This window comes from Eumetopias jubatus, unplaced genomic scaffold, assembly GCF_037043125.1.
Source record: "Eumetopias jubatus isolate StellerSeaLion01/CBP00866 unplaced genomic scaffold, mEumJub1_p1.0 scaffold_5, whole genome shotgun sequence".
Classification (NCBI taxonomy): Eukaryota; Metazoa; Chordata; class Mammalia; order Carnivora; family Otariidae; genus Eumetopias; species Eumetopias jubatus.
The window spans coordinates 31,322,721-31,448,829 of NW_028274811.1; the positions used below are offsets into that span (position 1 = coordinate 31,322,721).

At 39.9% G+C, this 126,109-nt stretch overlaps 1 protein-coding gene across 11 annotated transcripts; it reads right to left on the reverse strand.

Annotated features, from left to right (window-relative positions):
- Window positions 1–1,050: 1,050 nt before the first annotated feature.
- On the reverse strand, window positions 1,051–89,416 carry FAM13B (family with sequence similarity 13 member B). 11 transcript variants are annotated; one of them, XM_028103729.2, is made up of 26 exons: window positions 89,114–89,416; window positions 69,879–70,045; window positions 68,438–68,629; window positions 67,803–68,015; window positions 67,229–67,345; window positions 66,632–66,809; window positions 66,188–66,329; window positions 62,482–62,577; window positions 59,933–60,093; window positions 33,040–33,081; window positions 32,188–32,343; window positions 30,272–30,404; window positions 21,062–21,126; window positions 18,831–18,879; window positions 18,267–18,417; window positions 15,442–15,507; window positions 13,824–14,034; window positions 12,987–13,116; window positions 12,290–12,371; window positions 10,333–10,562; window positions 8,300–8,383; window positions 7,972–8,067; window positions 5,363–5,446; window positions 5,117–5,280; window positions 3,743–3,844; window positions 1,051–2,204 (listed from the first exon to the last, which is right to left on the reverse strand). In XM_028103729.2, the coding sequence occupies exons 3-26, from the start codon at window positions 68,592–68,594 to the stop codon at window positions 2,081–2,083; spliced, it is 3,033 nt and encodes a 1,010-aa protein (XP_027959530.1). In that variant the 5' UTR covers window positions 68,595–68,629; window positions 69,879–70,045; window positions 89,114–89,416; the 3' UTR covers window positions 1,051–2,080. The 11 variants fall into 11 exon arrangements, with proteins under 11 accessions (XP_027959530.1, XP_027959528.1, XP_027959534.1 ...); XM_028103727.2 differs by having other exon boundaries at window positions 62,482–62,580; XM_028103733.2 differs by lacking the exon at window positions 67,229–67,345.
- Between the last annotated feature and the right edge of the window lie 36,693 nt (window positions 89,417–126,109).

The following is a 126,109-nucleotide window of genomic DNA, read 5'->3' on the forward strand; positions in this document are numbered from 1 at the left end:
CTACCACCTACTGCTCAACTCTGACACACAATACTGTCACATAGCGTGTTCAGTGCTGCCATGCCACTTGTATCTACTCTACCTGCAGCCAAACATGAACAGTGAGTAACCAACACCATGAAGCAGCTGTTAATTCTAAAATGAAACCAGTCAGGCCACTGACTTATAAAAATATGGTACTCATATAGATTTAGCATTATAAAGAAGGAATATATTATTTAAAACATTTAAATAGTGCATATGGACATTTTTGCATGTGGTATATAAAACATTCATATAAAACAATATACAGTGCACATTAAATTAGATGTTTGGATATACTCCCTCCCATCTGGAGACTGAAAGAAATTAAATGCACACTGCATGCTGCATTCAAATCAAAGTGATACTTCTTTTGGCATTTTCAATTTCATTTTTCTAGGTATACATTATGAATAACCTAGCTGTATCAAAAGGAAACCACACGAAAAGGGCTGGATTTAGTGCTTTATTCCCCAACTACATGTTCACCATCAGTGAACATTCCCTCCCCCCCCCAAAAAAGGCATTGCACACACAGGTGAAATGTGAAATCCTAGAAACACTACTTATTATCAAGCTACTTCATGTGCTTACCATGTAATAGTGCCAGAAGTCTGAGGTTCATGCTTCCCTCACATGATTAAAGAATGTTGCAGAAGTCCCGTTTTTATATGGAACTGTTAATATCAGCTAGTTAAGAAAACCATGCATGAATCAATGCATGCAAAACAAGGGCACAAAGTGAGACACTCATCAATCCAAAAAAGCACCAGGAAAAAAATTAACACTTACATTAAGTCTGACCAGAATATGCTGTTATTGACTATATTCTTAGCTCAAATAAAGTCACCAATCTGTGAAAATGATTAGCAGAATGATACCAGAAGAGTACTTGAAGAAAAGCCATGCAAAGCCAAAGAATAAAAGATAAGCTTAGATTATATGACAAGGGGCATACCACTACACAACTGCTTTAAACAGCATGTGACTAGGAAAAGGGCTCCTGTTAGAGGATGTTTTCTTTATGGATTTTGATTTAAAAAAAAAAAAAAAAAAAAAGGATGCAACCCCCAGAAGGTACACGTAAACGTGCAGTGGTATAGCCCTTGTGAAGAAAAGATTTAATGCAAGCGTAATGATTCTTTTGCCAACTTAGGCCCATCTGACTAAACACACAAATCTGAGCACCATCAGTGTTCCTACATAGACATGGCTATTTTCTCACATTATCTGGAGGTGGGTAGGGGGAAAAAAATACAGGATTTGATCCAGACAAATCACATCATCACCAGCTAATAAACAGTAACTGAGGAAACAAACAGTAACTTATGTCCCGTAGGCAGCATGTGATATGATTCAGTTCTGTGTATGATGTGTGGTGTGTGTTTTCACTATACTAATAAACAAGGTCACTTTTAGGTCTACCCTCTGTTATCTTCATCCAGGAGCTGTGTGACCACTGAATTGCAAAATTTTTCTAACATACTACCTGTGAGAAAGTGTCACTTTGGAAATTAAACAGAAATGTGTTCCACAGTAGGACTTGAAATTTCAGTTGATTTTGGTTTTCTAAGAAAACATAGGACATAGTTGCATATGTGCACATTTATAGGCTTTTCTTTCAAATTTTCAGTCATTCTGTAAGAAAAAGGCAACCGAAGAATTCAATGTGAAGATGTTCCTCTCAATTTTCTTCAGTAATTAAAAAAAAATAATAAAAATAAAGTTGGTGATAACAAAAAGCTTGTATCTCCAAAGTTCTTGAAGTTGAAAGAATAAAGTACTAGTCTTTTGCTAACAGGATGTATCTGTAGTACAAAACAATGAAGAAAACTGAATGTTTGCTAAAGGTGGAGAGGACAGTCTGTGGTTAATATGGAACACCACGCTCCCTAGAGAGGGTCTACTTACCCTCCCATCTTTCTCTAGTGGCACCACAACCAAGTACAAAATGATACTCTCGGAGTGCCTGACAAAATGAACTCAAGTACCAGCCAAGTACACACGATGACAGCTTCAGGGAATACAACTGATTTTTATGTTTTCAAGGAGCATATTTTTATATGGATTTTGAAGAATCTTGTTTGCTGATAAGAACTTCAAGAAGCCTGAGTTTGGCTTTGATTTTCTTGTACTCCTTGTACTCCTCAAGCACTGGAACACGATCCTCTTTCTGGGCATTCCTAGGGTAGAAAATAAAATCTGTAATATTCTAGAGATCATCTGAAAAATAAAATCCCAGAAGATGTCCTAATGTGAGACACAATGTTACCAAATATAAATTCAAATAAAAAATTCCTCTGCAAGAAAAAAGATTACTGGACTAGTTCCCCCCATCCCCAAGGAACATTCCTAAAATACTTCTATTTTTGATGAATTTCTCTATTGACAGATTAAATAATGCTATACTTAACAATGATCATTGCAGAAAACTAGGAAGTAACCAAACATTTTAGTAAGATATGCACTGCTAGACTCTGTCAAGTCTGTAAGTGTATATTAAGTGCCAGAGGGTTACAACCAGTCATTTCATACATTTAGAAGGTATTTGAAAAATGCATTCTTACACTTCAATTTTTTTTAAACTTTTTTTTTTTAATTTTATTTATTTATTTGAGAGAGAGAGAATGAGAGATAGAGAGCACGAGAGGGAAGAGGGTCAGAGGGAGAAGCAGACTCCCCGCTGAGCAGGGAGCCCGATGTGGGACTCGATCCCGGGACTCCAGGATCATGACCTGAGCCAAAGGCAGTCGCTTAACCAACTGAGCCACCCAGGCACCCTTTTTTTTTAACCGTTTTGCCAACTATATAGAAGACTCTTAAAGTAAACACATTTTGGAATTTGTAATATAGCTACTGGCTTGTAACGGTGCCAATCAACAGTTGGCTTCTAGAATACAGTATGGCATGTGCTTTTATCTGAGACACAGCTGACCCAGTAGAACTCTTTTAAAAGTAACACTTTTTTTTTTGTTAAAGGAAAATACATTCTAATTCAGATGGTGGCCAGAAATGAGCATTATCTCAGGCCTCAGAAAAGTTTTTCCATATATGTAACTGGGTAGTCTTACCATGTTAAAAATGGGAATGGCCCAACATGTAGCCTAAGCACCAACAGTCTCAGTCTTAAGAATCCACACTAGCTGAGAATACCAGTCATGTTATAGGACCCTTTCTAAGAGGAAAAACAGGGGCGCCTGGGTGGCTCAGTCAGTTAAGCATCCAACTCTTGATTTCAGCTCAGGTCGTGATCTCAGGGTCGTGAGATAGAGCCCCACATTGGGCTCCATGCTCAGCGGGGAGTCTGCTTGAGATTCTCTCTCCCTCCTTCTGCCCCTCTCCCTTCTCTCTCTCTAAAATAAATACATCTTTAAAAAGAATAAAAAATAAAAATAAAAGGAAAACATCTTATTTCACAAAACACTTCCAAAAAGATGAGAATGTAGAATTCAAAAACACAATGTAACTGCCACTCAACCAAGCCTCCTAGGACAACTCTGAAATATTCTATCAGATGTTGCTTATTCTACCTCTGACTTTTTCTTGCCGTTAACAGATTACAGGCCTTCAAACTAAAAGGTATGTTTTCTACTTTTATTTTCAATGGTAATATCCTTACGTGCACAATTTATTTCTACTCCTATACATTCCTTTAATTTAGCATATGGGCACCTGTAAGTTCAAGGAGAAAGAAGACTTAATTTTGTGATGTTCAACAAACCTTCCATTCTGTTGATAAAATGCTTCTTCAAATTCCCGTAACGTTTTGCGTAGTTTCTTTTTTTCAGCTCTGGCTTTCCAAAGTTGTTCCAGTAATTCAGGCCTAAAATTTAAATGGGAAGAAAACATTACTGAAAGAGCACTGTGGTTCTTAGCAGGGGCTCAAACCCTGGCTGCAAACTAAAGTCAGCTGGGGAGCATTTAGAATCTACCAATGCCTAATCTGCAGCCCAGACCAACTAAATGTACCAACAGCTACAGGTAGGGCTCTACATCAGTATTTGGGGGGGAGGGGATTTTTTTCCCCAGGTGACCTTAAAGTGAAGCCAAGGCTACTGTGGAAAACAATATGGAGGTGGCTCAAAAAATTAAAAACCATATGATCCAGTATTTCCACTACTGGATATCTACCCAAAGAAAACAAAAACATTAATTCGAAAAGATATATGTACCCCTATGTTTACTGCATCATTATTTACAAAAGCCAAGATATGGAAGCAGCCCAAGTGTCCATCAATAGATGATTGGGTAAAGAAGATGTGGTGTCACATACACATACACACACACACACACATACACACACACACACATAATTATGGAATATTACTTGGCCATAAAAAAAAAAATGAAATCTTGCCATTTCCAACAACATGGATGAACCTAGAGGGTATAGTGCTAAATGATTTAAGCCAGAGAGGAAAAAAACAAAATCTGTATGACTTCACTTACATGTGGAATTCAGAAAACAAAACAAACAGTCTCATTAAAACAGGGAACACACTGGGTAGCTGTGAGGGAGGGGGCTGGGTGGGGGGCTGGGTAAAATAAGTGAAAGGGATAAGGAGGCACAAACTTCCAGTTGTAACGTAAAGAAGTCACAGAGATGAAAAGAACAGCACAGGGAATATAGTCAATAATACTGTAGTAACAGTGTATGTGACTCCATGTATTGTGGTGAGCAATGAGTAATATATAGAATTGTTGAATCAACAATGCTGTATACCTGAAACTAATATAACACTATATGTTAATTATACTTTAATTAAAAAAAAAAAAAGTGAAGCCAGGGCTGAAGACCACCATCATACACCGTTATCAGGGAAAGAAGCTGATAAACATAACTCTCAGCTGGTTCCAGCATTGTTATGAAACAAATGTTGGATTTTAGTTTCTTTAATTTTTAAAACACACTAATGTTTAATAAAGAAAATGTGAATGACAACATTTGTAAATCACACCCTTTAAGAAAGGCTTATCTCTTGAGCACATATTAATTCCCTCCAAGTGCTTGATTATTTAACACTGAATTTCTCAGCATGTAAATTTCATTATAAAAATAGATTTAAAAAAAAAAATCACAAACCAGCATACATACATAGAAGCTGCTCGAGTACTTGACAATCGAAGATCCAGAGCCAGTTTTTCTTGATTTTCTTCAACATCAGATTCAGGGTTTTCCAATGAAGACTGTGCCTGTACAGCAGTTTTCAAGATATCAGTTAGCTCAGAGGACAGGGTAACACCATCTTCTTCTTCTTCCTAAAAAGATATCGAACAGATAATCAAATAGGCCATGACTCTCAACTTTTTCTTTCAGAGAATGATATCTCTTAAGGATTACCTTGATTTCTTCAAAAAAATGGGCAGTTTCTCCCTCTATGATTGGTTGTAACATCTGACCCCTTCGCTTGGAAGATGGAGATCCCTGTAACAATCAACATGGTTTCCACTTTAAATATTTAAAGCATTCAAAGAAAGCTTCATTCACTATGGAACCGATACTAAACTTCATTTTCAAAATCTTAACCATACCATTTAAAATTTTTTAGGAATTCCTTAGTAAATTCATTTTTGCTTATGTTTTTCTTGTTATGTATGCACACGAATGCTAAATGATCACTTATGTCTGGATAGTCTAAAAGAGCTCATTCAATGAATAAAAAATAAAGTATTACATGTAATTTTATTCAGAACATTTTTAACAAGAGCTGTCAACTTTTTTAGTCTCAGGACACCTTTAAACTCCTTTTTAAAAAGTAACAGCTTCACTGAGATATAATCCACATACCATAAAGTTCACTCCTTTAAAGTGTACAATTTAGTGGTTTTCAGTATATTCACAAAGTTGTGCAACCATCACCTCTAATTCCAAAATAGCTCATCACCCCAAAAGAAACTCTGTACTTATTAGCTATTAACTCATTTGCCCTCTTCCCCTACCCCTTGGCCAACTAATCTACTCTACCTTAATGGGCTGGCCTATTCTAGGTATTTCATAAATGGAATCATACAATATGTGGCCTTTTGTATTCTGCTTCTCTCGCTTAGCATGTTTTTAAGGTTTACCCATGTTGTAGCATATATCGGTACTTTCATTCCCTTTTTAAGGCTAATATTCCATTATATGAATATACCACATTTTGTTTATCCATCAGTTGCTGCACATTTGGGTTTTCTTTACTTTTTAGCCATTATGAATGATGCTGCTATGAATATTTGTGCATAAGTTTTCATGTAAACATGTTTTCAGTTCTCTCAGGCATATACCTAGGAGGAGAAGTGCTAGGTCAGATGAGAACCCTGTTTAATCCTTTGAGGAGGTGTCAAACTATTTATCAAAGTGGCTGCACCATTTTACATTCATCAGCAGTGTGTAATGTAAGCATTCCAACTTCTCCACATCCTGTCAACACTGTTATCTTTTCTCATTAAAGCTATCCTACTGGATATAAAGTGGTATCTGAATGTGGTTTTTACCTGCATTTCCTAATAACTCATGATGTTGATCATCTTTTCATATATTTAATGGCCATTTATGTATCTTCTCTGGAGAAATGTGTATCAAATCCTTTGCCCAATTTTTTTAAATATATATACACATATATATATATATTTTTAAAGATTTCATTTACTGGGGTGCCTGGGTGGCTCAGTTGGTTAAGCAACTGCCTTCGGCTCAGGTCATGATCCTGGAGTTCCAGGATCAAGTCCTACAATCGGGCTCCCTGCTTAAGCAGGGAGTCTGCTTCTCCTTCTGACCCTCCCCCCTCTTGTGCTCTTTCTCTTTCTCTCATTCTCTCTCTCAAATATTTTTTTTTTAAGATTTCATTTATTTATTTGACAGAGAGAGACACAGCGAGAGAGGGAACACAAGCAGGGGAAGTGGGAGAGGGAGAAGCAGACTCCCCGCTGAGCAGGGAGCCCGATGTGGGGCTCGATCTCAGGACCCCAGGATCATGACCTGAGCCGAAGGCAGACGCCCAACTACTGAGCCACCCAGGTGCCCCTGCCCAATTTTTTTTTTTAAAGATTTATTTATTTTAGAGAGAGAGCACAAGCGAGCAAGTGGGGGGTGGGGGAGGCAGAGGAAAAGAGAATCCTGAAGCTAAGTGCAGAGCCTGAAGTGGGGCTTGATTCCAGGACCCTGAGATCATGACTTGAGCTGAAATCGAGTCAGCTGCTTAACCAACTGAGCCACCCAATCATCCCAGTGGCTGTCAATTTAAAAATGACCTTGCATGCCTAAGCGAACCATAGTTCCAGTGAATTAATACCTACAAATGACTCAGAATGGGCTACATGCTGTTTTCGATTTGAATCTGAGAGAAATCTAGAGTCCTACCATCTACCGGTTAATTTGGAGACAGCACTTAATTCGCACCTAAGAATTAGTTTTCATTTTTCTCTAAAAATGTACACAAATGTAAATAAGCATTATTTTGATACTTCTTCATTAAAAAAGATGAACTTAAAAAAAATCAGTTTATTCCATTGTGCAATTAAATTATCATGACAGCCATCACAAAACTGTTATGTTTTCAAACACAAGAATTTAAATCGAAAGAAACTATGCCAGGGTCTGAAATATGTTTTTTTTGTTTTTGTTTTTAAATTCCAAAAGGTAGATGAGCCTGGGCATATCACTCCTTAGCCCCAGTGTCATCATCTGTGAAATGAGGCTACCATCTGCTACCTGTTGTGACTTGTCAAGATTTAATGACATCTTCTTCATTTAATGACATACATAAAATGCTTTTACAAGTGCCTGGGAGATGGTAGGCAGGCACTGATTATTAACTGCCTATTCTTTTAAAAGCAGTAACCTCACCTTACAAATACAATTCTTGCTACCTTAGCTGTGTATTTCTCCAATATACCACAACAATACTATTTTTTAAAGGGTAGGTCTTGGTAAAATGAACTAGAGAAATCTTCCTGTGTTTTACTCACAAGGACAGGAGTGATGCTAGCTCTTGTCAGCATCTGTTTTACAAGTCTGTATCTCTCATAAAGAGGTTTCACAATGTGCCTCTCTTCTCTGGTCACCTAAAGTAAGACAAATGGAAATTACCTAGTCATCAGAAATTTTAAATGTCCAAAACATTAAGCAATGTGACTTTCTCCCAATTTTTAAGAAGTTATTTTAAATAAGTAGACAATCTCCTAAATGCAGGAAACAATGCTCTATAAACCAGCTCTGAAGATGTGGGCCACAAAAGAAATTTGTGCTCTTTTTTAAGGTAGAAAATTAAATCTCTTTAGCAAGAGAGACATTTACCGGCCTTCCATGTTGACTTTCATAGTAAAGAAGACTTTTTTGGAGAGAAGTTTTCTCTTCTATCAAATGATCTTTTGTCATTTTCTAGAATTTAAAAAAAACAAAACAAAACAAAACACTCTCATTGGCACCATCATTATCTTCCTCAATCCCACAATGTAGATAATTAGGACAAAAGGGCAGCCCATCACCACTCCAGCCTAGGCTAACAAGAATACAGCCTTTTCTTACAAATTTGCAGACAACAGTTTTCAGTCTCCTATAAAATCTGGTCTCCCAGTAAACAGATATCCATTCTCTTTGGTGGCTTACTTATATTTTATCTGAACAAATTATGAATACCAGCTTAGTAACCTTGGATAAGTTAAATTCTTTTTGTCCTATAAACCAGTATTTCTACTAAACAACTAAGAAAATCTGGCAGTATTATAGTGGAAAGATCCTGAAAAAGTACAACACTGCCAATGTGTGACCTAGACTTCTAATCTATGAGCTCAGTTTCCCTTCCTATGACACTTTCTTTACACTGCAATACTCACCTCCTACCTTTTAGTACTCTAAATTACAGAGAAGAAAGGACATCCCAAATTACTTCCCACTTTGTTCCACTGGACCACCTTTTAACATCCCAATGAACCAATGTTCCACAGAATACCCTTTTGAATCTAGACCAAATAAACTCTCTACTTATTCCCAAGATTAGATAATACTGCCTTGTTTCTCACCATAGTGGAATAGAGGTTAAAAAAAAAAAAATCACTGGATGATATCTTCCTGTAACAAATATAACTTTAGATTATGTACATCCAGTAAAGGATAGATAGGGGTAAATTGTAAAACACTGTGATTTCAACCTCAAGCCTGTACCTTAAACCTAGGACAATGAATCTGAATAAAGCTAATCCAAATCAAAATCATTTCTAGAAAAAGGTATGGAGAGAGAGAGGGGAAAGGAGGTTGGTTGATCCAACACAAAACTGAAAAACAAGAAAAGCTGAGGGAAGGGAGTGATTAAAATTTCGAATCCAGCCCTGTTCAAGGGAGACAAACACTCCCAATATTTAAATCATTCCTGTTGTCAAGACAGGAATGAGCATCAGGGTTCATCAATGCCTACACAAAAGTTCACATGAGACCATCTCTGTATCCTCCCAGCAAACCTCATCTGATAAATATTTTGGGTTGCCAAGTGCTTTGACCAGGACTGCACTAGGCACGGGCTTTGAGTAATGGTTCTTCAAAAACATTCATTTATTCAATCCTCACAACAACCACATTGTCTTAGTATTTTAATGGACATAATCATATCCATATAAGTCAGAGGACGGTTGAAGGGACTCAGGGGCAGAATGCAAATAATATGAGTCAGGGCCTGGCAAAAGCTAAGAGCTCAATACATGTAACTATTAAGATACAAGGCCCAGTCAAGTTCAGTTATGTTTAGGCTCTTTACACATTCATCTTGCCAACTGTCTCCAATATAAATGAACAGATCAGGATTCTAGTTTTTCTTTTTTTTTTTTAAGATTTTTTTTTTTTTTAAAGATTTTGTTTATTTATTTGACAGAGAGAGACACAGCGAGAGAGGGAACACAAGCAGGGGGAGAGGGAGAGGGAGAAGCAGGCTTCCCGCGGAGCAGGGAGCCCGATGCGGGGCTCGATCCCAGGACCCTGGGACCGTGACCTGAGCCGAAGGCAGACGCCTAACAACTGAGCCACCCAGGCGCCCCTAAGATTTTATTTCTAAGTAATCTCCACAGCCAACGTGGGCTCAGAACTCACAACCCTGAGATCAAGAGTCGCAAGCTCTCCAGCTGAGCTAGCCAGGTGCTCCTTAGTTTTACTATTATGACTCACTCCCAGAAAGACTGGCCATTTCTGGGGTGCAGATAAAAACATGTTGTTTACCTACAAACTTGGGAGAGCAGACTCAGGCCAGTAAGACTACCCACACATCTCTATGCCACTGGGATAATTATTGTGTTTCAGGGACTCTAAAGGCTAGTCTGGCAAAAAGCATAGCTCAAAGTTACTTTGATATCTTCTGGAAGACATCGTTCAACACGTTTTTCTTTCAGTCTTTTCAGAATAAGTTCAAGGGTTGCTTCCTTAGATGGCTTCTTCTCCTTCTGAATGACCCTGGATTCATCTTCATTCTCTTCATCTTCATGGTCTAGAGAAGAGCCAAAGCTTTTTGGAAGAGTGTTACTACGAGGGCGTGTCTGAGGTACAAATTCTCCATCAGAGCTTTTGTGTTTTGCATCTACATTTCAGAACCAAGAGGACAGACAGATCAGTAATAATGATTTTGCTAAAGATGCAAAAGAGTAATAAGCAAGATATATAACAGAAAAGTAAACATTAACAGCACCCAGGCTCAGATATTTCAAAGTTATATGAAATACTGAAATTCTGTATAAGGCAAGCTGTACCATTCATTCTTTCAATGATAATTCATAGAAAGCCTTACCATAAAGATTCTCTGGTAAGCACTGGTGATACAGTAGGAAGCAAAGAGACATGGTCCCTGTTCTCATGGAGCATATATTCAAGGAAGTAAAAACAAAAACCAAGTAACCAGATTCATAAAATAATTTCAAAAAATGCTAATGCTATAAAGAAGAGAACACAGGATGGTGTCACAGTGCTAAAAAGAATGTACTTTAGGGAAGAGCAACAATATTTAATGGACTGAAAAAGGACTTTTTGAGAAGGGGACATCCTAGGTAAACATGGAAGAAACAGCAGCTAACGGAGCTTAGAAGATTTAGGGGACGAGCACTGCTCCCCAGTTGAAGCAATAGCCACTGTACAGGCCCTGAAGCATGGCATGTTTAAGGAACAGAGAATGAGAGTGGAATGTGATAAAATGGGCTAAGGGCACAGTAGGCAAGGAAATGAGGCAGCTAAGGATCTATATAATCTCAGATCTACACGATCACTACTTCTCTCCATTGTAAGGCATTTATTCTAAGTTAAAAGGGAAGCTCACTGAGGGCTTTAAAGATAGTTAAGAGTTTTTTAAAAGATAATTCTGGCTGCTATGCAGAGAAAGAACTTTGAGACAATAACAGTGCAAGAAAATTGGAAAATCAGTTAAGAGACTAATGCTTGTTAATTTAATACACCCATCAGTAACACATTCAACGTAATGATTTTCACAGATGGTTGGAAACTGGCATTAAACAAGGAAATGCTTAATAGAATTGTAGGGGAAAATTCTGAAGAGTAAGGAAACTTATTTTAACCACAGGGATGTAAACTCCATGAAAACAGGGACAGTCTTATCTACCGATATAGGCTCAGATGTCTACAAGTACTCAGTACTTGATAGTAAAAATTTTGTTGAATAAATTCAAATGAATATACCAAAATGTGATTCTCCAGATTATAAGCCCATAGTTGGTACAGATAATTTTTTAAGTATTAACAATTACTAAAAAGCATGCTGGTTAAACACCCATAAAGTAATATAACTTAGTAGCTGCTATACACTGGGCCAATACCCAGTAACACGGACCTAGTTTTTATTTAAAGAAGACTTATAATTTTTAGTCTCTGTAGTATAAGCAGTTTATTATGATAGTCTTAGATTAAATAACCATCAAAAATTCTTAATGAAATACCTACCAAAAACCAAAACTGCTTAATATTTGAACTGTTTTTCAGATAAACTTTTTAATATCACCTATGAATATATAATCTAGGGCACTTTTGAAAAGAATATTACTAATAGAAACACCAGAGAGACACATGGAAGAATATAGTGCTACAACTTTGACCATAACTAATAAAAGAAAAGGAAATCTTTATTTTTGCCAAACAGCGTCTCAGATTTAAAATTATCAAAAATTATAACCATAATTCTCATAGAATATAATTCTATTAATTGTCATAGAATTATTAATTCATACAATTCTCATGAGAATACTATGAGAATTAAAAGTACTGTTTAAAGCAAACATATTATAAAAATGATATATTTTCTACCTTTAATTTGCTTCCGCAGTTTGGTAAGCTCTGTCATCCATTTTAATACCTTTGGATTGGCTGCAATATCACTGTAGGAGGGCTGAAAAATTAAGGAACACTGACACCTCTGTGGTAAGCGATAATTGTTAACTGATGCTCAAATAATATTTTACAGTTCCCACAGCAGAAATTTCACTCAATCCTTCTTTCATCTTATCTTATTTGAAGTAGATAGAAGGGGATGTCAAGTAAAGCTCTCTCAGAGCAAAATCTAGCAAATGATGAAAGCCAGATTTGAATACAGGTCTTCTGACTGAAAGTATAGGATTCTTTCCACTTCACATGTTCTAATCATTAAATATCTTTCACCCTCCCTACCACCTCCTCCCTCCTGTCCCCACTCGCTATTTGTGGTTTTTGAGGAAGCAGAAATAGCACTAATGTGATTTGTCAATGTAAAGTATTTCCTTTAAAAATTATAGAAGCTTTTTTGCCAATTGAAATATAAAGATGCACTGGTAAGAATACTGGCCTGGAAATGAGGCAGCTATGGATCTATATAATCTCAGATCTACATGATCACGATTTCTCTGTACACCTCAACTTCATTATCTAAGAAAAGAGATGGACAAATGCTCTCCAAAGAACCTCCTCCCAATTCCAATAGATCTGTCAAACCCTCGACAATGCTCCCTCGACAATGCTACAAACTTACCTTGCTATTTCTTTCCCTTTCAAACTGTTCCTCAAATTGTCTGATTTTTTTCTGAAGTTTCTTGACCAACTGATATGGTGTTCTGTCTTCTCTTTTCTCATCTTTTGAACTGAAGGATGATCTTCGAATCCTGAATTAAAACAAGAGTGTTAGTTAAAATTTCAAGTTATTACAGATGGTAGCTAGACCTATCATGGGGTTCATTCCAATGTACAAAACTATCAAATTACTATGATGTACACCTGAAACCAAAAGAGTTTTTATAAATTTTATTTTTAAGTTATCTCTATACCCATAGTGGGGCTTGAACACTAAAGGTCAGGTAGTGTCAAACAAACAAACAACACCCAAAACCCTTACACTCAAGTTTAGAGACCACACCAGTAGCTAACACAAGTACTGTTGAAAACAATGTATAACCACTCAAAAGTTGTTTGGACAAAGGCAGAAAAGAAACAAAGATGCCTAGCAGCTCAGAGTTCATTTTGTGTTCAAACGGCAAAGGAAAGGTTTTGACATTCAGAATCAATTTAAAGTCCTGACAATAAGAACATTAGGGATTGGTGAGTTCCACTTTCTGCTTCCCTTCCAGAGTTCCGTATTTCAGTCATAGGTGAAAAAATGAGTATGTACACTATGAGGAAATGTCTATTAGATAGCAAACCTCTACACCTCAATGAACTCAGAAGTTACAAGCCCCCTCCAAAAAATTACAAAAAACGTTTTTCATGATACAGGGGGAAACCTTTGAACTGTAAGTCTGGAGAATTAAATCTTTCAAAGGATCTGGTGACATAATAACAATCGGCCTCTCATAAGGATATAAAAATAATGTACCTAGTAAAAGAAAGTGCCTTAGATGAGGAATCCAGTGTTTCTGGATCATGTAGGAAACGCTGGCTTTGCCCAAAATCTAAACTACGATGTGATAATACCGGAGGACAGTCCTCTTCCAGGGGGTGATGATTCATTCTTCCAGCTTGTGGAGAGAGCTGAGCTTCTCCAGACTCAGAGTCTTCCTGCCAAGACTTAAAAGCAGGAAACGGCTCTGTAAAACAAACACAAAGAATAGTACCATGGGTCTCTTGGTTCCACATGGAAAAAAAAGTCACACAATTATCAGCTGTATTTTCTTTAAATCATATCATTATGTATGATTATGGGTTCATATAATATTTGTTATATACTTTAAAAAAAAACAAGGGATATATAGGATCTTCATAAAGCCTACTACAGTTTCTAATTTTCTATGCTTTTTTTTTTTTTAGCTCAGTTTTATTTTCCCATAAAGAGTTATACCTTAAATTTCTGAACCCAGTCACAAAGCAAGGAAGGACACTGTCAAGCTCTTTAAAGTTATATTAGATATTATGTTTCAAGTGTTGTTTTATAAACAGTAAACAGACACAGTCCTCAATAGCTGCCAGGTGAATAAGCTATCACTCACTGTCAAGTGACTATCTTAAAAGTGGAAGGAAGCTATTCCCCATGCTATTCACAACACTCACCAACTGGAGCTCTCTGACTCCAAAAGAATTCTTAACATTTCCAAATGAGCAGCTAATTCACCTGACAGCACCTGGCCTCTAACATTAAGTTGTGGTTGTTATTTTCTATTACAAGATTTCTATGTTCAATACATATCTTAGTAATTAAACACTCAACAGTATTATCAAGACAAAATTTAACAGCACTAGACCTTAAGCACATTTATCTTACTGGAGTTATCCTGTATGTTCTCAAATGAACCCACGTCGATATATTTGATGTCTGTGCCCATGTAAGGTTTGATTACATACAGAACACATACAGATAAACATACAATCCACAAATATACTCCAAATACAAAAATACAAGTATCACTGGAATCCAGAAGAGGGGAAAAACTTATACACTAACTTAAATATATAAAACTACAATTTAAAACTTTGATGTATGACTATTAACAATAGCAAAAGTGAGTTTTTAAGTATTTTTGGATGCAAAGATGGCTTGACAGTGTCAAAAATTAGACTGATGTTTTCTTTTTCTTCACACAATAGCTAAGGATTACTACTTTAGTAATTTAGTTTAACTTTACATATTAGCAATTTAAAGCATTACATAATTTTTCCAGGGTAATCAGAACATAATTCAGTTAGTTTTTAAAGCCCAGATCAATCTGATAACTAAAAATTGAGTACAAAGCGTGCAATCCCACAATAAACCCAGCAATAAAGTGATTTTCAAAGCAACCCTTGTACCTGCTTCCCAGCAAATAACTGGTAATAAACATTTTGTGAGAAATCACCTGTTTTAAGAGGGAAGTAACAAAAAACAATTATTTCTGGGTATCATTTTTAACCCAGAACAGTTTTCCTAATATATGGGGACAGCAGGAGAAGGGCTTATAAAAAGGCAAACAAAGTGAACCATCAAAAGGCAAAAAAACTAAACTATGGTGAACCATACTTACCCTCCCCATCTCTCTGCAGATGCATTGTTTTGAAATCAATGAGGGGAAAAGTGATAGGGCATGACGCTAATAAAATGGAAAAAATGGCAAAAAATACTAAAGTGAACACACAGCACAGTCAGAACAAACCATACACATAACTAACACAAAGCCAAAGATACCAAAAACATTTCCCTAAAACCAGTTAGGCATTCTGCTCAAAAACTTTATTCAAAGAAATTACTGCTAACCAATCTTTAAAAACAAACACAACATACATTTCCATTTCAGCAAGCAAGGCAAAAAAATCAAAGTAGTGCTGTTTTATTAAAACTCAAACATAAAACTGAAGAAATGGAAACTCTTAACCAAGTACTGTTTGAAGCTTTTCAATTTAATTGATTTGACAGAAAAATATCTCCCTTAGTTTGCTCTTTGGAAAGACCCTACTTGTATTTCATTCAAGAGTTTTAGCAGGAGAAAGTCTGAAGGAAAGATACTGCCCACTTGTATTAAAAGCCAAAACCTTTTGACCGGCTGCTACAAATTCATCCTGGTGGTGGCCATGTGCTACCTGCTTGCCAACTGCATTCTGCTGACTATCCTTTGAGCAATACAAAACACAAAACCCACATACTATGCAAGAGGGATGTGGGCTTCTATTTGGAGTGACCCCACTTCTCTTTTAAGAGGCACATCAAACAAGGTAGGTCTCTGATTCCAAGGTATCTAGGGTCTAAAGTAATTTGGCCTCTTAAGGAAGACTTTCATTAGAACATCCTAATTCCTAGATAAAGAAAATCAATCTTTGTATTGGTGGCAAAGTTGGAAGGAACAACATAGTCTGCTAACAGCCACTCTTCCAAGCACATGCAGGGTTCATGGCTGAGAAGTTCACTCAAATGTCTACCACCACTGGCTCTCTGAAAGTCACTAACCCCTATTCCTGTAAAAGCCAGCAGGTAGGTGGTCTATGTGGATTTGTCACAGCTGCTGAGCCAGGTTTATAACAGGTGAGCTGAGGCACTGAAAATCAGAGGTCTACAATTACTTTCTTTCTGTACCACAGCCATAAGGGGAGGATTCTGACAGGGAAACAGTGAGCTCGGCATTAAATTCGCTTTAGGGAGGCATCCAGAAAGCGAAGCTGAACACAGAAAGTTCTATCTCCTCAGACAATGGAAAACAAGTGCTCTTCTATGCTTAAAACTTAAGATCAGAGTGCCCAGGCCAAAGATTATGAAGAGCTATTTATCTGCGTCCTCCAAAACAGAGACGCATCCGCCCTCTGTCAGAATCCCAGCCTCTCCTACTTCAGCTGGCTCCATGGTTGCTCTGTTGACGACCACTTCTTTTCAGTGACTATGTCAAGATAAATAAATGAAAGGGACAGTTGATCTTTACTGCCACCAGGATGCTAACATATCCCCTAATTCTGGGGAGCAGCTTCATAAATTCCAAACATCCCAAATAACCCAGAACAAAGCAAAAGAAAGACAACTTCCTGATTTAGTCTAAGACACATAATATGCCACTAGGCATGCCAAACATCTAGAACAAAAAAAAAAAAAAGGAAGGGGGGTGGAGAGACAGCAATAAAGATTGGCACAGACAATGACTTGGTTGGGGCTTAAAAAAAAAATTGGCTAACCTTAAAAAATAAATAAAAACTCCAACTGTGATCAAATGAGTAGACCTGAGGTAGCAAAAGGAGCCGTGGTATTAGCACTGCAGTTCTTGGTATTACCACTGTATGTTGTCAGCTAACTAGCCAAAGGTGAGATAACCAAGGGAACTTCATCCAAATGAATAAATAAGTAACTTGGAAAAATCCTGAGTTGTCTCAATGTCTCTTTACCTAGGAAGGTGTGTGATACAGGACCCCTAAATTCAAATTTGTTGCTGGCTTCCACTCCCCCACCCCCAACATTTGGAAGTTTATAAATATACAATAAACTTGAAAAAATTTTACAGTAAACATCGCTACACCAATCATCTAGATTCAACCATTAATATTTTACTATTCTTGCTTTTTAATATTTATCCATTCCATTAACCATCTTATTTTTTCATGGATTTCAAAGTAAACTGCAGGTAATCATATACTTCCCTATAAACACTTCAGCATGCAAGTCATTCACTGGAGTTCAGTATTTATTTAGGTTTTGCATCTTTTGATTAAAAAAAAACTTATACAATGAAATACAAGTCTTAAGTACACATTCGCTGAGTTCTGACATACACACACACACACACACACACACACACACACACACACACAGAGGTGGCTTGCTTTTTAAATTTAAACTTTTCTCCTTTGTAAACCTGTTAGGACTCTGTTCCCATGCTTATATAATCTAATACACAGATGTGGGGATATGGTACAGTATTTGCTTAGAAATGCCTTCAAAGATCATTTTGGGGGGAAAAAAAAAAGGCTTCCTGATGATCATTAAGGAAACATAGTTACATATAAGCCCTCTGTTTAAAGTGGTGAGATCTCCAAGCCCTAACGTGAGATTTTCAAAGACTGCGAAATTGTTAAGCACCTAGCTTAACAATTAACAAAAGTCTATCCTGGGGGATTTTATTTTTTTAATCAGTTCTAACTTCATCTTCAAAGCTAATGGATCAAATAAGAACTTCAAGTTCACATGCGATAGTTGCCCTACAATCTCATCAGTGCATCTGAGTAACAACACTCACTCACTCCTCTTACATGAAAGAGAGAAGAGAAACTCAAAATGAGTAAGATTGTCCAGAAAAGAGCAGTAGTCTCATTATTGCTTTAGGTAATTTCAGTTACAAATAACAGTATCAGGAAAATAACGTGTGGCTAAAATTACCTTCCCATTTATCACCATCAGAAACGTTCCTCAGATCTAAATGTGGAATTTGGGTTCCACATGCTGCTTCCCCTTGAACACCAACACTTTGACCTCCTGGCACTTCTGATTCAGTGTTGGCATTCAAATCACATATCTTGCTACTAGAATCCTGTATTTTAAAATAAAGAATACATTTCACAACCACAAAGCTTTTCTCACTCAGCTTAAAGACAAGCAGCGTATATCCCTGTCTGGTCTCCATTAGTGTCCTATCGGGCCTCTATACTCAGCTGTCCCACTCCCACCACCCAAACTATTTTCAAACACACATCTGCATTTTTATAGTATGGACTATTAGAAGACAAAGTTTGGATCCCAAATTCAGGAAAATGTTTCTATAACCAAGTTACTTGTAACCAAAAGTGACAAATTAAGTCGCTGCTTAACTGTAAAATATCTGGTAAGAGAATCTGTATTTACATCTCCTTTAAACCTATTCAACCCAAGCGTTAAAGGCCAGGTACAATAATTGGTAGGTTAAACCTAGTCAAATTTGTAAGAACCGATAGAAAAAAGTCTTACCAGAATCAAGTGTGACAATGTAGCACTATCAAATGGCACATACTCTTTCCTAAAAATACAAGTACAGTTATTAGTCTTTTAGGAATAAGTAGGTTACTATCATTGTACAATTCTTACCTAGATTTCTCTCTTCCCCAATTAGTTAGCATTTATAATATGAGAGAAGAAAATGACAACTGGACATATGCCCATTCTTTGGAGCCCTATATCTGAAAATCACACACTACTGAAAAGATCCACAGAATTACTTCAGATTTAGAAAAATTAAGTAACATTCTCCACCCTCCCACACAACCACCCCCCAAAAGAAAAACATTTTAAAAGTAAAATTAAAATCCACAATAAAAAGAAACCAAAAGGGTTGAATGTATAATGGAAAAGATTTTGTAAAGTAAATATTAGTTTTAACCAAATAGCTTTATTATCCCCCACTCTGGGACTTTTTTTTCTTTTAAAGAAGATTTTTTTAAAGGTACAGTGATGGTCCTATATATATGTATTTTTTTATGGTCCTGTATTTTAAATCTGATTGTGTTCTATCACAATCAGAACAAGATTACTACTTCTAAACCTCTCCTTGCTCAAAACATAATGGTAACATGTAAAAAAAGAAATTTTTAAAAATTTCAAGTCACCTCTTATACCCCCCATAAAAATGAACCCCTATTTAGAACAGATATTAGAGCAAGCTGTCACAAATGATCTCTCCCTATTTGACCAGTCAACAGAGCATCTGGTATTACAGTAGGTTAGCAATATACCTACTGTGGGAAATTTCTTCTCCCCAAAGATATGGTGGCAATTTACAACGGTACATACAGATGCTGCTTGTATCCTGCCTTAACAGTGTGTACCCAGACGACAGGTCTTGATCTAACTATGGCAAGTCATCTCCTCATATGCATAATTACCTTATTCTTGCTGAGCATAAGAAATTAACTAAATTCCCTGGCAAGCTCAAAGGCCTTCCCTTGCTTAGAGTGGGAGCAAATGGTGGAATGAGCTACATTCTACCTTGAGACTACAAAAGACCCAATCATCTAAATTTGAGAAACATGAGTGTTAAGCATGCAAAATGTAATCCATCTAACCAAGAAACTCTTTGGATCTAAAAACAAATTTGCTAACCTATACACAAGTTGAAGAGGAAAGAGCTTTTCCAAAAAGATTGAGTCCTCACTAAATGGATCCTTATTGTTCTACCAAATCCAGATGTCATCATTCTGGGGATGCCTGTTTATCTTATATCTTCAGCCCATAGCTCCAATACTCCCTGGGCTGGAAGAGGATCATTCCTGCCTCCTGAAAGGAAGCACAAGGAACTGCTGTAAGCAGGAAATCTGTGGACCTTCAGAGTATGGAGACACTCCAGAGACATGGCTCCAAAGAATTTACTTACCCTTACAGAACAGGTTTCCTACTCACAATTAAGAGACAATGGCATTAACACAAGTTTACCCTTGCCAACAAGCTATCACCAAATCAGTAATGTTTGAGAATCCTCAGTATTTACAATCTAGTCTGTGTTCATTACAAATCTGTTTTCTGAATATCAAATCATCTTTCCTAGGAAAGTTATAATATACACTGCTTGGCAATGTCTCAAAGAATCAGAAAAAGGGTAACAGGACCCAAAACCTATTCAGTGACTTAAAACATTCTAGAAAGCTTCTGCTCAAAGGGATTGTATCTATCGAGTATCTATGGTGACTATATATGGCTGAAATACTCATTGCCTCAGTATCTCCCTCCCATTTTTGCTGGCCAAGGAGGTAAACAAGCACAACCTATGTAAGACTATACTGGGATACACCAAGGAGAAGCTGGAAAGGAACAATAATATCCTGTACAAATGTGGTAAAGCAAATATGCTATAATCTTTCAGTTGGTTATCCACAGTTCTAAGACTATGAATTAACTCAATGAAAGGTGTATTCAGAATATCAATAAATTCCCAATTGTTCTACAAATCAACTGAAAGTTTAGAGTGTCTCCAAGAAGGCTCTGTTCTTTCTTCAGAATGTTTTCCAAGTTATAACTAATGTGTCTGAACCTGTAGCCCCTATGAATATTTATAAGTATGTTTTATGCTTACCATTAAAACAAGAAGTTGGTTTTTTAGATTATCAAAAATGTATAATAGATAAATTCATCTAAAAATTCTCACCCCCAAATCTGTAAAGGGCTCCAATTCTCAAAACGATTAATGAGTAATGAGAGAAAATGCTTACCCCTCAAGACAGCCATCTTCACCATCACCGTGGTCACTGCACGGCTCTAACAGTATACCTACAGACTGACAAAAAAGAACACCACTGCTGTATTAACGGAACTCCCAACATTCATGTATCAGAGGAAGTTTCCAACCTAAACTACGATATTAGATTACAAGTTAGTCAAATGCCCCCTTTTAATTCTTCATAACAGTCTATAGGTGTTGGAATCTCTTTTTAAAGACAGTAATTTATCTTCCTCAAAACCCGAGGCATGTGCGTGTGTATAAAATGGAGACCCTGCGTTCTCACTATGCTATTAGGTAAGAGGTACTGCTCTTACTATCACATTCCTTTTCCGTCCTTAGAATTCTTTCCTCCAAACGGGACAGCCATATGGTCCCACCTGACAAATGCTCCTTCTCTTTCTTCTCAGCCACAAACAGGTTAACTTGGTAGCTTCCTAGCAGGTAACAGAGGAATCATTTGGTTCACCAGATCCCTTTATTACATACATTCAAAATAACAACTGTAAACCTCAGAAACATGTATGAACACTCCCTCTACTGTCTGAGTTTAGTGACACCATCCTATCCCTATTCCTTCCCCAAACAGATACTCACTGAGTCTAATACAAACATCCTGTCCATTACTACAAATTAGGTAAACTTCTCAATGTTTCCAATGATCACCTCTGAAATCAACAGATAGTTGGATTCTTAAGAAACTACCACTTGTCCAGTTTTAATATGAAAGACAGTTCATAATTATCTGGAAAAAGCTATTCAATTACTTCTTCCTTTTCCAACTATATATCTCTGTGATGCTGAATTGTCTTCATGCACTTCAAACAAAAGAACCTACAGCAATAGGGTGTCTGGGTGGCTCAGTCGTTAAGCATCTGCATTGGCTCAGGTCATGATCGCAGGGTCCTGGGATTAAGCCCCGCATCAGGCTCCCTGCTTCTCCCTCTCCCACTCCCCCTGCTTGTGTTCCTGCTCTTGCTATCTCTCTGTCAAATAAATAAATAAAATCTTAAAAAAAAAAAAAGAACCGATAGTAATAGATTGAATGCAGAAGCAGGTAGGAGAATCCAACTTGACTTTTATTAAGACAAACATTAACGGTATTTGTAAATATATAAAACAATACCATTCCTCGAGTACAAAATGTTTTATATAGTTTTTATTAACTTTAAAAAAAACGTATTTACAGTTCCTTGAGTGAATTTAATAAACATTTTCTAATTTTTCAATTTTAATTTCTAATGTGGTAAATACTGATAGATATACCCATGTAAACAAAACCCTTCTGGGATACCCAGTATCTTTTAAGAGTATCAAGAGGTCCTGAGACTCAAACTTGAGAACTATTGACATCAGACTTCAGCAACCTTTCTGTCTAGAATATAAGTTTGCATTCTTAAATATGGGCCCATGAAATAATCATTACTGGACCCAATATTTAAAATAAGCCTTGGTGTCTTATTCAAAGAACCAGGTTCAAGTCCCAGCTCTACCTTTGCTATCACAAATATGAGAGTAACAATCATTTACTGGCCTATCTTACAGTCACTATGAGAGAATCAAAAGAAATAGCTTAGAAGAAAAACTTATAAAGTTCTATTATAAAAGCATACTATTACATCACCAACTCCAACATACTTTTTTAAATTTTATTTATTTATTGGAGAGAGAGAGAGAGAGAGAGAGAGAGAGAGAGCATGCGAGCCCGAGTGGGGGAGGGAAGGCCAGGTGGAGAGGGAGAAGCAGACACCCCACTGAGCAGGTAGCCCAACGCAGGGCTCCATCCCAAGACCCTGAGATCACGACCTGAGCTGAAGGCAGACGCTTAACCAGCTGACCCACCCAGGCGCCCCTAGGCAACATAATTCTTAAAATGAATACTGAAAAATAGTTAAAAAAAAAAAAAGCAATTGGAGGCAACATAAAAGATGCAGTAACAGAAAACAAAAGCTGATACACTGATACACCAGCAGTGAAGAAGGAGATGAAATTCAGAGTAAGGTGCAGAGTTATCTTCTACATTAGGCCCCAAGACAAAAAAAAAACAGGTATTAGGGTCAGGTTAAAGTATATCTAGACTTCAATTTAACAGACACAGAAATATACAATACTTTTTTGAGAAACTAAAATATTTTACTTCCTCAGAATTCACTCTATACAAAACATTTATTCCTTTGTACATGAGGAGAAAGAGCTTGTTTTTTCTAAATTATCAGGTGGCAAAACAGCCCATACTCTTCCCCCCGCTCTTCCCCAAAACCATCAGGGTCCTCAAAACAAAGTCTAAGGTGCTCTGGCCTCCATTAAGGTAAGCTAGAGAGCTTTGCTGGTGGTGGTGGTGGTGGTGGTGGTGGTGGTGGTGGTGGTGGTGGCGGTGGTGGCGGCGGCGGCGGCGGTGGCGGCGGTGGCGGCGGCGGCAGTGGTGGCAACACTCGTGGGAGCAGCGGCTGCAGCATAATCATACTGCCAATGTTTAGGGGCTGTCAGGGCTAAATACCAGGAGCTAATTAAAGCCTAATGGGCATCTCCAGTAATTTCTGTGGCCTCCCCCCATTCCTTATTCATTCATTATTGATGCTTCCACACTGTTTAGTTCTGTATCTCCCCATCTCCACCCACCTAGTATTCCTCAAGCATGCTAGTTACTTCTTTTAAATAAGCTAAATATCCCCACTCCATTCCACACATTTCATTTGCTTAGTAAACTCTTACTAAACAGTTTATTAAGTATACTTCAATGTAAGACAATTTCTTCCATTGATGAATGTGTAACTAAGTCTCTACAGCAAAGGAAACCATCAACAAAATGAAAAGGCATCCTACCAAATGGGAAAATATTGGCAAACAATGTATCTGACAAGGGTGCTTGAGTGGCTCAGTCGGTTAAGCATCCAACTCTTGAATTCAGCTCAGGTCACGATCTCAGGATCATGAGATTGAGCCCCATGTCAGGTTCTGCATGGGCATGGAGCCTGCTTGCAATTCTCTCTCCCCATCTCCCTCTGCCCCGCCCCCAGATCGAGTACATGCACTCATGCTCTCTCAAAAAACAAAATAAAAAACCCACAATATATCTGACAATGAGTTAATATCCAAAATGTATAAAAGAAAAAGACCTCATACAACTCAATAGGAAAAAACAAACAGATTTAAAAATGGGCAGAGAGGGGAAAAAATGGGCAGAAGACCTGAGTAGACATTTGCCCAACATATACAGATCATCAAAGGTACATGAAAAGGTGGTCAACATCACTAATCATCACAAAAATGCAAATCAAAACCACAATGAGATAGCACCTCACACCTGTCAGAAAGGCTATTATCAAAAAGACTAGAAATAACAAGTGCTGGCGAACATGTAGCGAAAGGGAACCAAAGTACACTGTTGGTAGAAATGTAAACTGATCCGGCCACTATGGAAAGCAGTATGGAGGTTCCTCAAAAAATTAAAACTAGAACATATGATTATGAGCAATTCCGCTTCTGGATATTTATACAAAGGAAACAAAAACACTACTTCAAAAAGATAACTGCACAGCCAGGTTCACTGCAGCATTATTTTCAATAACCAAAACATGATAACAACCTAAGTGTCCACCAATGGATGAATGGATAAAGAAAATGTAGTGCATATATTTATACAATGGAGTATTATTTTGCCATAAAAAAGGAAATTCTGCCATTGGTCACAAAATGGATGGACCACGAGTGCATTATGCTAAGTGAATTAAGTCAGACAGAAAGACAAATGTCACATGATCTCATCACATGTGACATCTAAATAAACAAAAACAACCTCATAGATACAGAGAACAGATTGGTTGTTGCCAGAGGTAGGGACCTGGGAGTGGGAAAAGGGGTCAAAGTAGTCAAAAGGTACAAACTTCCAATTACAAAACAAATAAGACATAGGAATATAACGTCTAGCTTAGTGACTACGTTTAACACTGCATTGTTGGGGCGCCTGGGTGGCTCAGTCGTTAAGCATCTGCCTTCAGCTCAGGTCATGATCCCAGGGTCCCTGGGATCAAGCCCCGCATCAGGCTCCCTGCTCCATGGGAAGCCTGCCTCTCCCTCTCCCACTCCTGCTGCTTGTGTTCCTACTCTCGCTATCTCTCTCTGTCAAATAAATAATAAAATAAAATAAAATAATAATAATAATACTGTTGTATTGCATATATGAACGTTACTGAGAGTAGATCTTACAAATCTCAACACAAGAAGAGGAGCTCTTTAACTGTGTGGTGATGGATGTTAACTACCTATTGTGATCATTTCACAATATATACACACATAAAATCATTATGTTGTACACTTGAAACTAATATAATGTTGGGGTGTGTGGGTGGCTCAATTGATTGAGCATCTGTCTTCAGCTTGGGTCGTGATCCCAGGGTCCTGGGATCAAGCCCCGCATCTGGCTCCCTGCTCCACTGAGAGCCTGCTTCTCCCTCTCCCTCTGCCTGCCACTCCCCCTGCTTGTGCATGTGCACTCTCTTGCTCTCTCTGTCAAATAAATAACTAGAAACTAATACAATGTTATATGACAATTATTTCTCAATTTTTAAAAATAAAAAAAGAAAGAAAGAAGAGAGAGATTGGGATTTAAAAACAACAAAACAAACATGTTATTGAGTGGTTGTTTCCTGGGAGAGGTTTTATATATTTTTTTAACTGTTAAGAAAAAATAAAAAACCTGGGGCACGTGGGTGACTCAGTCAGTTAAGTGTCAGACTTGGTTCTGGCTCAGATCTTCATCTCAGGTTGTGATATAGAGCCCCACACCAGGCTTCGAGGCCAGCATAGTGTGCTTAAGACTCACTCTCCCTCTCCCTCAGCCCGCCCACACCAGGAACGCTAATGCACGCCCACCCACTCTCTTTCACAAATAAATAAATAAATCTTTAAAAAACAACAACAAAAAACCTAATGAGATCTCATAATAGCACAAGTCAAATTGACAATCATCTATCGCTTCTTCTTGGCTGTCTGCTAGAGCTCCCAAATACTTCTGGCTTCCACTTCTGAAAAAAAGATTACATTCCACTAATTGCTCAGCGTTTGGAAGATATAAATAACTGTAAGTCTGTTAGGTACCAACAATAAAAGCTTGTGAATCTTGAAATGAATTGATTTTATGATAAGTTTACTGATAATAAGTATTTTGATGTGAGCTCTGATCAGGCTACTGATTTTCAGTTTTAACCCCTCAAAGATAGTCCAAATTACCCTACCAACTATTGTACCTATTTAAAAATTTATAGATCTAGGGCGCCTGGATGGCGCAGTCAGTTAAGCAAGTCGGTTAAGCAACCAAGATGTCCTTCATTAGATGAATGGATAAATAAATTGTGGTACACTGAAACAATGGAATATGGTTCAGTACTAAAAACAATGGAATATGGTTCAGTACTAAAAAGAAATGAGCTATCAAACCATGAAGAAAACATGAAGGAACCTTAAATGCATTATTAAAGTAAAAGAAGCCAATATGAAAAGACTATATACTACACAATTCAAACTATACGATATTCTTTTTTTTTTTTTTTAAAGATTTTCATTTATTTATTTGACAGAGAGAGACAGCAAGAGAGGGAACACAAGCAGGGGGAGTGGGAGAGGGAGAAGCAGGCTCCCTGCTGAGCAGGGAGCCCGATGCGGGGCTCGATCCCAGGACCCCTGGGATCATGACCTGAGCCGAAGGCAGACGCTTAACAACTGAGCGACCCAGGCGCCCCCAACTATATGATATTCTGGAAAAGGCAAAACTATGCAGACAATAAAAAGATCAGTGGTTGCAAGGGTGGTGGAAGAAATGAACAGAGCACAGAGGATTTTTAGGACAGTTTAAAAACCAGAGTATGATATTATAATGAATACATGTCATTATACATTTGTTTAAACCCATGAAATATACAACATGAAGAATAAACTTTAAGATAAACTAGACTTGGAGTGATTATGATGTGTCAGTGCAGGTTCATTCCTGGTAAAATATGTACCGTTCAGGTGAGTGATGGTGCTAACGGGGGAGGCTGTGCATGTGTTAGGGCAGGGAACATATGGGAAATCACTGTACCACCCTGTCAATTTTGTTGTAAACCTAAAGCTGCTCTAAAAAATAAAGTTTTTGGAAAAAAAATAACTCTTGCATTCTTTTTTTTTTTTTAAAGATTTTATTTATTTATTTGAGAGAGAGAATGAGATAGAGAGAGCATGAGAGGGAAGAGGGGTAGAGGGAGAAGCAGACTCCCCGCTGAGCAGGGAGCCCGATGCGGGACTCGATCCCGGGACTCCAGGATCATGACCCGAGCCGAAGGCAGTTGCTTAACCAACTGAGCCACCCAAGCGCCCCAATAACTCTTGCATTCTTAACAAAGTAATTCATACCTCAATTTCATTCAACACATTTACTTATGGGGCACCTAGCTGGCTCAGTCAGTACAGCACAACTCTCACATTGGATATGGAGCCTACTGATAGGGGAGGGGAGGGGAGGAGAGGAGAAGAGAGAGGAAGAGAAGAGAGAGGAAGAGACAAGACGAGACAGGAAGAACAGGAACAAATTTACTTAGATGCCCACACTGAGTGTCAGATGTTATTCATTTGTTTGGTCACGTAATCCACAAATACTTAACGAGTACCTATGTGTTCGAGATAACGGGGATGCAATAATGAACAAAACATAAAAATTTCAACCCTCATGAAAGTTGAGGATTTACAGTCTAAAGGTGGGAGAAAGACGATAACTATAACAATAACAATAAACTAATAATTTAAAAGATATGTGCAACAGTGATAATACTATCAAGGACAAGGGGGAGGAGGGCAGGAACTTCAGGGACTGGATAGGAGTGGGTCAATGGGAAGACCTGCTAATACTAAAATGGAGTGATGAGGAGATTTGGCCATACTGAAAAGGTCAAAGTGAGGAAACATCTGCAGGATCAGAGGAAGAAGCAAACCATAGGACACCTGGGAAAACAGCAATCCCAACAGAACCTTAACACTGAGATGTCTGTTAGTGTTTTTGTAATGCCTACTCCTACATTTTTATACCCAGATGGCACTGGAAGGTTCTAAGAAGAGAACTGACATTATATAACTTTCCTTTTAAAAGAATCACTCTGGCTGCTGTGCTGAGAATAGACCCACAGGGAGGCAAAGATGGTACCAGGTAGGAGCCTATATTAATCTATTAATCTAGGTGAAATAATGTTGGGTTTGGACCTACATGGTGGTAAAAGAAAAGGTAAAAAGTGGTCAGATTCCAGATAAACTTTGAAGGTATAGCAAACAGGACTCTGTAAAAGACTGGATGTGCAGTGAAAGAAACCAAGGATGACCCAAGGCTTTTGGCTTATGCATATGGAAGGAGAAATTGTCCTTTATTGAGATTTTAAAGACAAAAAGATCAGATATGTGGGCAAGATTCTAAGTTGAGTTTGGTGCCTATAAAATTCAAAATGCTTATAAGATTTTCAAGTGTAAATGTTAAGTAAAACAACTCAATATAGTAAGTTCAAGAAAAGATCTCACCTAGAGAGACAACTGTGGAATCTTTAGCATGTAGATGGTATTTTAAAATCATTAGTCTAAATGAGATTACCAAGGGAGTGAATGAAAATAAGCAATCTGAGAACTGGTTACTGAGCCATTCCAAATTTCAAAGGTTTAGAACATGAAAAGCAATCAACAAAGAAACGGAGCAGCCAGTCAAGTAGAAAAAAACACAGAGGAGTGAGAGATCCTGACAGCCAAGAAAAAAACCATATCAAGGTAGTGGGAGTAATTAATTGAATCAAATTGTACTCATAGATCAAGTAAAATGTGCAACAGACATCACTGGTAACTTGCAAAAGCAATTTCAGAGGAATGATGGGGCAAAAGGTTACCTGAAGAAGGTTCAAGATAGAGTGGGAAGAGAAGAATTAAAGAAAAGAGACAACACATTCAAGTTATTTTATTATGGGGGAAGCAAAAAATAGGGGTTTAACTACAGTGGGGTGAAGAGTCAAGAGAGAGTTATTTCCTAAACGTGGGAAAATAACATTTTACACTGATGGAAATGATCCAGTAGACAGGCAGAAAAGGGCAAGGAGACAACTATAGAAGCAATTAACGATGAATAGATGAAAAGGGATTAATCTAATATACCAGAAGTAAAAGCATTAATATACAAGTAATAAACAAATGCAGTGAAAATAGCGGAGCAGCTTAACTTCTGTGAAATGTTTCCTAGCTTATAAAAATAACTGTATACTTCCACTTCTTTGGATATTATAATAATCCTCTAAAATAAGTATTACTCCCCACCTAAGGAAAAGCAAAGAGCAGATAAGAAAAGTTAGGTAAGGTGGCCAAAGTCACAGTTCTATTAAGAGGCAAAGCCAGAATACAAATCTCAGTCAAAAGATCCTGAATTCTTTATATCTTTATCTTAGAGTTTATGGTTTAGTATGAAAACATGTTGAAGAAAACTTCCTTATCCATTAAGAATCTTATTTTAAAAAGTGTTATCAAAACTGTACTTTGAAACATGTCTTAGAAGTACTGCTTTGTATATTTATTAACATTGTTTTAAAAACAATGTTACCATTGATAATTAAGACATTGAAAACAATTTAGTGACTTCTAAAGTGATGTTCATGGGGGTGCCTGGGTGGCTCAGTCGTTAAGCATCTGCCTTCGGCTCAGATCACGATCCCAGTGTCCCAGGATCCAGCCCCGCATCAGGCTCCCCACTCGGCAGAGGCTGCTTCTCCCTCTCCCACTCCCCCTGCTTGTGTTCCCTCTCTCACTGTCTCTCTTTCTGTCAAATAAATAAATAAAATCTTTAAAAATAATAATAATAAAGTGATGTTCATGGATTTTTTCTGTGAAAAGATCCCACGTTCTTCAGGAAAAAAATGGGAAATAGGAAAAAAGCTTTTAAAAAGAACAAAATTCAACCATAATACCACCAACCACCTCAGCTAACATCGTCATTTGTTTCCTTCCAGGCAAATATTCTTAAATATTTTATATCTAATTCCCTACCCAATGATGGTTCTTGATCTTTACTGATAGGGTGTATGTTCTTGGAATTTATAATCAAGACAAGTATGTGTCAGCTTCTGGTATCAAAGGAACACATAAAGCAATCAGCGCTGAACGTCTAGCATACCTAACACAAAGTTTTTTTAGTCTTTGCATTTCTTACCTGGTTATTTTCTTCATCCTCAAATACAAAATCTTGCTGCATAACTTCATTGTCTAAATCAGTGCTAGCCACAGGTTCTGAACAGTCTCTGTTACTTTCACTGGCATTAATAATATCATCAGCAATATCAACCCTAGTAATGAAGATTAAAAAATCAGATCAGGCCAAATGTTGAGTATGTAATGCCTTTAAAATAAATAAATATCAATAATGATGGGAAACTTTCACTTGTTAAGCAAAATGTGTCCTTTTCATAAAACTTCACACATTCTTTATTTTGCCAAATTAGATTATTAAACACACTAAGTTTATTTTTGTCTCTCCAGGGAATGTTATAAGAAAACCACCTTGTTTGTTACTCCCTTTGAAAATTTTCAAAAGCAAATGAATGGCTGAAAAAATAATTTATGTGTCAAAATAACTTCCCTTACAAATGCATACTCTCAATTATAATGATCTGTTCCAATTAAAATACAAGTCTAGCACTAGATATGATAATGTCCAACACCTTATCAAGCATGATAGGAATAGCTTCCTACTGCAGATTTTTCATGTTACATAATTTAGAATATGCAAAATACTGCAGCAGGCTTTTGTTTACAAATACAATACCACCATCAATGACAGAACATGAGTTACTTCCCCAGAGATAAAAATAAGATTGTCTGAGCATGGGCATGGGTTTCAGGATCTCTAGCTAAGCTAAAGACAAACACCAAGGAATCTACTTATATTAATTATAGCCTTTGAAACAGTTCTCCACAATTACCAACTTCTAGTTACTGTTTTGTTTCAGATATTGCTTTTTTCCTTCATATTCAGCCCAAATAGTCCCTAGGTCAAACCAGTTTTATCAGTTCTAATCATGCCTTCAAAGCACCACAAATCAGGGCCACAGAGCTGCACTGGTTGGTCATGCCATCTATTCAGACACATAGCACACCTGCAGTTGTACAATATGGTATTCCAAAAATAAACATATCGCAACCACTGGTTTTCAGATCCATTAATTTTTTCAGTTTCAGTTCATACTCAATAGCTATTCTAGTGTACTACACATACTTGGCCTTTTAAAAATAATTCTTCAAAAAAAAAAAGAAAAGAAAAAACACTTTACCCAATTATCTCCTTTTTTTTTTAACCTCCTATGAATCCTCCAAATTTGGGTACATCTTTCTCATCTGCCCTCCAAATAAAATCTGATAAATGAAAACTATGAAATCAATGTATTATGGTCTCAAAGAAAGGCACCTATATATCCCTCAAGTGCAGGGCTGAGGAAATAGGAAAGGAGATGAGGCATTTCATCCATTTAAAGGTAATCAGATGAAGAGTGGAATAAAATCACAAATCACAGAGCACACAGAGGTACTTTTAACTGATACAAAATTCAACTAGTAACAGCTAAACTATTTTTTTAAAAGTATGTAGGGAGGGCAGCAGGGTAGTAGCTGATGACAGGGGATAAAATTTAAATAGTAAAGGATGATTCTGCTCACCGTTGCACTCAATGACTATATACAACATGAGTGATGCCAATCTGCTACCCCTGCATCTAGCGGTCTAGATCATTTCATGTCTCTCATGGTGTGACCATTTGTTGCACATAGTATGGGTCTAATTTTTTTTAACATTATTTTTTTCATACAACATAGTGAGGTAAGCTCACTACTTCATCTGATGTTCAGGGAAGAAAATCTGGCAGTACTGGACTTAATGTCTACTACCATAATGGAAGATATCAATTTTCAATCTTAAGTGAGTATATGCAACTTACATACAAAGTCACTTTCCACACATACTTTCAGAAATCCCCAAGATCCCATTATTTAAGTAAAGTACGATTTTTAAAAGATATATTAAAACAATTTTATAATTGTAAGAAATAATAGTGAAATGTTATAAAAGTTTCTTACTGGTTATTAGATCCTTCCCCATCACAATTAAAACTTTCTGCTTCATTATTACACACCAGACTTTGCTGTTGTAAATTCTTAAGATCATGATCTATGCTGCTCTGCAGATCAAAAAGGTGCTGTTCCACAGCTGCTCTAATTGTTCTTTCTAAAATGCTACAAAACAGAACACATTTTAGTGAGAAGCAGTCACCCTAACTGGGCATTTGGCCACATAAATACAAACATTAAAACGTGACTAGTAAGACAAATTATCAGGGTATTTAAATGGGTAAACTAGAGTATAAGAAGAAACACATAAAAGGAATACATGATAATGGGTTAAATTTTTAAAAGAAATTATTATACAAATCAATCATAACATCACTATTACTACTGAGGTGGGAAAGATAAGTTCTCCCAGTAATTCATTCCCTGCTCATATATGGAAAAAATATTTACATAGATTCTTTAAAGCTATATTTATAAGGTGAAATAATTTATCAACACTCAGCTAAATCAAAGAAACTGTAAGGGTCCTGTCCACATTTTTTACATGAAGTCTACTTCTTAAAGAAAACTTAATAAAAAGAGATCTACTGACATTTCTCAATCATTTCAGAAGATCAAAAAAATCATCTGATGAAAGTTCAATCTTTATTTTATGTATTAGGCAATGCATTCTTTATTTGTTCCTATTACAGTATATAAAATATTTAGTTTCACTGCCTTATGTACAATCCTTCCTCTAAAGTAAGCACAATAAATACATGATTTTCTTTTTATAAACGTTTTTTATTTAATAAATACATGATTTTCATTTCTACAGTTAAGTAATATTTTTAAATTGTCTTCTACAAATATATTACTTACTCCGCAGAGGCTGGTAAGATGCTGATGGGAGATATATGGGCACTGTAATCAAAGAAAGACATTAGCTATAAAACTTTTCAATACTAAGTAACTACAAAAAGAGTTGCACTACCTTGACACAATCAGGAAAGCAAGCACCAAGTTTTAGGTTCATTTCTGGAAGAGTAGGATTCTAATTTTTAAAGAATTTATTTTTCAGGGGCACCTGGGTGGCTCAGTCAGTTAAGCATCTGCCTTCTACTCAGGTCATGGTCCCTGGGTCCTGGGATCGAGCTCTGCGTCGGGCTCCCTGCTCAGCGGGAAAGCCTGCTTCTCCCTCTGCCTCTGCCTCTCCCTCTGTGCTCGTGCTCGCTCTCTCTCAAATAAGTAAATAAAATCTTTAAAAAAAATGATTAAAAAAAATTTATTTTTCACACAAAAAACTAAATATACATACGTGTGTGTGTGTGTGTGTGTGTGTGTGTGTGTAGCCGACTATTTCATCTGGTGCTCACTTGGAGAAACACTGACCTATATTCCAAGGCTGAAGCGAAAAAAAAGTGGACTACTATCCCAACAAAACCACCTCATCTAGGATAGTACAAGGCCTCAATGCTTACTCTGTACTCCTTGCCAGAATTAACAGCATACGCTACTACTCAGAGGATATTCTCAAGTTACGAAAAAGGCAAAATCGATACTAAAATCATACTACCTCATTCACTGTACTATTAACAGGCATTCCTTAGCAAATTCTGCACCACAGTATCTACTGATACTTATAAAAATATAGATAACATCTTCATTTTTACCATAGTTAAAAGTTCTACAGAAACCCACAAGGAGATGTGGATACCACTAAAATGTTTAAAATTAAATCAAAGTGCTGGTAAGGATGTGAAGCAACTAGAACCTTCCTATATTGCTGCTGGAAATTTAAAACATCCCAACCACTTTGGAAACCAGTTTGGCACTTCCTTATACAACTTACCAAATGAGCCAGTAATTGTACTCCTGGGTATTTACTCAAGAGAAGTGAAAGCATAATTCCTTTAGAAGACTAGCACAAGGGGCGCCTGGGTGGCTCAATTGGTTAAGTGACTGCCTTCGGCTCAGGTCATGATCCTGGAGTCCCTGGATCGAGTCCCGCATCGGGCTCCCTGCTCGGCGGGGAGTCTGCTTCTCCCTCTGACCCTCCCCCATCTCATGCTCTCTCTCATTCTCTCTCTCTCAAATAAATAAATAAAATCTTTAAAAAAAAAAAAAGAAGACAACAACTAGCACAAGCATAGAGGCTTTATTCACAACAGCCAAACAAAGGTATCAAACCAAACAGGTGAAAGCAGATACAAGGTGTGGGACAACCCTACAATGGAATATGCTCAGTGTTTTTTTTAAATAAAAAGTACAAACAGGGGCGCCTGGGTGGCTCAGTCGGTTAAGCGCTGCCTTCGGCTCAGGTCTTGGTCCTGGGATCATGCCCCACATCGGGCTCCCTGCTAGACTGAGAGCCTGCTTCTCCCTCTCCCTCTGCTGCTCTCCCTGCTTATGCTCTCTCTCCCTCTCTCTGTCAAATAAAATCTTAAAAAAAAAATTAATTTTTTAAAATGAATAAATGAATGGTACAAACATCTGAAATACGCAACATGAATCTCAACATTATGTCAAGCAATGATGCCAGACACAAAAGAGTACCTACTGTAGGAGATTCCATTTACATGAAATTCTAAAACAGGCTGAACTTATCTATACAATGACAGAAAGCAGATGAATGGCAGTCTGGGGCCAGACTGTTGGGTGATGGAAAGTCTGTCTTGACTGTCGTGGTTCTTAACAGGTATATTATGTGTATGTGTGCATTTATAAAATAAGTGCATGTTATTGCATAAAAGTTGTAACCTCAAAGTTGGATTTTTAAAGGAAAAAAATCACTAACAGGAAAAAAAATCTACAAAAGCCATATAGCAGCTACTTTTGGCAAACAGGGACATGGAGCATTTGAGAAGGAGCAAGTAACTCAAGTGGTGCTTATACAAGTTTAGTGTTTGATAATTCAATGACTTTATGATTTCTGAACTTTTCTGTATGTATCTGACTCTTCAATAAAAAGTTACTTTAAAAAGTAAATGTAGGGGCACCTGGGTGGCTCAGTTGTTAAGCGTCTGCCTTCGGCTCAGGTCATGATCCCAGAGTCCTAGGATCGAGCCCCACATTGGGCTCCCTGCTCCGCGGGAAGCCTGTTTCTCCCTCTCCCACTCCCCCTGCTTGTATTCCCTCTCTTGCTGTGTCTCTCTCTGTCAAATAAATAAATAAAATCTTTAAAATAAAAAAAAGGAAATGTAATTAGTTTCATGAAGATCCCCTATAAATGTGCCAACACAAACACTAACCAACATTAGGAACAGAGTCTATCAGATTAATATTCTCAGGATTCACTCTGGAAAACAGTATGGAGGTTCCTCAAAAAGTTGAAAATAGAACTATCCTACAACCCAGCAAATGTACTACTAGGGATTTACTCCAAAGATACAAATGTAGTGATCCAAAGGGGCACGTGTACCCCAATGTTTATAACAGCAATGTCCACAATAGCCAAACTATGAAAAGAGCCCAGACGTCCATCGACGGGATGAATGGATAAAGAAGATGTGATAAATTACCAGAACTCATACAGCAATTCAATAATGCGTCAGGATACAAAATCAATGCACAGAAATCAGTTTTTTCTTATACACTAACAATGCAACTGTAGAAAAAGAAATTAGAGAAACTATTCCATTTTACAATAGCACCAAAAACCGTTAAGATACCTCGGAAGAAACCTAACCAAAGAGGTAAAGGATCTATACTCTAGGAACTACAGAACACTCATGAAAGAAATTGAAGACACAAAAAGATGGAAAAGCATCCCATGCTCATGGACCGGAAGACTAAACATTGTTAAAATGTCTATGCTAGGGGGGCGGAGCAAGATGGCGGAGGAGTAGGAGACCTAGATTTCGTCTGGTCTCAGGAATTCAGCTGAATAGGGATCAAACCATTCTGAACACCTACGAACTCAACAGGAGATCGAAGAGGAGAGTAGCAACAACTCTCTGAACAGAGAAGCGACCACTTACTGGAAGGTACGACGTGCGGAGAAGTGAATCTGAGGCGATATTCGGGAGGATAGACGGCGGGGGAGGGGCCTCCACCGGCCGCTTCTGGCAAGTGCTAGAGCCCCGGGGCACAAAATCGGAACTGTTAGAAGTTGGCTCCACTGAGGGACGTAGCTGCAGTGGCTAGGCGGGGGGTGGAATCCTCCCGGGGCAGTGTGGTCTCGGGACCCTTGGGGTCTCAGAAGGACCAGGGGTGCCTGAGTGCGCCAGAGCTCCCAGGTATCGGAGCGGGGAAGCCGGCTGCAGAGACGGAGCTGAGGCGCGGGCTCTCAGCTCGGGGTGGCCATAAACTGTGATCCGCGGCCCAGTCGGGCCACTGCTCCTCCAGCAGGGACCCAACAAGCGGCAGAGCCAGGGAGACTCCCGTTCCTTCCCAAGGAGGAGCGGCGCAGGAGCGCAGCGCAGGGATCTGCTGGGTTTGGAGACTCCACACGGGGTCGGGTGCCAGAAATATAAACGCTCGGTCACAGGCCAGGTGAGCGCGGAGTGCGGCCGGAGACCGGGGACACGGGAGTGACTGCTTTTCTCCGGGGGCGCACTGAGGAGCAGGGCCCGGAGTTCTCAGCTCCTCCGGGCGGAGACTGGGAGGCCACCATTTTTGCCCTGGTCCTCCAAGGCTGTACCGAGAGCTTGCAGGGAACAAAAGCTCCTGAGATCAAACCCAAGCAGCTTGCTTAGCCCGGACCGACAAGGGCGGGGCAATTCAGCCTCAGGCAAAGACATTTGGAAACCACAGCAACAGGCAGGGCCCTCCCCCAGAAGATCAGCACGAACAGCCAGCAAGCCAAGACCAAGTTTACCGATCAAGGAGAACGGGAGAACTCCAGCGCTAGGGGAATACTGCACATAGAATTCATGGCTTTTTTTACCATGATTCATTAGTTCATCAAAGTTAATTTTTGTTAACTGTTTTTTTTTTTTATTTTTATTTTTCCCTTTTTCAACCAACATCTTATCAATCTTTTTAAAAAAAAAACATTTTTTATTTTTCATCTTTAGAGTCATATTTTATCCCTTCATAGTAGTTACCCTTATTTTTGGCATATATATTTAAGTTGTTCTCTCTTTAAAATTTTGAGATAGTTTCTTCTAACAGATCAAAATATACCCTAAATCACTAGTGTATGGCTCTGTTCTAGTCTCCTGCCTGATCACATTCTCTCCTTTTCTTTTTTTTTTTTCTTAAATCTTCTTTCTTTTTTCAAACAACTTCTTATCAAGTCCTTTTATAAAATCTTTTATAATTTTCATCTTTACAGTCATCTTCCATCCCTTCATTGTATCAACCCTTATTTTGTACATATGTGTCTTTCTTCCTTTAAAATTTTAGGAGGCACTTTTTTCTAACAGACCAAAATACACCCAAAATCTAGTGTGTGGCACTGATCTATGCACTAGCCTGATCATATTTGATCATATTCTGCTTTTTTTGTATTGTTCTCTTTTTGTTATCTTTTTTTTCTTTTTTTTTTCTCTTTCTTTTTTCTTTCTTTCCCTTTCTTTTCCCCTGGTTTCAGGTCTTTTCTGATTTGTATACAGTATATTTGCTGGGGACGTTGTAAACCTGTTAGCATTTTGTTCTCTCATTCATCTATTCTCCTCTGGACAAAATGACAAGACGAAAAAAATCACCTCAACAAAAAGAACAAGAGGTAGTACCGTCAGTCAGGAACCTATTCAATACGGACATTAGTACGATGTCGGACCTAGAGTTCAGAATCATGACTTTAAAGATACTAGCTGGGCTTGAAAAAAGTGTGGAAGTTATTAGAGAAACCCTTTCTGGAGAAATAAAAGAACTAAAATCTAACCAAGTCGAAATCAAAAAGGCTATTGATGAGGTGCAATCAAAAATGGGGGCACTAACTGCTAGGATAAATGAGGCAGAAGAGAGAATCAGCGATATAGAAGATCAAATGATGGAAAATAAAGAGGCTGAGAAAAAGAGAGAGAAACAACTACAGGATCACGAGGGCAGAATTCGAGAGATAAGTTATACGATAAGACGAAACAACATTAGAATAATTGGGATCCCAGAAGAAGAAGAAAGAGAGAGAGGGGCAGAAGGTATATTGGAGCAAATAACAGCACAGAACTTCCCTAATGTGAGGAAGGAAACAGGCATCAAAATCCAGGAGGCACAGAGAACCCCTCTCAAAATCAATAATAAGAGGTCAACACCCCAACATCTAATAGTAAAACTTACGAGTCTCAGAGACAAAGAGAAAATCCTGAAAGCAGCTCGGGAGAAGAGATATGTAACCTACAATGGTAAAAATATTAGATTGGCAACAGACCTATCCACAGAGACCTGGCAGGCCAAAAAGGACTGGCAAGATATCTTCAGAGCACTAAACGAGAAAAATATGCAGACAAGAATACTATATCCAGCTAGGTTGTCATTGAAAATTGAAGGAGAGATAAAAAGCTTCCAGAACAAACAAAAACTAAAAGACTTTGCAAACACGAAACCAGCCCTCCAAGAAATATTGAAAGGGGTCCTCTAAGCAAAGAGAGAGCCTAAAAGCAGCAAAGATCAGAAAGGAACACAGACAACATACAGTAACAGTCACCTTACAGGCAATACAATGGCACTAAATTCATACCTTTCAATAGTTCCCCTGAATGTAAATGGGCTCAATGCCCCAATCAAAAGACACAGGCTATCAGATTGGATTAAAAAACAAGACCCATCAATATGCTGTCTGCAAGAGACTCATTTTAGACCCAAAGACACCCCCAGATTGAAAGTGAGGGGGTGGAAAACCATTTACCATGCTAATGGACACCAAAAGAAAGCTGGGGTGGCAATCCTTATATCAGACAAACTAGATTTTAAAACAAAGACTGTAATAAGAGATGAGGAAGGACACTCTATCCTACTTAAAGGGCCTATCCAACAAGAAGATCTAACAATTGTAAATATCTATGCCCCGAACATGGGAGCAGCCAATTATATAAGGCAATTAATAACAAAAGCAAAGAAACACATTGACTACAATACAATAATAGTGGGGGACTTTAACACCCCCCTGACTGAAATGGACAGATCATCTAAGCAAAAGATCAACAAGGAAATAAAGACTTTAAATGACACACTGGACCAAATGGACTTCACAGACATATTCAGAACATTCCATCCCAAAGCAACGGAATACACATTCTTCTCTAGTGCCCATGGAACATTCTCCAGAATTGATCCCATCCTAGGTCACAAATCAGGTCTCAACCGGTACCAAAAGATTGGGATCATTCCCTGCATATTTTCAGACCACAATGCTTTGAAACTAGAACTCAATCACAAGAGGAAAATCGGAAAGAACTCAAATACATGGAGGCTAAAGAGCATCCTACTAAAGAATGAATGGGACAACCAGGAAATTAAAGAAGAATTAAAAAAATTCATGGAAACCAATGAAAATGAAAACACAACTGTCCAAAATCTTTGGGATTCAGCAAAGGCACTCCTGAGAGGAAAGTATATAGCAATACAAGCCTTTCTCAAGAAACAAGAAAGGTCTCAAATACACAACCTAACCCTACACCTAAAGGAGCTGGAGAAAGAACAGCAAATAAAGCCTAAACCCAGCAGGAGAAGAGAAATAATAAAGATCAGAGCAGAAATCAATGAACTAGAAACCAAAAGAACAGTAGAACAGATCAACAAAACTAGGAGCTGGTTCTTTGAAAGAATTAACAAGATTGATAAACCCCTGGCCAGACCTATCAAAAAGAAAAGAGAAAGGACCCAAATCAACAAAATCATGAATGAAAGAGGAGAGATCACAACCAACACCAAAGACATACAAACAATTATAAGAACATATTATGAGCAACTCTATGCCAGCAAATTAGATAACCTGGAAGAAATGGGTGCATTCCTAGAGATGTATCAACTACCAAAATTGAACCAGGAAGAAATAGAAAACCTGAACAGACCTCTAACCACTAAGGAAATTGAAGCAGTCATCAAAAATCTCCCAAGAAAAAAAGCCCAGGGCCAGATGGCTTCCCAGGGGAATTCTATCAGACATTTCAAGAAGAATTAATACCTATTCTCCTGAAACTGTTCCAAAAAATAGAAATGGAAGGAAAACTTCCAAATTCATTTTATGAGGCCACCATTACCTTGATCCCAAAACCAGACAAAGACCCCATCAAAAAGGAGAATTACAGACCAACATCCTTGATGAACATGGGTGCAAAAATTCTCACCAAAATACTAGCCAACAGGATCCAACAGTACATTAAAAGGATTATTCACCATGACCAAGTGGGATTTATCCCTGGGCTGCAAGGCTGGTTCAACATCCACAAATCAATCAACGTGATACAATACATTAACAAAAGAAAGAACAAGAATCATATGATCCTCTCAATAGATGCACAAAAAGCATTTGACAAAGGACAGCATCCTTTCTTGATCAAAACTCTTCAGAGTATAGGGATAGAGGGTACATACCTCAATATCATAAAAGCCATCTATGAAAAACCTACAGCGAATATCATTCTCAATGGGGAAAAGCTGAGAGCTTTTCCGCTAAGGTCAGGAACGCGGCAGGGATGTCCACTCTCACCACTGCTATTCAACATAGCATTAGAAGTCCTAGCCACAGCAATCAGACAACAAAAAGAAATCAAAGGCATCCAAATCGGCAAAGAGGAAGTCAAACTCTCACTCTTTGCAGATGATATGATACTGTATGTGGAAAACCCAAAAGACTCCACCCCAAAACTGCTAGAACTCATACAGGAATTCAGTCAAGGAGCAGGCTATAAAATCAATGCACAGAAATCACTGGCATTCCTATACACCAACAACAAGATAGAAGAGAGACAAATCAAGGAGTCGATCCCATTCACAATTGCACCCAAAACCATAAGATACCTAGGAATAAATTTAACCAAAGAGGCAAAGGATCTGTACTCAGAAAACTATAAAATACTCAGAAAAGAAATTGAAGAAGACACAAAGAAATGGAAAAACGTTCCATGCTCATGGATTGGGAGAACCAACATTGTGAAGATGTCAATGCTACCTAGAGCAATCTACACATTCAATGCAATCCCCATCAAAATACCATCCACTTTTTTCGAAGAAATGGAACAAATAATCCTAAAATTTGTATGGAACCAGGAGAGACCCCGAATAGCCAGAGGAATATTGAAAAAGAAAAGCAAAGCTGGCGGCATCACAATTCCGGACTTCCAGCTCTATTACAAAGCTGTCATCATCAAGACAGTATGGTACTGGCACAAAAACAGACACATAGATCAATGGAACAGAATCGAGAGCCCAGAGATGGACCCTCAACTCTATGGTCAACTCATCTTTGACAAAGCAGGAAAGAATGTCCAATGGAAAAAAGACAGTCTCTTCAACAAATGGTGTTGGGAAAATTGGACAGCCACATGCAGAAGAGTGAAACTGGACCATTTCCTTACACCACACACAAAAATAGACTCCAAATGGCTGAAAGACCTAAACATGAGACAGGAGTCCATCAAAATCCTAAAGGAGAACACAGGTAGCAACCTCTTCGACCTCAGCCGCAGCAACTTCTTCCTAGAAACATCGCCAAAGGCAAGGGAAGCAAGGGCAAAAATGAACTATTGGGATTTCATCAAGATAAAAAGCTTCTGCACAGCAAAAGAAACAGTCCACAAAACCAAAAGACAACCGACAGAATGGGAGAAAATAGTTGCAAATGACATATCAGATAAAGGGCTAGTATCCAAAATCTATAAAGAACTTATCAAACTCAACACCCAAAGAACAAATAATCCAATCAAGAAATGGGCAGAAGACATGAACAGACATTTTTCCAAAGAAGACATCCAAATGGCCAACAGGCACATGAAAAAGTGCTCAACATCGCTCGGCATCAGGGAAATCCAAATCAAAACCTCAATGAGATACCACCTCACACCAGTCAGAATGGCTAAAATTAACAAGTCAGGGAACGACAGATGTTGGCGGGGATGTGGAGAAAGGGGAACCCTCCTACACTGTTGGTGGGAATGCAAGCTGGTGCAACCACTCTGGAAAACAGTATGGAGGTTCCTCAAACAGTTGAAATTAGAGCTACCATTCGATCCAGCAATTGCACTACTGGGTATTTACCCCAAAGATACAAATGTAGGGAGCCGAAGGGGTACGTGCACCCCAATGTTTATAGCAGCAATGTCCACAATAGCCAAACTGTGGAAAGAGCCAAGATGTCCATCGACAGATGAATGGATAAAGAAGATGTGGTATATATACACAATGGAATATTATGCAGCCATCAAAAGGAATGAGATCTTGCCATTTGCAACGACATGGATAGAACTGGAGGGTGTTATGCTGAGTGAAATAAGTCAATCAGAGAAAGACATGTATCATATGACCTCACTGATAATGAGGAATTCTTAATCTCAGGAAACAAACTGAGTGTTACTGGAGTGGTTGGGGGTGGGAGGGATGGAGTGGCTGGGTGACAGACATTGGGGAGGGTATGTGTTATGGTGAGCGCTGTGAATTGTGCAAGACTATTGAATCACAGATCTGTACTTCTGAAACAAATAACGCAACATATTTTAAGAAAAAAGAAAAAGAAGAAGATAGCAGGAGAGGAAGAATGAAGGGGAGTAAGTCAGAGGGGGAGACGAACCATGAGAGATGATGGACTCTGAAAAAGAAACTGAGGGTTCTAGAGGGGATGGGTTAGCCTGGTGATGGGTATTAAAGAGGGCACATTCTGCATGGAGCACTGGGTGTTATGAACACACAATGAATCATGGAACACTACATCAAAAAACAAATGATGTAATATATGGTGATTAACATAAGAATAAAAATTTTTAAAAAAATGTCTATGCTACCCAGAGCAATCTAAAACCTCAATGCCATCCCGATCAAAATTCCAATTACACTTTTCAAAGTACTGGAACAAACAATCCTAAAATTTGTATGGAATCAGAAAAGACCCCAAACCGCCAAGGAAATTCTGAAAAAGAAAAACAACACTGGGGGCATCACGTTGCCCGATTTCAAGTTATATTACAAAACAGTGATCACCAAGACAGCATGGTACCGGCATAAAAATAGAAATGGAACAGAATAGAGAGCCCAGATATGGACCCTCAACTCTATGGTCAAATAATCCTGACAAAGCAGGAAAAAATATGCAATGGAAAAAAAGACAGTCTCTTCAATAAATGGTTCTGGGAAAATTGGACAGGCACATGCAGAAAAATGAAACTTGACCATTCTCTAACACCATTCACAAAGATAAACTCAAAATGGATGAAAGACCTCAATGTGAGACAGGAATCCATCAAAATCCAGAACATAGGCAATAACCTCTTTGACATCGGTCACAGCAACTTCCTTCAAGATACATCTCCAAAAGCTAATGAAACAAAAACAAAAATGAACTTTTGGGACTTCATCAAGATAAAAAGCTTCTGCACAGCAAAGGAAATAGTCAACAAAACAAAGAGGCAACCCACAGAACGGGAGAAGATATTTGCAAATGACACTACAGATAAAGGACTGGTATCTAAGATCTATAAAGAACTTCTCAAATTCAACACCCAAAAAACAAATAATCAAGTCAAAAAATGGGCAGAAGACATGAAAAGACACTTCTCTGAAGAAGACAATGGCTAACAGACACATGAAAAAATGTTCATCATCATTAGCCATCAGAGAAATTCAAATTAAAACCACACTGAGATACCACCTTACACCAGTCAGGATGGCAAAAATAGGGCAAGAAACAAATGTTGGAGAGGTTGTGGAGAGAGGGGAACCCTCCTACACTGTTGGTGGGAATGCAAGTTGGTACAGCCACTTTGGAAAACAGCATGGAGGTGCCTCAAAAAATTAAAAACAGAGCTACCCTATGAACCAGCAACTGCACTCCTGGGCATCTACCCCAAAGACACAGATGTAGTGAAAAGAAGGGCCATATGCTCCCCAATGTTCATAGCAGCGATGTCCACAATAGCCAAACTGTAGAAAGAGCAGAGATGACCTTCAGCAGATGAACGGATAAAGAAGATGTGGTCCATATATACAATGGAATATTACTCAGCCATCAGAAAGGATGAATACCCAACTTTTACATCAGCATGGATGGGACTGGAGGAGATTATGCTAAGTGAAATAAGTCAAGCAGAGAAAATCAATTATGATATGGTTTCACTTATTTGTGGAGGACATTAGGAGAAGGAAGGGAAAAATGAAGGGGGGGAAATCGGAGGAAGAGATGAACCATGAGAGACTATGGACTCTGGGAAACAAACTGAGGTTTTAGAGGGGAAGGGGGTGAGGGGATGGGTTAGCCCTGTGATGGGTATTAAGGAGGGCACGTACTGCATGGAGCACTGGCTGTTATACGAAAACAATGAATCGTGGATCACCACATCAAAACCTAATGATGTATTGTATGGTGACTAACATAACATAATAAAATTAAATTAAAAAAAAGAAGAAGATGTTGGGGGGCGGAGCAAGATGGCGGAGGAGTAGGAGACCTGGATTTCGTATGGTCTCAGGAATTCAGCTGAATAGGGATCAAACCATTCTGAACACCTACGAACTGAAGAGGAGATCGAAGATAAGAATAGTAACAACACTCTGAACAGAAAAGTGACCACTTTCTGGAAGATGGAGAAACTGAGTGCTGGAGTAGATTTACACTGTCCAAGATTCATAAAGCTGGTGTCATACACCATGATTTCTGCAAAATCCTACTGGTTACAAAGTCAATCTTATTTGATGGAGGAGGAGACTACACAAGTGCAAGAATATCAAGGGGAAAGGATCACTGGAGGTCAGAAAGCTTAGAAAAGTACCCAGCATATGGGTTGTCATTAGAGGGAAGGGCATGGAAGACACGTCAAAGAAGAAATGGAAGAAAAACATAGCTACATTTTTCCATAAGAAGAGAAAATACAAGAGCAGCAAACAAACATAGTCAAATGTTTTAGGACTTCATTTGAGAAAAAGACGACTTGGCTGGAAGATGCTTAAATCTGTGTTATGTGTTGGGTAATGTGTTATAGTCTTTCATTGAATTATCACTTTCCATCCTCAAAATATCTGTTGACAAAGATGTTATTTTTCCCTGTTTTGTAGATGAAGATAGAAAATTCAGAGATAGAAGTAAACAACTAGTGTGTGAAACTGTGGGTCAGTTTTTCCCTTTATATGCCAGAAGACAACTAAGGTCCTTTACAATAATAAACAGATTTTTATCTTTCTTTAAAAAAAAAAAAAGAAGAAGAAGATGTGGTATATATACACACATGGAATATTACTCAGCCATCAAAAAAATGAAATCTTGCCATTTGAAACGACATGGCTGGAACTAGAGGGTATTATGCTAACCAAACTAAGTCAATCAGAGAAAGACAATTATACAATCTCACTCATATGTGGAATTTAAGAAACAGACCTGAGCCGAAGGCAGACGCCTAACGACTGAGCCACCAGGCATCCCACCATAAGAGATTCTTAATCAGAGGAAACAAACTGAGGGTTGCTGGAGGGAAGCTGGGTGGGGAGATGAGGCAACTGGGTGATGGGCATTAAGGAGAACATGTGATGTAATGAGCGCTGGGTGTCATATAATACTAATGAATCACTGAACTCTACACCTCCGAAACTAATAATACACTATATGTTAACTGAATTTAAATTAGAAAAAGAAAAAAAGAAAAATATTCTCAAGGTTCTCTATAGGAAACCAAATAAACATCATTTACCAGTCATGCAGTAACCTTCAGGTCTCCCTCACAGCAAACACGTGAACGGCAAATTGCACAAGTGCTTTATCAGACAACAGTAAGTCATCCTTGTTTGGCACACTTAACATTAACATCTCTCAGCTTTATTAAAAAAAATTAACTGCCAATATTATGCTAGTTTTCATGAATGGATTACTCTTAGTTCAAAATGCTTTCATGCTGATACCCTCAAGGTAAGTACTTAAAAACATTTTCAAACTTAAGTAACATTTTTGAACTTCATTTCTGAAGGAAACAGTGGGGAGAAAAATCACATATATGTGCACAAAGAAGAGTTTAGCCAGGGCCCATTTCTAGTAGTTTCAGGTGAAAGTTAGTATTTAGTGACTTCTGCAGAAAAAAACAAAAAAAGATAAACGAAGCTCTTTCTACAGAGTGCTTAAATGTCAATTTTAAGGTTAGATCTTTTTCTGTTATTTTGCTACAATGATTTGTTGTTTACATATAGGGCTGCCTATTTAATTGTAAAAGTTAAATCTTTACATGGTCTGATCAGTTATATTTTACTCAGTAATATTTGCAATTTCTAAGCTTAGATATAATGCATATTTATATGATTAAAAATATTTTTAATAACTGTAATCCACTGCCAGTGTAGTATGTTGAATGGTGTGAAGAAAATTTATAAATCCAACATCCTTCCCTTCAACATTTAATTTGTGATTTCTGGTGCGCTTTGATTTTACCTTACACCAAAATCTCAAGAAGTTCTAAAAAATAAAAAAATAAAAAAATTCATGGAAACAAATGAAAATGAAAACACACCTGTTCAAAACCTCTGGGATGCAGCAAAGGAGGACTTAAGAGGGAAGTATATAGCAATACAAACCTTTCTGAAGAAATAGGGAAGTTCTGAAATATACAACCTAACCTTAGACCTAAAGGAGCTGGAGAAAGAACAGCAAATAAAGCCTAACCCTAGCAGAAGGTAATTAATAAAAATTAGAGCAGAAATCAATGAAACAGAAACCAAAAGAACAGTAGAACAGATCAATGAAATGAGGAGCTGGTTCTTTGAAAGAATTAATAAGATTGATAAGCCCCAGGCCAGACCTATCAAAAAGAAAAGAGGAAGGACCCAAATTAATAAAACCATGAATGAAAGAGGAGAGATCATAACCAACACCAAGGAAATATAAACAATATTAAGAACATATCTTGAGCAACTATATGCCAAAAAATTAGGCAATCTGGAAGAAATGAATGCATTTCTGGAAACTTGTAAAATACCAAAACTGAAACAGGAAGAAATAAAAACCCTGAAGAGACCCAAAGCCAGCAAAGAAACCGAAGCAGTAATCAAAAATCTCTCAACAAACAAAAGTCCAGGGCTGGATGGCTTCCCAGGGGAATTCTACCACACGTTTATTTTATTTTTTTTTTAAGATTTTATTTATTTGACAGAGACAGAGAGAGGGAGCAAGGGAGCACAAGCAGGAGGAGCAGAAGAGAGAGAATGAGAAGTAGGCTCCCTGCTGAGCAGGGAGCCCGATGCAGGGCTCAATTCCAGGACCCTGAGATCACGATGACCTGAGCCGAAGGCAGACGCTTAACCAACTGAGCCACCCAGATGCCCCTCTACCACACATTTAAAGAAGAATTAATACCTATTCTTCTTAAGCTGTGTCAAAAAAAAGACATGGAAGGAAAACTTCCAAACTCTTTCTATGAGGCCAGCATTACCTTGATCCTAAAATGAGACAAAGACCCCATGAAAAAGGAGAATTACAGACCAATATCCCTGATGAGCATGGATGCAAAAATTCAAGATACTAGCCAATAGGTCCAACAGTACATTAAATGGATTATTCACCACCACCAAGTGGGGTTTATTCCTGGGCTGCAAGGTTGGTTCAACAACTGTAAATCAATCAATGTGATACACTACATTAATAAAAGAAAGGATAAAAACCATAGAATTCTCCCAATAGATGCAGAAAAAGCATTTGACAAAGTATAGCATCCTTTCTTGATTAAAACTCTCCAGAGTATAGGGATAGAAGGAACATACCTCAGTATCATAAAAACCATATACAAAAAGCCCACAACGAATATCATTCTCAACAGGGAAAAACTGAGAGTTTTTCCCCTAAGGTCAGGAACATGGTAGGGATGTCCACTATCACCACTGTTGTTCAACACAGTACTAGGAGTCCAAGCCTCAGCAATCAGACAACAAAAAGAAAAAGCATCCAAACTGGCAAAGAAGAAGTCAAACTCTCACTATTTGCAGATGACATGATACTCTATGTGGAAAACCCAAAAGACTCCACCCCAAAATTGCTAGAACTCATATAGGAATTCAGCAAAGTGGCAGGATACAAAATCGATGCACAGAAATCAGTTGCATTTCTATACACCAACAACGAGACAGAAGAAAGAGAAACTAAGGAGTTGATCCTATTTACAACTGAACCAAAAACCGTAAGACACCTAGGAACAGGGGCGCCTGAGTGACTCAGTCGTTAAGCACCTGCCTTCGGCTCAGATCATGATCCCAGAGTCCTGAGATCGAGCCCCACATTGGGCTCCCTGCTCCACCAGGAGTCTGCTTCTCCCTCTCCCACTCCCCCTGCTTGTGTTCCCTCTCTCACTGTGTCTCTCTCTGTCAAATAAATCAATAAGATCTTTTTTTAAAACAAAAAAAGATACCTAAGAATAAACCTAACCAAAGAGGCAAAGGATCTCAGAAAACTATAGAACACTCATTAAAAAAATTGGGGAAGACACAAAGAAATGAAAAAACGTTCCATGCTCATGGACTGGAAGAACAAATATTGTTAAATGTCTATACTACCTAGAGCAATCTATACATTCAATGCAATCCCTATCAAAATGCCATCAACTTTTTCACAGAGCTGGAACAAATAATCCTAAAATTTGTATGGAACCAGAAAAGACCCCAAATACCCAGAAGAATGTTGAAAAAGAAAAGCAAAGCTGGTGGCATCACAATTCCAGACTTCAAGCTCTATTACAAAGCTGTCATCTTCAAGACAGTATGGTACTGGCACAAAAACAGACACGTAGATCAACGGAACAGAATAGAGAATCCAGAAATGGACCCTCAACTCTGTGGTCAACTAATCTTCGACAAAGCAGGAAAGAATATCCCATGGAAAAAGGACAGTCTCTTCAACAAATGGTGTTGGGAAAATTGGACAGCCACGTGCAGAAGAATGAAACTGGACCATTTTCCTGCACCATAGACAAAAATAGACTCAAAATGGATGAAAGACCTAAATGTGAGACAGGAACCCACTAAAATCCTAGAGGAGAACATAGGCAGCAACTTCTGTGACCTTGGCCGCAGGAACTTCTCACTAGACATGTCTCCAAAGGCAAGGGAGACAAAGGCAAAAATGAACTACTGAACAAGATAAAAACTTTTTGCACAGAAAAGGAAACAGTCAACAAAACCAAAAGACACCCTATAGAATGGGAGAAGGTATTTACAAATGTCTTACCAGATAAAGGGCTAGTATCCAAGATCTATAAAGAACTTATCAAACTCAACACCCAAAGAACAAATAATCCAATCAAGAAATGGGCAGAAGACATGAACAGACATTTCTACAAAGAAGACATCCAAATGGCCAACATACATAAAAAAATGCTCACCATCATTCAGCATCAGGGAAATACAAATCAAAACCACATTGAGATACCATCTCACACCAGTCAGAATGGCTAAAATTAACGAGTCAGGAAACAAATATTGGCAAGGATGCGGAGAAGGGGAACCCTCTTACACTCTTGATGGGAATGCAAGCTGGTACAGCCTTACTCTGGAAAACAGTATGGCAGTTCCTCAAGAAGTTAAAAATAGAGCTACCCTAGGACCCAACAATTGCAATACTAGGAATTTACCCCAAAGATCAAAATGTAGTGATCGAAAGGGGCACCTGCACCCCAATGTTTATAGCAGCAATGTCCACAATAGCCAAGTATGGAAAGAGCCCAGAAGTCCATCGACAGATGAATGGATGAAGAAGATGTGGTGTGTATATGTATACATACACATACACAATGGAATAGTACTCAGCCATCAAAAAAGGAAATCTTGGGGCACCTGGGTGGCTCAGTGGGTTAAGCGTCTGCCTTCAACTTGGGTCATGATCCCAGTATCCTGGGATCGAGCCCCGCATCAGGCTCCCTGCTCAGTGGAGAGCCTGCTTCTCCCTCTCCCACTGCCCCTCCCCCCAGCTCATGCTCTCTCGCTCTACCTCAAATAAATAAAAATCTTAAAAAAAAATAAAATTTTATTTAATTTAAAAAAAGGAAATCTTACTACTTGCAATGACGCAAATGGAACTATAGGGTATTATGCTAAGCAAAAGAAGCCAATCAGAGAAAGAAAATTATATGATTTCACTCATATGTGGAATTTAAGAAACAAAACAGAGGAGCATAGGGGAAGAGGGGGAAAAAATAAAACAAGATGAAATCAGAGGGAGACAAACCATAAGAGACTCTTAATCACTGGAAACAAACTGGGGGTTGCTCAAGGGGAGGGGGGTTGGGGGATGGGATAACTGAGTGATGGACATTAAGTGCTCATTACACATGATGTAATGAGCAATGGGTGTTATATACAACTGATGAATCACTGAACTCTACCTCTGAAACTAATAATATACTATATGTCAACTGAATTTAAATAATAAGAAAAAAAATTTTTTAAGGCTATGTACTGACCAAAAGAAAGTCAACATAGTGGTTTCCTTTAGTGGGTGAGAGGTGGGTGGCGATCAGGATTGTGAGAACTACTGGGGTGCTATCAGTGTTTATTTCTACATCTGGCTGGTGGTTACACAGGTAGACAGATGCTTTGACTAACTTGGTTTTGTTATACATTTGTTTTATGCCTATTTCTGTATATATGATTTATTTTCCAATTTTTTTTAAAAAGCTTTTAAAAAATAGATTTCTGGGGCCCTCCCCAAATCTCTGAGGTAGGGCCCAAAAGTCTACATTTTTTATAAGCACCAGTGATGACTCTTATCCATACTAATAAGTTAAAGAAGTTAAAGTTGCTAGATCAATTTCCACCCTTTATTTTTTTTTAAAGATTTTATTTATTTATTTGAGAGAGAGAATGAGATAGAGAGAGTACGAGAGGGGGGAGTCAGAGGGAGGGGCAGACTCCCCGCTGAGCAAGGAGCCCGATGCGGAACTCGATCCCGGGACTCCAGGATCATGACCTAAGCCGAAGGCAGTCGCTTAACCAACTGAGCCACCCAGGTTCCCAATTTCCACCCTTTAAAATGACTAAACTTTAATAAAATGTTCCAGTTATCCAAAAGAGCCAAAAAGAGGAAAAGTTCTAATGGTCATATATTGGATGGATAGGCAGAGGAATTAATCATTTTGTTTTCTATCCCCTTTTCAAGATTTTATTTATTTGTCAGAGAGAGAGAGAGAGAGGGAAAGAGTGAGAGCACAAAAGCAGGGGGAGCAGCAAGCAGAGGGAGAAGCAAGCTTCCCGCTGAGCAGGGAGCCGGATGTGGGACTTGATCCCAGGACTGGGATCACGACCTGAGCCAAAGGCAGACGCTTAACCAACTGAGCCACCCAGGCGTCCCTGTTTTCTACCCTTTTAATGATACTGTAACAATAAAGGTTCTTTAGTCCCAAAGAATATGCAGGGACAATCAAATAAACAGCTTTCAATAAACCCTCTTCCCACCCCGAAAAACCGTAGTAAATAAATCCAATAAATAGATTTTGCACTTTTAAGTCAGATTGTCACTTAAAGGCTACAAACTTGACTGTACAACTTCACTCTCCGAGCTTGTAAAGGACAAAGGAATGATTTGGTTGTCAGATTTCAAAGAATTTAATTATTCTATATTTTCAGACTGTAGCCAATTTCTTTGGGTAGAAAGCATTTATGCACAAACCATGGCTAACACTTATCTATGGCTGTAAAAACTATCAGTACAGTTATGCCATCTGTATCAGCAACAAAATAGCAGTGGTATCATAAGGATGTGAGTTCTGATTAATAAAGACACAAGAAAAATAATCGCAGACAAATTTAAGGTCAAATTACTTACGTACTATATAGACAAATACCATAAAGACCACATTTATGCTAATTGTTTTCACTAAACCCCCCAAAAAAGACCAGACTAAAAGAACCAACAATAAATTACAAGGGTCATGCATATTTTAGAGTCCTCAGTCAAGTATAATGCTAAAAGATTATAGTCATTCTCTGACCTTTTTCTCCCTTCTGTTAACTTTATATTTAAATCTACCTACAATCACATAATCTTCTTGAGAACATTACATAAAATCAATCTTGCAGCCATTTATTCCAATTATGAGATTCTGTAATTCAAATACAGTGACCACAGGGAAATATTATTATTTCAATTTCCCAATTACAAATATTTAATGTTACAAATAACACTTCAATAGAAGTACTGTAACTCTGCTTCAATTAAATCTGATACAGATCATTTTACCTGTGCAACAGAGCTCTGCAAGCCATTCTGAATCCATGGCATCTCCCAACAAAAACATCAGATAAAGAGACTTCAAACACCATGAAGGATGGTGATGGGCTTATAAAAACTGCCGAGCAATTATCAGAGCTGCAGTCTAAATGGAAGCAGCCTGCAACATGAGGTCACTACTGACAAGGCGAGACCTAATCAAGAGTCCACAAATTTCTTCCCAAGTCTGTGCAATTTTGCAGGACATAGGAAAAAGGGGACAAAATTTTGAATATGGGTAGAAGTTCTATAGGAATATTTAAGCCTAATCCAATGTAAAGCAGAAAAACCAATCTGTTTGTTTTCATAAGCCATACTACACTATTCAAGGATATGTTATGACAAATATGAAATTGATAAAACAGATGTACAACAGGTACAGTACTACTACTGTTCACTTATTATCCATATTTGGAAAAGCATTAGTGGTTAATTTTTCTAATCTAAAATTAGGATGATTTCCATATAATTTATGCTAAAACCACACCAAAATTATCATTTTAAAAAATGGTGATTTCAAAAAGTAAATATGTTTAAAAAAACAAAAATCATATATCCCTTTCAAGCCAAAAGCAAAAACCCTTTCTTCACTTTCCCCATCAACTTGGGAATATCCTATACCTATGACAAGAATAAAATGAAAGAAAGATTCCTTACTATTATAAAGTCAGTTAAGTTATAATAACCGCAAGTCTTTAAAATATTAAATGCAGGCAACCCTCTCGGGTCCCCTCCCTCTTTGGAAGCTTTATATTTATCACTCAATAAACTTTACTATTGCTCAATAAACTTTGCTTTACTGACCACCAAAAAATAATAATAATAAAATAAAAATAAAATAAAATATTAAATGCATCATTTATAGGGCAAGGGCACAGAGAAGAGAAACTATCAATATCTATTATGCTCTGGTACTTTAAAGGAACTTTCACTTTAATAAACCTTTCTTATGGGGGCAACCTGGGTGGCTCAGTCGTTAAGCCTCTGCCTTCCGCTCAGATCATGATCCCAGGGTCCTGGGATCGAGCCCCGAATCGGGCTCCCTACTCAGCTGGAAGCCTGCCTCTCCCTCTCCCACTACCCTTGCTTGTGTTCCCTCTCTTGTTGTCTCTCTCTAATAAATAAATAAAATCTTTAAAAAAAATAAAACTTTCTTATGAACTAGAGCATAAATTCTACTTTTTTCCACCCAATATTTCTGATACTTCCACCAAAGTACATTCTCCTCCTAAGTGGAACCCAGCTAGTGAAAACATGGTGAATTGGGGTGCCTGGGGGACTCAGTTGTTAAGCGTTTGCCTTCGGCCAGGTCATGATCCCAGGGTCCTAGGATCAAGCCCCCGCATCAGGCTCCCTGCTCTGTGGGAAGCCTGCTTCTTCCTCTCCCACTCCCCCTGCTTGTGTTCCCTCTCTCACTGTGTCTGTCAAATAAGTAAATAAATCTTTAAAAAAGAAAACACGGTGAATTGATAAAAATCTGCTAAATGAATATTTTGCAAACTATCTGATTCAATGGATGAAAGAAAAGGGAAAAAGTTATGACTACTTTTTTCACCCATCTGTAGTCAGGTGAAGGTCCATTTCCTCAGCAATAAGGCATCCACAGAATGAAGTTGGAGAGACTAATCTCAAAACCCTAAACTCAAAGCTCTTCCTCAATCACTACACCTTCTTTTCTGCATTGTATCAAAAAGAACAAACCATCAGAAACCAATGAACTCACAAAAATGAAGCCTTAGTGGGGCACTTCGGTGGTTCAGTTGGTTAAGCATTTGCCTTCAGCTCAGGTTATGATCTCTGGGTCCTGGGATCGAGTTCCGCATCAGGATTCCTGCTCATCGGGGCGTCTGCTTCTCTCTCCCTCCCCCCTCTCTGCCCCACCCAACCGCTCATTCTCTCTCTCTCTCTCTCAAATAAAGTCTTAAAAAAGAAAAAAAGAAGAAGCCCCAGCACCAATAGCCCATAAAAACAATACTGAAATTTCCATTTCTAAATTCCAAGTTTTAGCAAAGCGTTAAAAGCACAACTGTGGGGATGGCTGGATGATTCAGTCAGTTAAGCATCCCACTTTTGATTTCAGCTCAGGTCATGATCTCGGGGTCATGGGATCCAGCCCCGTGTCAGGTTCCTCTGGGTGTGAAGCCTGCTTGGGATTCTCTCTCCCCCTCTGCTCCCCAACCCACACGCACTCTTTCTCTCTCAAAGAAAAAAAAGGGGGGCGGCACAACTATAAACGAATGCCAATTAACTTTTTGATGTGTAGTTCTGTAAACATGAGTATAAATTAAAATTGCCTAAACCTCAAGCCTACCTAAAAGATTATGAGGCACAAATTAAAAAACGTTGAGAACTTTTTCAAAACTCTCCCACCTCTTTTTAAATTTTTTAAAGGTCGGGGCGCCTGGGTGGCTCAGTCAGTGAAGTGTCTGCCTTCAGCTCAGGTCATGATCCCAGGGTCCTGGGATCGAGTCCCCACACTGGGCTCCCTGCTCAGCAGGGAGTCTGCTTGTCCCTCTCCCTCTTCCCCTCCCCGCACCTCATGCTTTCTAATAAATAAAATCTTTTTTTTAATATTTTATTTATTTATTTGACAGAGAGAGAGAAAGCACAAGCAGGGGGAGCAGCAGGCAGAGGGAGAGGGAGAAGCAGGCTCCCCACTGATCAAGGAGCCGGACGCAGGGCCTGATCCCAGGACCCTGAGATCATGACCCGAGCCGAAGGCAGACACCCAACCGAGCCACCCAGGTACCCCAAATAAATAAAATCTTTAAAAAAAATTTTTTAAAGGTAAAAATTCTCCTAAAATCTGTACATTTAAATAGCAAAGCTAAGTAACAGATAAATAGGTAGATAAAAAACAATTCTTTATCTATGGATAAAAGGTACTTTGAAACTGATCTTGAGATTTCCATGGAACTCATGGACAAGACCGATGCTTTTTGTGTACTCTAAGCTACTTAAACCTAAACCCCACCATTTTTTTCTCTCTGCAGTCAGGTCAAACTGTCACAAAATACGACTAATAGCAAACAATATAAACAAATAACAGATGTTGGGGTGTGGCTCAGTTAAGTATCTATCTGCCTTTGGCTCAGGTCATGATCCCAGGATCCTGGGATCTGAGCCCTGTTTGCTCAGCAGGGAGCCTGCTTCTCCCTCTTCCTCTGCCCCTTCCCCCCCCTTGGGCACATGTACGCATGCTCAAATAAATAAAATCTTAAAAAAGAAAAAGAAAGAGGAGCGACTGGGTGGCTCAGTCGTTAAGCATCTGCTGGGCTCGGGTCATGATCCCAGGGTCCTGGGATCAAGCCCCGCATCAGGCTCCCTGCTCAGCGGGAAGCTTACTTCTCCCTCCCCCTTTCCCCCTGCTTGTGTTCCCTCTCTCGCTGTCTCTCTCTGTCAAATAAATAAAAAATCTTTAAAAATAAAAAAAATTTTTTTTGAAAAAGAGAGAAAAGAGAGAAGGAACGAACAGATGCATAAACAGACCAATCAATACCACCGCTACATAAATATTTAAACCACTGGCTGTCAAAGGATGGTCTGTGAACCAAAAGACCAAAACTATTTTCATAATATTTGCCTTTTTCACTGTGCTGACATTTGCATGATGATACAAAATCAATGGTAGAAAAAAATGCTTGAGGTCTTATAAATCCAGGCAAGGGGTACCAGAATGTACCATCGCCACTGCATTCTTTACCAGAAAACCACCTGTAATTTTTTTTTAAGATTTTATTTATTTATTTGACAGAGAGACAGTGAGAACAGGAACACAAGGAGGGGGAGTGGGAGAGGGAGAAGCAGGCTTCAAGCCATGCACAGAGCCCAATATGGGGCTCGGTCCCAGGATGCTGGGATCATGACCTGAGCTGAAGGCAGGCACCTAACAACTAAGCCACCCAGGTGCCCCGCCACCTGTAATTTTTTTAAAAGGGGACAAGTCTTTGGGGCGCCTGGGTGGCTCAGTTGGTTAAGCGACTGCCTTTGGCTCAGGTCATGATCCTGGAGTCCCTGGATCGAGTCCCGCATCGGGCTCCCTGCTCAGCAGGGAGTCTGCTTCTCCCTCTAACCTTCCCCCCTCTCATGTACTCTCTCATTCTCGCTCTCTCAAATAAATAAATCTTTTTAAAAAATAAATAAATAAAAATAAAAGGGGACAAGTCCTTGATGAAGAAGCAGTGAAAATTATTAATTTTACTCAGCCCTGAATACACTTAATTTTAGTATTTGGTATGACAAAATGGGAAGCACACATAAAACACTTCTGCTGCATAGCATAGTACAATGCTTGTCTTGTTTGAACTGCGAGCTGAAGTTTTATCATGGAACACCATTTTCAACTGAAAGATAGGCTGACAAAAACTATGGTTATTCCAACCTAAATATCTGGCAGAATGAGCAAGACTGAGACTTCAAGAAAAGCAAGAGATAGTATTGATAAAATTTGAGTTTTCAAGCAAAAGTTTGAATTCTGGAAAATCTTATTTTTACCATAAACTCATTAATGTCCCAATACTTAAAAGATGTTTTTGATATAATCAGTGGTAATATTAAAGAATGTGAACTGTTGATATTATGTAACAAAATGTATCATCATTTGGAAGAGCTGAATAACTCCCTGAAGCCGCATTTTCTAAATGCCCAATATACTATGTTACAAAATCAAGCATGAATAAAATAATCAGCACCAGACAGACCAAAAGATCAGAGCTGAAAAATTCACAGAAAATGGTTTCAGGTTCGTAATACAAATAACTTTGAAGAAGCTGCTACTTACTGTGTGTTGGCCTATTATCAAAGAAGAATGGACACAATTATCTGGAAAGGCTATAAATGTTCTATTTCCCACTACCTACTGGTGTGATGGCAAATTTTCTTCACATACTTTAACCAAAATAACATACAGCAAGGAACACAATACAGAGGAAAATGCAAGAATTCAGCTGTCTTCTACTAAGCCAGACATTAAAGACATATCTACCGTAAAAATATAAAACAAGCCACTAAAAAATTTTTCACTAAAAAGTTTTTTGGAGATTTTGGAAAACATAGTTACATTTAAAAATTTTACATTAACAGGGCCCCTGGGTGCCTCAGATGGTTAAGCGTCTGCCTTCGGCTCAGGTCATGATCTCGAGGTCCTAGGATAGAGCCCCATGTCCCGCTCCCAGCTCAGTGGGGCGTTGGCTACTCCCTCTCCCTCTGCTTCTACCCCTACTTGTGCTCTCTCTCTCAAATGAATAAATAAAATCTTTAAAAAAAATTAAAAAATAAAAATTTTACATTAACATGTAATGGGTTTATTGCTACTTTAAAAATATAAATTTCTCAGTTTTAATTCCTTATAGAGTAAATGCCAACAGATATAATCCACAGAAACAAAAGTTCTTTGGGTCCTAAATAATTTTTAAGTGTAAGGGAGTTATAAGATCAGAAAGTTTGAGAACTGCTGACCTAAAACTAATGAAGGAGGAGGAATTTTTCAATCAAAAAACTGTTAGGTTAAAAAAAAAAACAAGGGGCGCCTGGATGGCTCACAGTCGGTTAAGCGTCTGCCTTTGGCTCAGGTCATGATCCCAGGGTTCTGGAATCAAGCCCCACATCCAGCTCCCTGCTTGGTGGGTAGCCTGCTTCTCCCTCTCCCCCTGCTCATGTGCTCTCTCTCTTTCTCTCTCTCTCACTCACTCTTTCTCTCAAATAAATAAAAAAATTAAAAAACAAAAAAAACCTCTTAGGTCATAAACAGCTGTATATAAGCATCTTCCCAACTACAACTCTATAAAGAAACACTTCCAGTGACTTAAATATGCTGTTTTAACTTATAATATGGTAAATGCTCATAGGTATAATCAACATTAACAAAGGTCTTTGGAGTTGTCAATAATTTTTAAGAATGTAACATTTGAAAACAAAAAGTTTCAGAACTGCTATTTTAAACCATCACTAAATGTTTATTTCCCTTAGGTTTCTAACATATTTTCCCACAGCTACTCGTGAATCAAAATAGAGTAGCTACCTAACACTATGAACTACCTCTCAGAAAAACTCAAAAAGATGGAACATCAAAAGTTACCAAAAGTTCAATCACCAGTATCCACTAATTCCCTAAAACAAATTTATACACAGCTCCCTATATGCTAAGGGCTTGTGCATTCTAGGGGTATTTCTCCCCTATTTTTCTTTCATCCATGGTGGACAATCAAAGAATGTATTTTTTTTACCTTCATGAAATCAATCAGCCAAAACCTCTCTGCCTGCTGCTCCCCCTGCTTATGCGCTCGCTCACTCTTGGACAAATAAATAAATCTTAAAAAATAAATAAATAAATAATAAAGCTTCCTAAACAGTGTATCCAATGACTCCACCTATGCCCTAAGATAGTGCCTCTACCCTACCACATTTACGAAGTTTACACAGTATGCCATGTAAATAGTATCCCTTCATACATGAAAAGATTGGAAAGAATTATCTTAATGCATCACACAGTTCTCTCCTTATAGCCTAACAACCTAGTAGTAGCCTAGAAGTTGGAAATACAAGTCAATTCAATCACTGTATCTTTCCATTTCCAAAGGTTCTTACATTTTACCCAACTCAACTAAAACATACTAAAAATACAAACTTTAAGAAATGTAAAAGGTTATATCTTGAAAAAAAAGTATGTATGTATGTGTGTATACATATATATATATATATACACACACACACACACACACACACACACACATATATATAAATGCTAGGGGCTCCTGGGTGGCTCAGTTGGTTGAGCGTCTGCCTTCAGCTCAGGTCATGATCCCAGGGTCCTGGGATCGAGCCCCACCTCAGGCTCCCTGCTCAGTGGGAAATCTGCTTCTCCCTCTCCCTCTGCTGCTCCCCCTGCTTGTGCTCTCTCACCCTCTCTCTCTCTCAAATAAATAAAATCTTTAAAAAAAAAGAGAGAGAGAAGTATAAAGGCTAATATCTGAAATTTTCTTAGCAAGTTTGCTTAAAATTTTGTTGTTCTTTTTCATTCACAAATCAATCTTTTTTTTTTTTTTAAAGAGAGTGAGCAAAAGAGAGACCTGAGCCGAAGGCAGACACTTAACTGACTGAGCTACCCAGGAGCCCCCATACACAAATCAATCTTTCACACATTGTTACAATTTGCATGATTTAGTGCTTCAGCGTATCTACATCTAGAATAAAACGTTCAAAGGCTAAGGTTCTTGGGCGCCTGGGTGGCTCAGTTGGTTAAGCAACTGCCTTCGGCTCGGGTCATGATCCTGGAGTCCCGGGATCGAGTCCCACATCGGGCTCCCTGCTCAGCAGGGAGTCTGCTTCTCCCTCTGACCCTCTTCCCTCTCATGCTCTCTATCTTTCATTCTCTCTCTCTCTCTCTCTCTCTCTCAAATAAATAAATAAATAAATCTTTAAAAAAAAAAAAAGCTAAGGTTCTTTCTGAAATACTACCTTGTTGATGCTGTAACACTATTTGGTTCCATGATGTTTTCAGTCATCCTTAATTGTACCACCTCTGCCATGTCACTTGCTTTTTCTGCACCCTCTTCTGGAAGTTCTTCTATATGTTCCAGCTTTTCATCTTCCTCTTCTTCCTCAGAAAGTTCATTAACCTATATAAATAAGAGGAAATTGAAAATCAAAATTTAATACAACTGTTAATTGACATTATCTAAGATATACTATTCTAAGCAAATTTTAACACAAACAACTCATTTTTTACTTCATTTCCTAGGACTAATTTTCCTAACGGAATAATTGCCAACTCTCCCATATTAGAAGAAAACCACAAACCAAACTTAACATTTTAAAGCACAAAGCGATGATTACCTTAGTATATCACTAAGAATATGAGTAAGAAAGTACACAATGAAAAGCCTGCACACTGCAGTTAGTTAACATTAAAAAATCTTCATTTCCAATCAGTTTTATAGACTGATAGTTATAAAGACTTATAAGTGACCTCTCCAATTTCCAGGTGCATTTAACAAGTGATTTTAATATAGGACAAGCGCTGGAAAAGGGCAGAGAAATTTTGCCTTAAGGTGTTAACTATGTTTTAGAAAATGTCAGCTAACTTCTAAATGATTCAGATGGAGTTTTTCATGAAGAGACTGGACCTTACAAGAGGGAACTCATTGCTTTGGTCAGTAGCACAACTCAAGGCTGTAATTCTCTTTCTGGCAGGGGCTATAAAATGTCTTCCATTATCAAGCTGGCTACATAAGTAAACAATCACTCTAATAAAAAGACAATGAATAATATCAGAGAAGGAAAACCAACAAAGTATTTCCAAATGAGAAAAACTTTTCAAGCTATCCCAAAGAAGAAACTAGCCATAAATTGTCTTAACATCTTTTATAATTTAATAGTAAGTCATTAAAAACACTGAGCAGTAAAAGTATACCTTTATCCATTCTAGCCAAATGCACTGGAACTACCTAAAATAAATTTACCACTATGTGTAAGAGTGGTGCTCTTTCCAGACAGTCAAACATAGTTGCTACAATACCCTCAGAAAGTAAACTTTAACCAGAAGATAGGTAATTTCTCTGTGGCATTCTACCACACTCGTAATCAGCAAGTACAGACTGCCTGCTTTCAAGTGTAATACAGTAAGTACTTAAAAGCCAGACTATGAAGGCAGAAAGATATATGTTCACATTCCTACTGTGCCCTTAACTGCCCCTCAACTTACTTAACTTCTCCAGGCCTATGAATAAAATGGAAATGCTGTACATACTACCTACCTCATAAGGCTAGTTGAAAGGATTAAATAATATATGCAAACTCTTCTATAGTGTCTCTCCATACTAAGCAATAAATAGCTATCATTATAACTGGAATTGTTATTTCTATATAGCACAGAGCCTAGTTTCTACATGTAACATCACTTTTTTTTTTTTAGAAAACCAGACAGTATTTGCCACCCAAACTAAAGCAGGAGCCCTCAACCACTGGTATATCAAGGTCACTAGTTATCTGGGTTACTAAACATTCATTATTAGCAATAATACTTAAAGACCTCAATTTGTGAACCACTTACTTTATATATATAAAGCATATGCAGCAGATTCAGCTGAATTTGTTGTGCTTCTAACTGCTAACCCTTATCTATCCCCTATCATGTTGAACAATGATGAAAATACTAAAAATCATTAAATGATTATTAACTAAAAGGTAAGATTTATACACAAAGGTAAAAATTTCATATGGTAAATCAGTTTTTTAAACTGAATCAAATGGAAAATAACCCTCATTCTCCTTGTATGTATTTAATAAATTAATGAAATTCAAGAATATACTTAACATCCACCTGGTAACTCAAGCAAGAAAAAATAATGGCAAGAAAATATTGTTTTCAGAGGTATTAAATGGGAATTACTGTGGCTGATCAATAAAGGTTTGGGCACCACAGTAGAATATTTAAAAAAAAAAATTTTTTAAGATGGTTATTTAAACTGAGAATAAATATTTATTCACTCCACAAATTTTTAGTACAGAGTACTGCTATTTTTAACATGCTACAGCATGTTTTAAAAACTAGTTTGTGCCTACAGTCAATAGCTCTTAGGAACTACAAATACCTTATACTCAGTTACACTGAGTATATCATAGTCAATTCAATAAGCTTTATGTAAACTAATTGACATTGTCCAGTATTTTCACCAATAATCATCCAGTAAGATATGACATGAAAAGTAGCCTAATGGGATTTTCTTTTCCCCCATCCTATCTCCCAGGCCTCCCAATATAACTCCCTGCAGTAAGAAATGACTAAATTAGTTTGGGTAAGAATAAGTATTAAAAACTTAAAAATGCCATCTCTCACCCCACACTTCAAAAGTCCTTAATCCTCTCCTTGTCAACCTGACCTTCTGCTTATCAATGCTGTATCTGTTCCTAAGTTATTCTGAATCTGCCCTATATATGCAACTGCCTCAACTCCATTCATGGAAAACCACTCACTCCACTTACGGAAAACCCTCATCCATACTTACATCTCTTCTTTCTTTGACTGCTGTAATTCCCTTCTCTAGGGCCTCGTGAAATGCCTGCTCTCCAGACTCCAGCTTGTGGAGAACGCTGCTACCTGCCTTCTCAAATGTATAAAGAAACATAATTATCACCTACATCTTCAAACCACTCTACTGAATTTGCATTCATGTAGGGATCCCATACAAAGAACCTGTCCACCAACTCTGGGTCATTTCTCAAACACTCCCTATTCATCATCGCCAGTCATCTCTCTCATACTATTAATAGAAATATCTACCACCTTGAAAAGGTCTAGCAGCCAAATACTTGCATTAATGGGAGGAAACTCCAAGAGAAGAGAGCATGAGATTAACTTTGCTTCCTTCAAATATCACAATCAGAAGAAAAATAATCAAAGCATTGCAAGGATGGGCCAGGTCTACCCATATCTTTAAGTATGGGGATAAGAAATTAGCAGTATTTAAATTAGGTCAATTTGAAAATACAACCAAAATGTGCGAAGTTTGAGGAAATTTTACTTTCACTCAATACATTATCACTTCAGCCTCACAAGTCAAATTGAAGTTATTACATCTGCTTTAAAGAAAGCTTTCAGATATCTGTTCTACTATTGTAACCTATAGTTCAGAAATGCGATTAAAAGAGATAAGAAACCAGATTCAGGTAATTAGCAATAGGCCAAAATAATGAAATATACATCCCGGTCTCCTACAACTCACAGCACTACTCCATTTATTGAGTATATTCTACTCAATATGCTAACATCCTCTTTTCTTTTTTAAAGATTTTATTTATTTATTTGGGGGGGTGAGAGCAGGGGGAGGAGGAGAGAGAAAGGGACAGGAAGACTCTGCAATGAGCATGGAGCCCAACATGGGGTTCAATCTCATGACCCTGAGATCAAGACCTGAGCCGAAATCAAGAATTGGACACTCAACTGACTGAGCCACCCAGGAACCCCTAACATCCTCTTTTCTATCCACAGGCAAATCTGCAGAATTCAACATTATGTCCTGATGTTTATTAACCACTATTCTATTTAATGTAAAGCACAACATATGTTAAGTTTTCTTAACGTTTTCTAGTGCTTAAAGAAATATAAAAATACAAATGCATTACATGTGAGTTATTCCACTGTATGTAAGGAAGCTGAAGGTAGCAGAAATAGCAGAGAATTACACACAACATAAAACATAGTCAAGGCATACCCTGAAGACTTCAGTCATCAAGATATAAATATTAGGGCAAACTGGCATCATCATTTTCTTACAAGTCAAATCTTCTTAGAAACGTACAAAATGAGTAACACACACGTATGCATATTATTTCATTTTGAGCAGCCATTAATTTTAACTAAATAAATCACTAACCTAAAACATAATTTAAGATTTTATTTTCTTTAAATAACCTCTACACCCAACTTAGGGCTTGAGCTTACAACCCTAAGATCAAGAGTCGCACCTCTACCAAATAAGCCAGCCAGGCACCCCTCAACCAAAACTTAAAGAAAAGAAGTGGCACACAAGTCCCCAAAGATGGGACTTCTTACGGGCATCAAAAGACATTAATGATTTAAGGAATATCTACCTCCTTGCCCTCTTCTTATTTTCTTTATTTTTTTTAAGTTTGTTTTTTTTTAAGATTTTATTTATTTATTTGAGAGAGAGAATGAGATAGAGAGCATGAGAGGGGGGAGGGTCAGAGAGAGAAGCAGACTACCTGCTGAGCAGGGAGCCCGATGCGAGACTCGATCCTGGGACTCCAGGATCATGACCTGAGCCAAAGGCAGTCGCTTAACCGAGCCACCCAGGCGCCCTTGTCATTTTCTTTAAAGCAAGAATAATTTTGAAGAGATGTGTCAATTCTTTATTCTAACCAAGTTTTTAAGTCAGGAACTGTATATGATAGTTAGAAGTTCAAAAAATATGCCAAAAGTTCCATGGATCACTGATTCTGGCTACACATTCTACCCACCCACTTGGTTTACTTCACAAATGTATACATATGCACACTGTTTTCATCCTCAGTTTACACATTACAAACTGCAATTTGTCTTGTTACAGTTTCCTTAAAGTTCCTGATACTTGAAAAGAAGGGGAGGGATGGAAGGAAAAAGGGAAGAAGGGAAAGAGGGAGGGAAAATCAGACAACAATATGAATGCTTACATAAAGAAAACATGGAAAACTAAGGAAGGTCTCAACTCCAAATATTAAAAAGACTTACCCATAAAAGTTCACAACAGTACAGAAACTCTTTTTAAAAAAAAAGATGGGCTACCCAGAAAATAAAACTCCTAAATTCACATTATCAGAACCAAGACCTGTAAGAACTAATGAAAATCTGTATGATAAACTACCTTTCAAGAGTTGCTGCTTCCTAATTTAAAAACAAATGAAGAGAAGCCACCCAATATGCATCAATAATTACCATATAATTAATCATCAAAACCTGGATACATACGAGAGTGAAAAGAAGAGCTACTAATAATTACATGAGAAAGAGACATAAACCAGGACTCTTCTGAGAAAATGGGGTATACTAACACCTTTCCAAGTGGAGATCAGTACAATAAATCAAATCATAATGTTGCATCCATACGATAGAGATCTTTGCAGTGAAAACAAAAGAATATGCTCTCTATATTCCAGTAAGAAAAGACTTCCCAATACACTATTAACAGACTTAAAAAAAAAAACACATGGTGCAAAACAGTGTGTGCAGTATGCTACTTTCCTGTTAAAAAACTAAGCAAATATTTACTTACATTTGCATAATGAAACTCTGGAACAAACACAGAGAAAACCAACATGGGGGCAAAGGAGTGGATATGGGTAAAAGCAAGAAACTTTAGTGAATATTTTTTTTTAACCAGGTGAATGATTTACTCATTAAAAAAGTAGCAACCACACCCCATGCCCAAAATATAAGTAACTTCATAGGTTTTAAACTAAAAAAGTTTGTTGGACAAATTATTTCACTTCAGTGCAAAAGAAAAACCTCCACATAGACCTAAATTATAAATTCTAAACATGAAAAGTCTGAATTAATGTGGCTTTACAATAAATTACTGTGCATCAATATTTTCATTTCATGAAGGAGAAAGTAACCAGGTTCTTGTACTATCTCAACCATCAAGGCACAGAACAACAAAATATAATGTAGCCAGAAATTGGATGTTAATTTTCCAAAGTCACAAAAGTTAAAAAACAACCGTGATGCTTCCCAATACAATGACTGCACCGGTCTACTGACTTGTGACTTTCATCAAGAAAAACTTCCTATTTTTTAAAGTTTGTGTGAACTTTGTATTGAATCTATCCCTCCACCTTCTATTTCTCACCCTTTGCCTACATTCCTATATGCTAAGTTTCTTTGCAAAAAAAAAAAAACAAAAACAAAAAACACCACTCTATTCTTACAAAATAAACAATGCTTAAGTTAGAAGGAAAACATGCAAACCCCACAAAATATCTAACATATACTCTGCCTTCAATACCCTTTCCTTATTACTCAAATTGAGAACAACTTATTCAGAAAAAAATACCACATTCATACATTACATGGATGTGTCACCCATGATTACATGTAATAACCAAAAGAACTGCTTTGTTTAGTACTTAAAAGGTCCACCTGAGTTTGTGCCAAGCCCTAAAAAGCATATTCTTTAAAAATTCTCCCTCCAAGTAGGGTATTTAAAATATTCTTACCTGTTCAGTAATTGAACTCAAATCATTAGATGAGAAATCTTCCTCTTCATTCTCAAAAAACTCATAGTAATTTTCCAGAAGTCCAGCCATTATCCTGCTCACTATTTCTTGCTCTTTCAGATCTTCCACATCTGTGTAAATGCTAAGAATAAAAGTCTAAATTGAATTGAGAGTCCTTAAATCAAATACAGGTAAAATTAGAAGACAACCAATGAGTCACTTAATAAACCTGAGCAATTTATGTCATCATTCTGTGCCTCAGTTTTCCCATCTGTAAAGCCTACCTAATTTGTACCCTCTTCACAGAAATGCTGGATTAATCAGATCTACTATAAAAAATAATGGTTCACCAACCAACCTATGATCATTGGCAGATAGTATAATGACTCTATTTCACAAATTCAATTTTTTTTTGATTACATAAAAATTTGTGGAAAAACTTACTGGAAGACATCTGGACCAAAGACAGCAGCCAAAGAGTTTGCAGACCAAATTTCTTCATGATGTGATGCTACATTGGCTAAAAATCTACACAGAAACTTTAACAAACTGTAATTAACAGGTGGAAGCTGCTGTAAAAGGAACCTCAACTTTCTTCCAAATTCATCTTCATTATTATAATCTATAAAAACATAATGACAGGTTTTTTTAATGAAGTAAAAGCAAAGCTCAGATATTTTGCCAGGTTCACATTACTCCACCCACATCACCTTTTTACTATTAACAATTCAAAACCTCTTCACTTCCTCTACCAGAGGCCAAATGCCTTAGAGCTTCACATTTCACTTATTAAGTGGAAGAGAGGAGTTGGAGAAGGAGCTCAACCCCCCAATTGCTGAAGGATGTTTTCCTCATCTATTACTCATCGGCCCAAATTCTCTAATTTATTTTTTTTTAATTCTCATCATACTGTCTCTTGCATGACTGTACCTGTATTTCCAAAGCACTGCCAACTATAAGAAGTCAGAATGCACTGACCAATGCTAGTCAACAACTATGAGTGAACAAAGAAGATTTAACCCACACCACTGAAAATCTCACCCAACAAATACAAATCAGCCTTTCTTTTCTTTATTTGGCTTAAAGTCTGATGTCCAGATTGGTATTTTATTTCCTTCAGGCAGGAGTCCAAGAACAAGGTCCAAGTATATTCTGAACCTGGAATCAGAGATGTACTTCTGGTTTTTCCTAGGACGTTCTATCAAACCAGAGATAAATAATATCTTACAGCAACATTACCACTAAGGAACAGCACTATCTTTGGGTATTATGCCACACATACCACTTTATATGTATTTCTCTTCTTTCCCAACCCTCCTATTCCTTGTTCTTGTCTCCTGCCTTGCCTTCTTCTCCTCCTCCTCCGCACCCTGTAGCTTAGGTTTCCTAAGACCAATCATAAAGGTAAATAGGACTACAGGGATCAAAGTAGTCCTATTTGACTTGACCTTGACTAGACCATACAGACCCAAAAAGCATATGTCCCCAAATGCGAACATGAGAAATGAATCTCAGAACTACAATAATTACTGTATACATGTCAAAATTTCTACAAGATAAAAAGACTTTGAAATCAATGGTAAATGACCGATTGGTAAGAACCAAAGTATACTACCTTGAGAAAGCTGCATCAAGTGAATATGCAAACTGCCAGGGATGACAGGTTCAGGAAGTTCTTGGAGGAAAAACCTAAGGAGACTAATAGCCGAGGGAACATCTGCTTCCTTGACCAGGTCCACCTCCTCCCCGCTGTCGTATCTCTGCCGAAGCCACTCCACTGTCTCAGCATTTCCATTGACTTGAAAAAGTCCTTGTTGCTCCAGACCTCCTACATTAGTTCAAAGTAAAAATTAAAGAAGCTTCAACTTCAACTACTTGGCCGTATATATTCATTTTCCAATCAACTTAAAATACTCACTTTTGAAAAGCCCTTCTTGGCTCTCCTTACTGGGCTAAACACCTTCAGATCACACATTTAGACACATACTATCTCTGTCCCGAGGGATAATCTATTTTATCCACCCCACCTCCATTAAAAATATTCCTCTTACCACCCCACTAAAAAATGCTATATGCTGGGCATTTCTAAGTATATGACTTTACATAAGAAATTTCTATCACTTTTCCTTACTATATTTTGGACTTTCCACACTGGGGGAAAAAAAAAAAAAAGAAAAAAATCCAAGGTCAAAAGGGATAAGTTGTGTTTATTAAAACAAAGGCTAGCCCTCAAGGTAAGGAAATGTATACCATGTTCCTCAATATAGTCCACAACGTGGCGGACTATGAACGGAACCTCATTGTCTGGATGTCCTCCCTGCTGCAGCTCATCAAGTGGAATTCCAAATATTTTGTTAGCAAGAACGGAGTTGCAGTTACTCAAGGAAGGGGAGGAGCTCTTCCTCATATCTTTTTTGCAGCCAGAAATCAAAGCTGTCTTTTCTGCCAAATGAAAGACAAAAACAAAAACAAAAACAAAAACAAAAAAAAGACTAATAATCAACAGGTGACAATATGATTAAATACATTACAAAAAATGCTTTACACCTGAATGTGTTTTTTTATCATTACATATGTTCCAGTTTTCAGGCCCACAATGTATTCTACAAATAAAGCTCAATACAATCATCCATTTTCTCTACTAGTTTGTGCATTTATCAAACAATGGCAAATTCATCATTAAACTTAACAAAGGACATTAATGTCCCAAAGACAAATTAAGGGGCAAATGTGGCTCCAAGAGGACCTTTACTGACCAAGCTTAATGACACAGGTAAAAAGCCAAACCCAATCATTTCTGGACTGTGCTATATGAAGCACATCTAACTTCTTAATTTATAAGCACCCAAAACAGGAAAGAATCACTTTTTATAAAGTACTGGGCTGAAAATCACTTTTTATCAATGATGGGCTAGTAAGAACAAGATCAACCAGCTCTTATTTCTACATGACAGAGCAGCCAAAATATGTTTTTATAAATGAAGGAATTTTTCAGTTCTAGACATCAACTTTCAAATGGGAATGTTCATCAATCCTGCTGTTTCATTAATTACTGCAAAGAAAAATTTCCACAGCCAGTCTCGCTCAGGAGAAATGTTATTTGTCTTAACTTTGTAGGAATGGTGATCAGTAAAGCAGTGAAAGAAAACAATGTTTCAAATATCTGAAGCATCAGAGAACAAGTAATCCCAAGAAAAATTTGTTTCCTAAAATACTTATTACTTCATGTGGGAAATTAGTATTTTCAAAAGAAAAACTTTTTTTTGAAAAAAAGTTGTTAATGAACAAAATGACACCAACTGGGCTTTTTTTTCATCACACCAGAGAAACAATTCCTTTCTCACTACAAGAGAGAACAGAGTAAAACAATAAATCTACTCAATATTCTAAAGTTTACAAAAATAACTTCTATATAAGTTACATAATAGCTGTACCCCAGTCAATCAAGAGTGTCGCAGTGTGACTGGGAAACAATCCATTCAACTTACAGAAACAACAGAAATTAACTCAGGGGAAGTAAAATGCCATAAATTTATATAATTTAGACAAGCAAAATCCATTCTTCAACATATCTGGTGCCAGCTAATAACTACAAAACCTCAAGTTAATAATCAAATAGCAGCAACAGGAGATAAACTCCAAAATTCCTGTGGATTTATACAGCATGGGAGTCACCATTTTGAAAACTTACCTTTGAGTACTTAAACACCTAAGTTTAAAAAATGGCTTCTGCACCAGCTACCCTCACTGAGCAAGCATTCTTTTGTCATTTATGGCTGTTTGAGATTATGGCAGAAGATCAGCCTGTAGTTCCTCATTGAAGAAACACAGAACTCGATCAGTACTTCAGCAGTTAATCTAGAAGAAAAAAAACAATTTTCATTTCCTAAACCATCTCATATTATGAGAAGCAACTAGAATAAGCAGTGAAATCCATTTAGGAGGGTAACTATACTGAAAACCATTCTTCTGCCTGAAAATTTGCCCGTGACTTAGTTAGAGGCAAAATCTTGCACAAGGTTTCAAATTATGATGGCCAACCTGGATAAGAATCTTTCTGGTAAAAACAAATAAAAGCATTACAAAGGAGAATCTTTAACAGTACAGATCTTCAGAGATTACACCACTCAATCCATTTTCTTCAATGGATCCTTCATTTGAACACACACACACCCCGCCCACCTCCACTGGGTCCTCATATACTCAGAACAAACACAGAAACATTTTCAGATCAAAGAAATGAAGACATGATTTTAAGCTTGGAAAAGCACTTACGTACTTTCTTCTTTTCTTTGTATACAGCAAATATTTTTTTAGCAAGAATGCAGTTGTCTGAACTTTCTGGTTTGGAGAGACAATACCACATGTTGGAAAAAAGCACTTAACAGAACCAGAAAAGCTAACATTCAAATATTAACTCCACCATCCTATACGTGTGACTCCCATGTCTTCATGTCTCTAATCTCAGGTTTCCTTTATATAAGAGTAATAACTATACAGCTGTTTAACTGAGGTAATACATGAAGGTAGTAGACAGAGAACCAGTTTTCTTTCTTCTTTGTATTAAACGTTAAAAGACCAGCAAACAGGCTGGGGAGAGAGGAGACCTATTTGACAATGCGTTTAATATTTGGTCTCATTTGTGAACTATTATTTCATCACCCCCTGTGAATTCCAGTAATCTACTTTAAAAACCTTTTAATAAGCTCAGGACACTATGCTACAGCACTCTGCTCAAGAGAGTCCAGGTAAGCAGAAGAGTAGTATCATTCAGTGTGATTTTCAAAAATGGCACCTGGGTGGCTCAGTCGTTAAGCATCTGCCTTCAGCTCAGGTCATGATCCCAGGGTCCTGGGATCGAGCCCCGCATCGGGCTCCCTGCTCAGCAGGAGGCCTGCTTCTCCCTCTCCCACTCCCCCTGCTTGTATTCCCTCTCTCACAGTGTCTCTTTCTGTCAAATAAATAAATAAAATCTTTAAAAAAAAAAGAATTTAACTTAAAAAAAAATGTCTTATTAGTAACATATACGTCCAGGAGGAACATGAAAAATGGAGGGGAAGGAAAACCACATTCCCACAACAAATCTTCGGTAAATGATTACTTCCCAAATATCCTGAAATGCCTGCTAAAACATGTAGCCTATTCACCTGAAACACAGCTTCAAAGTTAAGTTACAGATCTTTTAGAGAGGTTAACTTCAGGGATAAAATGTTTAATGAACTTATAGTAAAAGTCAGGTTGATATCTTCATGACATAAAGAAAAAGGGAATTTGCTTGATGTACAGTAAATGAACACTCATTAGAAGAGTTTTGTCAGAGGCAAGTTCTATGTTCACTAAAATGGGTACTCAAGTGTTTCTGTGCCTTGTCAATGAAACCAGGAATCAGCACAGTGCAAAAGCATTTAGACTGGAGAGTGGCCCAAAATAACATTCCTGCAAAATGCAAAGTAGTTTTGACATTATTTAATCCTGTTCCCCACTCCCTGTCAGAGCTTAAATCATGTAAATATTCCCTTTCTATCTGTAGTGGGTTCAACAGTGTTCCCCAAAAAACTCATGTTCACCCAGGAGTTCAAAATGTGAACTTACTTGGAAATAGGATCTTTGCATATGCAATTAGTTAAGGATCTCAAGAGGAAATCATCCTGAGGGTGCCTGGGTGGCTTGGTCAGTTAAGCCTCTGCCCAGGGTCCTGGGATAGAGTCCCATGTTGCACTCCCTACTCAGCGGGGAGCCTGCTTCTCCCTCTCACTCTGATGCTCCCCCCTGCTTGTGCTCTCTCTCTGGCTCTCTCTCTCAAATAAAATCTTAAAAAAAAAAAAAATCATCCTGGTTTTAGGGTGAGTCCTAAATCCAATGACTGGTGTTCTTATAAGAAGACAGAACACATAGAGACACAAAGAGGGGAAGAAGGCCATGTGAAGATGGAGGGAGAAACTGCGAGTCATGCTGTCACAAGACAAGAAACACCAGGAGCCACCAAAAGCTGGAAGAGGCAAAGGAAGATTCCTCCCCAGAACCTCTGGAGGGAATATGGCCCTGCCCACACCTTGATTTTAGCTTGCTGGCCTCTCTATATCTGTGAGGAAAAAATTTCTATTGTTTTATTAGTTATTCTGTTTTAGTAATTTCATTACTACAGAAAATTCATGTGACATCTAAACTACAAAATCCAATCATCAAAGAAAATAGTAGCAGGTACCACAGAAAAATGTCCCAAAGAGATGTGATGTAATGTCTTAGAATCAATAAAAGCAAAGAAAGCAGTTAATCAATAAAAGGCTTGACAAGAGAATACAATGTTCAGACTTTCAAAGTAACCAATGATTTCCAAAAGCATAATTTTATTATAAATCAGAACAGCAAAATCATTTTAAGATTTTTTTTAATTTTAAGTACAATATACCCCCCCAACATGGGACTCAAACTCCCAACCCCAAGATCAAGAGTTGCATGCTCTACTGACTGAGCCAGCCAGGCGCCCCTAAAACAGCAAAATCATGTTATATACAAATGACTGTTGCCTCCTATAGTGGTACTGACAACAAATAAGAAATCATTTTGAATTTTATATCATGAGACAAGAGCGATTAAAAAAAAGGCAATTAAATACCAATCTTCAATAACACTGGGTGATAAGTACATTCAGGAAAGTGTACCTTCATCTACCAGGCTATCAACTTGAGTTCTGCTGAAGATCAAGGTATTTCTGCATTCCATTCAGTTCCACTTATATATACGTATATATGATAGCAACATACACATTTCTTAATAGCACAGAATCTTTTTTTTTAATTAACATATTATGTATTACTTGTTTCAGGGGTACAGGTCTGTGATTGATCAGTCTTATGTAACATCCAGTGCTCATGACAATACATACCCTCCCTAATGTCCATTACCCAGTTACCCCATCCCCCCACCCAGCTCCCCTCCAACAACCCTCAGTTTGTTTCCTAAGATTAAGAGTCTCTTATGGTTTGTCTCCCTCTCTGATTTCATCGTTTCATTTTTTCCTCTCTTCCCTATGATCCTCTGCTTTGTTTCTTAAATTCCACACATCTCACATCAGTGAGATCATACGATACTTGTCTTTCTCTGATTGACTTATTTCACTTAGGATAATACCCTCTAGTTCCATCCATATCATTGCAAATGGCAAGATTTCAGGGTTTTCTTGATGGCTTAGTACAGAATCTTCTAAATTTTAAATACCTAATAAAATTCGTAGAGAGGAGCTTTTCAAAAAAGTTAGAGAACAACATCTATACAATGGACAAATAACTGAGCTCTTACAATATGCCAGGAACTGGGCACCTGGTGGCTCAGTCGGTTAAGGGACTGCCTTTGGCTCAGGTCATGATCCTGGATTGAGTCCCACATCGGGCTCCCTGCTCAGTGGGGAGTGTGTTTCTCCCTCTGACCCTCCCCCCTCTTGTGCTTTCTCCCAAATAAATAAAATATTTAAAAAAAAATATGCCAGTAACTATTTTAAGGGCTTTATTATTTTTCTTAAAAGTTTTAATTTATGGGGGGGGGGGGCGCCTGGGTGGCTCAGTCGTTAAGCGTCTGCCTTTGGCTCAGGTCGTGATCCCAGGGTCCTGGGATCGAGCCCTGCATTGGGCTCCCCGCTCGGCGGGAGGCCTGCTTCTCCCTCCCCCACTCCCCCTGCTTGTGTTCCTGCTGTCACTATCTTTCTCTGTCAAATGAATAAATAAAATCTTTAAAAAATAAATAAATAAAATAAAATGTATGTTTAAAAAAAAAAAGTTTTATTTATGGGCACCTGGGTGGCTCAGTTGGTTGAGCGACTGCCTTCGGCTCAGGTCATGATCCTGGAGTCCCGGGATCGGGTCCCGCGTCGGGCTCCCTGCTCAGCGGGGAGTCTGCTTCTCCCTCTGACCCTCTTCCCTCTCGTGCTCTCTATCTCTCATTCTCTCTCTCTCAAATAAACAATCTTTAAAAAAAATTTTATTTATATATTTGAGACAGAGTGAGAGAGAGCGCAGAGTGAGAGGGAGAAGCAAACTTCCCACAGAGCAAAGAGCCAGACGTGGGGCTCGATCTCAGGACCCTGATGTCATGACCTGAGCTGAAGACAGATGCTTAACCAACTGAGCCACCCAGGTACCCCTTAAGGGCTTTAAATGTATGAATTCATTTATCCTTACAATTCTATGGATGCAGATATTTCACTATATCCATTTCACTGACAAGAAAACCAAAGAACATTGAGAACTTTCTGGGGTGATAGAAATGTTGTCATGACTATGGTAGTGGTGGTTACATGCTTAACACACATGTCAAACTTATTAAACTGGACATTTAATTGGTGAATGTTATTGTATATAAATTATTACTGCATGTAAATTATACTTCAAAAAAAACTGAAAAAATTAAAAAGAAACCACACAAATAAAGACATAACATCACTTTAATAGATTATCTAATACCAAACTATTTTCATTATAGAGTATGTCATTTTTAAAATACACTTCTCAGCCGCCTGGGTGGCTCAGATGGTTAAGCATCTGCCTTCGGCTCAGGTCATGATCCCGGAGTCCTGGGATCGAGTCCCGCATCGGGCTCCCTGCTCCTTGGGAGCCTGCTTCTCCCTCTGCCTCTCTCTCTCTCTCTCTCTCTGTGTGTCTCTCATGAATAAATAAATAAAATCTTTAAAAAAATAAAATAAAATAAAATAAAATATACTTCTCTATCCAAAAAAGAAAAATAAAAGATCTCTTTCAACCACATTTCAAGAACCTATCCTATTCGGCCCTAGTATGTTATCCAGCACATTTAGAAACTACTACATTTTCTATATAGCAATAAAAAAGAAATTAAAGTTGGACTGAAGATTAAGTCTTTTCAAGGCCAACAATTTAACAAAACAATGTAACAGTACTAAGATTCGATCTGAGACATACTAATAAAGTTTTATCGTTTTGCAAATAAACCATCTGTGGGAAGAGCAACATCTGCCAAGATAAAATGTCATTTTCATGTGAAAAAGTTCTACTTTTGGGGCACCTGGGTGGCTCAGGCGTTGAGCATCTTCCTTCGTCTGCCTTTGGCTCAGGTCATGATCCCAGGGTCCTAGGATCGAGCCCCACATCGGGCTCCCTGCTCGGCGGGAAGCCTGCTTCTCCCTCTCCCACTCCCCCTGCTGTGTTCCCTCTCTCGCTGTGTCTCTGTCAAATCAATAAAAAAAATCTAAAAAAAAAAAAGTTCTACTTTCAAAATGAATAGAATGAGAAAATTCACTTTTGCCCTAAATGCTTTTTGATAAAATAGGATACAATTCACACAGAAAAATTTAAGAGCTACCTCAATAACTGCTAAAGCCAAAAAGAAAAACAAATCCCTATCACTAATTTACTATGAGGAAAAAGTCAGCAGGGAGCTGGGCCTCAATAAAGATGGTAAACTTTGGGAAAAGAGATTTAAGTTTGTAGACAATTACACTGTCTGACTCTAAGTCAATGAACCAAAGTTTAAGGCAAATAAATTTACCCCTGCTCCTTATATTTAGGTTTTCATTAGCAAGCTCTAAACATTTCATCAAAGCAAAGGAAAAGACACCTCTTCATTCAGAAGGCACTACCTTCATTCAAACTGAACAAAGATAGCTCTATGAAGGTTCCCAAAATGCTAAATCAGTGATTCCTTCCTGATCTGAAAAACTGACAAGGCATTCATTTGTCTGAAACCCTTAACAGTACACCAAACAAACAGGCTGAACAAATGTCTCAAGAGCACATAAAGTGGGGCGCCTGGGTGGCTCAGTCGTTAAGCGTCTGCCTTCGGCTCAGGTCATGATCCCAGGGTCCTGGGATCGAGTCCCGCATCGGGCTCCCGGCTCAGCGGGGAGCCTGCTTCTCCCTCTCCCACTCCCCCTGCTTGTGTTCCTGCTCTTGCTGTCTCTCTCTGTCAAATAAATAAATAAAATCTTTAAAAAAAATAAAAGAGCGCATAAAGTTACCTGTCATATGTTCATAGATGCTATTTTGATCAAGGAAAACACCAAGTCAATTAAATCTATCATTAAATTCATACTGACTATGCCATTAAGTATTATAGGATAAAACAGAATTCAGGATCAGAAGTATTTTAAATTAAAGAGCTATAACACTCAAAAGTTTAGGAACTTCCTTACCTTAAAAGAAACAGAAAAAAAAGAGTATGAAGTACACCTTGTGACAATTTTTACCCTTATGCCTGAGGACTTGTTCATCTGAGTGCACTTTAACATACTACTTGAGAGTACAATCTTCCTCCGTGGTCATTCCACAAAACTACAATGAACAATGGAATTAAGCCTATTTTGTAGGACTACAGTTGCCATAATAAGATACTAGATATAGCACATATATTTCAAAGATTAAAACACACTAAATGTAAACCATTTTACCTTGAGACAACTTTTATTCCTCTCTTATTTAATGTATTCAGGCAAAAATTGGTTGTCCCTGTAGATAAGCTACTGGTAAACAGCCTGGTTCATTTTGAAAAACTCTCAAAAGGGTTTCATGACCACAGTCAATTATTTTATAACCTCCAACCATGATTTCAAGCTATCCCAATCAAAACAAAGTAATAAAGCCAGAGGGAGATGAAACCCCTGTAACTAAGTCCCCTCATCTATTCTCCTCACTAATCTCCTCAAAACTAAAATCTAACCCAAATCCCCCCCTGGACAAAATTCCTCAATTGTTTTCCACTGCCTAGAGTCCCGGACTCCAAATTTTTGATCAGGAAAAAAATTATGAATCTACCCTTCATTTTTGTATTGTATGCATATTTCTAAAATAGTAAATAATATACTAATATATATAATAAAACATACACAAAAATAATTTTAATACATAAAAACAAATTGCGGGGCACCTTGGGTGGCTCAGTCGATTAAGCATTAGACTCTTGGTCTCAGCTCAGGTCATGCTCTCAGGGTTGTGAGATCCAGCCCCGTCAGTGCAGAGTCAGCCTGGGATTCTTTCCCCCTTCCTCTCTCCCCATTTCTCCCCTCCCTCCCCCTCGGGCTCTCTCTCTCAAATAAATAAAATCCTTAAAATGTCAAAAAAAAAATTTTACTATCACTGCTACACACACACACACACACACTTTCAAAGGCATACTGATGGCCAACAGACATGAAAAGATGTGTAACATTGGTCTAACCAGGAAAATGTAAATCAAAACCACAATGAGATATCACCTCACACCTGTCAGAACGGCTAGTATCAAAAAGAAATAACAAGTGATGGGGCACCTGGGTGGCTCAGATGGTTAAGCGTCTGCCTTCGGCTCAGGTCACGATCCCGGGGTCCTGGGATCGAGCCCCGCATCGGGCTCCCTGCTAGGCAGGGAGCCTGCTTCTCCCTCTGCCTCTCTCTCTCTCTCTCTCTCTCTGACTCTTATGAATAAATAAATAAAAAACATTTAAAAAAAAAAAAGAAATAACAAGTGTTGGCAAGTATATAGAGAAAAGGGAAGCCTCTTGCACTGTTGGTGGGAAAGTAAACTTGTGCAGCCGCTACAGGAAACAGTATAGAAGTACCTCAAAAGGGGCGCCTGGGTGGCTCAGTCGTTGAGCATCTGCCTTACGCTCAGGTCATGATCCCGGGGTCCTGGGATCGAGCCCCACATCGGGCTCCCTGCTCGGCGGGAAGCCTGCTTCTCCCTCTCCCACTCCCCCTGCTTCTGTTCCCTCTCACGCTGTGTCTCTCTCTGTCAAATAAATAAATAAAATCTTAAAAAAAAAAAAAGTACCTCAAAAAATTAAATACAGAAATAGTGGGGAGCCTGGGTGGCTCAGTCGTTAAGCGTCTGCCTTCGGCTCAGGTCATGATCCCAGGGTCCTGGGATCTAGCCCCGCATCGGGCTCCCTGCTCAGCAGGAAGCCTGCTTCTCCCTCTCCCACTCCCCCTGCTTGTGTTCCCTCTCTCGCTGTGTCTCTCTCTGTCCAATAAATAAAATCTTTTAAAAATAAATAAATAAATACAGAAATACCATACAATCCAGTAATCCCACTTATGAGGATTTACCCAAAGAAAATGAAAACACTATTCTGAAAAGATACCTGCACTCCAATGCTTACTGCAGCATTATATACAGTAGCCAAGATATGGAAGCAAACTCAGTATCCATCAATGAATGAAGGGATAAAGAAGATGTGGTATATACAGACAATGAGATATTACTCAGCCATAAAAAAGAATGAGATCTTGCCATTTGCAACGACATGTATGGACCTAGAGGATATTACACTAAGTGAAATAAATCAGAGAGAAAGACAAATACCACACAATTTCACTTGTATGTGGAATCTAAGAAACGAAACAAAAACCAGAAATAGACTCAAACACAGAGAATAAAATGGTAGTTGCCAGAGGGGAGGGAGAAGGGCAAATAGATGAAAGGTATTAAGAGGTACAAAATTCCAGTAATAAGATAAGTAAGTCACAGAGATGAAAAGTACACCACAGGGAATACAGTCAATAATAATGTGATAACTCTGTATGGTGACAGATGGTAACTGTACTTATTGCAGTGAGCATTTCCTAATGTATATAAATGTCAAATCACTATGTTGTACACCTGGAACTAATACAGTATTTTCTGTCAACAATACTTATATTTAAAAATTAAAAAAAAAAACCAAGTACCTCACTTCTGAGACCAGTGGCCTAACGTACTGTTTCTCTAACTTCGTCTGAGGATGGGGAGGAGTTTGTTCAATATACAGAGTACAAAGCCACAACCCCAATCCAGCATCCATGAGAACATGGCCTGGACCTCATGTTTAATAAGCTCTTCAGGTGATTACAATGCATAGAAAGATTTAAGAACCTCCAGCATACAAACTAAACCCTAAACCCCATTGCATGGCCTACAAGTACTTTACCTACCAGTAAAATCTCCCTTCCTGCCACTCTTTCACCTCACTCTACTCTCCAGCAATACTTAAGTTACTTGAAGTCCATAATCCACAGCTCTCAGGCTCTACACATACCATTTTCTATGCCTGAAGTGGTAACTCAACACCATAACCTACCACTACCCTAACCAATCCCATCCAGTTCACCAAACTTCTATTGATATTTTAGTCCAATTCTAATTTCCTATCAAACCTTGCCTAATTTTCCGAAGCATACAGTTCTCCTTCTTCTTTGCTCCTAATATACCATGACTTTTATAGCAATTATCTCACAGAATTAAAGTATGTCTGTCTCTCAATAGAGAGGATCTGTGAAGGTAGGAACCCTGTCGTTTCATCTTTGTAACACTAAAGGCCTCACCCAATGCATGACACATAATTTAATTTTTTAAATATATGTTGAATAAAGACATAAACAAGAAACAATACTGTCTATTCGAAGTTAAGATTAACAAGAAGGGGCATCTCCTTAAGTGATTAAAAACTAAATAAAACATCAAAAATGGCTGCCACATCTACTTTCCACAATAACTGAAGATAATCAAGTCATGAAGGAAAAATAACTATTACTTACAAAAATATCTGAAGCACTTTACAAGTTATTTCTCACACCTAGAATAATGCTATGAATCAGACACTATTATATATATATATATAAACTGAAAGTGGGGCACCTGGGTGGCACAGTCAGTTGGACTCTTGGTTTCAGCTCAGGTGGTGATCTCAGGATCTGAGGATCGTGAGACCCAGTCCTGAGTGGGGCTCCACTGCGGGCACAAAGTCTGCTTAAGACTCTCTTTCTCCCAGGGCGCCTGGGTGGCTCAGTTGGTTAAGCGACTGCCTTCGGCTCAGGTCATGATCCTGGAGTCCCGGGATCGAGTCCCACATCGGGATCGAGTCCCACATCGGGCTCCCCGCTCAGCGGGGAGTCTGCTTCTCCCTCTGACCCTCCTCCCTCTCACGCTCTCTATCTCTCATTCTCTCTTTCTCAAATAAATAAATAAAATCTTAAAAAAAGACTCTCTCTCTCCCTCTCCCTCTGCCCCGTGCTCACTCACTCACTCTTTCTCTCAAATAAATAAATAAAAAGTATTATGAGCCTCAAGTTACTCAGCTTGACTTTAAAATTTGTAAATGATGATGCTAAAATATACTGGTGGATCTAACTGCAAATCTTTCTAATCTAAGTGTTTTAAGTCTTAAGAAACCAGAACATTAAGATGAGCACTACTGGGGGCACCTGGCCGGCTCAATCAGTAGAGAATGTGACTCTTGATCTCGGGGTTATAAGTTTGAGCCCCACACTGGGAGTAGAGATTACGAAAGAACGGAAAGAAGAAAGAAAAGAAAGAAAAGAAAGAAAAGAAAGAAAAGAAAGAAAAGAAAGAAAAGAAAGAAAGAAAGAAAGAAAGAAAGAAAGAAAGAAAGAAGAGAAAGGGAAAGAGAGAAAGAGAGAAAGGTAGGTAGGTAGATTAAAAAATAAAACGAGCATGGTACCTGGCTCAGTTGGCTAAGTGTCCGACACTTGGAAAGCAGCCTCAATTCTGATTCAAAAAGCCAAGGAGACCACGAGGTACCTCCCCCTATGCACATTCACTCTCTATCTCTCAAATAAATAAATCTTAAAAAAAATCTACATGAGGAAAGGTAACTCTTTTTTTTTAAAAGATTTTATTTATTTGACAGAGACACAATGAGAGGGGGAACACCAGCAGGGGGAGTGGGAGAGGGAGAAGCAGGCTCCCCACTGAGCAGGGAGCCCAATGCGGGGCTCGATCCCAGGACCATGACCTGAGCCGAAGGCAGACGTTTAACGACTGAGCCACCCAGGCGCCCCGGAAAGGTAACACTTTAAATGCCTGTCTCCTGATTAAAAGGTAAGCCTGAATGTTCTAGAAGATGCCTCCTGATAGATTCCCTTTTCCCACAAGCACTCCAGCGTCACTGGTCCACTAATGGAGCATGATTTTCCATTAAGTCAAAGTGACTTATCAGCTAAATTAGCTCTTCACACTAAGTACTAGCACAATGAGTGAGTGATCCTTTTTTAAAAATAGCACTACAATTTAGAAGGTGACCAAAAATATCTGAGAAAGCATATATGCATTATAGAGAACACACACTGTAGACAGTTAAATGTGTGCATGTAATCTCAATATGGACAAATTTTGACTCTTCCAGACTCTATTCTAGTAACCTTTCACCTCTTTTCCATTGAAAACATGCACACCCAGCGCCTACTACAAACTAATGAGCAAGGTTTTAAGAAGACTAGTTTATCACTTCTTATTGCACATTAATACAAAACTATAACACTTCATTTTTTTCATGTAAGGGATATTATGGGTAATCCTACAACCTGTTCTTGGGTCCCTTGAAATCAGGACATTTCTCTTTTGCACAAACTTGAATAGAAACTGCTCTGGGGGAAGAAAGAAAGAAAAGAAAGAAAAAGAAAAGAAAAGAAAAGAAAGAAAGAAAAGAAAGAAAGGAAAGCTAGCACATGAACAAAAAAAAGCACTTAATATACTTATTTTTGTATGTGTCCTCCCCACTAGATTTTGAACTTTGAAAGCAAAAGATATGACTTCTCCTTTGTTTCCTCACTGGTGAACACTAAACAAAAGTAGAACTCCAGGGGTGCCTGGGCTCAGATGATTGGGCATCTGCCTTCAGCTCAGGTCGTGATCTCCTGGTCCTAGGATAGAGCCCCATCCCCGTGTCAGGCTCCCGGATCAGCGGGGAGCCTGTTTCTCCCTCTCCCTCTGCCCCTACCCCCACTCCTGCTGTCTCTGTCTCAAACAAATAAAATCTTTATTAAAAAAAAAAAAAGTAGAACTCCAATATCTGAACTGATGCTATCATTTAGTGTACTTTCCAGTTCACTAACCAAATGAATCCTCACAACAGATCACCATTCCCTCTCTCAGAATAGGAACAAAAAAAAATCTCAGAAAGCAGAAGAAACTGGTTCAAAGTCACTGAACTAGTGACTAGAACTCTTAAGACTGTTATCTTTTAAGTGGATATTCTTTCAGGCAACAATGACTACAATCATCACTGAAAACTTTGTTTAAATTTTCAGTGAAGGGGCGCCTGGGTGGCTCAGTCGTTGGGCGTCTGCCTTTGGCTCAGGTCGTGATCCCGGGGTCCTGGGATCAAGCCCGCATCGGGCTCCCTGGTCGGCGGGGAGCCTGCTTCTCCCTCTCCTGCTCCCCCTGCTTGTGTTCCCTGTCTTGCTGTGTCTCTCTCTGTCAAATAAATAAGATCTTTAAGAAAAAAAAATAAAATTTCAGTGAAATATATGATATATTCCTAATTTATAAAACAAACATTCTGTACATGCCACTCAAAAATCAATATTCAAACACTACAATATTCCTTAGTAGAAAAAAGTTTATCTTTGGAAATTATTTTTCAAAAGTTATTCTACAATCAACCATAATATGGTCTGCTTTTCCTATAAAAATTCTCTCATCTGATTCTAAATTTGAGTTCCTTTGCCTTTCCAAATTTTTTTTTAAGTAGGCTCCATGCCTAATGTGGAAACCAACATGGGGCTTGAACTCACAACCCTGAGATCAAGACCTGAGCTGAGATCAAGAGTTGGACGCTTAACCAACTGAGCCAGCCAGGCGTGCCCCCCAATGTTTTTTAAGGATTTTATTTTTTTTAAGCAATCTGTACACCCAACATGGGGCTCAAACTCACAACCCCAAGATCAAGAGTCTCATGCTCCACTAACAGAGCTAGCTAGGCGCCCCTGCCTTTCTCAATTTTTAATTCACTGTGACTAGTGTTTTTTCCCCAAATTAGGACCACAAAGCACCTACCCTCCCACCACCCACTTCCTTGCCAATCAACTAAGCACCCACTATATCAATCAATAAGTGGTTTTCAAACTACTGGGTACTAATCCAAAGAAAATGAAAACACTAATTCAAAAAGACAGATGCACCCCTATGTTTACTGAAGCATTATTCACAACAGCCAAGATATAAGAACAACCCAAATGTCCCATGAATGGATAAAGAAGATGTGGTGTACACACACACACACACACACACACACACACACACACACAATGGAGTAATATTCAGACATAAAAAAGAATGAGATCTTGCCATTTGCCACAACATGGATGGATGAAGATACTATGCCCAAGAGAAGTAAATCAGAGAAAGAAAAATAACATATGATTTAACTTATATTCATATAGTGATAAAATAAACAACAGATTCATAAATACAGAGAAATGGGTAAGATAGATGAAGGGGATTAAGAGGTATAAACTTCCAGTTTTAAGTCATGGAGTTGAAAAGTACAGCAAAGGGAATATATTAACAATACTGTAATAATGCTGATATATGGTAACCACAATTACTGTGGTGAGCACTGAATAATGTATAGAACTGTTGAGTCACTGTGATACACACCTGAAACTAATTTAACATTGCAATGTCAAATATACTTCAACAATAAAAAAAAATTCTTGTTTCTTTTTACTTTTCCTCTCCAAATGTATGGAACAGCAGCTTGATAAAAGCAAAAATATTTTAAGAATAAGTAAACAGCTCAGGCGGTTAAGCACCCGCCTTCAGCTCAAGTCATGATCCCGGGGTCCTGGGATCGAGCCCCACGTCAGGCTCCCTGCTCACTGGGAAGTCTGCTTCTCCCTCTGACCCTCCCCTCTCTCATGCTCTGTCTCTCTCTCAAATAAAATCTTTAAAAAAAAAGAATATAATAAAAAAAATAAGTAAACAGCTCAACATGTTGTTTTTCTATCCCTAAAAAGGACAATAATAAACTTAAGAGACATTCCTCTGAAAATTGCTTAAAATCAACGAGATATGAATTATCATGCATCATATACAAAAGGAAAAGAAAATATACACTAGAGCGTGCCTGGGTGGTTTAGTCAGTTGAGCTTCTGCCTTTGGTTCAGGTCATGATCCCTGGATCCCAGGATCCTCTGCCATCAGGCTCCCCGCTCCACAAGGAGCCTGCTTTTCCCTCTGCCTGCCACTCCCTTTGCTTGTGTGCTCTCCCTTCCCACCCACTCTCTCTCTAGCAAAAAAATAATACAATCTTTAAAAAAAGAAAATACACACTATAGCTAAGTAATAATTTGGCAGAAAAGATTGGAGTATTTCCCTCTAACAGAAATCCGGTAAATTTCATTAAGTTATCCTCTAAAATCCACTTCATTTTCCTCAACCTAAGACTTTTACACATCCTGGTTCATCTACCTAAAACACTCTCCCCACTTCATCCTACTCATCTTCAGCTCTTACTCAAGTACCATTCTTGGAGGGACTTTCTCCAACCTATTCTATCTAATGATCTCTCCCCGTTAAATTCTCTCCAGGCATATCATTCCTTGGCTCCAAAATATTCATCGTAAGTTTTATTATATACTTCTTTCTGTGTTTAATGTCTTATTCTCCCAAGACAGCATAAGCTCCATGAAGTCTGCTGGTGGGTTGTTTAAAAAAACAAAAAACAGCTTTATTAAGGTATATTTTACGTACCACAAAATTCACTCTTTTCAAGTGTATAATTCAATGATGCCTAGTAAATTTACGAAGTTATACAACTGTCACCAAGTGACTGCTTGTTAAGTTTGGAATTTAGAAGGAGATAAATATTTGGTGAATGAATAAATGAATTTGATAATGAGTTACTCTTGTAATCCCATTACTACTACTATGTATTCGGTACACCACATGATTTTAAGGCAAAATTGCTTTTATTCCATTCCATTCCAAATATCCTTCCTTATTTCCATTTCCAATCAAAGTCAGCTCTTCTACAAGGCCCCAAATTGAACCTATTCACATATTAGCTTACTGCCTCACTTGGGCAACAGTGACTCAGGTCAAGTTCATGTGTGCATACTACAACTCCTTTTTCTCTACCAAGTAATCTCCTCCTCTGCCCCTACCCATGTTAATAAAACACTCAATAAAAACAAAGGGAAGTTTAGAAGGGGTAATGTTACTCACTGGTGAAGACAGGGCCTTTATTTAATGGATGTACCTTTGTAAAATTGAAGTGATAGAAGTTCTTGGTACTGACATACATCTAGTTGGGTTCTAAATATATATAGAGTGACCTACCATATAACTGGAAACCTTTTTCAGATATCATCAGTCTCTCTGTTGTTTATCCATGTATAAAACGGAAATTTTCTAGTTCTATTTTTTAAATTTCAGTATTGTATTCACTTTTGGAACAGCTTTTCAGATAAAAGATTTAATTCATGTATAAAATAACTTTAAAAAGCTATTGTGGCACAGTCGTTAAGCGTCTGCTTTCGGCTCAGGTCATGATCCCAGATCCTGGGATCGAGCCAGCATCAGGCTCCCTGCCCAGCAGGAAGCCTGCTTCTCCCTCTCCCGCTCCTCCTGCTTGTGTTCCCTCTCTCGCTGCGTCTCTCTCTGTCAAATAAATAAAATCTTAAAGAAAAATAAAAATAAAAACATTTTTAAAAATATTTTAAAAATTAAATTAAAAATTTAATATTAAAAATAGTTTTAAAAATGTTTTAAGTAACAACAAAGAGGGGTGCCTGGGTGGCTCAGTCGTTAAGGGTCTGCCTTCGGCTGAGGTCATGATCCCAGGGTCCTTGGACAGAGCCCCGCACTGGGCTCCCTGCTCAGCGGGAAGCCTGCTTCTTCCTCTCCCACTCCCCCTGCTGGTGTTCCCTCTCTGGCTATGTCTCTCTCTGTCAAATGTCTTTAAAAAAATAAATAAAACAGGGCGCCTGGGTGGCTCAGTTGGTTAAGCGACTGCCTTCGGCTCAGGTCATGATCCTGGAGTCCCGGGATCGAGTCCCACATCTGGCTCCCTGCTCGGCAGGGAGTCTGCTTCTCCCTCTGACCCTCTTCCCTCTCGTGCTTTCTATCTCTCATTCTCTCTCTCTCTCTGAAATAAATAAATAAATAAATTTTTATAAATAAATAAATAAAACAAAGAAACAAAAAAAATCTAAAAATGAGCAAAGAATGTGAACAGACATTTCTCCAAAGGTACACAAATGAAAAGACATTCAACATCTTTTTTTTTTTTGAGATTTTTATTTAGTTTTTGACAGAGAGACACAGCGAGAGAGGGAACACAAGCAGAGGGAGTGGGAGAGGGAGAAGCAGGCTTCCAGCCGAGCAGGGAGCCTGATGCAGGACTCGATCCCAGGACCCTGGGATCATGACCTGAGCCGAAGGCAGACGCTTCATGACTGAGCCACCCAGGCCTCCCTAACATCTTTATCTCTTAAGGAAATGAAAAGCAAAACCACAATGTAACACCAGCTCACCCCCATTAAGATGGCTACTATCAAACAAATAAACCAACCAACCAACCACAAAAAAAAAAGAAAGAAAGAAAGAAACAACTGTTAGGAGAGGATGTGGAGAAAATGGAACCCTTGTGCTTTGCTAACAGGAATGCAAAATGGTGCAGCAGCCCTGGAAAACAGTTTGGATGTTCCCCAAAAAGTTAAACATAGAATTACCATATGATGCAGCAATTCCACTGCTAGATACATACTCAAAAGAATGAAAAGCAGGGACTCAAACAGACATTTGTACACAAACATTCACAGCGGCATTATTAACAACAGGCAAAACGTATGTTAAAAAAGAAACCACTGGGGGCACCTGGCTGGCTCAGTCAGTAGAACATGTAACGCTTGACCTTGGGGGTGAGTTCAAGCCCCACATTGAGCATGGAGCCTACTTAAAAAAAAAGAGAGACAGACAATGGGTCCAAAATGGAGTCACCCAGGCTAAACCTAAATCACCAAACTAAAACTTAATATCTACCTAACTGCCTCCCCCAAGAATGTAATCTTAACCAGTCAGTCTGGAATTTCCTGGTCAGCACTAGTGAGGTAATCTGTCTGATAGACTCAGGCTGTCCACCCAAGTATGGTGACCTGCCTGAAACAACCCACTCTTTGCTAGTAACTTCCTTGTCCCGCCTCCTTCTGCCTATAAAAGCCTTCCATTTTGTACAGCTCCTGAGAGCTCCTTTCGATCTGCTGGATGGGATGCCGCCTGATTCATGAATAGTTGAATAAAGCCAGTTAAGACTGTTAAATTCAATTGAATTTCGTTTTTTTTAACAGGGAGAAACAATCCAAATGTCCATCAACAGATGAATAAACAAAATGTTGCATACACATACAATGGAATTCAGCCTTAAAAAGGAAGTAAATTCTAATAACAGAGATGAACCATGAAAACATGCTAAATGAAATAAGCCAAACACAAAAGGACAAACACATTCCACCTACTTGAGGTACCAAGAATAGGCAAATTTATAGAGACAGAAGATAGAATAAAGGTTACCAGGGGTTAGGGGTAAAAGGGAATGAGGAACTACTGTCTACAGAGTCTCTGTTTGGGATGATAAAAAAAGTTCCTTAGACAGTGGTAATGATTGCACAACATTGTAACTGTACTTAATGCCATAACTTGTTCATTTAAAAATTGTTAAAATTGTAAATTTTGTTATGTATTATTTAACCACAATTTTTTTCAAACATAGCCACAGTAATTTCTACTATTATATTCTCCAATACTAGTGTACAATGAAGAAGCCATGCACAGACGAGAGATTATTCATAAACGATAATAAAAATAGCCGTCATTTTACTGGTGAGGGAAAAGTGACAAGTCACAATGCATTCATTTCAGCCATTTTCTGTCCTAAAACAATGGCATTCTAATAAAAAACATACTGTAACATTTACTTCATTCAGTGAAGAATTTTATGACACTGTGATATGCCTTTCTACATCTTTCTAAAGACTTAAGTTGTATCAAAAATCCCTAATTGGTGACACAACTAAACTGGAGAAAATACTGCCCTAATTTTAAAAGCAGCATAGATTAATAAAGGAGGAGCTCCCAATGGAGACACAAATAGAGCCCGTCCAATTTCATCAAGTAATTAGTAAATGCACAGTCCGCATGAGAAACCCAGGCCAAGAAGTATGGCTACTGTACTTGGAAAAAGGAAAGTTGGAAGACACAGCCTCACATTAACTCAGAAAGTCATTACTTCAAACTATCACTTAATGTCTGCCTTTAAAAGTGCATCCCAGTTATTTAATGTCCACAGTATGCACTACCGTGGTTCCGGCTGTCATTTTTAGATTACCAGCTCCTTGAAAAGAAGGTAAATGTCGAACCTGAGGTACTTTTCTCGGTGATTAAATTGCATAATGCGGAAACGAATGAAATTCTACAACTGCCTTTCTAAAACTCAGTTTGATTTTTAATTAATTACAAACAAAAGTCTACCGATTTCTCACTTGTCAAGTGTGCCAACCGATTCAATTTCCTATAACCTTATCTCGGAAAGCAGTCGCCCCATCTGAAACTTAACGCTGTACCCCCTCCGGCCTGCGTATTCAAAGTGCATTCTAGACAAGTCCCGAATGTACCAATTTTGGCTATATTCTCCGAGCGATTTAAGGAAGTCAGCAACCACTCATCTCACGTGATCTTAAAAAGGGGCGCAGTTGAGCCCAGATTAAACCACACTTTTTTTTTTTTTTTTTTTTTTTTTTTTGCACCAACTTCACCGACCAGCATCAAGGAAGTCGGCAGGGAGGTGGCGCAATCTGGTGTTCAGGGGAGACTAGCAAACGCGTGGGTTGCTGCGCCTTGGACTTTGGGGGAGCTAAGAGGTAAGAAGGCACACCCGCTCACGCGCATTGCAGCGGCTGAAAAATCGAAGACTGCCACACCCCCCAGCAGCCCGGGCACGGCTTCATCTCCTCAAGCTCGAGCAGAAAGAGGGCCCGCTCTACGTACTAGCCCATCTTCAGGGCACTGCCCCCAACCCGGGCACCCCGACGTGCAACGCCCTTGAGAACCGCGCGGGTGGGATTAGGCGCTGGGGGGCGCAGAGGGGGAGAGCCGCGGCGCTGGGCGACCGGCGCATGCGCAAATAAGGGTACCCGCCCGTTCACCTACCGTTGGAACCGCGACGCCCCGTTCCCCGGCCGCGGCCGCTTCTCCAGGACCTGCGGCGACGGCAATAGAGCGAGAACTGAGGCCCCAGGTGGCTCCGCGGCCGGCGAGCCTCCTCCTGTGGCGGCCGCTGGCAGGACGCTAACGCGACGGCTGTGGCGCGGGGCCAGCCCGGTAAGCAACCCCCGGATGCCCCCGGCGGTGGCCGCGGCGAAGACGCGGAAGAGAGGGCAGGAGCGGCGACTGAAGCAGTGGCTGAAGCGCAGACCCTCCCTAACGGCGAGCGGGAGGAGAGCGGAGGGCGGAGGGCGGGCGGAGGCCGGGCCGGACGTGACGTAAGTGGGAGGGGAGGGGCGGGTCCGCGGGCGGAGGCGGGGCGTACGCGCCCTGTTGGGGTGGGGGGGTTCCTCAAAGCCCCTCGCCGCAGCCTAGCAGCGTGTGGGCTTTAGAACCCACCCTGCTTTTCCCGCCCCAAACGTAGGCCCCTGAGTTAGAGTGCGAGAAGCCGGGCGCGGGCCAAAAGGAGGTGTGGGGGGGTCCTCAGCCAGAGGAGCTTGGAAAGAAGATAGAGAAAACTCGGGAGGGGACGTAGGAGGGATAAAGAGTAAATCTGGAAGACCGCGGTCTCCTGGTCTCGGCAGAGTGGCCCGTGCCCTCCTGCAGAAGGCCCGGAAAACCCGGGTGCCCTTATCCAGGTGAGGAGCATGGAGACCGAAAGCCACCAGACAGGCCGAAGCGATGACTCACGTTCCCATTCCCAGCGTTGGGGGTCAGATCGGGGACCCTGCCCGCCCTCCACCCTTCCTCTTCACCTAAGGACAAGACCTACACTCCAGAGAGAACATATATGCCTCTAGTGCGGAAACCGTTTGGGAATATGAAAGTTGATAGGCTACATGTTCACAGGGAGTTTCCTATACTAAACCAGAGGTTCAAAGGCAGAGCTGAAAGGAGGCATAAAGAATAAGGTGCCCTCTGAGCCTAGGGAGTCGGTACTTGCATGGCCACCCAGACCGACCCTGCAGCTCCCACGCGCTCACAGACGTGTGAATATTCAGCCAATCTCTTCTTTCCTTTAGCGTGTTAACGGCTTTGAGATCTTCCATTGACTAAAACGCAGTGTTCTGTTTTTGACTCCGTGATGGCTGGTAGATCCACACCTGCACAAAGAACTCTGGGTGTCTGTCAAAATATAAATGGCCACAATTCGGTGTCTCCTGCCTGCCTGAGGTGCAAGTCAGAATATGCCAAACAAGAACCCTCATAGAACTTGGGACGAGATTTTTTTTTTAAAAGAAAAGAAAAAGTCACCCTGTGAGATGATGTGTTACAGAGGCCAGGGTAGCTCCCAATTTTCATCAGAGAGTAAAATAAATCATTTGTAACTTCAGTGTCACATGCCCAGTTGATGCTGTCATAAAAGAAGGGTGGGGTCCATCAAGAGCCTAGAACCAGCAGAATCTGAATAAGAATGTATTCAGTGGGCTCCCACTCTGTCCAGGAGAGAGGCTACTGATTGCAATGACCAGGATCAATAGCTATTATCAGGACAGGTAAAAACTTAATTCAAATTCAATCCCTCACTCAGCAAATAGTCACTGAATGCTTACTGTGTTCTATTCTCTCTGTACTCATCAGCAAATGAGATCTTTGCCTTTACTGAATTTATATACTAGCAAACTTAAATTCTGGATATCCTTTAAGAACATGCAAAGACCCATGCTCTGATTCCATACCCATAAAGTGGTCTTCCCATCACTTAAGGGGTCTCAAGTAAATAAACCCACTAAGAAGCAAGTGTCCAAGGCACATGACTAATACTGGTTAAACTAGCTATACACTCTTTCTCAATTAATAGATTCACATCAGGATTATAAATCAGCTTCTGTTCACTGGGTTGAATTATCAAGGCGTTATAACAAAAAAATTTGTTTTATCCATATTAATTTCACAGAGCCTGATTAAGCTTAAGTGAGGTAATCTTGCCAAACCAAGGACCAGACAGGGCCTCAGTTTCATAGCAGCCCAATCAAGATGCAGCGTACACGTTCAGCCTTGTATCTTTCTTTAAACATCTTAAATGGAAGCCTTACCTGTGGTTCCATACTTGAAGAACAGGGGGGACATGATTGCTTCTAAAGCTTAATCATAAGCTAGTAAAACTTAGAGTACCTGCCCCACCTATGCAACACAGGCTCTTGTTGACATAACTGACTGTAATAGATAACATTACTCTGAGTATGAAACCCAAGACTGTAAGCTCCCAGAGGACAGAGATTGCCTAGCATTTATGGCCCCACTGCCAAAATATGGGCTCCCAAAAACAAATGAATCAATTTAATGACCACTTTCCCTTGTAAAACTCAAGAACATGCCCTTGGAAGATATCTTTTCCAGATCCTACTTCATAGTATATAACCAGTGTGATACGTGACCAATACAAATCCATGCAAGATTCAGGAGTATCATTTTAAAAAACAAAAACAAACCAAAAACTCTTTATTTTTTTTATCTTTCACCATCCCTTTAAACCTGGTATGGGAGTACATCTGTTATATACTTGATTCAGGCAGGTTTCATGAGTTCCATGGTCGCCCTTAGGAATAGAAAATTCCTAGGGTGTTTGAGAGGTGCCTGGCTGGCTCAGTCAATAGAGCTTATGACTCTTGATCTCGGGGTCGTGAGTTTAAGCCCCCATATGTTGATCTGAGCAAAAGCACTCTGTTTTGGCAGTTCTTTTACTATTTCAGCCCTGTGGAATCTGGAGGCCTACCTCTAACTTCTTGTGTGCTGAAACTTGTTTTTCTCTGTAAGGACCCTGTCAGATAAGATCTATGACCACTCTCACACTGGCCCATTTGCAAGTGACCCTGGGGCCACCCGGTCTAGTTGTGCGTGTTGATGCACTCCACACCCTAGGGAGTGCCCTTCACATCATCCTTGTTGTAGATTTGTATCTTTATTTTGACAGTTTTCCAGCAGGTGGCAGTAAAGTGTTTTGTCCAAAGTAAGTGTGACTGTTTACAAATAGATGTCAAGTGTCTGGATGTGAGAACTTTCTCATCGTGCTATTTAGGCTAGTGGTAGCGCTCTGTGGTCCACACCTGGTCTACGTGAATCTCTCATGCACTTCTTGCCCAAACAAACTGGGGAGTACAGGCCAACTCAGTGCGGTTTCAGCATTCCTCAGCTCTTTTGCCAGAACAGTTGCCAGCCCTTCTCTTGTCCTCTATATTTTCCAGGCAGGAATCAGACACAGGTCCACTGTGCCTCTCTAACTACAAGAGGCACATCTAAAATACTCTGAGTAGTTCCACTGAAGGTTCCTCTCCCTCAGCTTGTGGTAAAACTAAGGCAGGCATCTGGTAAGAATTCACGGCATTGCAGCAAAGTCTCCAAAGAAATAATATTCTCACTTGACCTTTTATAACTTGTTCTAAGCATTTAGAGTTATCTACCTGATTCTGTCTAAATTTCCAGGGGGAGTCCATTTCAGAACTCATTTTAGTGAGCTTTTTGGAGGTGGGGGCATTTGTTAGTTTGTTTTGTTTTGTTTGTAATATCCTGGTGCTTCAGTTAAAAACAGTAGTTCTCAACCAAGGCTAATTTTCATGGCCATGTCTAAAGACACTTCTATGAGCTATTGGCACCCAGCAGGGGAAGTGCTATTGGCATCTAGCAGGTAGAGGTTAAGGACACTGCTAAACATCCTATGATGTATGGGACAGCCTTCCCGACAAGAAAGAATTATCTAGCCGAAAATGTAACATCTCGTGACAAAAAGAATTTCTACACTTTGCAGTCACTGTAAGAAAACTCCTCAAAATTACATCACTTTTTTTCTTCCTTTTGCCTCCAAATTTTTCACCTCTAGATGTAGAAGTTACATTTTAATATATAATTGGTGTCAAAAACAGCATTTCAGATAGCTGTTCGGCCAGGATGAGAAGTGACTAGTGTGCTGCTAAGACTTCCTCTGAAGGTGAGGCCTGCCAGAAAAATTGTTTCAGGTGAAATTTTTTAAGTATTTCTTTGCAAGGTGACTTTTATAGCCTAGGAAAACAAACACCTTACCCAGCTTCTCTGAGCAGAGGCTTTTGGCCCCTCAGAAATAAAGTCGGGGTGCCTGGGTGGCTCAATTGTTAAGCATCTGCCTTCAGCTCAGGTCATGATCCCAGGGTCCTGGGATCAAGTCCCACATCTGGCTCCCTGCTCAGCGGGGAGTCTCCTTCTCCCTCTCCCACTCCCCCTGCTTGTGTTCCCTCTCTCACTGTGTCTCTCTCTGTCAAATAAATAAACAAAATCTTAAAAAAAAAAAAAAGTGAAGTCATGAGTCAAATCACTAGAGAAGAAATATCTATTTGCTGCAACCCCAAAACACGTTCTAGAGGCCAGGGAGGACTCCAGCATGTCTGCCTCCCCAGGGTTACCCGCGTCACTGGGATGAGACTGAAGTTAGGGAGCAGCTGTCTTGTCTTCTTGGTGCTTTACAGCGGACGACCTCATTATTCACATTATTCAAGGAGGATGCAAATGGACCTCCCCCTCAGCCCTACCCGTCAGACACTTTGAATTCAGCTCTTCTAGATGCAGCAGGATGTTGAGCCCTTCTCTTGTGCCTTCGGTAGGAAACTTTATTTAAGTGTCCTCCTCACTCTTATTGATCTCATATCTGGCCAAGGCTATTAGAGGACCAGCACAGAGATTAACTTTTGTTCACTCAAGGCTGCTATTATCTTTTTTAATACAGTGTTCATAAGAAACTGGAGCCATAGTAGCCAGCAAAAGCCAAAAAGACATATCCCATCCCCACCAATCCTATCACTTAAAAAGTAAAATAGGCACAATAAACATTCAATACTTATGAAAGTTGAACCTAGAATAAGAACATGGAACTTATAATAAGAAAACCTGGGGGCGCCTGGGTGGCTCAGTCGGTTAAGCATCCGCCTTCGGCTCAGGTCATGATCCTGGGGTCCTGGGATCGAGCCCAGAGATCAGGCTCCCTGCTCAGCGGGGAGCCTGCTTCTCTCTCTCCCTCTGCTGCTCCCCCTGCTTGTATTCTCTCTCTCTCTCTGTGTGTCAAATAAATAAATAAAATCTTAAAAAAAAAAAAGAAAACCTGTATTTGTGTTCTAGCCCTTTCACTTAGTAGCCATGTGACTCTGATCAAGGTACTTAACCTAAATGTACCTTAGAGTCCCCATTGGTAAAATAGGAAAAATGATACTGAAATGAATTGGTATGGTTAAAAGTGTTTTATAAGCTGTATACATTTTTTTTTTCACTCTTCTCTCCTATGCTGCTTTCAGAGACCTAAAGAAGTTTCTGGAGATGTTTTGCCACCGTCTGGGTTTTTATTACTAGCAATGAGCCCCATGTGGAAGTCTTTCTTGGCAAAAGTTGCTAAATACTTGTAAATTTATTTTTAAGTGAAAACCAACAACCACTAAGAACCCCAAACTCTCGGTGCTATTTTTAAGATATTCTGAACCTTGTGAATTGTAATACATAGGAGCGTACCTCCTCCCTAATTAGGAAGCATATTTACACTGCCCACTTATAGAAGCAGATATATATATAGATAAGTATGGGAAACATGCAGTTTTGTGTGCAAGAAAAACTGCACAGGACACAATGTTGTAACTACCTGGACTCCCACAAAGCAGTAAAATGCTGTCGAAGTCAGTCAAACTCAACTAATTTTTTCTTCCTGAAGTATTCGTGTATACTGGGAAAAAAGAAAGGACTAAAAACTCCACAAAATTAAAATTTTCTCATAAAGAAGGAACTCACCATAAGAGAGTGGTATTGCTGGCTCTTCTGAGGAATGCAATGGAATCTGCCTGGGCCACTTTCCCCAGGACCATTGTGCCAGCATGCGAGAATGCATGTTCTTCATAAACAAAAAAAAAAATATTTCTCGCTGCAAAGAGAAGAAACTGTTCCAGGGTGTACAAATCCCACGCCAACATCCAAAATAATGGCAAATACTGTTCTGATCTTAGCAACCCCAAGTAACCTTTGAGCCATTTATTTATTCAAAACATATTTCTTGAGCAACTATTATGGGTCCGGGCTGTGTTAGGGCATATAATAGTGATCTCTGCCCTGAAAAAGCTTCATCTTACATATCTCTGGAATAGAATGTTTCTGGAATAGAACCAAAGCTCACATAATGTTTATTTCTTCTTCTATATTCACTCACACAGCTACTGGTACCATCCAGTTTAAAGAGCTGCAACAATTGACAGTAATGCTCATCTTTGCCAAGTCCACATTTTTGCCCTGATCGCTCAGAATTCACTGTATGACAATAATATAAGCCAATGAAATCATTAGCTATAAGAGTAAGTTGTTTGGGGGGCGCCTGGGTGGCTCAGTCAGTTAAGCGTCTGCCTTCGGCTCAGGTCGTGGTCCTAGGGTCCTGGGATCGAGCCCCACATCGGGCTCCCTGCTCAGTGGGAAGCCTGCTTCTCCCTCTCCCACTCCCCCTGCTTGTGTTCCCTCTCTCGCTCTCTCTCTCTGTCAAATAAATAAATAAAATCTTTAAAAGAATAAAAATAAATAAATTTTTTAAAAAAGACTAAGTTGTTTTGGCTTCTTGATTAAATTCCCATAGTCAACTAAGTATTTTTTCCACAGTCAGAACTTTTATTGTTTAAAAAAGAGGGGATGGTGCCTGGCCGGCTCATTTGATAGAGCATGTGACTCTCGATCTCAGGGTCATGGGTTTGAGCCCCACATGGGAGGTGGAGTTTACAGAAAAAAAAAGAAAAAGATATCCTTTTCTCTTCTCTCCTCTCCCCACATCCATGTAAGGGAAATTTAAAAAGTGTTCAAAGATTCAATGAGATTATGACCCTCACAAAATCATGGGCATTCTGCTACCCAGGTAGGAAAAAAAAATCCAGAAATCCAGGCAGGAGTATCTTGGCATTCTGCGTACTCTTCCTCTTCCTCAGAAGGTTTAGGCTTTTGGATCTTCCTACCATTTGACCAGCCAGACTCCTTAAACCCCTTCATTAGGGCCACACCTTCTCTGGCAAACTAACAGCCCAGATATTTGCATACTGCAATCTAAATGCAACCATATTTATGCCAAATATTTTCACCTGACTGCTCTTTTCCACTAAAGACAGGGTATATAATGATTTACAGAAGCATCTAGTGTTTTTCCAGTCCCCAAGCTCATCAGCAGAGAAACTCTGAAGTATGAAGGCTTACATTCTTTTTTTTTTTAAGATTTTATTTATTTGACAGAGAGAGACACAGTGAGAGAGGGAACACAAGCAGGGGGAGTGGGAGAGGGAGAAGCAGGCTTCCCGCCGAGCAGGGAGCCCAATGCGGGGCTCGATCCCAGGACCCTGGGATCATGACCTGAGCCGAAGGCAGACGCTTAACGACTGAGCCACCCAGGGGCCCCTGAAGGCTTACATTCTTATTTCACTCTTTCATAGTGATGGAAACCAAACTGTACACAGGGGAGAAGTATTACAGTTATTATGCATGTCTTATCACCCTTTCAGAGCATGGCACTGCCTGTATACTAAATGAGTGTCTTACCAAAAATAAGTACCATGAAAACACTTGTTGAAAAAAGAAATGGCCCTTAGCATAACCAAATTTTTCATCTTTTTTTTTAAGATTTATTTCTTTATTTGAGAGAGAAAAAGGGAGGAGCAGAGGGGGAGGGAGAGTCTTTTTTTTTTAAGATTTTATTAATTTATATGACAGAGAAAGAGAGAGAGCACAAGTAGGCAGAGTGGCAGGCAGAGGGAGAAGCAGGCTCCCCGCCGAGCAGGGAGCCCGATGCGGGACTCGATCCCAGGACCCTGGGATCATGACCTGAGCCGAAGGCAGACGCTTAACCGACTGAGCCACCCAGGTGCCCCAAATTTGTTGCCTTTTAACAAGGTTTTGCTAGTGGTTTCTTCTTGTTTGCTTTATGTATATTGTTTTCCTCCACCTGGAATACTTGGATACTTCTTACTCATTGATGCACTCAAAAATATTTATTGAGCACCTAGAATGTACCAGGTACTCTGCCAAGTGCTGGTGACATAGCAGTGAACACAGTAGATTAGTTCCTGCCTTGTGGAGAACACAGTGTAATTATGTCAATAAGCCTAAGTCCAGTTTAAGTGTCCTAAGTATCACTTTCTCTGGGCAGCCGCTGTGACCTCATGTAGGTTGGATAAGGAATCTGTTTTCTCTGGGCCTCAGACATCTTGCCCATATTTCACATTGGAGACTTCCCCCAAACTCACATCCCTAAAGGAGAACACACACAAAAAAGCCTGACCTACCAAAGGAAAGAGTAAGGAAACCTGAATGTCTCCACCTTAATTAAGAATGGAGTAGAGAAAAAAAACTCGCCTCTGAGATTTCCTAAGCAAGTTTTACAAGCATATTGAGGCAAGCAGAATTTCACACTACCTGTGGGAACCAGAAAACCCTGAGCTGAAAATTATAAAGGTTATCACTTTAGTGCCCCCAGTCACCTTGCATAACCAAAAGTAAAAATCCTCTCTGGAGGGGCAACGGGGTGGCTCAGTAGGTTAAGTGTCTGCCTTGGGCTCAGGTCATGATCCCAGGGGTATGCTTCTCCCTCTCCCTCTGCCCCCCGCCCCCCCGCTCGGTGCTGGCTCGCTCTCTATCTCACTCTCTCTCTCAAATAAATCTAAAAAAAAAAAAAAAAGGAAATAATGAGCTTCAGAATAATACCAGCAATGACTGGTATTATTAGTATTCTATTATAATATTATAAGTATTCTAGTTATCAAATAAAGTATATGTGTGACACTGATATAATAAGAAATACATATTTGGTCTTTTTCTCTAGTTCTTGGCACAGAGCTTCTTAAACCCTTGTCATTTCCTGAGTAATAGGGGTAAAAGAAGTGTATTTCGTTATTCATAATACGTCCCTTTTTCCATCACACCTGAGCTTATGCTAATAAGTTGACTTACAGTGGGGCCCCTAGATAGCCTCAGCTGGGGCTGATGCCAGAAAATCCAAATGATGAGGGTTAGAACTTGGCAAACCGCCCCCCACCCCCACCCCGGCCTCCTGGGAAGGAAAGAGGAAGCTGGAGATGATAAGCTCTATAAAAACTTGAACAACAGGGATGCCCGGGTGGTTCAGTCGTTGAGCATCTGCCTTCGGCTCAGGTCATGGTCCCAAGGTCCTGGGACTGAGCCCCGCATCGGGCTCCCTGCTCTGCGGGAAGCCTGCTTCTCCCTCTCCCACTCCCCCTGCTTGTGTTCCCTCTCTCGCTGTGTCTCTCTCTGTCAAATAAATAAGATCTTCAAGAAAAAAATAAAATAAAATTTCAGTGAAATATATGATATATTCCTAATTTATAAAACACTTAAACATTCTGTATCTGCCACTCAAAAATCAATATTCAAACACTACAATATTCCTTAGTAGAAAAAGTTTATCTTTGGAAATTATAAGTTTCAAAAGTTATGTTAACATTTTAAAACCTGTGATCAATACCAATAGAAGAGGGCACCTGGGTGGCTCAGTCGTTAAGCGTCTGCCTTCGGCTCGGGTCATGATCCCAGGGTCCTGGGATTGAGTTCCGCATCGGGCTCCCCGCTCGGCGGGAAGCCTGCTTCTCCCTCTCCCACTCCCCTTGCTTGTGTTCCTGCTCTCGCTGTCTCTCTCTGTCAAATAAATAAAATAATAAAAATAATAATAAAATAAAATAAAATGTTAAAATATTCAGTGACGTGATGAAATGTGTACCATTCCATCCCGTGCAGAGCTTTGCCAGTACATGGGCACCATTCTTGCTCTGTGTACAATCTAAAAATCAGGGCGATTTGAAGGATATCAGAGTGATGCTTTTTTTTTAATAAATTTTTTTTAATTTTCAGGTATATTTTATTTTTATTATTATTTTTTAAGTAATCTCTACACCCAACATGGGGTTTGAACTCACCACTCAGAGATCGAGTTGTATGCTCTGCTGACTGAGCCAGCCAGGCGCCCCTAGAATGATACTTTTCTTAACTCCATGTAAGCTCTTTCCAGAGTTGGGGCAAATTATCCACAAGCAGGAAAACAGGATTCCCCTTCCTTCAGCCCTTACCCCTGTACAGGGATAAGGGCTGAAGGAAGGGGAATCCTGTTTTTTGTCTGTGTTCTCACCTGGATATTTTACACAGTGGTAGGAGCTGAATGTACAAACCACAGAGAAGTTAGTGGGCACCTACAATCCAAGAACGCTCCCTGAGACCTAAAGAGAAATTTCATTATTAGAGATCTAGTATGTCTGATAAAATCTGACCTGCTGATCTGAGAGGAAGCAAACAGACAGATGAACTTAGAAGGTTCTATCCCAGCCTAGGAGTCTTGGATTCTGAGATACTGCAACTCTAGGATTGCCTTGACTCTTCCAAAGAAGCCCAAGACCTTTTCTTTTCTCTTCTTTTTTTTCTTTTCTTTTTTCTCTTCTTTTCTTTTCCTTTTTCCTTTCCCTTTTTAACAGAGCACCTTGGAAAAGACAGGAGGCCCCTGAAACACCTCTCCTTCATTCCCATGCAGTCCTGCTATTTTCAGAAGGGGTCATTTGTGTTCACTGGTCCATTAGTCCAAGCCTCAAACCAGGGAGAGGAAGTTTTGCTACTTAAATACAAGCTTTTCCCATCCTTCCAGACCGAAGAAATATATGGCTTTACTCAACTGTGATGTTGGATGTAGACAACTACTTACTCAGCTACTCAGATGAAAGATAGTCTACTTCACACTGCCATCCTTTTTTTAAAATTGTTTTTTCGGGGCGCCTGGGTGGCTCAGTCAGTTAAGCATCTGCCTTTGGTTCAAGTCATGATCCCAGGGTCCTGGGATCCAGCCCCACATCGGGCTCCTTGCTCAGTGGGGAGTCTGCTTCTCCCTCTCCCTCTGCCCACCCCCACTCATGCTCTCTCTCTCACTCATGCTCTCTCTCTCTCAAATAAATAAATAAAATCTTTTAAAATAAAAAATAAAAATAAATAAAATTGTTTTTTCAAATATAAAAATAATACATAATCACTGGGAAAATTCCAAAAATTTAGAAGAATAAAGAATAAAATGCAAAATTCTCTCTTTACCCTCTAATCTTACTCCTCTCCCCACAAGTAAATTTTATGAAGCGTATCCTCCCAGACCTCTTTCCATACATTCACATAATGCACACACTCACACAATTGCTTTTCTTGACATAAATGGGATCATACTATAATATTCTATAGTATGCTTTTTACACACAATATTCCGTAGAAATTTACCCATTTTAGTAAAATTTAGGTTGTTTCCAGTTTTCTCCATTAACAGTAGTGAAAAAATTCTTTTACAAAAAAAAAGTAGACTGCAAAGACCTTCATAAACCACACAGTAAAATTCTTTTACAAAGGCAAAAAAAAGCAATGCAATAAATGTTTGTATACTCATGTATATATTTGTGCGTAACAGATTCCTAGAAACAAAACTGCTGATTAGAAGAGTAACACATTTAAATTTGGTAGATACTACCAAACCTCCCTCAGAAGAAAATTTCTAGGAGATGCCTATTTGCTTAAACTTTCTCCAACAATGGATATTATGTGTATTTCTATTTTTTGCCATTTTGATGAACAAAAACAATGGTACACATTATTTAACTTGCATTTCCCTAATTACAAGTAGAGTTATATATATGCTTCATTGCCTGTCATATTTCTTATTTAGTGAATTATCTTTCCAACTCCATGGCCTATTTTTCTGTTTACAACTTCCTCATTTTGATCATAAGCATAGCTAATATATTTCAAGTACTTGGCTGTGTGCCAGACACTGCACTAGTTGCTTGAAAATAAAGTTTGTCTTAAAACAACCCCCATTGCAGATGGGAAATATGAGAAACATACAGAGATGCAATTCATAGCCTGGTCTTTTTTACTCTTGAGGCTGCCCTTTCTCTACTATGTGGCTTTATCAAAAAGCCTCATTTTAGAGGCACCTGGCTGGTTCATTTGGTACAGCATGCAACTCAGCATGCAACTCTTGATCTCGGGGTTCTCACAAGAGTTCAAGCCCCACAATGGGTGGGGAGCCTACTTTAAAAAAAAAAAAAAGCCTCATTTTACCCAAATGTGGAAACCCAAAGGGAAGTGACTCACCCAAACACAGCCTTGTAGCTAGATGCCCATCTCAATGTAGACCACCAGAGGGCTTTTCACCACCCTGGTCTTCCCAGAAAACAATGTTGAAAAATGCCAAAGGCGCTTTAGGCAAACATTTCAAATTTGCCTGCTCATTAGCTGTGTTCTTAGAAATAAAGAACCAACACGAAGTACAAGGGTCAAAGATAAAGAGAAACACAAAGAAACACGGAGACTTTGGCCCCATTCCATCCATATTAAAGTCAAAGAAGAGGACTGATGGCCCTTCAAGTCAGCTTTAGGGAGTAAAATGGTTTCTAGTTACTTCCCAACACCCACCTGCCAAACTACAAATTTTTTTTATTCGATTTTTTTTTAAGATTTTATTTATTTATTTATTTAAAAGAGAGAGAGGCAGGAGGGCCAAAGGGAGAGAGAGAGAATCCCAAGTAGACACCATGCTGAGCATGGAGCCTGGTGCGGGGCTTGATCCCTCAACCCTGAGATCATGACCTGAGCCAAAACCAAGAGTCCAGTGCTCAACCAACTGTGCCACCCAGGCACCCCTTCAGCTTCAGAGTTTTGTTTGTTTGTTTGTTTGTTTGTTTTTAAGATTTTATTTATTTGTCAGAGAGAGAGCATAAGCTGGGGGAGCAGCAGGCAGAGGGAGAAGCAGGCTCCCCGCTGAGCAAGGAGCCCAACACGGGACTCAATCCCAGGACCCTGAGCCATGACCTTAACTGACTGAGCCACTCGGGCGTCCCTTAGCTTCAGAGTTTAAAAAAAAACTTGGGGGCGCCTGGGTGGTGCAGTGGTTTAAGTGTCCAACTCTTAACTCAGTTTGGCTCAGGTCCTGATCTCAGGGTCCTGATCTCAGGGTTGTGAGATAGAGCCCTGCATTGGGCTCCAGGCTCAGTGCGGAGTCTGCTAAAGTTTCTCTCTCCCTCTGCCCCTCCCCCCCGCATGCTCACATTCTCTCTCTCTCCCTCTCTCTAAAATAAATAAATCTTTAAAAAAAAAACCTCCGAAACTAAATGAATTATTAATCACAGACATGAGTAGCAAACAGTTTGAGGTTCTGCTCTTTATAAAATCAAGATGTTTATTTTATGGTTCCTTATTTAATAACCCAGAATTCCAAGAATTCCACCTCTTTTTTTTTTTTTCTCAAATGTGATTAACCCGGGGCGCCTGGGTGGCTCAGTCGTTAAGCGTCTGCCTTCAACTCAGGTCATGAACCTAGGGTCCTGGGATAAGCCCCACTTCACAGGCTCCCTGCTCAGCCGGAGTCTGCTTCTCCCTCTCCCACTCCCCCTGCTTGTGTTCCCTCTCTCACTGTGTCTCTGTCGAATAAGTAAAATCTTTATTTAAAAAAATGTGATTAACCCAATGAGAAATATAGGAGGGGCGCCTGGGTGGCTCAGTTAAGCATCTGCTTTTGATCTTGGCTCAGGTCTTTATCTTAGGGTCCTTCATATATATATCTATGAAATGTGATTTTCTGATATTATTGTTCATATTGATCATAATCTTCTAAAGAAGGAGGATGGGGTAAATTATTTCTAAGAAACTGCTACACTCCCTTTTAAAAGTATTAATTAAATGCCTATAGAATGAGTTGATAACAGTTCGAAGCTGGGTTCATGGAGGTGCATTAAAGTATTTTTTCTACCTTCATATAATTAAAATTTTCCAATGATAAAATTTTCCAATGATAAAAAGTTAAAAAAGCGGGCGCCTGGGTGGCTCAGTCGTTAAGCGTCTGCCTTCGGCTCAGGTCATGATCCCAGGGTCCTGGGATCGAGTCCCACATCAGGCTCCCTGCTCAGCGGGAAGCCTGCTTCTCCCTCTCCCACTCCCCCTGCTTGTGTTCCTGCTCTCGCTGTCTCTCTCTGTCCAATAAATAAATAAAATCTTAAAAAAAAAAAAAGTTAAAAAAGAGGGTGCCTGGGTGGCTCAGTTGGTTAAGCAACTGCCTTCGGTTCAGGTCATGGTCCTGGAGTCCCAGGATTGAGTCCCACATCGGGCTCCCTGCTCAGCAGGGAGTCTGCTTCTCCCTCTGACCCTCCTCCCTCTCATGCTCTCTGTCTCTCATTCTCTCTCTCGCAAATAAATTTAAAAAAAAATCTTAAAAAAATCATTTCAGTAACTTTAAAAAAAAAAAGTTAAAAAAGAAATGTCCTATGTGCCAGACCCTTGATTGGACACTGGAGGTCCAGTGACAAATAGAACAGAGTTCCTGATCTTTTGAGGAGCAAAAATCGCTCTTGTTATCACGTTAACATGTTACATGTTACAAAGCACTTTCAAATGTATCTTGAACACACATCATGACTGCAAATTTAACTGAGAAGCCACCTACTTTTTATTTTTCCCAGTCTTTCTTTGTTTTCTGTGATAAATCCAGATCTCTAACAACCTGGATCATGGTTTCAGGTTGGAGGGGTGGGTTAGACCGGGATGGGGAGATCTTCCTTTCCTCTACAAGCAGGACCCTGGTAGAAGTGAGTTTCAGGATGCTTCAGACGGTATTATCAGAATCTTAAATGGCATTGCCACCCCCCCTTTTTTTTAAGACATCTCCACCCTTTTAAATACTTAGAGTGAGCCTTTCACTCTCAAAATCTTCTTTGAATTCAAGGTAATTCTCCTGTTTCAAGACAGTTAAACTAGGTCACAAAAAAAAAGAGCCACTTTCCCAGGATTAGATAGCAAAATGGAGTAAAATTTCATTACCTTCAACTCCCAGCATCTCATTCTGTGAAGCCCAACCATGCAGGGCAGAGGACTGATGCTTACAACTAAATTATGTTTCAAATCAGATCACCTGCTCCACAGAACTGCCAGATTAACCCATTAACCTTTGGAATGCTGTCACTCTCAGGTCTCAGAGTCCACAAGAATATGTTCTGCTATAATTTCTACCTACTGGGGCACCTGGCTGGCTCAGTCGGTAAAGCATGAGACTCTTTGATCTCGTGGTTTTAAGTTCAAGCCCCATGTTGGGTGTAGAGATTACTTAAAAATAAAATCTTAAAAATGAAATCTTTTAGAGGCACCTGGGTGACTCAGTAGGTTAAGTGTCTGACTCTTGATTTCGGCTCAGGTCATGATCTCAGGATTGTGACATGGAGCCCCAGGTCAGGCTCTGTGCTCAGTGCAGAGCCTGCTTGAGATACCCCTCTCCCTCTCCCTCTGTCTCTCGCCCCACCTCTTTCTCTCTAAAACAAAATAAGTAAAATACAAAATCTTTTTAAAAAATAAAATATTTGTTAAAAAAATTTTTTAAATAAGTTTCTACCTACCAATTTTCTCTCATGAAGTTAGAGGATCCTTTACTGTTTACAAATGTCCACTTCTTAACCAGTTAGCCATGAAGAACTTCTTCAGAGACCAGCCAGATTGGGTGTGCCATCTTGCTTCTTTGTTGTTTAATTCTTTTTTTTTTTTTAAGATTTTTAAGTAATCTCTACTCCCAACATGGGGCTCGAACTCATAACTCTGAGATCAAGAGTCACACACTCCACCAACTGAGCCAGCAGGATTTTTTTTTTCCTTAATTTGAGAGAGAGAAGAGAGTGAGAGAGAGCAGGGGAAGGGAGAGGGAGAAAACCTCCAGCAGACTCCTCGCTGTGCATGGAGCCCAACACGAGGCTCAATCCCATGATCCCGAGATCATGACCTGAGCCAAAAATCAAGAATCAGACGCCTAACCAACTGAGCCACCCAGGCACCCCTGTTGTCTAATTCTTACGTGTGTGAAAAGCATGAGTTTATGCACATAGACTAGCCAGATTGTCAGAGATAAGCACTCACCTATTATTCCCACCTCATCCACAATTACTTCATTCTTCTTGCTTCAGTTTCCGTATTTGCAACCTAGAATCAGATGCTTCCTCCCTCCTTCCCAGGAAAAGCGGGGCCAAGAGCTCTCCAAGTTCTTTCAGAGACACAGCTAAACGATTGTTTCCTTGTCAAAAGATCTACACCAGCCACTGTGGTGTAGATTTCCCAGAACAGAGGTAGACAAAGTAAAAGACAATGGACAGAGTGAGATGAGTGATAAGAAGCCCCAGTTCCCCTAATCATCCCCTCCAGTTTTTTTTTTTAAGATTTCATTTATTTATTTGAGAGAGAGAATGAGAGATAGAGAGCATGAGAGGGAAGAGGGGCAGAGGGAGAAGCAGACTCCCCGCCAAGCAGGGAGCCCGATGCGGGACTCGATCCCGGGACTCCAGGATCATGACCTGAGCCGAAGGCAGTCGCCCAAACCAACTGAGCCACCCAGGCACCCCCCCTCGTTTTGTTGGGGGACTATCAGGACAACCAGCCTGACTCACAGCCATCGCTACCGCTCCCAGGTCACAGAGGGTTAAGAAGTGAAACACTGCTGGGCCCCTAGGTCCACTGGATGACAAGCATTACAGGCAATATTCATCCCAGGACTGGCTGGTTCCTTTCTCGCCTCCTCAGAGTTTAGCATCAGCCTCATCTCATTTGTGTTCTCATTGCTGAGAATCCTGGTCACTGACACAAAGACGGAGATAAAGGTCCAGACTAGAAGACACCCCTAGAGGCCCACATAGAAGAGCTGGCTCAAGTTGAGGACATCTAAGTGCTCCTCCAGGGGCTGTAAGCACCACCTGTTTTCAGCAACTCCCTGCACCTGCCATGCTACCGAAGATTAAAGACTGAATAGTCCCTTGAGAGTGGCCAGGGGGGATGGGGGGAAGCTATTGTCCCTAAAATAAGCCCACTTCACTTCCCAGCCTCTGGGAGGACACCAGGTAGGGAAGGGCAACCAATGAAGCATGGGCTGAAAGCATTATCTCATCAGGGTGAGCCCCCATTGGCAGAAATTACTCTGGGCAAGGTTTTTCAGAATAAATTAACCTTTGTTAGGAACACAGATCCCAGGGGGGACCCCTCTGCTCCTCTATTGCTCCTTATTTTCAAATTAAGAAAAGAGGTGGATGGAGATCAAGAGACCTTTCCCTAACACTTTTCTTTTCTTTTCTTTTTTTTATTTATTTGACAGAGAGAGACACAGCAAGAGCAGAAACACAAGCAGGGGGAGTGGGAGAGGGAGAAGCAGGCTTCCCGCTGAGCAGGGAGCCCGATGCAGGGCTCGATCCCAGGACCCTGGGATCATGACCCGAGCCGAAGGCAGACGCTTAACGACTGAGCCACCCAGGCGCCCTCCCTAACACTTTTCTTAAGCATACAGAGTTATACAGTGGTTATGAGGAGGTTTAGATCTCCTCTCCCCAAAATTTATTTTTCAGTAACTTTTGGAAAGAAAAGGAGTCACCGGCCACAGACTGATAATGGAAAGTTGGAGAGGAGGGGCAGAGAAACTGAATCATCAGTCTTGATCTAAACCTGCAGTGGAATGGTCAGAGGTGCAAAGACCAAAAAGAATAATAAAATTCAAAATGCCTTGGGGCAAATTAATAAGAAACTGACCTTGTTTTCGCAATTTTTTTTTTTTAGTAAAATCTACCAATGTGGGGCTGGAACTCACAACCCCAACATCAGGACTTTCATGCTCTTCCAACTGAGCCAGCGAGATGCCCTGCAAGTTACTTTAAGTTACTTTTTAAAGTTACCTCCAGGAAAAAAAATATATATATATATAAATAATTAATTAATTAATTAATTAAAAATAAAAAAAATAAAGTTATCTCCAGGGCACCTGGGTGGCTCAGTCGTTATGCGTCTGCCTTCGGCTTAGGTCACAATCCCAGGACACTGGGATCAAGCCCCACATCGGACTCTGCTCAGCGGATTCTGGGTCTCCCTCTCTCTCTGCCCCTGCTGTGTTCCCTCTCTCGCCGTGTCTCTCTCAGTTGAATAAATAAATAAAATCTTTAAAAAAATAAAAATAAAGTTATCTCCATAGGGGAAGCCTGGATGGCTCAGTCGGTTAAGCTCAAGTGCCTGCCTTCCGCTCTGGTCATGATCCCAGAGTCCTGGGATCCAGCCCACATTGGCATGGGAGGGGGGTCCCCTGCTCAGCTGGGCGTCTGCTTCTCCCTCTCCCTCTGCCCCTCCTCCCCCTCGTGCTCTCTCTCTCTCTCTCAAATAAATAAAATCTTTTAAAAAATAATAAAGTTATCTCCATAGCTACAGCCTCCATTTGTTGAAAACTGTCAAAATATGTCCTGTTTTTCAAAAAAGCAAATATCAGCATTCTATTAGACTTAAATCCTACAAGGAATAAAGCTCTCAGTAAACCTGTCTTTCTGCTATCAACACCCTATTGACAGAACCAAGAACAAAAGATTGTTTTACGTATGCTTCAAAAACTGTTTGCATTTAGTGATTAAAGTCAAGGGAAAGAAAGGCACAATTCCTAAGACAGACTTGTTTCCATCAGGTAGAAGTTCATTCTCACCTAAGAGCTGATTTGCAAACAAGGCATGAAAACCACTCTAATTTCAAATATTGAGAGCTGAGTATTTGAGAAGGGAGCCCTGTTTCCACATTCCAGGCAGAGGCTATTTGGGAACATAATTATACATTTTATTCTAAATGGATTTAAACTTAAAACTGACAGACTGTAGAGGGCTGGACTGTTGCATGTTGTTGTTTCCCTAAGGGCTTAAAAACAGCTGTTTTCTGGGCGCCTGGGTGGCTCAGTTGGTTAAGCGACTGCCTTCGGCTCAGGTCATGATCCTGGAGTTCCGGGATCGAGTCCCGCATCGGGCTCCCTTCTCGGCAGGGAGTCTGCTTTTCCCTCTGACCCTCCCCCCTCTCATGCTCTCTATCTCATTCTCTCTCTCAAATAAATAAATAAAATCTTTAAAAAAAAAAAAAGCTGTTTTCTAGGGGAGGAAGCTAAACCAAGGACCGGCTCACTTTGGCACAGTGTAACTCCCACACAAGACTCCTTCCGCTCTGTGGCCAGCCCTATTTTGAACCCAGCCCAGAATGCACCTAACAAGTTCCAAACATCTCGTCAAACTGGAATTCTACAAAAGACCAATTTTACCACATCGAAACAGGACTAAAGACCAAAATCCTCTGGAGAGAATGGATTCGTATTTAGGGATGTTCTTAGGAAATACACTGTGCAAATTATAAGACGTGAGGAAGAAATGAAGGGACACAAAAAAAATTATTATTCGCCTTGCTGGTCATGTCCCAGGTGCCTTATAAAACCTTTTATCTGGGGCGCCTGAGTGGCTCAGTTGGTTGGGCGCCTGCCTTCAGCTCAGGTAGAAGTTTCCAGAGTCCCAGGATGGAGCCCCAAGTTGGGCTCCCTGCTCAGTGGGGAGCCTGCTTCTCCCTCTGACCCTCCCTCCTCTCATGCTGTCTCTCGGTCACTCTCTCTCTCTCAAATAAATAAAATCTTTAAAATAAAATAAAATAAATAAAAAATAAAACCTTTTATCTGTGACACCTTCACTCACTCAGGTGGCCTTCATGCAGCACCTCTATGTGCCCGGTACTATTATTATAAAGATGTGCCAAACTCCTCGTGATTCATGCTCAGCTCCCACCACTACAAGAAATAAGCTGTAAGAGATAGCTCTCTGCTCCCTTTTGCAAGCTTCCTTAATAATTTTTATATTTGGAGCACATGGGTGGCTCAGTCGGCCAAATGTCTGCCTTCAGCTCAGGTCATCATCTGAGGGTCCTGGGATCAAGGGGGCTTCCTGCTCAGCCGGGAGCCTGCTTCTCCCTCTCCCTCTGCCCCTCCCCCCACACTTGTGTGTGCGCTCTCTCAAATAAATAAATAAAATCTTTAAAAAAATTAATTTTGGGATGCCTGAGTGGCTCAGTTGGTTAAGCGACTAATATTTAAAGCAACTAATATTTAAAAAAAATAAAAATAAAAAAATAATTTTTGCCATTCTTGGAGCACCTACTGTGTGCCAAGTACTTTCCATATATCAGAGGTTCCCAAACTTTCTCTGTTCACAGGGCCCACAGGAAAAATCAGTAAGTTTGCCACCATTCCCTTGGGCCATTTATTAAATTATTAGATCCAAACACATTAAGATGCATTAATATACTAACACCTTAGTAGTTGTTTGTGAAAAAAAATGATGCATAAAAATTGAAAGACAAATATTTTTATTCTCTTCTTAAATAACCACAAGTACTTGCTAATGGGATGTGTGTCACTATTGCACACTGCTCAACTTCTTAATTAGATTAGAGACTGCCACCCTCCTTTTGTGTTCCACGTTGATTTTCATGTGGTCCTTGCCTTTTATCACACTGAAAACCCCGTTTTGTGAAGATACAACAACACAAGGCATCATGGAATGTAGCCCAATCTAATGTTGAAACTACGAACTACCTCTGCATCATTGTGTTTCCCTCAGAAATTTGAGAATCCCATGGTGGTCCCGTGTGAGTTCACTGCAGAGACTTAGGGTGCTTCAAAGTGCAGTTTGAGAACCATGGATATACACAGTTTCACTTCCAACTTCAAAACAGACCTGCCTTGTAGGTATAACCTATAAATTTACAGATCTGGGAACCGAGGCTGAGGACAGTTAATAATTTACAAAGTTCACATAGCTTGTAAGTGGTGGTACTGGGATCTAAACCTTGGTCTGCTGGACTCAGCACCCACATGCTCTTCCTGTTAACCGTGCTACCTCTCTCACCAGCTTTGCAGGATATTAGAATCACAGACTCTCAGATCTGGAAGGGATGTCAGGGATGATGTAGTCCCAGCACTCGGAAAACTGATGCCTGAAAACTGAAATGATCTGAACAAGGCGCACAAGCTGGGGCCCAGGCTTCCAGAATTCTAGTCTAGAGTTCTCGCCATTCCAACAGCCTACTTCCCCTTAGGTGAGTTTAAGAGGAGGGGAAAAGTGTCCCCAAGAAGAATCTGCCCCGTAAGAACCCATATGGGGGCTCATGTGGTCCTCAGAGGCAAAGAAGAGCTGCCCTCCAAAGATCAGAGGCTCCTGTTGGGGCACAGACGGTAACTCTGCTTCCCTCCCTCTAGTATCTTCCATTTGGAACTAACCCTCAAGCTAACCACTGCTCTCATTGCTCTTCTCGGGCATCTATCTGGTCACTACCAGGGAAAGCCCTACCTCCTGAGTCCCCTCTGCTCTTGATCTTGGTCCAATAGTTCAAAGCAGGGCCTCGGAAATGCCTAGGAGATTGATGGTTCTTCTTCTCCTTGGTGGTCTTTGCAATTCTGTTGCAACAAAGAACCATTTGTGCAAGAAATGTATCCACAGTTTTAGAATGACTAAAACAAGCAAACGGCAAACAGGTTAGGTCATGCAAAGGTATATCTGAAATTTCCGAAGGAATTTTAGAGTTAAATTTTTTCACGAGAACAATAACTCCCAGAAGACATCTTCCGGGATTCCAGGCTCCCACTGAGCTATTCATAAATATCAACTGCAGGTAAAAAAGGGGACATAGGATAGCAGATCTTCCCATCCCACTGTCCGCGTGACAGCTATAGAAGAGAAAAAGGAAAAATAGAAAATCCCTTAATTTTCTCTCTGCAGTGACATGATCTGGATTCAATTATTTTTTTTTAAGATTTTATTTATTTGTCAGGGAGAGAGAGAGAGCACAGCAGGGGGAGTGGCAGGCAGAGGGAGAGAAGTAGATTCCCGCTGATCAAGGAGCCCCATGTGGGGCTCGATCCCAGGACCCCGGGATCATGACCTGAGCCGAAGGCAGACGCTTAACCATCTGAGCCACCCAGACATCCCTGGATTCAATATTTTGTCTGTGCAAACATAACACTATTTCCTGGCTGAGTATTAATCCTTCCCTGTTTTTGCACGCTCCTCTGGAAGACACCCCACACCCTTCTTCTATAGAAGCCAAAAGCTGAAAGCACTTGGTCAGGAATGGATGGCAGAGTCAGGATGATGATGATGATGATGATGATGATGATGATGATATTCAACTAACTCTGGACACGTACTGGGTGCTGGGCACCCCGACCCCTGGGATCTTTATGCAGGATGTGGAGTTGGGGAGGGTTGGACGCTGTGCTGCACCACCCAGATCCCCCTTCAAGAATGCAGGACTTATCTCCCCCAGCTTCTGGGAATGCTGCCATGACCCTCGGCTGCCAGTCCTCTTTGGAGAATGCTTTGGCTAAAGAAAACCTCCGGGACAGCCTGTACTGCGTAAGTGACGACATGGGAGTGTGAAAGACCCAGCTCCCTCACCTCAGTTGGCAACAGTTCTGAAGGCTCATCTCAGCTCTACAGCTCCCTGTGGGAGACCAGCTGAGGTCTTCCCTGGGCCTACACCACAACCCACTTCTTCCTCTGCCCAGTCTTGTTTCCTTCTCTTTCTTTCTACAAGTGCTGACCCCAAGAACACTCTCTCATAAACGCCCTGCCTGCTACTCTCCATCTCAGAGTTTGCTTCCTGGACAACCCAACTTGACACTACAACATGCCTTGCTTTGGGTCTTTTTGCATTCATCATGTTGAACAATCAGTTGGCCCCATATTATTAGCTAATGTTTACCTTTACTGGGACTATGATGGCATTGTACCCACCTTATAGATGCACAAACTCAAGCCATGGAAGCACAAAAACTCGTACAAGGTCACACAGGTAGTAAGTAGCATAAGTGGGATTTGAAACCAGGTCTGGGGGCGCCTGGGTGGCTCAGTTGGTTAAGCAGCTGTCTTTGGCTCAGGTCATGATCCCAGGGTCCTGGGATGGAGCCCTGCATCAGGCTCCCTGCTCAGCCAGGAGCCTGCTTCTCCCTCTCCCTCTGCCTGCCACTCTGCCTACTTGTGCTTTCTCTCTCTGTCTCCCTGTCAAATAAATAAATAAATAAAATCTTTTAAAAAAAAAATGAAACCAGGTCTGCTTCAGTGCAGAATCAGTACAGTGGTCATTTCTGGAGTGGCCGTGGGAGTTTTGGCAGCACACACAAGACAGGGTCCCAGGCTTTCTGAGGAATGAAAGAGGAGTAGGCCTCAGAATGAGGGGAAACACTGGAGTCAAGGACACAGCATGAACACAGTTATCCGTCTTCTTTCAGGGCAAGGCATTTTGTTCCCGTGGGCAAACACTGACTCTGCCCGCTACAGTGGGCGCTGGCCTTCAGCGAGGATGCAATCCACTCAGATGAAAGCTGAGTGTTTCTACGTGAGAAGTTCTGATAAACATTGCACTGGTGAAAAAGAAGCATAAAGTAGGGAAACAGAGGGTCCCCATCTAGTGCTTTTCTCCTGGGACAAAGGTTTGATATTTAATTTTATTGCCAGTCAGGTTCATGCAGCATTGGAAAGATGCTTTCCAGACCTCAATTTTCCTATTGTAAAAATTAAAAAGATAAAGGGGCGCCGGGGTGGCTCAGTCGGTTAGGTGTCTGCCTTCAGCTCAGGTCATGATCCCAGGGTCCTAGGATTGAGTCCTGCGTCGGGCTCCCTGCTCAGCCAGGAGCCTGCTTCTCCCTCTGCCTGCCACTCCCCCCTCCTCCCCCTGCTCTCTCTCAAATATATAGAATCTTTTTAAAAAATTTACAATTAAAAAAAAATTAAAAGGTGAAAATAGATAAATCCCATGGGCTTTAAAAACTTCAAGAATAACCACATGTTACATTGAACATCTATTCCCAAATCTTAGACGTTCATTCAATAAATATTTACTGAATGCCTGCTATGAGCTGGCAAAGTTCTAGGCACTGGGGATATGTAAGTGAACAAAATAAATGAAAATCCCCGTACTGAAGGGCAAGCAGAGGTCTGAACACTTCAGACATGACAACTTTGGGAGCCTGGCTGGCTCAGTTGGTGGAGGATGTGACTCTTAATCTCAGGGTCATGAGTTCAAGCCCCATGCTGGGTGTGGAGCCTACTTAAAAAAAATAATAATAATCCTCATGATGTCTCTGAGGTAGGTACTATTAACATCATCCCCGTTTTACAGATAAAAACAGAAGTACAGAAACACCAAGCGATACTATTCGGTTACAGAGCTAAGATGTGAACCCAGGCAGGAGGGCTTCAGGGTCTAAATTTAATTTTTAAACAACTTTAAAAATTCATTGGTTTTCAGGGCGCCTGGGTGGCTCAGTCGTTAAGCATCTGCCTTTGGTTCAGGTCATGATCCCAGGGTCCTGGGATCGAGCCCCGCATCGGGCTCCCTGCTCCACGGGAAGCCTGCTTCTCCCTCTCCCACTCCCCCTGCTTGTGTTCCCTCTCTCGCTGTGTCTCTCTCTATCAAATAAATAAAATTTTAAAAAAATTCATTGGTTTTCAAATTCTTGCCACAAAATAGTGACCTGGTAAAGCTGACATAAAAGGCCACTTTGGGAACCGTAAGTACTTAAAAGATTTTTAAGAGAAAGAAAAATTTTCTACTTGATGTTAATAGAAACTGAGAGACAGAAATCATTCTTTTACTATCCAAGTAAAATTCTAAATAGAAATGATAACCACACATCATTCCAATACAACTGTATAATTTAAATGAGTAATTTAAATTTAAATGAATTTAGTGCCAGCCAGGAGTTCTGAGAAATTTATTTTTCTTGCTGTATTTCTTCTTTCTGGTTTATATATTCCTTGAAACAATCTGACAACTGGGAATAATTATCTTCACTTCATTTTGTAGGTGACAACTAATGATTATAATACACTGTTGGCTGGTATTGACTCATGTCACTTGCTGAAGGCTCTATCTGTAGGAAAGGAGGGTCTTTTTAAGAACTTGCTGGTCCTCTAGCCCTTGGGTGCACCCTCTGGTGGTGACATTGGTTCTGCCCAAGCTCCGGGCAAGCTCCAAGAGAAAGTGGGTATCAGGGCAGCCTGGGCAAATTTCCAGATTGTTCCATTAGTGCTGGAAGGGCTCTTCGATATCACCTTGTCCAGGTACCATACTTTACCAAATGAGGGAGAAACTCAGGCTCAAGGGAAGGGAGGTAATGGCAGGTGCAGAGATAGAGCTCAGGCCTCATAATAGGATGATCAACTGTCTCAGTTTTCCCAGAATGTGGAACTTTAGGTGTCGAACTTGGGCAAGTTCAGGGAAAAACAGGATGAGCTGGTCACTCTGCCTCCTGGTTCTGCTTGTCCAGTAATTTTTTTTTTTTTAAGATTTCACTTATTGGGGCGCCTGGGTGGCTCAGTTGGTTGAGCGACTGCCTTCGGCTCAGGTCATGATCCTGGAGTCCCGGGATCAAGTCCCGCATCAGGCTCCCTCCTCGGCGGGGAGTCTGCTTCTCCCTCTGACCCTCTTCCCTCTCGTGCTATCTCTCATTCTCTCTCTCTCAAATAAATAAATAAAATCTTAAAAAAAAAAAAAGATTTCACTTATTGGACACCTGGGTGGCTCAGTTGGTTGAGCAACTGCCTTCGGCTCAGGTCATGATCCTGGAGTCCCGGGATAGAGTCCCGCATCGGGCTCCCTGCTCGGCGAGGAGCCTGCTTCTCCCTCTGACCCTCCCCCCTCTCATGTGCTCTCTCTCTCTCTCTCATTCTCACTCTCTCAAATAAATAAATCTTAAAAAAAAAAGATTTCACTTATTTATTTAACAGAGAGAGAGATAGCGACAGCAGAGGAACACAAGCAGGGGGAGTGGGAGAGGGAGAAGCAGGCTTCCCGCGGAGCAGGGAGCCCGATGCGGGGCTCGATCCCAGGACCCTGGGATCATGACCTGAGCCAAAGGCAGACGCTTAACGACTGAGCCACCCAGGCACTGTCCAGTGCTTTTTATAAATATCTTCAGGAAGTGGCATCATTCCCTGCTGACCCCAAGCTCAAGAAGAAATTTTGTCTGTTTCCTTTGACTTCCTTTTCAAGTTTTACACATAATTTTTGAGACTGTACGCTTGTGCCTATTGCCTATTTCTCTTCATTTCCTTTCTTTTGTTTTCTCCAGGAAAGTTGAGTCTGCAGGGCAAGCCAGGTGACAGTCATTTAGGAATTAGGAGGGAATGATTTCATCTCTAGAAAACCAAGAAGTCCTACCTCTGCTTCTCACTGGTCAAAATGATGTCCAGTGGGGGAACATGATGTCCAGAGAGTGAAGCAGCACCTGTCATATCACATGCAAGGTAAGAGCTGACCTCTGAGTAGGTAGACAGCGCCGGAAAAGGTGTTGTTTCAGAGCCCGGGATGGTTCTGACTGCCCTCTCTCCAACAAATACCTCTTCTTCCTACTGACTCAAGCCAGTAATTCCATCATCAGAGTTTAATTGCTGCCAAACAAAGGTTTTACTCTTATTAAATGCAAACTTCCCTTACAAAGGTATATGAATCAGCCGTCAATCTCTCCAAAGAAAAGACTTTCTCAGAAATTCCAGCCACTTACCTGCCTTTCCAGTGCACCCGTCCTAGTCTATGTGTGCACAGGTCAGGCTCACACGCTCATGCAGACCCTTCACCAGTCTGCATTTCCTCTGCCTACACTCCCTTCCATGTCCCCCACAGGCTGGGGACAGTCCTCCACCCACCTCCCATTATAGGGTCACAAGAAAGCAGCGTCTCATAGAATAAAGTCTAAACTCCTCTGCTTGCTTGTGAAGACCTGTCTGATTTGCTAACAGGTATGCTCTGAAGTACAGGGCCTCGGTCTCTTGGTTCACAGATAAGTTCCCAGAACCTGACCTGGTGCACAGGATGCAGGGGTGCTCAAAATATGTACATATTGATCAACTAACTGATTCAGCTCTTCCAGCACACATTCATCACCCAAGATTTCCTGACCAAAGCCTCGTCTCACAAACTCCCAACAATTCCCTGACCTTGCACACACACTCAATGGTCAGAACTTTCTGGTATACCTTGGTTCTTGGGCTTTTTGGTCTGGAAATCCCTGCTTTCATCCCCATCAACCTAGTCTACCTGTCCCTCAAGGTCCATTCAAGTCCTGTTTCTGCCACAAGCCTTCCTGGGTACTCCAACCTGCCATAACTGCTCCTTTTACAACTTAAACTGTCCTGGATTTCTGCACTGCCCTGGGGATGCAAGCTTACACTCTTAATCCCCCTGCTTCCTTTGCTGGGGTTGCTTCGCTGAGGATCTGTCTTTGGCCCTCTGCTCTTTCCTCTGAATTCCCTCTCTCAGATGCCTCATACAATCACACAGCTTCAACTATTTCTTCTCCATAGTATATCTGAAATCTAGGCATTCAAAATTCTGTCCTTTCTCCCCAGCTCCTGAGCCAAATTTCCAACTACCAACCAAACATTTCCATTGGAGGGCGCCTGGGTGGCTCAGTTGGTTAAGCGACTGCCTTCGGCTCAGGTCATGATCCTGGAGTCCCGGGATCGAGTCCCACATCGGGCTCCCTGCTCAGCGGGGAGTCTGCTTCTCCCTCTGACCCTCTTCCCTCTTGTGCTCTCTCTCTCTCTCATTCTCTCTCTCAAATAAATAAATAAAATCTTAAAAAAAAAAACATTTCCATTGGACTTTGCTGCCATCACCTTTCTCACCCAATGAAGCTCTGATTTCTCACCCTTCCTCCCAGTCACACAGGCTGGAAAAATGCTAGGACTGAGGAGGGATCAGGGATGAGAGAGAAAGATAAATTAAGTACCAAAACCTGGTCAGTTCTTCTTGAGAGAGATCTGTCAATGTCTTCAGTGCTCTCCCCCCACACCAATTCATTGTCCACACAGCAGCCAGAGTGATCTTTTAAAAATGTGAGTCAGGGTGGGGCACCTGTGTGGCTCAGTCAACTTAAGCATCCAACTCTTGATTTCCGCTCCAATAGTGATCTCACTTACCAACGGAGCCACCCAGGCACTCCAGAATACTACTTTTTTTAAAGGATTATTCAGAGAATAAGAGAAAACTCTTAGGTATTATAGATTTGATGCATAAATAAAAAGAATTTAATCTAAAGGTTGGAAGATAGGGGTGCCAGGTGGCTCAGTCAGTTAACAGCCAACACTTTTTTTTTAAGATTTTATTTATTTATTTGAGAGAGAGAGAGAGAGCACGAGAGAGGGAGGGTCAGAGGGACCCTGCTGAGCAGGGAGCCCCATGCAGGACTCGATCCCAGGACTCCAGGATCATGACCTGAGCCGAAAGCAGTCGCTTAACCAACTGAGCCACCCAGGTCCCCAACATCTGACTCTTGATTTTGGCTCAGGTCATGATCTCAGGGGAATGAGATCGAGCCCCATGTCAGGCTCTACACTGGGCATGGAGCCTGCTTAAGATTCTCTCTCCCTCTCCCTCTGCTCCTCCCCCCACCTTCACCCCCAGCACACACACTCTCTCTCTCAAAAAAAAAATAAATAATAAAAACAAAAATAAAAATAAATAAAGGTTGGAAGATAGAGTTGAGGAGTTCCCCTAGATAATAAAACAATAAAACAAAACAAAAAAAGATGGAAAGCAGAAAAGAAGAGGTAAAATGAGAAAATGAGAGGATCAGTCAAGGAGGTCTGATATCCTCACACAAACACACAAAAATAATTGTAAATAATTGTAAGAAAAGAGAACACAGAAAATGAAGGGAAAGAAACTATCAACAAAATAATACAAGAAAGTTAACCAAAACAAAAAGACATATGTTTACAGACTGAAAGAATCCATGAGTACTAAACACAAGAAATGAAAAAACTGTAAACCAAAGCCACATCATTGTGGAATTTCAGTACGCTGAGGATAAAGAAAAGCTTCTACAAGCTTCCAACGGGAGTAGCAGAAAGAAGCACAAGTAACCTACAAAAGACTAGCATTCAAAATGCATAAGTTTCTCAACAGCAATACTGGAAACCAGAAGATATTGGAACAATGACCTCAACATTCTGCAGGAACTACAATTCTATACCCTACCAAAACATTACTCTAAGAAAAAATTTAAATATCAACCAAGTGAGAATAGAATAAAGATTTTCAGACACATGAGGTCTTAAAAAGTGTGCTTCCTATGCACCCATTCTCAGGAAGCTACTGAAATATGTTACCCATCAAAATGAGGGGAGTAAACAGAGATAAAAAGACATAATATTTAAGAAATACGATGTACAACAAAGTGGAGAAGCAAAGTGAAACCCTATCCTGATGGTGAAAGAGATACTAAAATGATAACTGTGCAGTATGCAAAGAAGTAGCTCAACCAGATGAGAGTAAGACTGAGAGCTAAATGTCTTGAGAGATGTTTTAGATGAGTGGCACAGTGAGGGCTTGATGTGGTGATAACTACATAGAAAAGAAGCAAATAACAAAAAAAAAAAAAAAAAGAAAGAAAATTATTCATCCCAGAGAAAACAGAAAGGCTTATAGGGAAAAAAAAGTAAGGTGGCTTACCACATGACTCTCCTCTAAATAGTATTTATATAATCATACTGTAAACACTGAATACTGTCTTATGTAAAATTATAATTTAACTATCTTGGGAGATGGGAGGATGAGAAAGAAGGATTTGTTTTTTTAAAGATTTTATTTATTTATTTGAGAGAAAGAGAAACAGCATGAAAGGGGAGAGGGCCAGAGGGAGAAGCAGGCTCCCCGCTGACCCGGGAGCCTGATGTGGGACTCGATCCCAGGATTCTGGGATCATGACCTGAGCCGAAGGCAGTTGCTTAACCAACTGAGCTACCCAGGCACCCTGAGAAAGATGGATTTGTATTTGGTAGGTGGGGAGAGAAAGAGAGGCAAATTCTCATCCTCCATGATGGGAAGTAACCAGATAATAACTAAAATTGAAAAATACATAGGATTCAAATAGGTTGGTTTTTGTTGTTATTGTTTTAGAAATACAGAAGTAGGGGCACCTGGCTGGCTCAGTCGGTGGAGGATATAACTCTTGATATTGAAGTTATGAGTTCAAGCCCCACAATGGGTATAGCGATTACTTAAAAACAAAATCTTAAAAAATAAATAAAACAAAATAAAATCTTAAAAAAAGAAATAAGGAAGTAATACTAATAGCATCAAATAAAAAAAGTGAAAGTTGTTGTTTCTTGAGAGGAAAAAGGGGGTATAGTTGCAAAAGGCTGCGGCTTTTCTTAACAAATCCTATACAACTTTTAACTTTTAGGAGCATTTTTTTTAATGTTTTATTTATTTATTCATGAGAGTCAGAAAGAGAGAGAGGGAGAGGCAGAGGCAGAGGGAGAAGCAGGGAGCCCGATGCGGGACTCGATTCCAGGACCCTGGGATCATGACCTGAGCTGAAGGCAGATGCTTAACCATCTTAGTCACCCAGGCGCCTCAAGGGGCATGTTTTTGATTAATATAAAAATTAAGAAAAAAACAAGGTAGATTGTTTTGTAGTATCACAGAAAGGGATCTCTGAGGTAAAAATTTAAAAACAACTTGAGGAAAAAACAAAAAAACAAACAAAATAAAACAAGTTGAGGAATAATAACACAGTTCTATTTTTTAAATTACATATGTATAAGGGCACCTGGCTGGCTCAGTTGGTAGAGCATGTGACTCTTGGTCTCAGGGTTGTGAGTTCAAGCCCCACATTGGGTGTGGAACCCACTTAAAAAAATTACATTACGTTACATTACATTACATTAAAATGACATGTATAGGGGCGCCTGGGTGGCTCAGTCAGTTAAGCGTCTGCCTTGGGCTCAGGTCATGATCCCAGGGTCCTCGGATCGAGTCCCACATCAGGCTCCCCGCTCAGCAGGAAGCCTGCTTCTCCCTCTCCCACGTTCCCTACTTGTGTTCCCTCTCTCACTGTCTCTCTCTGTTAAAAAATAAATAAATAAATCTTTAAAAAATAAAAAAGTAACATGTATATATGAACATTTGTGTATACAAAGAAAAAAATCCATACTAAATTGTTCAAACTGGTTACCTAAAGGGAGTGAATAGGGGAGATTCAAATTTTACATTATGTATTTCCATTTTATTTATGTTTTTTGGTAATGGGCATGAATCACATATACAAAATTTTTTAAAGCTCATTTGTTCATGCATGCACATCAAATATTTGGTTGATAACTTCTTTAATTATGCTTTATGTTCACAAGCACACTACAAGTTTTTCAAGCATAGAGATCATTTTAGAAGCTTTATATGCACAATGGGTACCTGGGTGGCTCAGTCCATTAAGCTTCTGCCTTTGGCTCCAGTCATGAACCGGGGTCCTGAGATTGAGCCCGACATTGAGCTTCCTGCTTAGCGGGGAGTCTGCTTCTCCTTCTGTCCCGCACCCTGCTCGCTCCTTCTCTCTCTCAAATAAATAAATAAAATCTTTAAAATATATATATAATAAGAGAAATGAAGTCTACTGACTGGAGGAGGAACAGGAAGAGGAGGAGGAGGAGGAGGAGGAGAAGGAGAAGAAGTGGCTTTATATGCACCACGGTGCCAACCACTGGGCTGGCTACCCTTTAGGCAGGTGCTCGTACAGGCTGAAATTGTAGTGAGGCTTCCATCAGAACAAGGAGCCTGTTGTACCATTTTCTGCCACTAGATGGCAGCTCTCTATCAGAAGTCCTATTTCTATGGCTGTTCCCCCCCACACACACCCCGTTAATCTCATTGCCGGCTCCAACAGAGTACTTTATCTCACTGTATTATTATAAATTGTTTACACTTCTCTCTCAGACCAGACTGAGAGCTTGTCCAGGATAAAAATATCAACTAAGGGTAATTCATATTAAACTCGTAGTGTTGAGTACTGTCCTGAACTCAGTAGATAAATATTTCTTGTTTTTAAGATTTTTATTTATTTATTGAGAGAGAGAGAGAGAATGGTAGAGAGAGAGCACGAGAGGGAAGAAGGTCAGAGGGAGAAGCAGACTCCCTGCTGAACAGGGAGCCCGATGCGGGACTCGATCCTGGGACTCCAGGATCATGACCCGAGCCGAAGGCAGTCGCTTAACCAACTGAGCCACCCAGGCGCCCTCAGTAGATAAATATTTCTTAGAATGAATAAATGGATAGATGGATGAGTATTTCCCTGAAATTAATAAATCCCACAATCATCTCCATACTTTCTTCCCCAACAATCATTTGAGAAACATTAATTGGGAATTCCTGTGTCCTATCCAGGGCCTAGAGATGGGAGTTCATAACGGTGAGAGAATAAAAAACAGAATAAAAGGGTTTTAACCATTTGAAATGTCTCCTTGGAGAAGCCCCTCCAACTTTAACCTTCCTAGGCCAATAGTGAAGATGTAGCTTCTGCCATCTGACCACCTCAATCCAATAGGAGAAAGATGCTGCTATCCTATGAGAGATCCCCCTGTGGTTAGGATTGAGAAGGCCTAGCCCTAAGGAGTTTCCAGAATGATGAAGAAGCATCTTCAAACATGAAACAGCTCTAGTCATGGCTTGCAGATTTATCCCCTCTAATGTACCCCAAGCCCTCACAGGCCCATGTGTTCAACAGACAACCAACTGCTCCCATTTTCCACACAGGAGGGCCTCTTTTTTTTCTTTCCCTCACCTGGAACTCTGGGTCTGAAAGGGAGAACTTAAAAGTATTCTCCTCTTCCTTCCTTGGACACACTGTTGAGGAGTTTTGCAAGTCACTGAAGCTAAATTAGGGGGCCAAAGGGAGGGCCAGGAGCTCAAGCAGCTGTGGCATTTGGACTGGGAGTCAAGGATCCCCCAGGGGGTGGGAAGAGACCAGTTTCCAAGGAGAAGGGGTGGAGACCAGAGATTGAAAATCCCTGAGCTCTGCTCAGTGTCACAGCTTAGAAGAATATGCATGAAGGCTCATTCTCTCCTCCCCTCGCCTCCCCCCCCCTTATCTAATTAGCAGAAGAGTGTAAAAAGTCAGAAATCCTATCTCTTTCTCTTCTGGCATTTTCAGCTACCTCCACCCTCTCTCGACCCTCACTCCACTGCCCCCACCCCAACTTGCGCCACAGTCTAAGAAGTGCTAGCAGTGTCAGAACCCTGGAAGAGGCCTGGGAAAAGAAATGTGGGGGAACCAGGGATTTGGGAGTTTAGCGAGAGTGCACATTTGGAAAGAAACATTGGCCTAGGATGCACACCATCATCATTGTAGGCTGATCAACCACCTGGTTTGCCCAACACTGCCCCAGTTTAAGCACTGAGAGTCCCACTCCAAGGGGAATCCTCCAATCCAGAGCAAACCAAGATGGTAGGATCCAAGCAAGTTTTCTTGGCTTCAACTCTATGTATGACCCTGAGTAAGTCCCCTGTCTCTGGGCCTCGTGTATCTCATAAAATGGGACCCTCTAGCTCAGACACTTTTGGTTCCGTGAATGGCCTCTAGAGTTTCTGAAGCTGGGCACAACAAGGGTTGACTCTGGCTTATTCCTCATTGATTATAATCCCCAGAGCTTCCCCTAGGACTCTTGAAACCTCAACATCCCTGAACAGTAAAGGTAGAAGGGGCCTTCTGATCCTACCTCCTTATTAGCTCTATGAATACCTTTCCAGAGGTACATGCATTTATTCATTGTATTCCTCTTTCTGCCCTACATTATAGTTAAATACACACCTTAGCCTCTATTTACTAGATACTAAGCCTGAGGGCAGGTAGCAAGACTATGGCTCAACAAGAGTTAAAGCCTTGCACATAACTGGAATTGACAAACGGTGTTCAATTCCACATAGAAATCTTTTGTACTATATCTCCCAGGGGCCTACAGGGAGGACACAGGGCTCCAATGGTATGCTGGAGGGGAGGGGGGGGTGGCTGTCTGTCCCAGCTCAGAAAGCTGATTGGTAAATTTTCAGGAATTTTGTAAACTGGTGGTTAAACACAGCCATTATTAAAAATTAAATTACATAGGGGCACCTGGCTAGCTCAGTTGGTAGCCTGTCTCTTGATCTCAGGGTCATGAGTTTGAGCCCCATGTCAGGGGTAGAGATAACTTAAAAATAAAATCTTAGGGGCACCTGGGTGGCTCAGTCAGTTAAGCATCTGCTTTCAGCCCAGGTCATGATCCTAGGGTCCTGGGATCCAGCCTCACATTGGGCTCCCTGCTCAGCGGGGAGTCTGCTTCTCCCTCTCCCTCTGCTGCTCCCCCTGCTTGTGCTCTCTCTGTCAAATAAATAAAATCTTTTTTAAAAATTAAAAATAAATAATAATAAAATAAAATCTTAAAAAATTAAATTACATAGCCAATTAAATTATATTAAAAACAAAGGTAACAAGTACTCAAAATTCATCTTGTCCCAATTATTTTGACATTTTACTATTATCTATATTCTTAATGTTATTTACATCTATTATATCTATACGATAGAATATTATATAATGATGTGGTACTGTTCATTTCTTCCCAAGTCCAAGTTGGTAGTTTAGAAAAAGGCCACGGTGGGAATATTTACACCATGGAAATCAGCAAACACTACCAATCATGGCTCCTGTCACACCAGGGCTGTTAAACACCTGTCTACCAGCACACCCCTGGTTCAGAGACACTATTGATTTGTGATGGGCCCACTCGACCTCCCTGTCATCGTCTGCTCTGGTTTTCAGATCCAGATTTCCCTTCTTGGAAAAGAAAAACCAAGAGTTGGATCACACACTTAATAACCAAAGAGACAGGGGCACGTGGCTGGCTTAGTCCACAGAGCACACAGCTCTTAATCTCAGGGTTGTGAGTTCAAGCTCCATGTTGGGTGTCGAGCCTTTTTTTTTTTTTTTAAGATTTTATTGATTTGTTTGACAGAGAGAGGGAACACAAGCAGGGGGAGTGGGAGAGGGAGAAGCAGGCTTCCTATGGAGCAGGGAGCCCGACTCAGGGCTCGATCCCAGGACCCTGGGATCATGACCTGAGCCGAAGGCAGATGCTTAACAACTGAGCCCCTGTGGAGCCTATTTTTAAAAAAAGGAAGGGAGCATATGAGTGGCTCAGTTGTAAGGGTTCGACTCTTGACTTCTGCTCAAGCCATGACCTCAGGGTTGAGATCAAGCCCCACATCAGGCTCTTCACTGGGTGTGGAGCCTGCTTAAGATTCTTCCTCTATGTTTGCCCCTCCCCCTTTCTCTAAAAAAAAATTAATGAGATAATGGAGCTGGGGTTAAGGAAATGGATACACAATGACTGCAAATAATTTGCAGACTCCAACATGGAGTACCTGTCTCTGATTTGCCTCTCCTTCCAGGGGACCCTCTGTCCACATGAAGGACTTTGGTCAGTCCAGTACAGGGGTCTTATGTAGACATAGCCCCAAAGCACTCTGAAGAAAACACCTGTGTGGTCCTCCAGGTATCTGTCTTGCAGATCTATCCAGACAGGATTCAAAGATAAAAAAGATGATTCCATTTGAACAGCTGGGGAAAACAAGGCTTCCCCATTTCTGGTCTATAATTACCTCAGGGATTAGTAAATTCTGTAAACCTTAAAAATAGGATTACAGGATGTAGAAAACTGGGAAAGTCTTTAGAGGTCATTCAATGTTCAACGTTTCCCCCATTCCTTCATTTTACAGATGAAAAACCCGAGTCCATGTGGTAGTAAATAGCTTACCCAAGGTCACACAACAAATTAGTGGCCAAAGCCCAGGCCTCCTAATACCTGGGAGTAAAGTCCTTTCCTCAATATCCTAAATTCTTATCTGACAGAGAGAGAGAGGGAACACAAGCAGGGGGAGTGGGAGAGGGAGAAGCAGGCTTGGAGCCCGATGCGGGGCTTGATCCCAGGACGCTGGGATCATGACCTGAGCCAAAGGCAGACGCTTAACTGACTGAGCCACCCAGGCGCCCCATCCTAAATTCTTTTTAGAGAAATTATGAGAACTTTATAGAATCTGAGCAGAAGCATACACAAAATTTGTACCCAAAAATCCTACTACCTTTCCCTCTGCTTCCTAGGAAAAAAAAAGAATATTTTTATAGAGTACCAACTTAAATGCCGGGTGCTATGGGGAACACAGACTAGTAAGAACCAGTTGCTCATACACAGGAAGCGAATGTGGGATCATTCCTAAAACTTTCAAGGGGCACAGGGGGACTACCTTAGAGCTAATGCCAACCCTGTTCTGACCAGATAGCAAGCGGCATGGAAATCAACCCTGCTGTCTTAAGAAGAAAAAGTTAAACATTAGATTCTTGACTGGGGGAAATAGGAAGCAAACTCAGTGGGCTTTTCCTAACTGACTCAAGTCTCAGACACTTTTTTTTTTTGGACAGAGAGAGACACAGAGAGAGAGGGAACACAAGCAGGGGGAGTGGGAGAGGGAGAAGCAGGCTTCCTGCTGAGCAGGGAGCCTGATGTGGGACTCGATCCCAGGACCCTGGGATCACGACCTGAGCAGAAGGCAGACGCTTAACGACTGAGCCACCCAGGCGCCCCATTTCTCAGATACTTCTTTTCCCCAAGGAGAGAAGGCCACAAGCAAGCAGAGGAAGACAGCTTCTCAGGGGGGCTGAGAGGCAGACCTTTAGTCCATTAAAGACATTTCACATTTGTGACATTTGCACCAATCCTCTTAGAAAAATGAAACAGAAAAAATATATACAAAATAGGAGCCCCCTGGGGCTCCTCAGTCAGTTAAGCACAGGAAGTGAATGTGGGATGGGCTCAGGTCATGATCTCAGGCTGCTGGGATCGAGTCTTGCATCGGGCTCCCTGCTCAGTGGGGAGACTGCTTCTCCCTCTCCCACTCCCCCTGCTTGTGTTCTCTCTCTTGCTGTGTCTATCTCTGTCAAATAAATAAATAGAATCTTTAAAAAATAAAAGAATAAAATTACTACATCAGGGCGCCTGAGTGGCTCAGTTGGTTAAACGTCCAACTCTTGATTTCGGCTCAGGTCTTGATCTCAGGGTTGTGAGTTCAAGCCCAGCGCAGTTCAAGCCCATCCATGCTGGGTGTGGAGCTGACTTCAATCAATCAATCAATCAATCAATCAGAACAAAACTGCACTTTAAAAATTAATAAAATAAATAAATAAAATAAAATTACTATATCAAATTAGTATAAAAATTTCTAAACACTCATTTCTGTACTTAGGTAACAGGTAACCGACACAAATCCTAGTCAATACTT

Excerpts from the sequence above, each read along its gene's own strand:
- FAM13B (XM_028103727.2), bottom strand. The coding sequence starts at position 68,594 with ATGAGGAAGAGCTCCTCCCCTTCCTTGAGTAACTGCAACTCCGTTCTT. Across the intron at positions 67,346-67,802 it reads CTTGATGCAGCTTTCTCAAG|GTTCAGAATATACTTGGACC; the intron begins GTAGTATACTTT and ends CTCTGATTCCAG. Across the intron at positions 30,405-32,187 it reads GGGGAAGGATCTAATAACCA|GGTTGATATTGCTGATGATA; the intron begins GTAAGAAACTTT and ends CTTCATTACTAG.